General features: G+C 39.3%; 2 protein-coding genes and 1 long non-coding RNA gene across 4 annotated transcripts; 1 reads left to right on the top strand and 2 right to left on the bottom strand.

Moving 5' to 3' along the window:
* Window positions 1–9,280: 9,280 nt before the first annotated feature.
* Window positions 9,281–10,246, top strand: LOC110676506. The gene is made up of 2 exons (XR_002500459.1): window positions 9,281–9,864; window positions 10,070–10,246. It is a non-coding gene; the product is annotated as an uncharacterized LOC110676506 (long non-coding RNA).
* Window positions 10,247–10,383: 137 nt separating this feature from the next.
* On the bottom strand, window positions 10,384–71,573 carry LOC5571156 (ubiquitin-conjugating enzyme E2 R2). 2 transcript variants are annotated; one of them, XM_001653422.2, is made up of 6 exons: window positions 71,028–71,573; window positions 61,387–61,681; window positions 35,176–35,262; window positions 34,883–35,115; window positions 34,652–34,766; window positions 10,384–11,466 (listed from the first exon to the last, which is right to left on the bottom strand). In XM_001653422.2, exons 2-6 carry the CDS (start codon window positions 61,561–61,563, stop codon window positions 11,353–11,355), a joined length of 726 nt encoding a protein of 241 aa, XP_001653472.1. In that variant the 5' UTR covers window positions 61,564–61,681; window positions 71,028–71,573; the 3' UTR covers window positions 10,384–11,352. The 2 variants fall into 2 exon arrangements, with proteins under 2 accessions (XP_001653472.1, XP_021700287.1); XM_021844595.1 differs by lacking the exon at window positions 71,028–71,573 and adding an exon at window positions 61,760–61,854.
* Window positions 71,574–75,524: 3,951 nt separating this feature from the next.
* LOC110676505 lies at window positions 75,525–104,997 on the bottom strand. Its single transcript, XM_021844594.1, has 6 exons — window positions 102,449–104,997; window positions 102,230–102,382; window positions 102,064–102,164; window positions 85,354–85,451; window positions 84,430–85,293; window positions 75,525–83,007 (listed from the first exon to the last, which is right to left on the bottom strand). The coding sequence occupies exons 1-6, from the start codon at window positions 104,360–104,362 to the stop codon at window positions 75,719–75,721; spliced, it is 10,419 nt and encodes a 3,472-aa protein (XP_021700286.1). The 5' UTR covers window positions 104,363–104,997; the 3' UTR covers window positions 75,525–75,718.
* Window positions 104,998–107,170: the final 2,173 nt, after the last annotated feature.

Raw genomic sequence — 107,170 nt, 5'->3', positions numbered from 1 at the left:
AAAACGAAGCGTGGCATGCGAAAATTTATGACAGTGGCTTGCAACGGTGGCTGGACTGTTGGACCAGCTATAAGGACTTCATTGATCGACAAACCATTGATACCCCGGCTAGACCCATCGAATACTACTCGAGTCTTCGTGGTTGTACTCTCCGGGCGGCGAATTGCATAATGAGGGAGAAAAAACTGTGGGCCGGGTAACGCGCGCGGACTTACCTCCATGTTTTCTAGTTTCTGATATTCAAGCATTACTGTCGTGTATTCTTGACGAAGCTGACTATCTGTAGCCAATTTTTTCTCAAACGAAAGGAATCGACGAAGCGCTGGTGTGTAAGAATCTCCCATTAATGAAACTAACTCCTCTCGCAGTGGCAAACGAACGATATAACGTCCATTAGTATCTCTCGAGACGGTACGCTGAAAGTGGTCTTCAGCAAATTGCTCGTCTGCTGTGAGCGATTTCTTCTGGTCCATACTTTCAAGTTCCCAAAATCGTTCAAGTTGAGAATCGAGCGACTCATCAGTACACATATGACTGGACACAAAGGCATCAGATTTAACTTTATCTGTTATTTTCCCAGAAACAATAAACCCTAAAACGGTTTTTTGAAGGATGGGATAGTTCGCATTTAGTCTGATTTGCTGATTTTCTAGAAGAGAGCAGAAAAGCTCAGCACCGATTATAATGTCCACCCCTTGACTGACATTGAATTGCGGGTCGGCAAGAGGGAGATGGCTCAGTATCTGCCAACGTGTGACATCTATGTGACAACTGGGTAATGCGACCGTAAGCTTCGGCAATACGAGGCAATCGAGATTAGATTCGAAATTCCCGAAACGTGAGGCGATTAGTATGGTCACACCAAAGCGAACGTTAAACTTAGATTGTCCAATACCACTGACTGGGGAATTCAATTTTGCTCGTTTCAAGTTCAACCTTTGACATAGTGCCTCCGAAATAAAGCTTGGTTGGGAACCGCTGTCCAACAGGGCTCGGGCGAAGTGGAATTTGTTATCTGCATCTAGAACCTTTATAATGGCAGTAGACAGGAGTACCATGGAATGCGCTTGTTTAGGGATTAGTTCAGAGCTTTGAGCAGCATATGGAGGTGAGTTGAGATCGAACGTTTCTACCGACGACGGGGGAGGAATGCAACCGACCGAATATTGCAGCGCTTATATTAAATCCACATCCAGCGGCGGCGGTAACGCGCAGAAGATATGCGCGCAATTCAAACGCAACGTCAAAATTCAAGTAGGCTTGGATTTTTTCGTCCTTCAAGAACACAAATGTTTCAAATTTGCTAAACCGAACGGCGGACATTCCGAGTGTGCTTGGCTCAGTTCAGCAACAGAGCCTTGTACTAGATGCGAAAGACGGGTGGTATTCAGTGTTGGTGATGTCAAGTGCAGCATGGAATGATGCTTCCTTCCGCAAGTTTTGCAAGCGCCACTGGAACAGTCCTCTACCAGATGGGAGCCTTTCAAACAGTTTATGCAAAGGCCGAACTTCTTTACCACATCAAATCGCTCGATTGGGGTGAGAGATTGAAACCTTTCGCATTGGAACAGCAAGTGTGGTTGCTCACAACAAATGCACTTGGATGATGCCAAGGCGCTTACGTGGGTTGAAGACGTACGTCTCGGTTTGTTGTCCGTTTGGGACGCAAAGTGGGGTTGGGAGAGCATTAAGGTTTGGAGTATACGTGAACGCTTCCGGATAAATTCCAAAATCTGTTTGTAAGTAGGCTTGGCTTCATCTGCTGTCTGAGTTTCCCATTCACGTAGAGAGGCTTGATCCAAATAGCTACTAAGGCGCTCGACCAAAAACGAGTTCCAATGGTCTTCGACTCCTTTAAGCTTATCTAGAAGTTGGACATGTCGATCAAACTCGTCAGCCAAATCCAATAGGGCCGAAGATGATTCCCTTTTAAGAGGGGAAATCAAGAGCAATCCTTACATGTGACGTTTTATTAGCATGGACTTGTTTTCGAAGCGATCTTTCAACAGTTTCCATGCGACCAAATAATTGTTCGCAGTTATTTCGAGAGGTGCAATGATGCGAATGTACATCGGATTTTTTCTCGCTAGAGATCAGTATTTGATCTATATTTTCATAATCGGAAGGTTTTAAAATATTCTATCGGTGAAATTTTTTCCACACATTTTGTATGGGCGGAAATGCGTCAAAAGCTTAATTTTCATGGGATTTAGTATAAAAAATAGCTAAAAAATGGAAAAAATCAAAATTTCACCGATGGAATATTTTAAAACTTTCCGATTATGAAAATATAACTCAAATACTAAACTCTAGCGAGAAAAAATCCGATGTACATTCGATCTTTATAATCATCTGGTTCAGACATAGCGTGCGAGCTGCTTCGCCAGTAACGGAGGCACGCAAATAATAAAGCTTTTGCACGTGTGAAAGCTGATAATTTGAATGAATCAGAGACACAAATAGATCGCTAAAGGACTCCCATTCTTCAAACTGACCCGAAAATTCTTTTAACTTTATTTCCGGTAAACGTAAATTGGGAACCGTTTGAGCTAATGGTGTCGGCGAAAGTCTGTTAGACGAGGTAGACGGTACAGACGGAGCCGGAATTTTACTAGAAAGCGAAGCCTTTAGCGTAAAATAGAAAGTTTGGAAACTGCTACGTTCTTCCTTGAAGTTTTGCTCGGTAGGTTCCGTGTCTTCCAGCTCTTCAATTTGATCTTGAACCTCATTGAACTCACGCCATAGGTCGTCTAAATGTTGAATTCGAAAAGGAAGCTGATTTGCTTGAGCAATAACGTAGTCCTCATCGAATGTTCCAATGAGCTCAGCTGCATTTAATATAGGGTAAGTGTTCCCTTAGTTGTGGGTGTTCCTATAGTTGCGGTAGTGCCGTTTTCACTGATTTTATTACATTAGCCACAGAACCGACACTGCCAATCGACGTATTGGCTTGTTGATACACGGAATAATTGAAAAGAGCGTTCAAATTGCTTTAAAACTGATGAAATATCACTAAAATTGCTAAAACTTTTCTTACTTGTACCAATAGTTGCGGTAAAGTATTCCTATAGTGGAGGATCCCATAAGACAACAACGGATACCGCAACTATAGGAACACAAATTAAAAATATACCGCAACTAAAGGAACAGTTTACCAATAGTGGAGGTATTATTTTTCACTGACATGCCGTGGATTACTGCGATGAAATCATTTTTTTCATTAAGTAAATGGTCGTTACTTCCCGTTAAAACATTAACATGTACATTAATTGCGCTTCTTGAATTTAGGCGGGTAAATGAACTTCAATCGTGCTTAGTACCTCCACTATTGGTACATCTACCCTATTTGCTCGACGGCGGTTCAAACCCTTTAGTTTGGTTGCCATCACGCCTTTGTAGTTGGCCAGTAGGTATAATTGAAAATGTGTTACCTGGTAACAGCCTACTTGCCGTAATGATGACACAGATGAACAAGAAGAGCTGAGCGAAAGAAAGAATCGTTATCAGCTCGACGATGGTGACGACCAGCTTCGGTGAATGACGGGTAGCACCAACCAACTTTAGTTGTCACAGCGACGTTTAACTCGGCCGATAGCACCAACCACTTTTAAACTACGAACACTTTTCCGTTAATTTTTTTTCTCGGATCTTTACTTCACTAGAGCACAGTTCGTTTGAGTAGTTTAAGCTTCTATCTACAAAAAATGACGAGCAACCTGATTGCTTCCTCACAATGGTTCACAATAGACTTGGTCATAATGCGCAACGAACAATAGCTTAGCAACGCGGTTGCTATTGAAAAGCACGTTTCACACAAATCGAATGCAGTTAGTACCGTCATGGACGGCTCCATCGAAAGAAATATGATGCGCGCGTCGACACGGTTGATACACGCACCACCGATTTAGATCAAAGAACGAAAAGTCCCGGGTTTCGGCATCAAAAAATGTTCGGGACTATTTTGCCACTTGGCAAATCACTCCGATATTAGTTTCGCACTGTGTTGGGTTTCGGACGCGCAAAGAAAAACGTGCGATCGATTTGCTGGACAGAATATAACTAAACCTTTATTCCTTTCAATTGTGGTATTTCTATAGAATCGAATGATTGAGCGGGTTGTGATGGAGAGTGAGAGTAGAGATGGAGTACACAGTTTACTTCAAAATAAAAAACCAGAAAACTAAACACACTTTCATTTAAGTTAAGAGGATCCTCGTGAACACATATGTTTACAGGTTAAATTAAATGTTTTGTGGAGCTTATTCATCAACAACAAAATTATTTTAATGATTCCTTTCTTCTATCAATAACACTATTCGACAAAAAAAGTCGATCTGAATGCACAGAGACCGGACATCCCGGGCTTGAAAGTATAAAAATAAACAAAAAAAATGGCGTTTTCAGAATTTTTGTGTCTGCCCCAGGTCATTTTTAAAATATACTTGTACATTTTGCATTTTTTATTTAAAAATCTAATCTAATCAATAACCCGACACAGTATTTTATTTTCAGGACAGCAAAATTCATATGCCATATTATGTTTTTATCTTGAAATTCAATATAAAAATTGTATTAAGATTTGCATGGACTCCACCACCTCCTCCCAATTTTTAAACTATTGCAAATGATGGAATATTTGATATAAATGGTTGAAATAAGTGATTTTAGTGATTTTACCATCCACCAGCTATCTCTCCAGAAATATCGTGGTTTATGAACAACCCCTTTACTATACTATGGAACCGTCCATAAATTGGTGTTCATTTTAGGGGGGGGGGGTCTGCTCAAAGGTTACGGTTCATGTAAATAAAAATAAAAATTCGAAGAGTTGGCCACAAGGGGAAGGGGGATGAAAACTACCAACATACCAACCACGTGGTTTATGGAGGACTCTGCTGGTTATTTTGTTTCTTGTTTACAATATCTAATTTTAGATCAAAGGGCTCTCCATAAACCACGTGACTTTTTTTAAATTTGTATATGGACAAAAGGCCACGACGGGGGAGGGATCTTGATTTCCAAAAAAAGTCCATATGGTTTATGAATATTCCCTGACAGATCAACGGACTATGAACTAATTTTTAATTAATCCTATGCTTGTATGATAACTATACTATTCTTATGAATATCCTATCGATATGGTGCCCGTAAACTGTTTTGCTCTGGGTGTTGAACATTGAAGGATAAACAATGCTGAAATTGAAGCTATTGGAAATCGGTACATTTCACATTGATTAATTGTAAAACAAACAATACTTGTGCCTCCTGGCCAACGATTTACAGGTAAGATCAATTTATAAAAACAGGCTTCTGGCACCACAATACTACCCCATGGGAAAAAACGAGCCACTATCTTCGGTTCCCACTGGGAAGTGGTTCCTCAAGACAATTCAATGTTAGTAAACAAATAGTCGTTTCGGGAAAAACAATCCAGAATGGCGAAAAAAGATGTACGCTAATTTACGCAGACACACAGTTGCAAACGCTTGAAATTCAATACAGAGTCAGAATTAAGGCGAATGTGAAATCTTATACAGCGGATAAAATTACAATTCTATATTATGTATCTGATCGATTTAATCGCATGATGCATTTTTGTATGATCCATTACAATATTACCTTTGTAGTAAACCATTTGAGTTATTTTCATATGAATAACATGTTCAAATAAATAAAAATGCATCATGCGCCATTCATCAAAATTTAGAATGGTTGGCCCCTCGGTTTTTCGTCTCCTACAGTTTGACAGCAGCGATTGCGTCTTTAGACCTCGTCTTTCTGGTTTGACTATCATCAGCTTCGCCGTTTTGCTACACTCTTTCACACGAACCATCATCACTATCGCCCTTCTGCACTCAGTTTCAAATGCGCCTTGCTCCCACACTCAATCTCAAATGCGCCCGGGGAGAAGATGGGCGAAATTGACATCAGAGTTTGTATGGAAAGAGAAAAGGGATCATTCAAATATGACGTCCATCGCTTGGGGGAGGGGTGGGGGGGTCTACGAAAGTGTGACAGTACGTATATAAGGTATTGGAAAAAGCGTGACAGAGGGGGGAGGGGGGGGGTTGGGTTCTAGAAATCCCAAAAAACGATGGACGTCATATTAGACTCGTCCCAAATGAAATGCGCCTTTATATTTTTCTCATCTATTTCGTATAAAACGTTATTTATAAGAAACAGATGTGCATTAAATGATTGTAATTTATTAAATAAACTGTTAGGTGAATAAAACTCATTTTAGGCCGTTATTCTGGTACTATATTGAAGTATTTAATACTGAATAAAATCGTTTTTCTATGGTGAGCCTCGCAAATAGTTTGATGCTCACTACAAAACCATGGCTACTTAGCAGTGGGCTGATAAAAAACGAATGGTTTTTGTTGTTGTCAAACTTGCTTTTTTTCGAGTGGGTAGATAAAAATCATCTCTTCAAACATCACCGCACATTCGGCCGTGATATGTTTCTTCATTCAAGTGAAAGACAAAGTAACATTTGTGGTTTTCACCTGGGAGGGAGGCACCGATATGAAACAAAAATTTTCCGTACTGCAAGATAACTCCAGTTCATCAACGACAATCAAGGCAGGCTTAAGGAAAATCGCTAGTTTTCTTTTGTTGTGCAACTTCGATCTTCCTGGACAAACATGGAAAAAGGGCCATAGTTTTCTATGCATTTAATTTTACTTTTATTTGAAAAGGGTAAAAAGATGCGTGTTTCAATACTTCTATTCAAAAAAACAAAAGGAGCTATGGTGATATTGCTTTTGAACATGCCGGAATTGAATTTCAACCGATTGTTATCAACTTGGATGAAATGCAAAAATATGTTTTGATCAATTACGCGCTTTTTTCATGTTTGTCCACTCTTAAGATTCGGGCTCACAGTGACAGTTCGTGACAGCAGAAATCTCGGCTCACCTTGACGTACAGAAATTTTGTATCGGTTCCCAGGTTTTCACATGCCAAGACACAAGCAAATAAACTTCACTTCACTGTAATTGACAAGTACAAGCAGTACTTTAGAAGGGATCCACAAATCAAAGATTTGTCTAAAATTAATCATTGTGTTGCGATTCTACCCCATTACCCTGAATGCCAAGTTCTACAAGAAACTCAATGCATCCCGCAAAGGCTTTGTGCCGCGAGCCGAAATGTGCCGGGATAAGGATGGAGGTATCTTGACGGACGAACGTGAGGTGATCGAAAGGTGGAAGCAGCATTACGATGAACACCTAAACGGCGCAGAGGAGGAAGATCAGGACAGCAGGAGGAATGGTTTCATCAGTACGGCGGATGAGGGAGACGTGCCAACTCCCACAATAGGCGAAGTTAAGGATGCTATCAAACAGCTCAAGAACAACAAAGCAGCTGGAAAGGATGGTATTGGAGCGGAACTTATTAAAATGGGCCCGGACAGGTTAGCCACTTGTCTGCACCGATTGATAGCCAGGATCTGGGATACAGAACAGCTATCGGAGGAGTGGAAGAAGGGAATAATATACCCAATATACAAAAAGGGTGACAAGTTAGAATGTGAGAACTATCGAGCGATCACCATTCTTAACGCAGCCTAAAAAGTGCTTTCCCAGATCATCTTCCGCCGTTTTTCGCCACTGGCAAGCAGATTTGTGGAAAGTTATCAAGCCGGTTTTGTGGACGGGCGATCGACGACAGATCTTTATGTTGCGGCAGATCCTCCAAAAGTGTCGCGAATATCAAGTCCCTACGCACCACCTATTCATCGATTTCAATGCGGCCTATGATACCATCGACCGCGAAGAGCTATGGAAGATTATGGACGAGAATGGTTTTCCCGGGAAACTGACTAGACTGATCAAAGTTTGAAACACGCAAAGGACTTCGACAAGGCGATGGTCTTTCCTGTCTCCTGTTCAATATTGCGCTAGAAGGTGTTATGAAACGGGCGGGCTTCAACATGCGGGGCACAATCTTCACTAAATCCAGCCAGTTCATCTGCTTTGCTGACGACGTGGACATTGTCGGAAGAACGTTCCAGGTGGTTTCTGAACAGTATACCAGGCTGAAACGTGAAGCAGATCGGGTTGGATTGAAGGTAAATACGTCGAAGACGAAATATCTGCTGGCTGGAGGAACCGAGCGCGATAGAGCTCGCATTGGCAGACGCGTGATGATCGACGGGGATGAGTTCGAGGTGGTGGACGAATTTGTCTACCTCGGATCATTGATAACGTCGGATAACAACTGCAGCAGAGAAATTCGAAGACGTATCATTGCCGGAAGTTGTGCTTACTACGGACTTCACAAGACCTTGCGGTCTGGTAAACTTCACTTCCGTACTAAGTGTACCATGTACAAGACGCTAATAAGACCGGTAGTCCTCTACGGGCATGAGACGTGGACAATGCTCGAAGAGGACCTGCGAGCGCTAGGAGTTTTTGAACGACGTGTGCTTAGGACGATCTTCGGCGGAGTATGTGAGAACGGCGTATGGAGGAGAAGAATGAACCACGAGCTTGCGCAACTCTACGGTGAACCCAGTGTCACGAAAGTCGCCAAAGCTGGAAGGGTACGATGAGCGGGATACGTTGTGAGAATGTCGGACAACAATCCCGCAAAAATGGTGTTCACCTCAAATCCGGCCGGTACAAGACGAAGTGGAGCGCAACGAGCTACGTGTCGACATAGACTCTTGCACATAAACATTTAGAACCCTATGCCATTACTTTTACCTGATTTTTATCATTATAAAAAAATAACCTTTGAATGTTCGATGCTAAAAGTCTCGACTTAGCGTATGTCCACGTTGTCATTAGAGTACTGATAGTTGGGTGATTTTTAGAACTGAGGTTGCATGAATCGCATCACTTACCAAGGGTAATCCTCATCATGCAGCAATGATCCATCCCCACTAATAAAACTCCTTCCCATGACAACCATGAAGATGCAGATGTGATCTCGCTCTCTAGTAGCAATGGATGTTACACTAACATTCCTTCCCTTCCCCGATGACCGTAAGGACGTGACCGACGCCGTTATTGACTTTTTAATGTTTGGAGTTCTCGGAAGTGTACATTGAAGATAGAAAGCTACTCCCAAGCTACATATCTTTGTTCCTTGTTTAGATTATTCTGGCCAATCACGGAGTAGCAACTACGAATTGTACGGTCATCGATGCTTATGCTTATACGAAGTGTGACTAATTGTAGGCTGGATGAGGATCTGCATGCTATAACTATTTTCGACTTAAGTACTATATGCAAGGCCAATGGACAGTTCGGATATCTTAGAGTCAATTGATCAAAGCCGAGTATGTGTAAAAATAAAATAATTTCTTGTATTTCTGGTTATGTAAAATCAATAGATCTACCCTAACTGTTTACAAAAACAAAAATAAAAAGTAAAGAAAATTAAAGTACCGCTTGAACATTTTTTTTACTCCATTTAATGATGCTTTACGCGCGATGTATACTTTTAATACTACTCACTATGAGAAAGAAAGGTCGAGATAAATTGGGCTTTGCTTGTGTTTTGTTCTTTTCCTATGATTTTTGTTTTTTTTATTCAATATTTTAGCTTTTCAATGTGTTTGAATATTATACCACTATTTATATTGCTTCGAACATTCGCTGCATTTTACACATGAACGTGAAAACTACTTGTTTGATGCATTGACATGGAAGAAATGATGCATATAGAATGGCATGGAAATTTATTATACAAAACCTATACGTGTGTCGAATCGAGTATAATGAACTGAAGACGAACAGTCGTGATTCCTAGAGGATGATGATCGGTTTACTGCTGTCGAGGGAAATACTCATTTGGCACAGGTCGTTTGACATTACATTAGTTTTATTATCATATCACGTCTATTTTAAGGTGAAGATGAATTGAAGCCAAACCTCAAATTTTCAAGAGCACGGATCTGGAGAACCGAACATCCGTTTAAGTTGAAAACTTAATCGATTGGTCACGAGCTGGTGGTAACCATTCGATAAAGTTTTCAGCTCAAACGGGTGTTTGGTTCTCCAGATTCGTGCTCTTGAAAATTTGAAGTTTGGCTTCGATGCATCTTCACCTTAAGTTAATCAAATTGACTGACACGATATAATTTACTGTAGAAATCAAAAACTGCTTTTACGCGTGTAGTAGGATTTGATAAATATTAAGTAATGTGATAATGTTATGATGAAACAATCTTTGCGATTGTATAAACGGTCGACTCTTCACATCTCGATATCGAAGAGACCACCGAGCTAAAGAGAGATCGAGACAATGAAAATGTTTCTAATGAATACTATATTGAAAACCCCTTCACTATCATAAAAAATAATAAAGAGGCGAATGTCATTTCGTGTTCCTGTTTAGAATCACTAAAATATTTTTTAGTAATCTTTAGAGAGGGCATATTAATATCCGGAGAGAAAATCGGGAATGAAACCTACAACAACACATAAGTGGGGAACTTGCAATGGCCGAAAAGCCACTATTGTAAAGATATAATAATAATAATAATTACAAGAACACATCGAGTTTCCATATCTCCAGTAGATAATGGGGATATCGTGATACAAAGAGAGAAAATGTATGCAAAAACAAGGGATCGACGTACGGAGAGATATCGAGATGTAGAACATCAAGATGTGGAGAGTAGACTGTAGAATTATCCATTTCCACCAAGAAAGATATGATGTCAAACGACACAATGCCAAATGGTGTAAACTACCTTTTCATTTGTTGCTATTTATCTTTTCTAAGCTTTCATTGACGTTTTGTGGGTTCCCACCATACTAGTCACGGGTTTTCTACGATAATCTTATTCATTGCAAGCATTTTAGAAACTTAAAACCAATTTTCAAAGCATTTTATGTATCTGGGTTGGGTTCTAGTCCTTCATTTAATTTTCCTATCAATTTTAAATTTTGATTATATACAGAAAAAAAAATCATCTGTGCCGAACATGGAACGCAAAATATGGGTGTTGTTTATGGATGAAACATAACTTTAATTGGGCTTAAGTTAATGTTTTCGGGTCATAGATTGTTGTTTTAAAAGAAATATCTTTCTAAGTAGAGCTAAATGATTGAATTTTCTTCAAACCGTTTCTTCAGTCGACAACAATCGACGTTCACAAAAGTCAAAACAATATTTCAATAATAACTATAAACACAAAAAATTAAAAAAAAAATCAGATTTTCTCCTCTGATAAAATCGTCTAAGCGAATGATTTGCATCAATCTTAATTTTTTTCTTTTATTTTCAGTTTCGCTCCAGTTTGCCGTCTCGGGTCAATTTAAAATAATTACAAATATATATAGTAAATTAAACTGAACCAATGCGCTACAGGCTACGTGCTTAGTTAGTCTGTTATGACTCACCGTTACCGCTGTCATCACCGTCGGCGAAGGATTCGACCGAGCCTTGATCGTCGTCTTCGGTGTCTAAATCGTAGTCATCGTCATAGAAGTCAGTCATGTCGAGCTGCAACGAGAAATAAGAATAGAAGTAATGAATAATGATAGAATTGTTCAGATTTTATAGAGATCTTTTTTTTACTTATGATTCGATGACTGAAAATAACGATCGCTAAACGACAGATTTTGGTACCGTAAAACGGGGTAACTTTGATAATGCGGGTAACTTTGATAGTGCGAGACCCACAACATACTAAACGAAATAGCGATGTTTCTGTTAATCAGTTAAGCAAAACGAATGCAAAAGTATGCAAGAGTATTAGTATGACACTTCATGTCAAAGCTATTTTCGTTGGAACCAAGTGCATTTGAGGATTTATATGCAAATATTAAATATTTATAAGTTTTTCGCATTTTTGCAACGCTTACAAACAATCGGTTCTACGATCACTATTTGATGAAGTCATGAGTTCGTCACTTATCCTTGAAAGCCTTGTTGTAGTAGAACATGAATTCGGTCTCAAATCTCTTAGCGAAAACCATTTTTACAAACTGGGACCATTTTTGTAATCTATGTCAGAAATTTCCATATAGCGTTAAACGCCTAGAGGTATGCAACGCCGTACAAATGTTCCGTAATTGATTCAATTTTGTTCGATTGATACTCCATTATCAAAGTTACCCCAAAACAGAAAACCGACTTTTGACTACCTATATGAAAAGTAATATATCCATTCAAAATAAATCTTATGGCAATCTATCAAATATCTGTAGCAAGGAGGTCAGTACTTGTTTTAAAAGTATAAATTGTAATTCTTTGAAACAGAGTGCATAAATATTGAAGTTTTCTTCGAAAAAACTTTCAAAGTTACCCCGTTTTACGGTACCTGTTTTCTAACTCCCTTTTTTATGTCATATTAAATTATTTACTACAGTGCCTCATTTTTCATTACCAATAAATGACGTGCGTCTGCATGGAATTTCACGTTGCATTGAGATACCGTAAACTGGAGGGAAGTTGATCACTTTTGAGCGATTCTATGCTATAATTCCTAGTGGGATGTCATGTATTATCATCCAAATATTTTTAAAACCTGTACTGGTTGAATGTTTAACGAATTTACAAACGAAATCTTGATGAATTGTTATCGTAATAACAAAAACAATTTTTGTAGATCAAAAAGTGGTGTTTTTGATTCCGGGGTGAAGTTGATCAATTACTGCGATAAGTTTCCTGAAATAAAGAAGTATGCTATTCACTAAACTTGGGGTCTCTGAATCTGAATCAAGACTTAAAAATCTTACAACTTATTGATAAATCGGGTATTTTTTTAATTGAAAGTTGTGAATTACAGATTACACCACATTACACGCCTAAAGGTAGGCAATTTTCTTTGAAGTTAGCAACCCTCTTGAAAAAAGATCATTTTTTCTCTAAAATAAGAATTTGTATCCTCAATACAAATTCGAAACTGGGTACACAAAACATATCTGGAATGTATGAAACAGTTTATTAAAACTGTAGCTTTGTATAGCCGTGGAAAAAAGTCGATTGCTTAGAGAAGAACCCTTTAACAGTTCATGAAACATTTCCTAAAAAATCTGTTTTTCCATGAAATAATTACCTTGAATGCCAAACTGAATTTATGAAAATCAAGAGTAGCTATCAGGTAATGCCACAACTACCTTAATCATCGATAAACTCAAGCGAATTGGCTACCCGGATTGGCTCACGGAGTGGATTTTTTCGTACCTATCCGCTCGTACTGCGCAAGTAGTGGTCAACTCATCAAGGTCCCGTCAAATCAACGTAACGTCTGGAGTGCCCCAGGGTAGCGTATTGGGTCCACTGTTATTCAATATCTTTGTGAACGACTTGTGTTTGTGCCTTTCATCTTTCAAACTCTCGTTCGCCGATGATCTCAAATTCTACCGTATCATACGTTCATCACTTGACTGTTTTGCGCTGCAAGAGGACATCAACACTTTGCTGATCTGGTGCAGCGACAACAGTATGCGTGTCAATAATGATAAATGCAAAGTTATAACCTTCACTCGTTCCAACAACCCCGTTACCCACCAGTACCACATGGAATTTGCACATCTAGAACGTGTAGCTTCGATCTGCGACCTGGGAGTTACCATCGACGCTAAGTTACAATTTCATGAACACGTCGGAATCACGACTGCTAAAGCTTTTTCAGTCCTGGGACTAATCCGGCGCCACGCTTCAGAATTCACTGATATCTATGCTTTGAAAACACTCTACTGCAGTTTAGTGCGGAGCATTCTTGAATACGCGGCCCCTGTCTGGTCACCGTATTATGTTGCACCGATACTCTCCATTGAACGCGTTCAAAAGAAGTTTGTTCGTTTCGTACTTCGCTCCCTTCCTTGGAATGATCCGGACAATCTTCCTCCGTATCCGGATCGCTGCCAACTGATAAGTTTAGAACCGCTGACTGTCAGGCGTGTAAAAATGCAACGTCTATTTGTATTTGACATTCTTAACGGTGCTATAGACTGTCCTGCGCTTCTCGAGCAAATATCTCTGCAAATCCCTTCTCGACGACTGCGAAACACTCCCATGATTGCGATTCCTTACCATCGCACTAATTATGGTTTCAATAATCCGTTCGACTCTTGTCTTCGTTCCTTCAATGTTGTTTCCGATCAATTTGACTTCGATATGTGCAAAAATGTGTTCAAAACTCGAATAAGTAGAATTGTTTAGATGTTAAGTATGCGTAAATTAGTGCTAAGTGGTTCAGTCTGTACGATTTTAATTCGAAGACGGTGATTATAAATAAACTCAGAAATTGTGATAATTTAAATCGTGGCATAGCTCTTATAACAGTCTATACATGTGGGTACGGGAATGATCAACTTCTACCCGCTGATCAACTACACCCAGAATTACGGTACACGGATAATAAAAATAGGTCTTGAATCTACTTCGTTTTATAGAACCAAGGTTAACCGTCTGATCACGTGGACAAATGACCAGTAGAATATTCAACAAATTTATGCATGTTTTATATACGTACAGGAACTGAATACAGGTTGATTGAAAGGTGGAAGAAGCACTTCGATAGACGAAAAATTATGCAGACGACTGTAAAACCATATTAGCCCCGTTTTTGAGAAACATTCTACAACTCAAGAGCAATAAAGCAGTTGATCATTATGGTATCGGAGTTATTAGGGACAATAGAAATTCGCGATTTAGGAAAAGCCGTAAATTTCCACGAAATTCGTTAATTTTGGAGAATTTCTATGAATCGCAGTGAATGGATCGCAGTTTTGTGGTTATGAATATGGTTTGCTAATTTCGGAGTCGAAGTTCTACCAATATTTTTTTCATAGTTGGACTTGGACTTCCTTCTTGCTTAGTTTTTTAGTTTCAAATTTTGAATACTTAGCTACTCTCGTAATAAACATGTCATCACCATTTGTAAAACAAAAACTATAATTAAACCCTCTACCAGCAGCATCACTTTTTTACAACAACAAATCATCCACATCGTAATACCTTTTATTGTTTTTCAATATTTTTATACCATTTTTTCTTAAGTTCTCAAAAAAAAAAAAATAATTTTTTTTTCTTTATTATAGAGACTTTTAGTCCGAGCCTGGTTCGTTTCTGACAATAAAAAAAAGAAATTGTTTCTATTGGATCCGGAGATATCTTGAAATTCCTAGGAAGACCGACGCGTAGCTATAACCCGTAATATCTCAGGCAACAGTTTTTTTTTGAGTATGTACGTTGAAAGAGTCTGTTGTAAAAAAAATGAAGAATATAGGGCTGCTGTGCGAGTATGGGACCGCGACAAAACCGCGAATTTTTGATTTCATCGCTTTAGTCAACCGCGAAGTTTCAACAATTTTGCTGCGAATTTCCATTGTTCCTAGTAGTTATCATGCAGACATCGTTAACGGCCGATCGACAACGGACTAGATCTTTCCTGTACCGCAAATCCTTCAAAAATGTCATGAATACCGTAAGCTTGAGTTCTGTGAAATTTTCAGCTTTCTTAAAGGTGACCCAAAGACGACGCAGGTTTAAATAAAAATTACTATGGAGAAATTTTGAAATAATGTTCTAAACAGTAATACTGTAACGTAACTTAAACTTATCATCCCATAGTGAAAACTTATTCTTCAAACCATAGTAAAGTAATTTGCTGGAGAGAGCAATTCAATTCGACGAAAAGGAGAAGAAATATTCATGAGTTCGTTTGCTATTATTTAGCTTCATATGGGATTATAGCCCTGCAAACATCTACAAAAAGCCCATACAAAATTAGCTCAAAAGGGATTTGTTACTTCGGCAGCATGTTTCATTAGAGTTTGAAAATGAGTTTCCACTATGCGATGATAAGTTTGTACTTACATTACAGTATTAAGGTGAAGATGAATCGAAGCCCGGTTGGTAAATGGCTGGGCATGGCGTACCATTGGTACCTCGCGTACCTGAAGGAATAAAATAGACCCCTCTGTGCGGTCCTTAGCCTCTTGCCCAGCAACTCCTATCCCTACCTCCTCGCGGTACTGGCCGGGGTACGAGTAACCTTAGGGAAGATCGGGTAACCAACCCCCGGTGGGAACTTTGGTCGTATGCTGACAGGGAAGGGGGGGTTTGCTTTTGCTTTTGCTTCTGCAAACCTTGAGCGTCTGTACTCCATGTTAGGAGCGGCTCACAACAGCGTCTGTTCCCCATGTCAGGGGCGGCTGATCATCGTCCGAGTGCCAGAGAAGGACTCTAAACTAAACTGCGCACTATGGCCCTCCGAACATTTAGGGGGAATGGTCCTCCGGAAATCTAGGGGGTTGGTGTCAGGCCCTGCAAGCCAGCCGTAAAAACACATCAGCACAGGAACGTCAACGAGAGAATACGGACCGGAACAATCGGCAAAGACCACAGCGACGGAAATGGACTAGCGATTGGAAACTCGGTACGTGGAACTGCAAATCTCTCAACTTCATCGGAAGCACACGCATACTCTCCGATGTACTGAAGATCCGCGGTTTCGACATCGTAGCGCTGCAGGAGGTGTGCTGGACAGGTTCGATGGTGCGAACGTTTAGAGGTAATCATACCATCTACCAGAGCTGCGGCAACACACGTGAGCTGGGAACAGCTTTTATAGTGATGGGTGATATGCAAAGGCGTGTGATCGGGTGGTGGCCGATCAATGAAAGAATGTGCAAGTTGAGGCTCAAAGGCCGGTTCTTCAACTTCAGCATCATAAACGTGCATAGCCCTCACTCCGGAAGCACTGATGATGACAAGGACGCATTTTACGCGCAGCTCGAACGCGAGTACGATCGCTGCCCAAGCCACGACGTCAAGATCATCATAGGTGATTTGAACGCTCAGGTTGGCCAGGAGGAGGAGTTCAGACCGACGATTGGAAGGTTCAGCGCCCACCGGCTGACGAACGAGAACGGCCTACGACTGATAGATTTTGCCGCCTCCAAGAACATGGCCATTCGCAGCACCTACTTCCAGCACAGCCTCCCGTATCGATACACCTGGAGATCACCACTGCAGACGGAATCACAAATCGACCACGTTTTGATCGATGGACGGCACTTCTCCGATATTACCGACGTCAGAACCTATCGTGGCGCTAACATCGACTCTGATCACTATCTAGTGATGGTGAAACTGCGCCAAAAACTATCCGTCATCAACAATGTACGGTATCGACGCCCGCCTCGGTATAACCTAGCGCGACTGGCCCAACCGAACGTCGCTGCCGCATACGCGCAGCATCTCGAGGTAGCGTTGCCGGAAGAGGGCGAGCTTGACGAAGCCCCTCTTGAGGACTGCTGGAGCAACATAAAAGCAGCCATCAACAACGCAGCCGAGAGCATCGTCGGGTACGTGGAAAGGAGGACATGTAACGATTGGTTCGACGAAGAATGCAGGCAGGTTTTGGAGGAGAAGGATGCAGCGCGGGCTGCAATGCTGCAGCAAGGAACGCGACAAAACGTGGAGCGATATAAAAGAAAACGGAAGCAGCAAACCCGCCTATTCCGGGACAAAAAGCGCCGCCTGGAAGAAGCGGAATGTGAAGAAATGGAACAGCTGCATCGTTCACAAGAAACGCGAAAGTTCTACGAGAAGCTTAACGCATCCCGAAAAGGCTTCGTGCCGCGAGCCGAAATGTGTAGGGATAAGGACGGAAGCATCTTGACGGACGGACGTGAGGTGATTGAAAGGTGGAAGCAGCACTACGATGAACACCTGAATGGCACGGAGAACACAGGCGACGAGGGTCGCGACAGCGGAGGAAGTGACTACGTCAGCACGGCGGATGAAGGAAACCAACCTGCCCCCACATTGAGGGAAGTTAAGGATGCCATCAGCCAGCTCAAGAATAATAAGGCCGCTGGTAAAGATGGTATTGGAGCTGAACTCATCAAAATGGGCCCGGAGAGGTTGGCCGCCTGTCTGCACCGGCTGATTGTCAGAATCTGGGAAACCGAACAGCTGCCGGAGGAGTGGAAGCAAGGGGTCATATGCCCCATCTACAAGAAGGGCGACAAACTGGAATGTGAAAACTATCGTGCGATCACTATCCTGAATGCCGCCTACAAAGTGCTATCCCAGATTATCTTCCGTCGTCTATCACCAATAACAAATGAGTTTGTGGGAAGTTATCAAGCTGGTTTTATCAACGGCCGCTCGACAACGGACCAAATCTTCACTGTACGGCAAATCCTCCAGAAATGTCGTGAATACCAAGTCCCAACGCATCACCTGTTCATCGATTTCAAAGCGGCTTATGATAGCATCGACCGCGAAGAGCTATGGAAAATCATGGACGAGTACAGCTTTCCCGGGAAGCTCACAAGACTAATAAGAGCAACGATGGACGGTGTGCAGAATAGCGTGAAGATTTCGGGCGAACATTCCAGTTCGTTCGAATCCCGCCGGGGACTTCGACAGGGTGATGGACTTTCGTGCCTGCTGTTCAACATCGCGCTAGAAGGTGTCATGCGGAGAGCCGGGTTCAATAACCGAGGTACGATTTTCACAAGATCCAGCCAATTTGTTTGCTTCGCGGATGATATGGATATTGTCGGCAGAACATTTGGAACGGTGGCAGACCTCTACACCCGCCTGAAAAGTGAAGCAACAAAAATCGGCCTGGTGGTGAATGCGTCAAAAACAAAGTACATGCTGATAGGCGGAACCGAGCGCGACAGAGCCCGCCTGGGAAGCAGTGTTACGATAGACGGGGATACTTTTGAGGTGGTTGATGAGTTCGTCTACCTCGGATCCTTGTTAACGGCTGATAACAACGTTAGTCGTGAAATACGGAGACGCATCATCAGTGGAAGTCGCGCCTACTATGGGCTCCAGAAGAAGCTGCGGTCGAGAAAGATTCACCCCCGCACCAAATGTACCATGTACAAAACGCTTATAAGACCGGTGGTCCTCTATGGACATGAAGCATGGACCATGCTGGAAGAGGACCTGCAAGCACTTGGAGTGTTCGAACGAAGGGTGCTTAGGACGATCTTTGGCGGAGTGCAGGAGAACGGTGTGTGGCGGCGGAGAATGAACCACGAGCTCGCTAGTCTCTACGGCGAACCAAGTATCCAGAAGGTTGCGAAAGCCGGAAGGGTGCGCTGGGCAGGGCATGTTGCAAGACTACTGGACAACAATCCTGCAAAGATGGTGTTCGCGTCGAATCCGGTTGGCACAAGAAGGCGGGGAGCACAGCGAGCGAGGTGGCTTGATCAGGTGCAACAAGATCTGGAGAACGTGGGCCAAAATCGAAGTTGGAGAGACACAGCCTTGGACCGAGTAAATTGGCGTAACATCGTTAACGAGGTTTTATCAAATTAATTGATGTAACACCAACTAAATAAATAATAATGAATCGAAGCCAAACCTCATATTTTCAAGAGCACAAATCTGGAGAACCGAACAGTTTTCAGCTTAAATGGATGTTTGGTTCTTCAGATTTGTGCTCTTGAAAATATGAGGTTAGGCTACGATTCATCTTCACCTTAACGTTTTTGGAACTTTTTTTTTCAAAATTTCACCACAGTAATATCTATATAAACCTACGTTGTTTTTGGGTCACCCTTAAGGGCTCATTCATTTATTTCATAACGCTAAAATTGGCTATTTTGGACACCCACCCACCCCCTTGTAACGCTTTTTGTATGAATATTATTCAGTTTTTTGTATGGGCCGTAACATTGTTTGGACACCCACCCACCCCCTCCAGCGTTATGAAATTTGTGAATGGGCCCTAAATCATCACCGGAAGAGCTGAAAATTTAACAGAACACTATTTTTATGGTAAGGATGGTAAGGAAGATCTGGGAGCTAAGCTGGAAGCCGGGTGTAGCAGCCGAGAAAGGATTCTACAAAGATCCTGTCAATTTGTTTGCTTTGCGGATGATTCGCGAACATTGTCGGCCAAACAATCCAAAAAATCGGTAAGAACTATCTTTCAGCAAAGGAGAGATTCTCTTGGGTAATAGCATTTCTGGCAATTCTGGTTAAACATTTCAAAAGGGCACATCGACATTGGTAAACATTGGCTTTGCAAGACGATGTTGAGCCCAATTCAACTCAATCACGCTCACCAATACCACTATCAGGAAGAGCTAACACCAATCTTTCTGATAGTGGTGTTAGTTTGCGTGGGCGGGCTAAAAAGGGCTCAAGAGCAACGTTTCTAAAAAAAGGCTCAAGACCTCTTGGGCCCTTTTCAAATGTTTGTCCAGAATTTATGCAGTGCAGATCGAAAAAAATGAGCTTAATTATTGTGCTATGTCAAACGAACGCCTAACGTTGAAACGTACGAGTATTTACCGAAAGAGAACAGTACTCTTTTGTAAATGACTATTTGACATTTTTGTACTAAATCGAATGGAAGCCAATAGATCATTGAAGTTAACTCACTCACCGCATCAACTCAGTCCCTCTAAAGATTTCCACACACGAAAATGAACCATTTTAAGTTCATCATAACATTTTTCTCGGAAACGCATCGGATTGGAACCTAACTATGCAAATTTCTAATATTTAAAAAAAGACACTTCACACGTTAATGCTTCCAGTGGACTATTTGCTCGTTGAAGGAAGCACCACTCTAGACAACGGATTAGCAGGCAACGCCCAGTGGCACAGTTGGAAAACATTCCTCTCGAGATGTTTTTCGGTCTGAGGCGGAAATCGAACCCACACTCCTTAGCACGATGCGGCTAAATGCCTCGGTGACACTAACCGCAAGGCTACGAAGCCCACAAATATTTGGTAATCTTCTGGTATTTTTTTATATTCAAATGGGAAACGAAGTCGGGAAACTCTAAGCTCATTTTCTTAAGGTGAAGATGAATCGAAGCCAAATCTCAACATTTCAAGGGCACAAAGCTGGAGAACCAGATTACCGTCCGCGTTGAATATTTGATGAATTGGTCACAACCAGCTCGTGAACAAACGATCGAGTTCTCAGTTTGAACGACTGTCTGGTTCTTTAAATATGTGCTTTTGAAAATTTGAGGTTTGGTTTCGATTTATCTTCATCTTAATGCCTGCTGTTCACAGATGGGACAAACTTGCCGGCAACGCTTGCAAGGAGTTTGATAGAAATTTGAATTCGTATTCATGGATCAATCTGATATAATACAACGCTTTCATTTAGAATAAAAATTTATCGTAGCTACTTTAGATTCCAGATGCTACTTTGGACACTCACGTTTTGGATTTATTTGCAGCTATTGGTAAGCATACAATTCAAGAGAAGAGTAAACGCCTATCTCGATGCTTGGGAAATTTCCCTCCAGAAATGGTCAAGAAAAGCACTTTTCATAAAAATTGGTGATAGGGAAAGTGTATCAGTTATGGTCATAGTGATTCCCTATTTGGACATATGTGAAATTTTGATAACTTTCACATTTTAAATCTTTTTGAATGTTTTAGCATCAAGATATATCTTAAATCTAACTACTACAACACACAAAAGTTTTCAAAATTTGAAGATATTAAAGTAATCACGTATGGCGAAATAGGGAACCACTATGTCCATAATTGGTACACCTACCCTAGTTCTCAGCTTAAAATTATTGTTTTTTTTTTAATAATTGATCAAAGATCTTAATTTTACAACCTTTATTTGATTATAAAGTGATGGTTTGTATGTTTTACAACATAAATAATGAAAAAAGTATTCAAAATAGTGAATATACAAAAATCATGTATATTTCAATACGTATGAATAGCAATTTCACAACATAATCTCCGAAACATAGGTTTTTAGTCATATTTTACATGAATCTTCAGTACAAAACAATTGCATCCTTCAACTGCCACAAATAATCTACTTTTACGCCATCTCAAAACTACTGAGAAGAAAAAAGTTTCTTGCAAAAGCTAAATTGTACTTGTTTACGATCTTGCGAAACATGATGCTTATACTTTATAGAATCTATTCAATGAAAATTACTTTTCAGTTTGCAGTAATTAATGTAAACTTTTCTTATATCGCTCATAACTTGATAACTAATAACATTGTTGTATAAACTTAAACAATCAAGCATTCGTAACTGACAGTTCAATTTCAAGGTAGTATAGTTTAAGCTTCAAACTGCAAAATATATGAGCATTTTTTCGATCTTTAAAATTGTCTAAATTATGATTATCAAAGAAAAACGTTCATATAGAATCAGTTTAAAATTTCAAAAACCATTTAATTATCAATTTGTATAAGTTTCTGAAAGTGTCCAAAGTAGCCCCTTTTCGTTTTGAAGAGCACATTTTTTCACTATTAATGCATTTTTAAATTTCATAATGGATTTGCTTTATATTATGCACATTTGTTACGTACAACTTATATGTATGCAAAATATATCAAAATATATTCATAATTTGTTGAATTGCGTATCCTCAAAGTTTAAAGAATTTTAGAATAATGTCAAAAAAGCCCCGTTTGACGGTATCGAACTGTTTTTGCGAACGGACCAACCAATTATGTCGTGCACTAATGCTCGAAGAATACTTGCAAACATTTAGGATGTTTTGAGCGTCGTGTCCTTGGGATTATGTTTGACGATGTGCATAAGACCCCAGTAGCCGCATTGCACGAATTCCGGACAACAATCCTGCAGAATTAGCAAGGTCCAGAATTCAGGATCATAGCGAAGCAATAGCAACCCGTGGATGCGAATTGCAATGTTCCAATGCGGTCGATTGTGAAATTTATACATAAGAGCAATCATCTAGTAGAGAAGACCCGAAAACAAGTAAAACAGGAAGAAACCGCAACTTTGTTCCCAGGCTCGCAAAATATTTAGTAGACAACCTTCAAATGTATTACTAAAGCATAAGCAACTCATACTCAAAACGATGACAACCCATCAGTTAATAAGCAAACCGATTACCACCAGTGACACATGATGCGTGAAAATACAATTTGTACAACTTATTATTTCCCACTTTTTACGATCCTGCAGGAGGGCACACCGCAAGAATGGGATAACAAATCGGGATCCATCTAACTTCCTTTACTCGCCGTTGTGAGTTGTGTGCGAAAAGTGCCATTTTTCCCGCTTCAGTCCCGACACAATCGGCTTCAAAAAGGTTTTTGCGACTATAAGAAAATAAAAATGCTCCATGGAATATAAAAAAAAAATCTGCATGATAAATGAAGCTACTTACCGTTACAATTTGTAAAATGTTCCATAAATAAACGAAATTTCTCGATATATAATATCAGTGCACTATATGGTCCAGAAAGCAGTTTTACGCGGAAAGATGCATTTAATGCTTAAAAAAGTTGTTTGTATTAGTTAGGCCCTTTGTTTTGTTAAATGTTATTCAAAATTAGGGGTGGTCCATATTTTCATAGAAATGGTATGACTAACTTTCTTATTTGTATAAATTATAGTATACATGCCTCGTTAATGAAATTTCGAGTAACTTTGGCAAAACATTTTTTTATTGATGCATTAAGTAGGCTGCCACGATCGGCGACCGGCAATAGTGTTTCTATCCGCATGGTAAACATTTCTTGATGCCGACTGCAGTTCCCATGGAGTAATTTCTCACCGCGCAGAGCATGATGCAAGAGCAGTCACGGTAAACATTTTTCTTCGTTAACACGATTCCCTTCCCATCATTGACGATGGACGGGACGATCGCAGCCAAAGAAAGACCCTCGCGGCGTGTGCCATATGCCTCATTTATGGCGGTTGCATTATTTGTAACTTGTTTCCGACTCAATCTTTTTTTTTATTTCAAACGCAACGAATGGAGGCGGACTGATGAAAGGCAGAAACTTATGACGATTACTCACATGTGTAACATAAATGACATCAACATCAAAGAAGTCAAAATGCCTACAAGGTATCGGTTGTAGATGTTTGGTCACATCAATGAAAGCAACATAAAGGAGGAAAGTCAGGTTCGGTAGAATATAATTTTTATGACTTTTTTTAGGATAACATGTGTCCATCGGATTTATGCATCTTCCTAATCACAGAATTGGCCGGAAAATATTACTTTGATAGATCTGTTTCATTTAGATGTCGGGCAATGTAATAAATGTACATACCAGCTAACACATTAACGATTCTAACTCCATTACCACGAATGCCATTACCCCGAATTCCATAACCCGTAAGGTTGTTACCCCAAATCTATTCTAATTCTATCTAATTCAAATCTATCTATTACTCGCAATGTCATTATCCGGGCAAATGGGATTCTGGTAATGGTAAAATAAACTTTTATAACCGTCAAACAATTCAAATATTATACAAATTTCATGCAGTGTATGTACATTTGATGAAGTATGCATATTCTTAGAGATTAAGGGGCTGTCCGCTCCGTGTGTTCATTATGCCTTTAATCCCCTACATTCGGTGAAATAAAAATCGAGGTCATAGTACTCGAATTATTGGCATGCGGGGTAATGAATTTCGAGGTTATGTAGTATAATCTAGTTTTCATCCAGTGTAATAAAGCATTAATGGTTTAGACAACTTGTTTAAATCATTTTACTAAATCTACAGGCTGTTCCTAGAGAAATATGCGACACATCGCCTGAAGAAATACCTAAGATTTATCAGAAAAATGGGCCTCGTAAACTGTTTAGCTAGCTAGTGAACGAAGGGTCCACCAATTTGAGAAAAACCGATAGGACCACCCCCTCTAGTTTTAACATACACTACCAATCACTGACAATAAAATTGGAATTCTAACGATGTGTGCCGATGGCGGCCTGGTTTCAGCGAGAATTGCTTCGTGGGAAGTTAGTGGGAAAGGCAATACCATAGGATACGTTTGATAAACGTTCTGATCTGACTATCATCTAGAAAATGTTTGCGCATTAGCTGCAGATAGGAAGCAATACGATCTTTAAAGATCTCTTGCCTAGAAAAAAACAAGAAAGATTAAAGAATACACAAAGGGATCGCAAATAATATTATATAATATGTTTTAAATTTTGTGAATTCCTCAGGATATTACGATAAATATTAATGTTCGTATTACTGTAGGGGAAGTGGTGGTAAAATGAACACCCTTTCGAAATTGAATGCCCAACTAGCTTGATTTGGCTTTGCTACTTTTCTCCGAATGTCAGTTCCACCAATGTCATTTCCCCGAACGCCAGTTCCCGAATACCCCGTTTCCCCGAATGGTTTATTTCCCCAATGAATGCTTGGCAGTCATAATTGCCCATAACTTCAGGTTTGTGAATGAACCGGTCATCTGACATGATTGTTTATCGTTCATTATAGTTTGGTACCATGTCACTGAGGACTATTCTGATACATTTCTAAATTGTGATCACTTTTCGGGAAACGAATCATTCGGGGAAAAGGGTCCTTCGGGAAATTGGCGTTTGGGGGAAACGATATTCGGGAAAAAGTAGCACAATCTTTGATTTATATGCTTTTGAAATGGGGTGTCCGTAGTATGAATCAAAACGATACTCCAATTAATCAGATAATAATCAGATCAGATTCCTTCAGGAATTACTCTTAAGAAAATCTTTGAGAAATTCACCAAAGAAGTCTAACACAATTTTTTTCAGGGATGTCTTCAGGAAAATGTCCAGGAATTTTTTTAAAAACAGCTGTTGGTTATTTTGTTTAATCTGGTACTAATTTCAGAATGATGAATTAAAGTAACATCTGACTTAATAATGAGTTTTATAGTAACCTTTGATGAACTCGTAGAAGATTCCGTAGAAGAATTACTGGAATGTGTATACTTTACTATGAGCATGTGTTAAACCTTATATAAACTTATGCGTTGCGTAGTAACAGAGTATTTCGTAGATTGCATACTGAAAACTGTCATGTTATTTACTTTACCACTCTTATTCCAATTACTTGAGCTTGAGCCGCCCGTCGATGCTACTCCAGTATCGCCAGATCAGCTGCACTTACACAAGGAACCAACCGAATGACTGTTTGGAACTAACAGACACCCTCAGTAGACTGATGCAAATTTTGAAGTTTCTGCTCCCCTATGCTTAAACGATGTCAATTATGATAAAAATCATAATTTGAAGTGATTTGGAAGAAATTTCGTTGTGCACACGCCCATTTGAAGTTTATATGGAAATTACTATGGAAAAGGCAAACCTTTTGTGTTCAGTCCTGTAACTGCTCGTAATAATAATCTATGGAAAAGTGAACATACTCTTCCCATGGTGAATTCTTCCCAGCTACAACTTGGCCGAAGACCACATTTTGATTGGACGTGAGGATATTTTGTTATCATTGATAACAAAGTCTAAATCATGCTGAGATGATCATTCAATTACTTTCAGAGCAACACTGCTTTTTTGCTGTAGAACATAGTAGTCTGGATTACTCTGATTCATTCTACCCGCCAGGAGCACCACTGTTGCCTGCCGGGCAGTTGGTTAAGCATGGCAAACCCACTTTATGATTATGAATAGCAATTTATCCTGACGTCCAATCGAAATGTGGTCTTCAGCAAAGTTGTAGCTGAAAGGATTACACATGAGTAGAGTTTTGTTCACTTTTCCATATAATATTAATACGACGAGATAGAGGGCTGAACACACAAATGTTGGCGTTTTCCATAGTAATCTCCATATAAACTTCAACATGGCGTGTGCACAGTCAATTTTTCATCCGAATCACTTCAAACTTTGGGGAGGATGCTATTTACCATAATGAAAATCGTAGGGGAGCAACACATTTCAAAATTTGCATCACTCTAACCCTCAGTGTATAAGTGCTCGGTGATCTTCTATTTTTAGGCAACAATGGCGCCTGCCACGTCAGAATGCAGACCAATGTGGGGAAGGGGGAGGAAATGCTGCTGCACTTATACTGGTCCACTGTAGACCGTGGAGTCCGACTGCATCTACGCCAGTTCATGCGGAAGTGTATGGATTGGGGGAAAGGCATGGCAGAGAGAGGTTTGCTTTTGTGGTTAGCAGACTGCCTATGTATCAGGCGTAAGGGAAGGCATGCGCGTGGAAGAATGAAAGCGTTAGGGAAACGGTTTCCACGTCCGTATCTGATTCTTAGCGTTTACTATGAACGGATAGTTTGAGTGTGATAGATTGAGAATGGAAGATAGAAACAAGTGAGAGATATACAACTACAAAGTACGAAGAAAGGGACGGGCCTGGGATTTGAACCCATGACCTTCTGCTCATGAAGCAGAAGCGGTAGCTATTAGTCCACCAACCCCGTCCTTACCACTCTTACTCCAATCATAAGTGAAAAACTATTTTGGATGGAATAGTTGTTCAATCGGAAATCAAAGAATGGAAAGACATGAAAAATTTCGATTTCCGGGAAGGATAATGATGATACGACATCTACCTTAAAGAGAGGTCAGCGACTCACCGATGCCCGCAGGAGATGTCAAGGAGATGGTCTAGGATACACTCTAAGCGAGTGATACGACCGGATTCAAATTGTTGGGAAGTGACGTAAACTAAAAAAAATGTAAGGTGAAGATGCATCGAAGCCGAACCTCAAAATTTTCAATAGGCACACATCAACGAGAACTCGACACCGTTTGCTCTGAAAATTTTGATCGATTGGTCACCACTAGCGAGAGACCAGTGAGTTAGATTTTCAGCACAAACGGTTGTCTTGTTCTCTACGATTCGTGATCTTGAAAATTCGAAAGTCATCTTCACCAAATCAATCCATGCGGCGTGTATTCCAGGGATGGGCACATATGTTTCCCCCTTGTGTCCTAGCTAAACAGTCCCATTTGAATTTTCATCTCTTTTGAGTTGTCTTCATGAATCATGTTTTAATTATAGTGTACTCCATGGTATCATACTTAAAATTTTATCTTTGTATGGACAATACCTAAATCATGTGCGTCCATATTGAAGGTACCCGTATAACAGTCCCACTATTCGATCACGACGAAATTCAAGCAAACCTATTCCTGTTAAGATTTCTGCAACATCTTGCATCGTAATTTTCATCTTATAAGAAAAAGAAATACTACAAAAATTACAAGTGTTTTACACCAATCTCTATTCCATAACAAATGCTGTTTATTTCTTGACATAACTTGGTTTTATTCCAGAATGCTAGAACAGAAGCGACAAGTGATAGAAACATATCTTATTCTTATAGAGTCCAAACTGAATTAAAATAATCACTTCCTATATCTAGCTCAACGATCATAAACGAAGCGGTTTCCCACATTTAAAATGTATTCTTTTTCAACAAAAAAAAAGCACTTAAATGTCACTACATAGTGTTACAACTATAAACTGCTGTGATTTTTCATCAGAATCACCAACGATGAAAAACTATTCGGTGTGAAGTAGCATCAGCGGAATCCTGTGAAACCTTAAATGAACTTATGAAGAACAAACTTAAAATTTTTAGTTGGGAAAAATATATTGGAGAAATGAGATGTTGGAGAAATTCCTTGAGAAAGGAACTTCATGAGGAATCCCATGTCGAATTCATTGAGGAATTTCAGGAAAAGTACTAATCATATTTCCTTGAATAACTTCTGGAGTAGTTTTTGAAGCAATTCTTAGAAGTAAATTGAGGATAAATTCGTGAAGGAAACTATATAAAAATGTCAGAAGAAGCATAACTGTAGAATTTAACGTAGGAATTCTTGTAGATCTTCCAAACCTAAACGATTAAAAAAAAAAGTGGTATGATTCCCTTGCGGATTCTCTTGGAAAGAACTCTTGCAGGAGTCTATCAGAAGATTTCCTATAAGTACCAACTGAGAACATCAGCGAAAGAACTAAGTCAAAAATATATGAAGTATAACATTAGAAAGTCTTTTGAAAATCTTTCCTTGTTGAAATAACAGGAAGTAGAAGCGTTGAAGTCTCAAGGATTTCCTGGAACAATTTCTGAATATATTCCTTTTAGCATCCTTTGGAAGCCACCGAGGCTTGGTGGTGAAATCACCAGTAAAATTTTTGCATGAAGTCTTTTGAATTAGTTTTTGAAAGCATTTCAAATCTCTGTAGAATTGCTTAGAATAATTTAGAAAGTTTTTCCCTTAGGAATCTGAGAAAAAAATCATGACCTGAAAAACATGTAAAGCAGTAGTACAATAGTATCTGAAGGTTTCTCTGGACTTAATAAAAATAACAGCAGGGTTAATTGCAAGCCGAAAAAGATACCGAGACCATTTTGGTTGAAATAAAGACTTTAGAGACCTTTCGTTAAAAATGAAGACTTTTTAAACTTGCATTGAACAAGAGACCAAGTCTCCAAAGCCCTACTATAGAAGCATTGTGCGATTGCTGTTTTCCTAAAAAATGTTTAGTCAGAGTAAACTAAGTCACTGAACGACGTCTATCGATTCACATGGACAGACCTGTTTAAAGCGTTTTGCAAATGTTTTTACAAGGCTGCGAACATCTCATGTCCGTGTGACTATTGTCGGCAGACTCATTCTCTTCGACAGCTTTCCCATAAGAACTGCAGACTAATCTCTTTGGTAGCTCCAAATCAGTCGCATTTTGAAGTGTGTTCATTTGAATTGATGACATCTCTGGTGAAATTGTTTGTTCAGTCACGGAAATCTCATCAGCTGGAAGCTGATAGAATCATCTGAATGTTTTCATTGGTGTGTTTTGATAGGAAAAAACTTTGTACAGTAAGGACCCTATTTTGTCAGCCCCTCGATGAATTTTAGGCTGACAAAATGGAGAACCTGACAAAACCGGGTCATTTTATTTTGTTCCTGTTTTTCAAATTTTGACGTGTTTCATGGTTACATGGTCTATTAAGAGGGCGATGGACATGGGCATAGCCAGTTTTTTTTATCAGGGGCTCCCCCTCCCTTATATTGGTAATATCGATTTTTAACACTTAATAAAAGGCATTGCCATTACCCCCTCTGGCTACGCTCATACGTGTATGACATCAAACATCATCATCAATTTTAATGTAAACGTGATAAAACATGACGATAACAATTTTTTGACAAATTTAAAATAGGCTGACAAAATCGGGTCAGTACTGTATTTGGCGTTTGAAATTCGGTTGCCGATAATAGCCTAATTATGACGAAGCAGTAAATTATCCTGGTTGTTTGAATTGAAACTACTAACATGTAATTGACAATTTTGCCATGCATAGGTTGTTCCTACAAGTTGCTTTCCTAATTGTTGACATTATCACTGAAAACATCTTCACCGATGATTTTCCATCCTTTTGAACACAGGTTTTTCCTTTGAAGTGCACTGTTAACCCTTTCTTTCCCACAGCTTTGTTCGAAAATTTAAATGTCAAAATGGCCTCTCTATAAAAAATGCTTGAACAAAAGTTGTTACAAATAAGCTAAATTGTTCAAAATCACTATATTTTTTTATTGTTTTTCAATAGTTTATTATTTTATTATTTCGATGTTTGGTGAGACCTTTGGAGAGAACGCAAAATTTAGTAATAATTGTAATTATTGAGCTAATCGTATCAATTCGGTTTGGATAACGTTCGTCGAAAATCGGTGCTACCATGGGAAAGAGAGGTTTAAGATGAAATATCCCAGAAAAGTGCGCGATATAGTGTTCAACATGCTTGCATGCTCCATAGAAAATCTTTGTTTCTTTTATATTGCAAGATACAATACTTTTCTAAACAAAAAATAACTTTTGAAATACAGGTCGGACTCGATTATCTAAGGGGACTCGATTATCCGGAATTTTAGCCTCGATTATCCGGAATTTGTTTTTTGATGTTCTTGTATTTCAATTTTTATGCATAAATCTGAGATAATTTGGCATTGCAATATACAATATGAATGGTTTTGCAGTTTTGAACGTATTTAAGAAAAATGGGGTTTGAAAAAGTGTTTTTTGTGTATGCTGATCAAAAAAAATATTTTTTTCTTGTATTATAGACCCCTACTGTTCCTAGAAATAATTTCTGGCTATGCCACCGCATCATATAAATAAAACAACGAAAAAAGATAATATATAAGTTATTTTATCGAAGATTTCATTTTATCTAAGTGATTCGATTATCCGGAGTGAAAAAAAAATCGATACTCCGGATAATCGAGTCCGACCTGTATTATGAACTTTGTTAATAAGTATTCTTTAACACAAAAAAAAAGAATATAGTAAGCTAAGCAAATAAATCACCATGCAAGCTGGTAAACTTTCATGGAAGTTGACAGAAATTGTAGCTAGCCAATAAAATTAGGCTTGTTATGATATTTAGTAAACGGCGATGGAATCAAGAAACCTTAATTGAGTAGTCAAAGGAGCTAAAGCTTGATTGGTCGCCCGTGATTGCTACTCCAGTATCGCCAGATCAGCTGCACTTACACAAGGAATCAAACGGATGAATGCTTGGGATTAACAGACACCCTCAGTGTATAAGTGCTGTTGATCATCTAATTTTAGGCAACAATTGCGCTTGTCATGAATGCTGACCAATGAGGAGAAGGGGGAGGAATTTATGTTGCATTTAAAACTAGCCCCCGTAGACCCCTGCATGTACACCAGTCCATGCGGGAGGGTATGGGTAAGGTAATTTTTATGCCGTGAGTCTTGCTTTTTGGTTAGCAGTCTGCCTACATATCAGAAGTTAGGAAAGGCGAGCTGTAATGATGGAAGCATGGAAGCGTAGGGGAACGGTTTCTTGTCCGTCTCTGGTTCTAGCGATTGCTATGAACAAACAGATCAAGTGTGATAGATTAAGGTGAAGTAGGCCGTCATTGAAATGTGTACGCGTCTTTTTATGATTGTTGCTAATTCATCTCACGATTTTGAATCAAAGAAAATCAGTTGCTTTTGCACTGACACAGCTGAAAAAGTATTAGCAAACTTTATGCATGTTAGCGCATACAGTAATAGATTTTCAAGTAAATATAAACTTTCAAGACTGAATTTTATCACTTTGAAATTGCTAGCTTAAAAGTCATCAGGCTGCCAAAACGAATGACGGGCTACTTAGCCTTAAGAGTGTAAGATAGCAGCAAGTGAAAGATAATACAATTAGAAAGTACGAGGAAAGTGACGATCCTGGGATTGAACCCATGACCTTCTGCTTATGAAGCAGAAGCGATAGCCATTAGACCACTGTTTTCAAAACTTTTTGACTTTCGCCCCTTGAGGCCAACATATTTTTGAAATCGCCCCCCTGATATGGTTTTGAAATTTTTTATTGTGGTTTCAACCGTGTTTTCTGTTGAATTTTAGTGAACTCTCCATATCTCGATATAAAAGGAGTTAGGGAGATATCGACTTCCAGGACATACATTCAGAGTAACTGCAAACCAAGAGACCATCGAGTTAAGCCATGGGAGAACCAACTATTACTATGGCTCATCAACTCGATATCGAACATAACGAATATCGAGGTAATATAATTTTTGGACGACTTCACAATGTTCAAACCTTTGAAAAAAATTGGGAAAATCCTGAAAGTTGTTTGTATCTTTCTCACTCCAACGTAATTTGAAATGGTTTTTATTCAAAAAATCCAGATTGCTTTTTTATTTTTTCAAACCTCTTTTAGTACATGATTTTACGTCTTTGGTAATTGATGGCTTTAATGTTGGCCCTTAATTTTCGATGGCCAAATTTTCAGAAATTAGTTCATAAAATAGTGTGTACTATAAGTAATGATTAAAATGATCGTAACAAAATATCAAAACAATGTTGTATTGGAAAACTTTGCCTTCGTGGACCCGTATATCAAGTATCGTAAAAATAAGGCTGTCCAAATCCTAAGTTCTTCTATAAGTAGATCCATCAAACTATCGTCTTTTGACATTTTCGAAACCAAATTCTAAAAAGTTTCTAATTGAATCACTATCAAAACAAATTCCTTAGGTTATCTGTGACTAGGCCAAATGGCCTAGACGGTAAATCTTAATACGTTTTTCTTTTGAGAACATTAAAGGTGGTTGGGCCTATGCATAATTCCAAAGGTGAACAACAAAAACCGAATTTTCATCAAAACATATTTAGTTTTTGTCAATGTTTGTCGAAGTTTTGTTTATCGTGATTATAAAATGAGCATGAAAAGAAGTACATACAAATATTTATAGGGAAAAAGTAAATGGGTATCAACTAATCTTTACATTATTAGAGTATAATCCTCTCTCAGTTTCTCACACTTTTCGGCCCTCCTTCTAGTTTTTTTCGCCCCCCAAATTCCATTTTACAAATTTTCGCCCCCTTGGACCTGAAAATCGCCTCAAGGGGGGCGAATTTGCCCACTTTATGAATCACTGCATTAAACCATCACCCCATTATTCCTGGAATGTCTTCTTTTTCTTTCCATTGAGTCACCACTGGGACAAAGCCTACTTTTCAGCGCAGTGTTCAATGAGCACTTCCAGGGGTTTTAACTAAGAGCTCTCATTACAAAGTTGCAATTTTTGGCACATGCCAAAGAGTGTCAAGGGAATTCAGGTCTATCCTGGACTGTCCGGGAATCGAGCGCATAGGTTTAATTCCTGGAATATATTCTAGTCGAATTGGGGCAATGGTGCACAAATGTTCCTAAAATAAATTATGAAGTTAAAGCATGTATTTCATTTTTTCAGTCATTTGCAGATGTATTTTTGAGGAACTCTTCAGCAATTATTGGTGGTGTAATTTTTGAAAACATTTTTGAGGGATTCATAGATGAAGCAATCCTCGATAAAATCCTTTGTTAACTTTTAAAATTTCCAAACTTTTATTTTTGATCTAAATATATAATCTTATCTTTTTATTTATTTAATTGCAAATTTATGAATTTCGGTTTTTGAATTTTCTAATATTTATTTTTGAACAATCCTGCAGTTTTTTAAGGTCTTTTCTATTTTGATAATGATTAAAAAATTTGGATTTCTTTCATTTTTTTCCTGAAGCCTATTCTATTTTTCCGTGTTGCTGACGGAAAAACTATTTTATAGTAATATGAATAATATCATCATGCTCTTCTTCTATGATAGATTAGATGTGGAAAAAAATAAATAAAAAAAGGTTTTCCAATTACACGTTAAATGAGACTCAAACATTTTTCAAAAAAATAAGAACGTTTCAAATGTACTTTTACTTTTCTAATATTCATGTTAAGGTCCTACCTTTAAGCTAATTTGATTTCAAAGCTATGAAAAATACAAAAAAAAATCCCAAAGGGTATTCCGTCTAAAGGCGGAATTCACAAGTAACCACTGGGCTTGTAGGGCTATTTTACGGCAAATATAGGGCATGTCAGCTATATTACATTACATATATTGGCACGCATGGCGATTTAAAGTGCTTGTTGGTTACTTGGGTTGGGTTAAATCATTGAGGTTTTTCATTGAAAGTTTGAAGTCACTTGAAAGAACTGAAACATAAGAGAATTTCCCAGGATAATTACTAAAATCGTTGCAGTCGCTCCAAATAGTTGTGATGTCTTCTGTGGGATCATTTCTTGGATAATCAAAAATAATTGCGCAGGAGGAGACATCAACACGATTTGATTTAATTGTTGCAATCCACTAGTATTTAAGGTAGGTTTTCAAGATCGTCGTCGCGATAAATTGTCGCGCAATGCATAAAAAAAATATTTAAAATGTTTCGGGATTTTCAAAAGCAGTTTTTTCGTTCAAAATCAATAAAATTTACAGGAAAATGTGTTCACTGTATTCTATTCTAAAACAGAACCACAATGAACACATTTTCATCGAATAGTTTTTACTTTTGAAAGTTTTCGATGATGACGATGATTACGATGATGGAGCGTTGAACGTTAAAAGTCGCAATCAATTTAAAACATATATAGGTTGAACTTACCTGAGGTTCTTGACTACTAGGTTTCGTTTTGGATTTGATGCAATATTCTTCTAGGGTGGTAGGTACGATGATACCTTCTTTTTCTGCCTCAGCTTTAGCGGCTTGTGCTTGTTTCCTAAAAATGCAAAACTCTCGTTTACATTCGATGGTAACATTACAATACAAGTGGTGACTAACTATCGCCTTTCTTTTAAATGAGAAATTGATTTGAATGGCATTTTAGTAACCTACCTAATGATGTTGGGGTACTCATTGTCTTTACCCTGCGAATCCCGCCATCTCCGGTACATGACCGAGGCGTCTACGTTCGCTGGAGAGAAGGTGTTTGGCTCGTTGAGCAGTGAGATCACGGATAGCAGGATGGTTCTAACGTTCTGTGTAGGATTCCACCTTTCGCACGGCAGTTCGCCACTTTGCGGATCGTCAACCGGTGGATGCAGAATCGAGATGCAGAGGTCGCCATTCTAAAGGACAAGACGGGTGAGTTTTATGTTCCAATTATTTGTGGAATCAGTTAGAGTTACCTCATACACATTTGGATGCCAAACTTTTGTCAAGAAACGTATTGATGGAGGAGAATACGGATAATCAGGAGGAAATTTCATATGAGCCTGAAAATAAAGAAAATAGTGAAGGCTACTATAAATCGACATGTTATTCAGATAGTACCAATGATATGTAGAAAGTAACAACAGTTCTCTATAAAAATAAGTCATACAAACTGCACAAGCGTTTCAGAGTTCATTTTTTCTTCCTTAAATTTACTCTAGAGCTTCTTGCAACTTGCAACCTGGAATTGATCTCGAAATTTGTCAAGGAATACTACTGAGAACTTTTCCAAGAAGTACTTCAGATATTACTCCAGGAGTTTCAGTAATTTATCAGAAAGTAACAGAACTCTACTGTTAGATCATTGATGGACGCAGAAATCATCCAATGTTTTTTTGAAAGTTTGCTGTAGGCTGAGATTCTCTAAGAAATTCCTTCAGATATTTCCAAGCATTCATTTTTGATTACTCAAAAAACTGTTCCAGGATTCTACCAGCAATGTTCACTTAATAGTTTTCAAGCATTATACTAGGATTTCAAGGAATTGTTTAGCTAAAAACTTAGGACTTCCGCTATAAGCTAATGTACTTTAAGCAATGTTCGGGGTGGCCACCGAATTTCGATTTTGAAATTCCCGCTTTTTTCCCGGTTTTCCCGGTATGTTTTACTTAGGGGTCTATTTTATAAGTCGAGTCGATCAAAATGACTCGACTGGGGACACTGTCGACCGAAAAATTCGCTCGACTCAGCTCTGTCACTCGTGTTTCTCGACAATTGTCACTCTATGTGACTGGATTACTATGGAATCGACGGGTGACATCTGAAATATACATGTTTGCTTTGATCGACAATGAATACAGACGAGTCACATGAATCTGCTCGATTTACAAAATAGGCCCCTTAATTTTCCCGGTTTTAAATTCATTCTTTCCAACGACTTTAATAGACTCTTTCTATATCGTTTCTATGAAAAGTACTGAAATATTTTTTAAAAAACGATTCAAAAAAATTTACTTATTTTTTTTTAGTAATTTGATTGTTTATCAATAGTTTCACTATTGGAACAATAAGTTAACTATTAGATTGTTCTAATCAATATAGAATCTTTCCTGAAAACTATGACATGGTATAGTATTCATCTGAATCGATTTGTCTCGTGTTCGTCGAAAATCAATGAAGCCATGGAGCTATATATCATGGGAAAGAGATGGTTAATTGTGCTAATAAAACAGATCCTACTCTTGACACGCCAGGAGTTTAATTTGAATGCTATTTGACCCACATTTACCAACAGCCCTTTAAGCCAAATTAAAAATTTTCAACTTCAAGTTTGAGGATCTAGAGAACCTGACAACCGTTCGCGTTGAATATTTGATGGATTGGTTGCATTCTGGTGATGATAAAACGATCAAAATTTCAGCTCAGAGCTCTGTTCAGAACCAAATAGACTCGTGCTCTTGAAACTTCATGGTTTGGCTTTGGTATATAATCACCTTAAGCGCATCTTAATGCTGAATTTCAGATAATATGGCCGACAAAAGCCCCAGGTGTCTAAGTAAACCATCAAGATGCCAAATAGTTCTTTAACGTAATGTAAATTATTTCAATTCCTAAACCTTTGAATTTTCTTCTCTAAAGCAAATAAGTTCAAGGTATGGATGAAACAAATCCGCACATGTAGAAGCACTTACATAGGGTTCACTCACAATTTTAATAACACCGAAAATCATCATTTTTGACACCCATCCACCCTCTCGTAATGCTTTTTGTATGGATATTCTACACATTTTATATGCGCTGTAACAGCTTGATCGATATTAAAATCCTAAATGCGCCCATATTCAAAACTTTTGTCGACTAGATAACAAGTGACATATTAAAAACTTTTATAAATAAATGCTTGTTTTCAAGATTAGTTGTGGTATCCAACAATTACAGAAGGGTGCAATAAGCAATTAATCTTTGATTCAAAACGTCAAGTAAAAAAACAGAGAAAAGTTCAAAAAATATTAGCACTGACAGTGCGAGAACAAAAATTCAAAAACATATTTTGAAACGTTGCTTAGAAAAGAGTAAAGCAGTTTTAAGAAATATGATGTAGCATAGTAGAAATTAAATAATTAATGTTTGAAATTATTTCGAAATAGCGGATGCCATGAGAATGTCATTAAACATAACTACTTTCTATAATTTATTTTGGAGGTAATTTTGTAGACTACAGCTTGAAGATGTTCGTTCAAAACGATTTTCCCGGTGATCTTCTAAAATTCCCGGTTTTTCCCGTCTTTTTCCCGGTGGATTCAAATTCCCGTCTTTTTCCCGCTTTTCCCGTTTTTCCCGGTACGGTGGCCACCCTGAATGTTTAACATTGAAACTACAGATATCACCGTAACACTTAGGGGTCGTACACAAATTATGTCACGCTCGGGAGGGGGGGGGGGGTGTTCTCAGTCATAGCGTGACTAGCCTTACACAATTTTTAGAGGACTCATACAAGAAGCGTGACAAGGGGGGAGGGGAGGGGGTCGACAAAGTCGAAACTTAGCGTGACATAATTTGTGTACCATTCCTTACTAATCAACGCGCAATCTATAAACTTCATTCAATGAACAACAATGAATATAATGACAAAAAATGTTTATTTATTCCATTCGATGGTTTTAGACAGTTTCATTCATTGAATTCATTTATTCATTATTCATGAATTGAAAAATATGTCGAAGAATAATTATTTTATCAACAATGATTTATAGAAAGAAACTCCCATTTAATAATCTGTTTTTATAACTGATTAAGCTAAGTAGTAGGCTCAGTTCCAGTAGAGATGTAACGCAAGGAAAAAGAAGAATAAGAAGAAAAATATGCGTAGCTAGTATTAGTGCAAGCCTCGAAATTCAATATGTTGATTGCTAACAAGGTCGAAAACTCATTCTACTACTTAAAATCAAGATGGCGTCAAAATCCAAGATGGCCGCCAGATTTCTTCACTCAATATAACATTCCTATGCTTCACTAAACTCGAACGATAGAAAACTTGTTTCTTTGTTTATAGAAAAAATGATGGTTGCATTGATTGTACTCGTTATATACGTCAAAATCGTAGAACATGATTTAGAAAATCGTTCATCTCATAGAGCTTATCTTACTCAGTTTTTTCTCAGATTTATAATAGTGATCTCACAAGGGAAGGCCACGATGGTGTTACACGGGATTTTCAACCGGACTATTTTTGTTAGATTCTACATGTCAAAATATGAAAAACCCCAAAGCCTTTCGGGTGATGGACCAGTGGTGTAGCCAGGAGGGGCTCTAAAAGGGGCAATTTTGTAAGTATATTATATTATTAAGCTAATTGGAAATATGACTAAAATATTTTTTAGTAATTATTGTGATGGTAGAGAACAGAATTGACATTGATGTATGTTTAAAATGTATTTTTTCCATGTCATAGGCACAATCGGGATGGGTTTCTTGTTGGTATACTATTTCAATAAAACCAAATTTGTTTTGGTGTCCATATTCCATGGTAGTTACGCCAATTGCAAAAAAAAAAATACATTACAAACATACATTAACGTCAATTATGTTCATTACTATCGTAATAAATACAGAGAAAAATCTTTTTGACAAATTTTCAATTGACTCAATAATATTATATTCGTACGAAATCGATAATTTCTGAGCCCCTCCTGGCTACACCACTGGTCCATCACCCGAAAGGCTTTGGGGTTTGTCATATTTCGACATGTAGAATCTAACAAAAATAGTCCGGTTGAAATCCCCGTGTAACACCATCGTGACCTTCTATTGTCAGAATTTAAAACCAGTGGTACGCTAATGGTGAAAAAACGTGAAGAAATGCCTAAGATTTAACAAAAAATGGGTTTACCACTGTTCGGCTAGCTGGCTTACGAAGGGTTCACCAATTTAAGAAAACCGGAAGGACCACCCTTTAGTTAGTATAGCGATCAGTAACATAAATAGGAATTCTAACGATGGGTGCCGGGTTGATCTAAAGTGGGAAAGGGCCTTCATAATGTCTCATTTAAGCCTCTCTTTCCCATGGTAAGCGGGGTAAGATGAGCAGCCTTTCCCTTCTGACGTTTTAAGCAAAGTTTATCAATAAATCCTTTGGGAGTCTAATGAATAACAATAAATTCATAGGACCAAAAATTTTAACGAAAACATCAACATTGCTACGTAAATATTGTCAAATGTATCTTCTTCTTCTTCTTCTAGGCATTAACTGAGAGCTTTCTTTGCCTAAGTTACCATTTTCGCATTCGTATATCGTGTGTCAGGTACGATTATACTATATGCCCAAAGGTCAAAGGTATATTTTAGTCAAAAAATAACCTTTTTCGAATAATATTTAGACATTTAAAAGTGATATTTTTGTTGTGTGGATCAATTTTTTCTTACTTCTTTTGCCGTGTAGCTAGAGACAATCTAAAGCAAAACTATTATCAAGTTTGAAAATATCAATAATTTTTCATCCGTGTGGCAAGATGAGCAACATCGTCAAAATGAAGGAAAAGTGTAAAATTATAAAACCACATTTAGTTGTCAGCTTAGCATACGCACAAAACTATTACTTCGAAAGTAGTGAGACAAAAAAAAAATGATTGTTTTTTAAGTAAAATTCCAGAAATTTATGTGGTCATTTTTTTTTAAATGAAAGCTTTAAAATTAGCTGAAGATAAATACATAAGTTCAAGATAATATCTTCGGACATTACAAACATTGAAAAATAATGTCAAATATAAGCACGATTTACTAATTTTACCAGAATAAAAATGTTTAGCTAGCTAACTAAATCTTATTGGTACGATTAGTTCGATAATTATTGGAATAAATTGATACCCTCATTTGTCTCACTGAACATCGAAATGAGTAGACCTAATGATCGAACTGAGACACAATCAACTTGCAATTGATATTCAATAAAAAAATTTGAAGTAGATTTTGAATGATTTATTCAATTTGCAATAACTTTTTTAAAAGCACTAATGTTTAAACGCCATTTTGAACTGCTCTTGAAAAAAGCTATGAGATAGAAATTGTTAAACATGTTATTTAACTTCTAAATCTAAAGGGTTTTGACCTTCTAGCTATGAAAAATTGTATACCCAGAGAGATAAACTTCAACTGTAGTTTATCTACTTTAGAACATTAATCGGCTCATCACGTGACTCCGCTAAGATGGTTCACACTCTAAACAATCGAAGAACAAGGGCAAGAAAAAAGTAACATTTAAAGCATGAAGAATTAAATGCCAGTTACGAATCGAAGTGATGTACAACTATCAACTTATAAAGCGACATCAATAAGTAGCAACTTGAGTCAACATGGAACACGACTACGGAGCACGCAACAGAAAGTAGCGATTTACAACGAGGGACAAGGTGAGAGGAAGCACGAATGGCTGCAGCAAGCAACATCGGCAAGGTTATCTGTCACATAGAATTCGCTTCCAAAAGCTGACTGGGGGGCAAACTCACGCCTAAACGAGATAGAGAGAGATACTACTAATAGACAAACGAACCGATATATACAGAAGCAGCACAAGTCCGAATGAACCCAGCCAAGTGTGAATGAAAGCCAGATCGGATATAGCTAGCTAGCTACTATTGCAAGTCAGAGAGCCTATACCTATAACTCGTTCAATTGCCAATGTGTATTACCAAACGGTAGTCAGGAATTGATGGCTATTGGCTAGAAGCACTACTCAATTATACATATCGGAAGTTGAAACACAGCAAAGTGTAATAATGCAATATCTATTCTTCTGGGATTATTTTTAGGACTCATTCGTAATTCGTGACGCGAATCAGTGGTTTGTTGCTCTCTGAGATGCGTCGCCCGCCAAGCAAACGTCAATAGACTTCTCTGCGAGATCTCGTGTAACACGCTGTTATGCGGAAGTTACCGTTCAAGGATTGAATTGAACGAAGCAACAATTCCCATTTCGTATGAATCAGAATCGGATCTGATTGTGAGCAGTTGAGATACTCTAATAGATTTATCAACTGAACTGCTTCTGCAAACTGCGTTTGTTCAGTAGGGTGCGGATTATTTTCTATAACCACAAATTCTTGGGCTCTTCTGAATTCAAATCACAAATAAAAAGAAACCTCATGATTAGAGACAAAAAAGGTTTAGAGATGGCGCGAGTGACTTAGATAAGGTACCCCGGGCAAATGGGACCTAAAAACGATAGTTCAAACAAATTGATTTCTTAATGTCAATATTTTGCAAATCTAACAACACGGTCGCATTTTGGCAACATATTTGCTGGTGTGTGCATGGATTTGATCGAATAATTTCTAAGTTGTAAAAACCATTTTTGTAAGGAGAAAGTTGTAAAATGACCTATTAGACGCAGTTCCCTCGCTAAACAGGGCAAGTGGGACCCATCCAGTTTCATATGTCAATCCACGTCAGTAAGTCAACCATTGCAATAATAGGATAGATGAATCATAGATTTTTATTTTGATTACATATTTGATGTCCATAAGGGAGCAACCATAAAATACGTAATGCTTTAGGAAGAAAACTTACATTTAAAAGTATGTCACATCGAACTTAATATTAACTGAAAATTCCTCACTAAAGACGTAAAGAGGAATAACACATGTTCAAAATATATCATTTATAAGTCATCAATTAATAAGCAGCACGTAAACTTTCAATAATTGTCGGAATTGTAAATGTGTTTCGTCATTACTGTTACGCATGTATAACTCGGTAATTAAAACAGTGTCAGGCCAACTCAAGCCGCAGGATATCTCCGGCAATCCCAGGGTCGGCTAGCTACTTTCCTAAGAAATTCCTCCAAGAATTGTGTTTTGGATATCTCAAGAATATAACCTGGATTTTTCCAAGGATAATCATAGAAATTTCATAAGGAAATTTTCCAAAGATTCTTTTAGATTTTTATAAGGAAGACCAGGATTCCATCCAGTGATTCTTTCATCGATTTCCTTAGTATATCCTCCAAGATTTACGTTTAGAAGATCTTCAAAAAAAAATGTTGTAAGATCTTCTAAAGTAACAACTGTAGAATTCGAAAAAACTGTTGAACAATTAGTGTAAAAATATCTGGAGGAACTGCTAATATAGTCTTTGTATAAAAACCGGGATAATCCCTGAGACAATTACTGGAGGTAGTATAGTTTGAGTGATTAGGAAATCCTCTAAGCATCCTTTGAAAAAATTCTGGAAGAATTGGTAGAAGAATTTCTAAAGAGATTTGAGGGCTGTTTGGGCACGTCAGGAGTTAATCATCAATATTAACCTCCTTTTCCCGAGCAGCCTAGATAGCCGCGTAGTGTCGGTAGCGGTTGTTTCAATTGGCTAAGAATTAACACTACGGACTGCCTGTTCCGGTGGTAAAAGTCCACCTCACAGGTGACCCCTAATTCATGCGGCTTTAAGCTTACCGTGCCTAAGAATGAATGGTTAGGGGGGTCTAAATAAAACCTAACCGCAAACGGAGCCTGTGGAGTACCAGGGCGCCCTCTACAGTATTATGCCCTTCCTGTGCTACCCGGAGCAATGGTGCAGGTGACCTTGAATTTCTCTGAGATAATCGGCTGCCCTTCTTCAGTCTCAACCCTGAGGCTCAATAAGGGTGGGATTATTAATACGTTGAAATTTAGTTTAAATTTTTACCTTTATGGTTTCGCATTATGCGTTTTACACAGTGTATTCTGTGCTTTTCGCCTTTGGCGACTTTTTAGAGATACCGATCTGGTTTTTTCGCTGCTGGTCTTTTTCGTGCTGAGATTGTGAAAAGCTTAATCCTGCCTAGTTTGGGTAGTGGCTACGGTTAGGATAGCTTAGTTAGACCAATCTTCAGCATATAATATCAGCAACGATCAATCTTTGCAGACTCATGCAAATGGTACAGTTCAAGTGGCGCTAGTCCAAAAAACTTACTTTTGTGAACTTTTATCTAGGTAACCTTGTGGACCCAGTTTTTGTTACTTTCAGAAACATGAAATGGCAAACTCGCGTTCCATGCCTCGTGCATGCGTGCTCGTTAATAAAGCAATCGTTGCTACACTCATTTCTGAGTCAACTACCAGAGATGTAAGTGCTGTCACAATTGTTATTTCTGTTGGTGACCTCAATAAGAAATACGTCTTTCGTTTTGTGGTGTATTTACCACATGATGAACCATCCCCTATGGATGATTTCAAACGAGTTGTCGTCCACTGTCTATAAAAAGGCCTTCTGCTGATTGTGGGCAGTGATGCTGATACTCATCACATGATCTGGAGCAGCTCAGATGTCAATTTGAGAAGCTCCAGTCTGATGGAATACTTAAGTAGTTCAAATCTTGGATTACTTATTATAGGAAATCGCCCCACCTTCATGGCACCTGCTAGAGAAGAAGTGTTAGACATAATGCTCTGCTCGAACAGAATCAGTCACGAGTTGACGAATTGGCATGTATCAGATTTTGAATCATTATCTGATCATCGCTACATCTCTATATGAACATATGAATGTAAATTCGCAGACTTTGCATTTGTTATATTCCACAAACTGGGAATTGGTTATGATCAAATTCCATGGATTCTCTGCGTCCATTGGAAATCCTAAAAATTTGGATGTTTCCACTTCCGGTGAATTGGGACACAATTGTCCTTGCTTCGAGTGATCTCACAATAGCTTGTCACTTTGCTTATAACAAATGTTCCTCACAACTCCCTTCGCGGGACGAGTGGACGATTCCAATTACTTGGTAAACACTTATTAAGTGAAACTGATTTCAGAAACCTGAATCTTCATGACATTCTATTATTTTTAACCAGCTGTGGTAATGAGCTATAGGCTCAATTTACGCTCATGCGTTTTGCAATGCCCTTTTTAGGGCACTGTGGAACCCATTGTGGTATGGAGCTACATGCTCTCATTTCGCTTATGCGATCTTCCCTCTTCAAGGGACCCCACTCCTATTTCCTCCCATCTTTCCCTTCCCTTTCCTCTCCCATCGGGTAGATGATTAAATAGGCTCAAATATGGCGATGGCACAAATATCCCAAATGGCGGGGAACGTGCCTCTGGAGCCGGCCTTCTGATACCTGATACCCGTACCTCGGAACAAATTACTAGAAGATTTCTTAAAGTCTTGAGACATGTGATATGAAATTAAAGTTACGTTAAAGACTATGATTTTTTCCCTGGAGCCTGTAGGATTTTGCATCAGGATACTAGAGACCGACACATGTTCAGGATTCACCTTAGTAAGTGCTGCGACTCTTGCAACCTCAATTAAAATACATAAAATTTCTACTTTTAATGTAAACCACAAGTACAGTCGAAGCTCGTTATAACGACAACTTTAATTGCGTCAAAAGCTCTCTATAACGACATTTTTTGGGCTCTTGAAGTATAATTCAGTGTTATAATCATTCTCTATAACGACTTTTCTCCATTACGACGGTCCCTTGCGATCGATGTCATTATAAAAAGCTTCGACTGTATGTTGACACCTCTGGTGTCAAACCTTTCAAAGATTTTTACACATACAAAAACAAGCAAAGGAAGTATGAATGTTTTATTTATTATGGGCATCATGAATTAATATTAATGCCGACACATGTAGCGACGAACCATTTAAAGAGTTTCTGATAAATAGAATGATTAAAAATATGTATTCATCAAATAATTAATAAATAATTTGAAAACAAACAATATAAAAATGTCACAATTTTAATACAAAAAAACATGTAACGAATTCACCAATTAATGGGCTGAAACTGGATAATGTGAACCTTGTCGTAAGTTGATATTTTCGTGCAAAATAATCGGCCAACGCGTAAACCGAACCAAAATGCCACTTCCCACATAACACTGGGGCAGATCGCTGTTTTCGACGGCCAAAACCTCTAGTACTCTGGATATGCATCCTAGAGGTTTGGTGTCTTTGACAAAGTATTTTGGAATAATTTGTACTACATTTTGACTCATTCATATTTGATCTAGATAGGTGAAAACTGATCTAGATCAGTTTTATCTTTTGATAGGAGCGTCCTAGCAAAACACTTTCTTTTTCAAAGTAGTTCATTGGAGCATTTTTGACATTTCTTCCGAAGACACTTACCCGGGTAGAGGAGAATTGCAAATGAATAGCAAAATTTACCATTAAAATAGAAGGTATGAATAGCAAAATTTGTTCTTTGTTTGCTTGAAATAAGAGATAAAATAACAAAAATAATAACTAAATTTGTATGGTATAAAAACTAAATAATATCACATTTTGCCATTGTAATAACAAAATAATAGCAAAAATATAGGCAACCTTAAATAACAAAATATGTTATTATTAAGATATTGATAACAAAATAATACTAAATAAGCTATTCACGAGTAGAGCAAAATAATGGTAATTTCACTTTTTTGACTATAATATCTAAATTTAGCATAATCGAAAAATAAACTTTTTGCTTTGCTGCAAAAAACTTGTTTTTTAAATCTTCAATGAATACCATACGAATAGTAAAATGAGCTATTATGGCAAAATTTGGTATTAATTTGTTCTCATGAGTTTTTAAAACAACCTCTATCACTGACGTGGGTGGCGCTGTATAACACTTTAGACGGATTCCATGTCAAATCGGTCAGTCACAGAACTCGACCATCTTCGATTAAATTTGGATTAAATTTTGCACATGTTTTTGGTATGGAAGAATAAGTGTTTTCCATAGAAAAATTGATCATTTAGACTCAAATGTAACTTTTGAAAATGGCCTTTAATTTTTTGCATTGAACTTATTTGAAAAATTCTAACCCCGAAACTGTTGATTTTAGAGAAAAATGTTCTATGAAGAAGTTTTAGTGAACAGTTTGGACTATAAGAAAAAAATATACATTGAAAAAATATTTTATTTATTTTCATGAAAAATAAAAAAAACTTAAATTTTCAATTACACAAAAACCCCATTTTTAATATTTTTTAAATTTTCACCAGAGAATCTTGAGAGTAAAAAGAGGTTTGGGACAAAGTTTCATGGTGGTGTAACTAATGGGGCAGCCCCCTATCCGGCATCAATGAGACCCCCTTCTACACTGCCTCAGGGTCGGCATATGCGATTGATAAACCGCGACCAAGAAAACACTTGAATACTATTGAGCGTCACTTAAACCCACTTTATTAGTTTTTCTTGCACACAGGTACCTTTATTCCTCCCACTTCCTTACAGCCTATCTCCTACCTTCCACTTCCTCTTCTTCTCTTCTTCTGGTGGCGGGGTCCCTTCTTCGTTCCGCTACCACACCTTGCTTCGTCGCCGCCGGTTCGCTTCTCTCCTCGGTTTGACTGCGACCGCGACTCCTCTCCGTGTTTCCTTCCTACAGTTTTCCCCTTCCTAGACCTTGGCTTGCCGATGCTGCGTCGCTGCTGGCAAAATGGCGTCTCCAGACGCGGCCTCAAGCACAAGGCACGCGTTTGCAGTCTCGAGGGTAATGAAGAGTACTGCAGCGTATTTCAAAGCGGTAGGACCACTCAAGATCTTCGGGTCTACTACGCGCACTCCAAGGCCCACGCTCTACCTCAAGACAACGGCCTAGGTCACTCCAAGGTCACCGAAGGTAACACTAACGGTAAAACTAAGGGTAAAACCAAGGGTCCTGCGGGTATTTGGAGGACAAATGGGGGGGGGGGGGTGTTTTAATTATGGGGACGAATGGGGGCTCTTGTCGAGGGTCTGTTACCTGGATGCTTCCAATAATTCACACTATCCACTATCTTCTACTCTTTTCACAACTCTTTCTACTCTTTACAAATTTTCTGAACTTCCGACAGACGTCTATCTTGCTTAATATTTGGCTCGATAATGATCCAGAGCAATGGTGGATATCCTTTTCAGAGCCCTCGACCTAGAGTTTCCCGCAGTTTCCTAAATTCGCCCCATCATGGCTCCTTCTACACCACCCCCAATGGCCGCCCATTCTGCTCGTCCAGCGATGCCTGGTGGTGAGTAGCGGAACTTGTTTCGATGTGGCTGCATGCTGTCCAGTGGGCGATGGGTGGTGATGCTCACGAATACTCAAACACCTTCTTGGTTTTTTCGTACAAACTATTACACGGAACACACTACATCGCGAAAATCTCAAAAATCTCGGACAGACAGACACACCACTGGTTACACTCTCCCCCCGCTCGGGTTAAAAAAATCAGAGAAGCTGATTTTTTTTTATTTTAATACACTCCAACAACAACTTTGTGACGCGTACCTCTGAACCAGAATTTTCACCAACACAACTAAACTTACTAACACACTCTTTTTTTAACACAAACCGAATCATAAACATCTCAAACTCCTTCAAAAATAACGAATCACGATTGCAAGCTATGGAAAAAGTAGCCTTTTAAAAACAGTAATAATATTGTTCGGGGTCATAAGGTGTCATCGTTGTTTATTTCAACTCCACGCTATTTCAAAGTCTTTGCTTTCTACTGACCATCAACATCTTACGATTCCGGTCTCCAGCGAACATATTAAACTATTTTGAACTTTTACCAACATTGAAGCAAAACTAAATAAAATATATACAAGTCGAACTACATTGAACAAATTAAAAAAATATCATACTCTATTCTAAAACATGCAAATTTCAATTAACATGCAACAATTTAAAAAAACACAAAGAATATTACTAGTAAAAGAATTCCGGAATGAACAATATTTACAAAATGTACAAAGTTACTCATGAGTACGGTGAAAATATCATTTTCTCCCTTTTCAAATATTCTGCTTTGTCGGAGTTAACCCATATCGATATTAATCAACTGTGGTTGTTTTTGATAACGTTATCGGCTTATCAGTGTGTACGTGCGGTATACTGTGAACAACCAAACTGTCAAATGCCTATTATATCGTGACTATGGTGAAACGTGGCAGGCTTGTGGTCGGTGAAGTTTTTCCTAAAATCTAGGATAAAGTGTGCGCTTTGGAAGAAAAATCTCAATTTTGTGACATTGTGTCTATTTATTGGGCCCAGTGATCATTTGATTGGTATTTCTTCCATAAGATCCCCTTTATTCAATAAATTTAGGTGAAAATTCATCGTATGATAGTTGCATGTTTCCACACAAAAGGGTAAGTATAGTGTTACAGTGCTATTGCTTGTTGATGTGATACTTTGAAGATTATTGATAATGGATGATTAAAAAAAGTGCTGAAATTAATGTGTTTTGTGATTGAAGATCATATTTTGTTGGCCATTCACAATTGATTTGCACGCTCACACACTCAAATTATGCACCGCGTCTATCAACTGATTGTAATGCAGTCTTAGAAACTTGTTAACAAGATTGTATTCAAGTCAGATGATTGCAGTGGTGCATAATTGAGCTGATTCAAAATTTTCAAAATTGGAATTCGCAAACTAATTTTCAAATTAAAAAAAGTAATAGAAATTACATACACATTAAAAAAAAATCGATAATTTTTTGGTTGAATGCATTCATGTTGAGTGTATCTGACACGCTTTGATTTCGCTACTGATTCCATCCTCGATTCAGAATTACGCAGTGTGATTCAGAAAATCCATCCTAATGAACCATTAACGGATTGGATATCTTCTTCAGCACTGACCTTCTATCACTCAAGAATCAGAGCCACATCTAATTAGTACCATGGATTTTTAGTTGTTTTTCTAGGCCTTCAGGTCCGCTGCCGAGAACACTCCCAGCGACCGACCATTCAGGTCCGAGACCTCGTAGGAACTGCTTCCTTTCTTTGCGACGATGACACAAGGAATATACTGTGGACCCAACTTGGCGTTGAAATCCTTCCCTGCGACTGATTGGGTGAAGCTACGTTTGAATACCCGTTGTCCGACAGTAAACGTGGGTGAGTACCGTTTGTGACGTAGATCATATTGCCGTTTTGTATTATTATACGCTTTTTTTAGGTTTTGCCTCACCAACTCCATGTTTTTCCTGCTGATGATCTGCATTCTCTCTGCTCGTTCTGCTTCAGAGAGCTCGCTCTCCTCCTCTAAACGATGGTGTGATCCTCGAGTTACCATCTCACTCCCAAAGATCACTCGGTGAGGGGTCAGTTTTGTTGATCCGTGAACAGTGTTGTTTAACACGAACTCAATTTCTGAGATTTTAGTGTCCCATAGCCTTTGATCGTTACGGACGTACGTGCGAATCATCGAGTTGATAGTTCTATTCAACCGTTCCGCTGGATTGGCCTGACTTCGATGTCGCGCATTTGCCCAGTGTTGAATGTCGTATTTCTTCAACAACTCCTGGAACTCCTTGGACATGAAAGTCGTGGCGTTGTCCGTAATGACGTACTGAGGGACTGACAGTCGACGAAACCACCGTTCCTCCAGAATAGTGCAAAGATTACCAGATGCAATTTTCTTCACCGGAGCAAGCAGGCAGTACTTAGAAAAGATATCTAAGACAACTAACAAGTGGGCATTGCCCTGCTTGCTTCGGGGCAGAGATTGTATGTAATCCATGCACACGATCTGGAAGGGACGAGTTGCAATTCGTTGATTTCCCATTTTTGGAGCGGTTGAGGCTGTGGAATGTTTGCTTATTTTGCAGTTTTCACATTTGGCTATGTATTTCTTCACATCAGCGCTCATTCTTGGCCAGTAAAACCTTCGTTTAACTTTTTCGATGCACTTCTCAAATCCAATGTGCATCATTCCGTCATGTTCTTCCCGAATGATCCTGGAGCGTTCGGATTCAGGAACACACTCCTTCCATTCGAACCTATAATCCAGCAAATCGGACTGAGAGGCAACGAACTTGAAGAGTTTCCCATCCTGGATTCGGAAATCAATATATTTCTCGGGATCCTCATTGACTGCATCGAATAGATCTCGATACCATCTGTCGGACTCCTCCACATCCAACGCTTCTACGGATCGAGACAGAGCGTCAGGGACAATGTTCTCTTTCCCTTTTCGGTGTCTGATGTCCATGTCATAGTGTTGGAGGGTGATACTCCAACGACTCAACCGTGACGACGATCTCCATTTGGCACGCATTATGAAGGAAAGAGCCGAAGAATCAGTCACAAGCGTGAAATGAGTGCCTTCTATGTAGCAGTCTTGGGAACTGTGACCACAATTCACCACAGTTCATCGATTCTGCCATTCCACCAAAACACAAAGCAGCAGCAGCATCAATACCATCAGGCGTTGCGCTGCCAACGGTTCACACACTGCTTGACTGTTTTTGTCTCTCCACTATGACCATTTTCGGGCAGCCATTCCAAGCTGAATGATTGAAAAAAGTGTTAAATCATTCAATCGCTAATATTTTGCTTGTGTTTTCAACTAATTGAAATCTATTATCTCTAACAGAAAGACCACAATCATTCCGTTACGATACATATAAACAAGTTCAATTTCATACTGCCTTTATCGAGCAAAAATGCAAAACCCCGAAAACCGCAAAAATCGTGTCACCACTGTGCTCGAGTCATTTCGCATTCGGGGTTGAAAACGTTAGGAAGAAGAAGATTACATTTTTGAAGAGCCGTGACATTTTTTTGTTTTGAACCGTCATGGTTTGCTTTGGATTTTGATGGTCGTGTAGAAAGATGTAAATGTAGAGGCGGTAAATGTTTGCTCCAGTACTTTTCTCATCCCTGCTATGTAGCATTTAAACTTCTCAATGCAGCGAAGGGCAGCTAAGCCCTCCTTCTCCGCTGCATGATAGTTGAGCTCAGCACCTTTCAACTTCTCAGAGTGATATGCAATAACTCTCTCGACCCCGTTCTGCACCTGGGTGAGTACACCAGCCAGAGCATTATCACTCGCGTCGGTTTGCACAGAAAACGGTAAGCTGAAATCGGGATTAGCCATCACCGGGGCTACGATGAGCCTCTCCTTGATGGCTCTAAATGCATTTTCTGCTGCCTCGTTCCACCGCACTCTTTTTGGTTTGTTTTTCAACAAATCCGTTAGAGGTGCGGTGAGTTCGCTGAAATTATTGATGAACCGTCGGTAGTAGTTTACCATACCGAGGAATCTTCTCAGTGACCTCACGGATTTTGGCGCCTCAAATCCCAGGATCGCTTGGACTCGATCTGGGTTAGGGCGCAATCCTTGTTCAGAAAGGATATATCCGAGGTAGGGTAGTTCATGGCAGCAAAATTTTGATTTTTCTAAATTTATATATAAATTAGCCTTTTTCAACCGTCTAGCTAAATCCCTCAACTTCCGTATGTGCTCTTCGAACGTGTGACTCGCTACCACTATATCGTCAAGGTAGACGAAAATAGCTGGTTCGAGTTCACCGTGACCCAAAACTCTGTCCATCAGCTTACTCAATGTCGCTGGACTATTCACCAGCCCAAAAGGTAGCCGAGTGAACTGAAAAAGTCCCTTTCCTGGCACCGAAAAAGCTGTGAACCTCTTCGACTGACGGTTCAAGGGCACTTGCAAAAAGGCTTGTGACAGATCGATCGTGGTCAAATATTTAAATGGACCTAATTGGCTCAAGATCCTATTTTGATGGGGGAGAGGATACGCGTCTCTCTTTGTGCGCTCATTGAGCTTTCTGGCGTCGAGACAAAGTCGAACCTCTTCAGTGTCTCGTTTCTTTACGGGAACCACTGGTAAAGCCCAATCCGATTCGGATGGTTCTACGACTCCGTCCCTAATCATCGCATCAAGCGCTCGGTGAATCTTCTTTTGAATTTCAGGACTCCAAGGGTACGGATTCTTACGAACCGGATCCGCGTTTTGGAATTCGTCCTTCAATTCTATTTTGTGCTCAATGAGACTGGTTTTTCCAAGTTGTCCTGGAGCAGCTACTAAGAACAATCTTTTCACATCCTCCAGCTGTTGTTTTTGATTTTCATCCAGCTCATTAACACTATCTACTGTTTCTGTTTCAGGCCTCATCGATCAAATCAACGGACTGAGAAAATGTTGGACGGATCCCAAAAGCTTGCCAAAAGTCGTATCCCAAAATACAACGACGATTCAAATTCGGAGCAACCATAACCGGTATGATTTTGGTCTCTCCGTTGAATGTAATGGGAATATCGGTTGTACCTAACACATCTAACCTTTCGCCTCCGGCTGTTTTCAGACTCAACGTGGTGGGTCTCAATTTCAAATTTAACGCACTCATCAGCTGTTTACTCCCTGTCCCTAACACAGTTCTAGCTGCACCACTATCTAACAACCCTAAGAGAGAAATGCCTAACAATTCTACTCTCACAAACGGTCTGGGATCATCGCTGAGAGTGACCAACATAGTGGCTACTTCTACATCGTCATTGGGTTCTCCACTCACTCGCGAATAGCCAAGTTGCTCGAGTGTCTCTGCAACTGCTGGCTCTGTGTGAGGTCTTGTGGAGTTGTGAGAAAGACTGCCTTGCCTCTCTAGACAGTCTTTTGGCCGTTTTTTGATTCGCAATACGGACAGTCCTTCGTATGGTAACCAGGGAACCCACAACGCTCACAGAAATATTTTCCGTTCCTGATTACACTCATGGAAATTATGCCCTCCTTCATGACAGTTATAGCAAACGTTTTTCTTTAATGGAATGTATGCTTTCACTATCCTTTCAAGAGCATTCGTTCCACTAGTGCTAGGAACTGAGTTTCTGTGAGGTGAATTGTTCGGCCTAGGTTTCTGAAAGTTTTTGTCGAAGTTTTGCTTTTGCTCCATTGATTTCTGCTGTTTCCATTCACGTTTCTGTGGCTGCTGATAATTTGATCTGAAAGATTGATACGCGTTCGGAGTACCTTTTTGTAGGCCTCCTTTCTGATATCTGTCGCGATTCTCCCTGTACGACGACTGCTGACTAACCTCATCTATCTCTATTGTATCTTTCCGTGTAAACCTACCCTCTCTTCTCTGGTACATGTGCCAATTAATAGAGTCAAAACGTTTCCCAAAATCCCTCATTTTAGGAATCGAGTCAATGTTTGCCGCCAGCATTGCTATGCGACAGTCTTCCCGGGTGTTACGAAAGAGGACATCAAATTTCCGTTTTTCATCCCACGGGGTTGACATGCTACGGAAAATCCGGACCATGTCCAAGTAAAAGTCCTGGAACTTCTCCCTGGCACCTTGCTTACGGTTTCCAGCTTGTCGTTCGTAGACATAGTCGATGTCGACAGGTAAAAACTCTCTCTTCAACTCTCTAATCAATTCTCTCCACGATCCTATCTCACAACAGACTTCCATATACCAAGATCTCGCCTTCTGTGTGAACAGATGGTGAGCACCCTGTAACAACTCATCTTCCGAAAAACCTTCAGACCTAGCGTTAAATTCCACCTCCTTTAGAAACTCATTCAACTTTCGTCCATTGTCCATTCCATCGTATCGTACTGCCCATTTATGAATCGGAAACCTGCTCTCTGATCTGATTTTTCCTATCACATTCTGACTCTTTTCGTCCACCTTACGCCCTAGTCTCTTCAAATCTTCTGACATTCCCGGTGTTTCTAGCGAATCATTCCTTTCCTTCAACCAATCTAGGAAATCTACTGGTTTTCCTTGAACCTGACCCGATTCCCTACCTTCATTTGCATGCTCCTCAATTCTAGTGCTGTTGGTGGTCTTAGCGTGTGATTCAACTGGTTGGCTAATGGCTTGGTTAGCTTCCAGCACAGTGATACGCTGCAGAAGCACTCCTACAACCGCTGTCAGTTTTGCAACCTCAGCTGCCAGTCTATCACTGTCGCTCTCTACGGTAACTCTATTGCCACCCACGGCACCCTCTTCGTATTCCTCTCTATTCTTCTCATTCGAATCGGTCCGATTCTCCTCCGCAGATCCCTTTTCGTTTTCATTTCCATTCTGCTCCTGAACAGCATTGTCGTTTTCCACTTCATTTCGCATTCGGTGCAAGCTTTCATTCATGATTGCTATCTCAGCCTCTCTCACTTCAGGGAGGTGGGAGGTAGCTGAGAAATACACATCTAAAAGCTTGACACATTCTCCAGCTATTACCGCTAGACTTTTCAACTCCTCTTCCTCTTTTGCGTAGGCTCTCAGCCGTTGCATTCGAAATAAAATGTGAATCAGTCTAGTTTTATTCGACTGTTCTGGTGCTCTTTTCGAACCTCGTTTCATCAAATGGTTTTTGATACCATTCAATTTATCGTCGCATACTTCTAGCTCTTCTACTACTGATTCGCTGACAAATGGAAATACCGTGTCTAATTTATCTTTCTCTTCTTTCAGCAAACATCTCAGGGTTCTCTCAGACGCGCTACGTAAAGCATCCATCGGCGCACCGCGGATCTTCAATTCATGCTCCAGCTCATCAATCGTTAGATGACTGGGATTCATCGCATGGTACTTCGCCAACAACAAGGACATTTCCATCGTTGTCGCTGACATTCAACCCGAAAAAATTGAAAAATAAAATTTAAAAAGAACCTAGTTATGTTGTTCCAGAGGAACCTCCTCAGAAACCAATTTGAAAATCTTAATTTGTAAACACTTTCGTTGCTTGAAAGCTGAAAATTGTAATTAAAAAAAACCTAAAATTTGTTCACGCTCCCTAACGAAGCAAATCAATTTGAAAAATCCTAGTTTTAGTCCGTTTACGGTTAATAAACGTTTCGTGATTACTGTTTTACTGTTCAGTCTGAAAATCACACTACACTGAGCCTTTCCGGAATTCACCGCGAAAATTCTCCAACTTAACAACTCGTATTCTTTTAGTTAGTTTTACTCAACTGTTGGCGGCTAATCAGACCGTTCACATACATTCAAGACCCTTCTTAATGAAATAAGCTATATTGAAGTTCAATCACCAGTTGGTTACCTGTTTTGTGTGCTTTTGGTAAAGATTGGTCAATGAAGTCTGGGTGTTTTCCCAGAGACTTCTGCAGACACGCAATTGGCATTCAAGTGTACCCGGACACTGAGAATCTGCGCAAAAATTTCAGTTGGTCGCCAAGTGTAACTAATGGGGCAGCCCCCTATCCGGCATCAATGAGACCCCCTTCTACACTGCCTCAGGGTCGGCATATGCGATTGATAAACCGCGACCAAGAAAACACTTGAATACTATTGAGCGTCACTTAAACCCACTTTATTAGTTTTTCTTGCACACAGGTACCTTTATTCCTCCCACTTCCTTACAGCCTATCTCCTACCTTCCACTTCCTCTTCTTCTCTTCTTCTGGTGGCGGGGCCCCTTCTTCGTTCCGCTACCACACCTTGCTTCGTCGCCGCCGGTTCGCTTCTCTCCTCGGTTTGACTGCGACCGCGACTCCTCTCCGTGTTTCCTTCCTACAGTTTTCCCCTTCCTAGACCTTGGCTTGCCGATGCTGCGTCGCTGCTGGCAAAATGGCGTCTCCAGACGCGGCCTCAAGCACAAGGCACGCGTTTGCAGTCTCGAGGGTAATGAAGAGTACTGCAGCGTATTTCAAGGCGGTAGGACCACTCAAGATCTTCGGGTCTACTACGCGCACTCCAAGGCCCACGCTCTACCTCAAGACAACGGCCTAGGTCACTCCAAGGTCACCGAAGGTAACACTAACGGTAAAACTAAGGGTAAAACCAAGGGTCCTGCGGGTATTTGGAGGACAAATGGGGGGGGGGTGTTTTAATTATGGGGACGAATGGGGGCTCTTGTCGAGGGTCTGTTACCTGGATGCTTCCAATAATTCACACTATCCACTATCTTCTACTCTTTTCACAACTCTTTCTACTCTTTACAAATTTTCTGAACTTCCGACAGACGTCTATCTTGCTTAATATTTGGCTCGATAATGATCCAGAGCAATGGTGGATATCCTTTTCAGAGCCCTCGACCTAGAGTTTCCCGCAGTTTCCTAAATTCGCCCCATCATGGCTCCTTCTACACCACCCCCAATGGCCGCCCATTCTGCTCGTCCAGCGATGCCTGGTGGTGAGTAGCGGAACTTGTTTCGATGTAACTGCATGCTGTCCAGTGGGCGATGGGTGATGCTCACGAATACTCAAACACCTTCTTGGTTTTTTCGTACAAACTATTACACGGAACACACTACATCGCGAAAATCTCAAAAATCTCGGACAGACAGACACACCACTGGTTACAGTGGAGAAATTTTTAATAAAACAGTTTTTCTTAGAACAACTTTCGGTCGATTTTCAAAATTTTGATTTTTTTTTTGTCAAAATAAATACGTTTTGATGATACAGTAAGCATTTTGAAATGATTATAAGCCATAATGATTATATGAATAATTTCTCTAGAAGTAGCCATTTTCGAATTATATCGAGTTTAATGCAAAAAATATTGTTTAAATATTAAAATAGGCCTTATACGATTTTTTGTTCTTAGCTATGCGGCTATTGGTACATGACCCCTATGGGATTTTTGTGTAATTTGAAATGCAAATTTCTTTTTTGAATTTTTTATGAAAATAAATAAAATATTTTTTCAGTGTATATTTTTTCTTATAGTCCAAACGGTTCACTACAACTTCTTCATAGATCATTTTTCTCTAAAATCAACAGTTTCGAAGTTAGAATTTTTCAAATAAGTTGCATGCAAAAATTCATAGGCCATTTTCAAAAGTTACCCTTGAGTCAGAATGATCAATTTTTCTACGGAAAACACTTATTCTACCATACCAAAAACATGTGCAAAATTTAATCCAAATCGAAGACTATCGAGCACGATTTTTATTTTTTTCGACTCATTCTGGATGAAATTCGTCTTTAGTAAAAACAGTCAAATCTTCGATTTTAACTATTTTTTGGTATACGAAAATGGATAAAAATGTTTTGTCATCAAGTTTCTAAAGCTTAACAATAAAAAAGTAATTTAACAACATTCACTAGCAAAATTTTCGGATTTAATGATACTTTTAGTGAAACAGTCAAAATTTGGGTTTAATAACCGGATAACCTGGATAACTCATGAACCGGCAAATGACGGCAGCTAATTATTTGCCCACGATTAGTCAAGAACATAAGTTTCATTGTCGTGAAGAAAACAAAGTGGGGCTTTTTTGTTAGAATAGTTTTGTGATCGAAAAAAACAAAAACAGTTACATAAGTATGTGATATAAAATGGGGTAAGTGTGATTTAATCTGCTTTCAGATCTAGAGAATAATCAAATTTAGAAAAAAAAAACTATATTAGCTTCTGAAAATTTGGACGTATTTCATGTATTTGCATCGTATAATAGACTTTTATTAAACACGATACTATCACTCTATTAAAAATTCGATGGATAGATAGATGTAGATGCACATTAGAGTGATGCAAATTTTGAAATTTTAGCTCCCCTATGCTTAAACGATTTTAATTATAGTAAATACCATCCTCCTAAAGTTTGAAGTGATTCGGAAGAAATTTGAATGTGCACACGCCATTTGAAGTTTATATGGAGATTACTATGGAAAACGCCAATCTTTTGTGTTCAGCCCTCTATCTCTTCGTCATAATATTTTATGGAAAAGTGAACACACTCATCTCATGTGAAAACTTCCCAGCTACAACTTTGCCGAAGACCACTTTTTGATTGGACGTCAGAATAAATTGTTATTCATCATCATAAAGTTGATTTGCATGTAGCGTGCTTCACCAACTGTTCGGCAGGCAACAGTGGTGCTCCTGGCGGGAAGAATAGATCAAAGTAATCCAGGCTACTATGTTCTACAGCAAAAAAGCAGTGTTGCTCTGTAATTGAATGATCATCTCAGCATGATTTAGACTTTGTTATCAATAATAACAAATTATCCTTACGTCCCATCAAAATGTGGTCTTCAGCAAAGTTGTAGCTGGGAAGTTTTCACATGAGATAAGTGTGTTCACTTTTCCATAAAATATTATGACGAAGAGATAGAGGGCTGAACACAAAAGATTGGCGTTTTCCATAGTAATCTCCATATAAACTTCAAATGGCGTGTGCACAGTCAAATTTCTTCCGAATCACTTCAAATTTTGGGAGGATCATTTTCATCATAATTGACACCGTTTAAGCATAGGGGAGCAAAAACTTCAAAATTTGCATCAGTCTAATGCACATATGAGACAAATTCATGAAAAGCTTATCAAATACAAGCATTTTTTGAACACACATTTTCATCAAAAAAAATTTTTCAAGCCGCCACAACAAAAAAGCCCCACGTGGCCCCACTATTCTTTCTTAGAGACAATGAAACTTATGTTCTTGACTAGTTGTAAACCAAAAATTATCTGCCGCTTCATGAGTTATCCTAGATTTTGTATTTTTAGACTGTTTTTACTAAAAAAAATATAATAAAATATGAAAATTTTACTAGTAAATGATGTAAATTAATTTGTTTTAGTTAAGTTAGGGACAAAATATTTTTTAACAATTTTCATTTAACAATGGTCAAAATCGATTTTTTGACTGTTTTTACTAAATTATCATATATCGCCATCCACGTCAGTGACAGAGTGTAAATGTCTTCGAAGGAAATGACAAAAATGTCTCAATGAACTACTATGCAGAAGAAAGTTGTTTGCTAGGACGCTTCTATCAAAAGCAGTGAATCAAATTGTCATCAAAACAGACGAAAAACAGACAACAAAGCAAGCTCGCTCACAACCGTTTATCCCAAGTGTTGCGGATAAGGATACAATCAAAAGCAAAATTGTCATGACAATTACAGAGCGCAACATTGTTGCAGGCTTTTCAACTCGTGATTAATCAGTTATTTTAAACACAAAACCAAATTTGTTTTATGGTTGCTGTTCGATAATTTGTCAATGTTTACCAACATGGAGAAAGTTCTCGAAAATTGCAATGTGAAGCCCAGAAAATCGCTGCGCACGTGGTGATCGATCATTGTCATATTCTGTTCAAGTGATGATAAACTGATGTTGTAGAACGAAATTGTTGCAACAAGAATAGGAGATGACAATGTCTTTGTTGCTGCGTGTTGGGTGACAATTGATTCACTGATCAAAAGATAAAACTGATCTAGATCAGTTTTTACTAATCTAGATCAAATCTGATTGAGTCAAAATGTAGTACAAATTATTCCAAAATATTTTATCGAAGACACCAAGCCTCTAGGATGCATATCCAGAGTACTATAGGTTTTGGTCGTTGAAAACAGTGATCTGCCCAGTGTGCCACATACTAGGATAAACAACAAACGTTTTCACCGGAGTAGCCAAAACTCACTGCAAAAAGGTTCTCTTCGTTCATCTCTTCATTTTGTCACTGATTTTTCTATGTAAATTTCTGCTAAATCGCTAGCCAAAACTTTTTCACTTCAGTTTTTTTATTAGCGAAAAAATGTGACGCTTAGCAAAAACACAACCGCAAAACTGTTAAGTAAAGTTGAACATACAGCAACTTTAAAATTGAAACATGAATAGGATAAGTATGATTTGAATTAAGGTACCAATAAAAAGGGAGTAATCAACTGCATTTTGTTGTCAACGAATAAGCTCCAAAAACATTGCATTTACCTGTAAACATACAAAATCTACAGAGAGAATAAAGAAGTAGTTTTGAGTACCTCGTACCTTTTAATTCCGCCCTAATTGCTTATCCTTGGCAGATACGCGTATTTCGACTGCCACTTGCAGCCTTCTTCAGTGTCAGTTACTCGTATCCACTGCCAGTGCATCCACCAGGACAGAATTAAATGGTACAGGGTACTCAAAACTACTCTTTTTGTTCTTTATTGAGATTCTGCTCAGAGTTTATTAAATTAAAAGATAAAATCTACAAAGATATATAAAATATATAAAAAACATTGGTTACATTAATTTATACATTTGAGTATTTTTTCCAGAGATGCCTCCAGGGATTTCTTCAGTATGCTCGTTCAGGGTTTCTCTATGATTTCAATAAGGAATTTCTCAAGTTTAATCGTGCCAGTTCATGTTGTGCGAGTGCGAAAAGTTGTTCGTATCGAGGATGGATTTTTATGGCTGAAAAAGTGAAAAGTATTGTATTCAAAATAAACTACTATTTAAAACCTCAGTCAGCGGAGCAGATTTTCCATAGACGCTGATGAATCTAGACACAAGACTAGTTATTTATAATATCTGCTACGTTTGCTGACATGAAATTTCACTCGAAATGCCGTTTTTGCTTCGGTGTGATGTAAACGCAATATTTTTTTGCTGAGATGGTCATGTGAAAGTTTGAACGGATTGCGCAAGATTGATATAAACACTGAGTGGAATAAGAAAAAACTCAGCAATCGCAGAAAAAGAAGACCGTCTCCGCGAGTCTCGTCTCAGGGTATTACATCTGCCGAATCTATTTTTCATCAGTCGAAAAAGTCGCGGAACCGAGGTAAACGTGACAGAAAATTCAAAATGCAGACGCCCGCGCGCACGGCTTGCTGCGATCACCCTTCTCAAAATTTCTCCATAGTAATTTCCATATACATTGTCTTTGATCCACCTTTAAATCACCACCTAGAAAGCTGAAAATTTCACAGGACACTGTTTTTTATGGTAAGGATAACATATGGGAGATTGGATTATTAAACATTTTTGAAATTTGAATCGCCCTACTGTATACGTTATGTTCGCACTGTTTCAAAACAATAATTATTCAATTGTTTTCAAAACTATGTAAACAGATTTAGGATTGGTTGAGTGTTCATGAAGCTTTGGTCGAACAAGGTTCATTTTTTTAGTAAAATGAGTAAAACTTTTTTAACTAATACTGATTAAAGTTTTAGACAAAACTGATGTTCTACTAACTTGTCATAAATTAAATTTTGATGAGAATGGATCATTAAAATAACCAAAACGGCCGCTATGGGAAGCATAGATAGCGTCACCGTAGCCTTGTGTGTTTGACAGAACAGCAATGCTGTCACAATGTTAAATCCCATATACAGTGGCGCCTTTGTTTTGATGCGGTGAGCACTGACAAAAGCTATCTTCAATGATCCATTATACCAACTTTCGGAAGAAGCTCAGCAAGACCAAGCAGAGTCGTGGGTTCGAATACCGCCGGTTGAGGATCTTTTCGTAAAAGGAAATTTACTCGACTTCCCAGGGCATAGAGTATAATCGTAACCGCCGTACGATATACGAATGCAAAAATGGTCAGTTGACATAGAAAACTCTCAGTGAACAACTGTGGAAGTGCTTACAAGAACAGTAAGCTGAGAAGCAGACTCTGTCCCACTTGGGACGTAATGCCAGAAATAAGATGAAGAACTTTTGAAAAACAAGCCGCACTCTAATTGTTCAGGTTAAAAAAATCTGTAACATTACCTTAAAATAACCGCCCTGGTATAGCGTATCTGGCGGTCCAAAAATTGCGACCTCCCACTCGAAGAGATTGTCTTCATTCAGCAGTTTGACTCGAAAACCTTCCACCGGTTCCTCCTGGAGGCTTTTGTACTCCAGTGACAGAGCGCGAACTGCGGAACTGGAAGGCTGCGAAGACATATTTGCTTTATCTGGTCCTCCTCCTCCTCCTCCTCCTCCTAGTTCTGATGTCTTCACTCAGTCACGATATCGTCACCGAGCTGAGCTAAAACAGCACCGACAATTCAGTGAACAGTATCTGTAAAATAAAAAAAAAGAAAGGAAATGCACATCGTCAGTCAGAAGGGACAAAAGAATTTTTCATGCCGATATTTACTAGCTAGATAGAATGCGTACGATTTTGGCCCGTTTTCCACCGATTCAAAACAAAGAGAGAAAATCCTTGCCTTAAATACTCGTGCTCTACATTGCGAATTGGAAAAACAACCAACGAAGAATGTCAGCGCGAGACATTGAATCGCGAGGCGATTTCAGCTCGAGACGCGAATGTCTAACGGTACATAGCAAGAACGATTTCGTGAGAATAATTTTCCATATTCGCTGACGGTTCTCTCTACGCAATATACCAAGAAGATTGGAAAAAAAATCATTACCGGTATCAATGGTTATAATTGGACTATGAATAAAACGCAATGTTTGGTCAACAACGCCTTTAGTTTATTCGATTTGCCAAATTGAAGTTTTTTATTTTATTAAAAAGTCATATACATAATCAAGATAACGCAAAAAAATGCTCCCTTGTGCCATAGTTCCCGCCGTGTTCCAGTAGTGGATCAACTGATGGAAGCATTTTCTTAAATAGATGTATAAAAATGAAGATATGTCAGAGAGACGATCTTTATGAATTATTCGAAAAATTTCAGTTGGGGACCGTGCATGTATGATGTAGCATTTTTTGGACAATTTTTGACACCCACCTACCCCATCGTAGCCTATTTTCTCAAAACCAAATACATGATTCGTTACAAAATCTTAGACTCTCCCCTCCCCCTAAAATGCTACGTCATTCATTGACGATCCCTTGCTGCTTGGAGGGAAAAATGTTAACCCCATGTAGAAATAAACGGTTTTGTTTGAAACGGATCATTTCAATTTGCATTTTACATGTCCATCCAAACTCCAAAAATAAAAAAACATATTAAAAACCGCTAAAGTTGAATTTATTGTAAACTGTGTAGATCCCAAAACTTTTCCACAACTTTAAGTTTATGAGAATTTAAGATTAAATCTATAAATATTATAAGCGTATAGATGAAGTTCCGTGAAATGTAATATTGACAGAATACTTTCTATTTAGCTTTTTAAGATTATACTTGAACGCTTCTTCCTAAAAAGTTCTCGCTATATCAAGATAACGGAAAATGTTACGTGACATTAATTAATATTTTAAATTAAAAATAATGATAGAAGATCAAATATGATTGAAATACAGCCTAAAACCAATGTATCATAAACGCGTCCTTCGAACGCCGACTAAAAGAGAACAAATGGTGGCAATAAGCCCCAGTGACATTGAAATTTTCTATCAATAAGTTTAATAGGCCAGGGGAAGTGGTTCACCTAGAGTGAATTTCTGTCAGAGAAAAAGTAGATTTTGTATGAGATTTAACAGAAAAATGAATGACAAGTTCGTCCACTTCTCCTGGCCTATGGGATTCGTTTGGCCGATGGACATTTAGCGTAAAGACGATAGGCTTGATAGGCTGTTTTTCTAAGTTATGCTGTTACAATAGTTATTAGCACCATGCTTCATATATTTTAATCAAAACTACTTGGACACATCCATGGTTCACTTGGCGTTGGAGATTATAGGCGGTCGAATTGTCATAAACTGTGCAATAAAAAAATATTACCGCGAATATTCTCGCCAAATCTAAACTCAGTGGCTTTCAAAAAGCTGTCGAAGTGAATCCAAAGCGCCAAGAAGAATACCCGCCACCCCACATTTCTTTGAAGAAAGCATGCATGATTCATAACCGATTCAACGAAAACGATAAATTCTCTAAAGTCATTCTCTAAAAGCTTCGATACTGTGGTGAATCAAAATCCGGACGTTATCGATATCCGGACACTCTGATTATATTACATAATTAAATTTACAATTAAGTGATTATATGTTAGGTTTAAATTCTCTCCTTTTATTATTGACAATGCTGGTGATTTTAATTCATTGTTAACCCCTCTACCAGCAGCTTCATTTTTTACCACTAAAAAAATATTCATATCACGATAATTTTTATGTTTCTCAATATGTTTGCACCATTTTTTCACAAGACTTTAAAAAACTCTTCTAGTTGAAGAATCCGTGTCTATATTAATCATTGGTAATCTAGTTTTGAAGATATTCCGATGTTTCTTGGGGGACCAACATTCTCCATATAAAATGTCTTTGGCGGCCATTTTGTGTTTGGTCAATGTATCAAAAAAATAAAATGTGCATTAAACAATGCCAGGTAATAAGGAGCTACTCTAAAAAAAGCATTCAAATCGGTTCAGTATTCTTGGAGAAGTCACAAAATTACGTTATGAGATTTTTTAGGATTTTGAAGATTTTTATTTGTCCAGTGTGGTACCAGAAACATAAATGCTCATTACTCAAAGACGACTGCACCAAATTGCTTCATTATTCCACAACATACTTGCATTAATGTATCATTCCGAAAAGTGAATATCCGAATACGATAAAAAACTCTGTAGCCTAAGATATTTACGTGGGTTATGGTTAAGCGTCGGTCCCCCAAGGAATTTTGGAATATCTTCGGATGCGGATGACCAATGATCAGTAGCGATACATATTCTAAAACTTGAAGAGTTTTTTGAGGGCATCTTAAAAAATAGTGCGAAAATATCGAGAAACAAAAAATTTATCGCGATTTGAATATTTTTTAGCGGTAAAAAATAAAGCTGCCGGTAGAGGGGTTAATTTAGTAACCATTGTCAAATAATTGTAAAAAATAAAAACAAATAATTTGTTCATGGTGGACGTCATTTTGTAGCGGTCAAACCCCAACTCAAGTTTAACGATCGATTGACACGCGAACAATGTTTGGTTGCATGAAAAGTTTGTGAACTATGTTTATATTGGAAATGTCAACCATAAGTGTTACTAGATATATTTTGAAAGATTTGTGACTCCACTGTACTTAAATATGTTGGAAATATGTTTTTATAGGTGTGTAAAAGAACTGTCCGGGATTACGAGCCAATGTTTCAAGATCCGGACATCTTCTAAAAGACCCAAATCTGACTAGTGTAAGGAATGAAAAATAACTATGAAATGTGTAGTGAGATATCAGCATTAACGATAATATTAGATAAATTGATTATATCTTCCTTAATAACAGTACGAGCCGCATCGACTGCAATTCAAGCCACATGAACTTAAGCTCAGGTATTCGAACCACTAATATCACAAAAATGCATCTTTTTTCTATATGCAGCAAACGTGGACATCAAGTTTATTAAAGATTGATGTTTTGTTTTGTATTGGTATGATTTGCACGAAAATTAAACGAAAATCAAAAACTTAAAAACAGTTGTCCGGATATCGATTCAAAAGTGTCTGGATTTAAAGACAACACTAGCATCAGGGGTCCGGATTTGAGGACAAAACATGCTTCATTGTTTGAATGATTTTCAAGTAAAAATGCTGTTTTTTGCCAAAGAGTTCATTATTCTCGCTAAGCTCTGGATTAAAACAATGTTCAAAACACTGTGACATTAAAAGTTTTCTAGAACAACACATTATATTTTGAACATTTGTGTCGACTTAAGCGTCCGGGTATTGATGCAACACGGTAGAGGTTCTCTCAAAATTTATTCATAGGAACAATTTATTGATAAAATATATTCCTAAATAGATGCTTAAGTACCATGATGGTTTGATAGACAAAACGAATTTCAAAGACAAAGAGAACAATTAGGATGCATATTTTAAAACGTAATGACGACAATAGAAGATAAACATCTAAGGTATTAAAATTCTTATAAAATTAGAATGAACGAGATATTCAAAAAGAATACTAAACATTTCAACCTAGTTCTATAACAATTAATTTACACCATACTAATAATAACTTAGTTACTATTGCACTGTGTTTTATTTTCTCGATTTCATACGCTTTTTGAATAGCGCCCAAACCGTTGATTTTAGCGATATAGTTTGTTCGGAGAAGTTTCTTGGTATATTAAAGCGCAACTTTTGACGAAAAAAATTTTTTGATCAATCCACCTAGCAGTGAGACAGAAAAACTATTTTTTTAAAACATTTAGATAGACATATGGTGTCTTCGGCAAAGTTGTAGAATTGGCAATTTGAAACAACTTTGTTGAAGACACGATTTTTCTATCTCTTATACTTTTTGAGATATATGCCGTTGTATGTGAATGGCCCCTTAAAATCATATTTTTTATCATAACTTTTTTCCAAGATTTTTAACATTTTTTGTGTTTTCTACAAAGTTGTTTGTCATAGAAAAACCCGTGTTTTTGCTGAACATATCATCACTCTATTTTTTAAAGTAACAAAGTTATTAATGAATTAATCTTTTTTCAAGGGGTAGTTTAGGCCTTTATAACTGGCTTCGGCGCAAAATGGCGCAGACAACTCTTACAAATCATTAAAGTACCATATCTCCCCTTTCGGCATTTGATACAAACTTTTGTCTATAAGCGTCTATGCATGTGTTTTTACTATCAAACAAGTAACCTTATTAAAACGAATTCCACTGATAATTATTTTACTTTAAGAGATAGAGAGGTGCGATGTTCAGCAAAAACACGCGTTTTAATATGTTGAACAACTTTGTAGAAGACATGAAAAATGTTAAAAATCTTGTAAAACAGTTACGATTTTTTAACATAAAGTACACAAATTTGTATGAAAAAACTCGTGTAAAATAATTTTCGTTCATAACTTTTAACCTAAATTTTCAACATTTTTCATGTCTTCTACAAAGTTGTTAAACATCTTAAAACACGCATTTTTTCTGAACATCGCACCTCCCTATCTCTTAAAAAAAGAATTATCAGTCGAATTCGTTTTAATAAGGCTTACTTGTTTGATAATAAAAACCCATGCAAAGACGCTTATAGACAAAATTTTTTATCAAAATCAAAACCATATATGTAAGTTAATTGAGAGATAGAAAAATCGTGTCTACGACAAAGTTTTTTCAAATTGCCAATTCTACAACTTTGCCGAAGACACCATATGTCTATCTAAATGTTTTGAAAAAAATAGTTTTTCTGTCTCACTGCTAGGTGGATTGATCAAAAAATTTTTTTCGTCAAAAGTTGCGCTTTAATATATCAAGAAACTTCTCCGAACAAACTATATCGCTAAAATCAAAGTTTTGGGCGCTATTCAAAAAGCGTATGAAATCGAGAAAATAAAACACAGTGCAGCCCAGTTAAGTTGTAATAAAAGCTGGAAACATGACAAATAGAATAAATATTGTTGTTAAGGGGACACGGGAGACCGTGTTATTTTCGCTATCTTTCGTCTCACTCTAACAATAATCATCAAAACTTTGTGGAAGCAAATCTCGAGTTTTAGTGAACCAATGAAGCTGAAAATTTATCGGGTAGTGCATTACATATATAGAGACATAGTGATACATTTTTGCATCGATATATGGAGTGGTTCTTGGGATTTGCTTTTTGAAATGGATAGGATGAATATGATGACGTCCCGTGCGGCCTTAAAACTAACGTGTGATTTTTCGAGCTTGAAATACTATCAACAAAGCAATACAGTGGGATTCCGTTTTTGGCTTGCTCCATTTTTGACAACAAATTGGATCCGTTTTTGGCAACATTTTTTATTGCCATTGAAATTTGTAATATTTTGTAAATATCATCGTATCTTTTGTTTTAGTCTTTCGAAAAGCAAGTCAGCTTCAAGCTTACCGCATTTCATAGCTGAATTGTTGACGATATTCTCTTAAATCGCACCAATCGCTGGGAGTACCACGGTGCTGTTATTTAATTCTTAATGGTCGTGGGCTCAGAACGTTTTATGAAGTCATTAATCTCTATGAGTTGATACTCTTAGATACAACTAGAGTTCCAACATCTTTTCTCAAGTATTCACGCTGTATGACAGGCCTGCCCAACCTTTTTGAATCGCGGGCCAAATCTCAGATACAATATTGTGTGGCGGACCGAAAATTTTTTAGTTAAGAAATTTCAAATTTGTTGGTGCAATCAATTATAAACATTTGATTTGAAGAAAATCATGTTATTCACGTTGGACATTGATATGTGCGTCTCTAAACGACATCTTTTGAGCAGCGATTTTTTTTGTAAACTAAAGTGATACAAATTTCTTTAGAAGACACTGAAAAAATGAATTTTTCTCTGACAAATTTGCAGAAAATTTTATAAGAATTGCGTTCAGGATTTCGTCAAAACTCTACCAAGTGTTCTTTTAAAATTTTGCTTTGAAACCTGTGAGTATCTTGCCCAAGATTTTTTAAAAGTTATTTTAAAAATTCTGTCTCATCATTTTCATAACATTCATCCTGCCAGGGTTTTCTTAGAATTTAAATCTCGATTCTGTAAAAAATTGCCCTTAGGATTCCGTCTGAATTCCACCAAGACTCATTTTAAAATCCTATTCTAAGAATTTTACAAAAGTGTGTCCTGCTCAAAGTTTTATGAGTAATTCTTTGAAGGATGTGTGAGAACCTTAAACAAGATATTGTCCTTGATTCGGTGATGACTAGGATTCTATGGAATACTACTACGGATCATTAGGTAAGAATCATTTTTTTCCTTAAAATCCTTGTTAGATTTATGAGTAATATTGTACAAGAAAATAATTTGTCTGTCATAATTTGTTAGTCAACAATAGGCGAGGTTTTTAGCCGTCCAAAATTAGATGAATTATCCTAGTAAAGAAAGCTTTTGGAGAGATTTATTATATTTAATCCTTATAAAAATAGGCTATATACATTTTTTTTAAATTAACGTCTGAATTTGTTGAAAAAAAAAATCAAGCAAATATAGGAGGATCTAAAAATACTGTTAAGAATCTTTAAATTTAAAAGTCAATAAATTGAAAAACCCTAAATTGTAATACTAAGCATTGGAATACTCAAACATCAAGATGCTAGAGCAGCAGAAGGGCCAAATATGAGAAGGGTCTTCAAGCTCTTCGCGGGCCGCATAAAAAGACGTCGCGGGCCGGATGCGGCCGTACGTTGGGCAGGCCTGTTGTATGACCAGCACACTTCAGTATGCCGGTAGATGATACAGGTAATAAAAATCATTTTTCTTCATATTTGGAACAGCTCGTTTCAACAAAGCACAAGAATTGACAGAAAAGCAGCAAACCAAGCCAAAAATCGCGATATTCGCAAAATTCCTAGCAAGCTCTTGGATAGCTGTCAATTCATATCTGACTCATTAGCAAGGTCCTGAGGATTCCAAGCGAAGTACTTCAGAGTTCTAGCGGGTTCCTGTGGACTCTTAACGGACACCTGAAGATTCTTATCGGCTCTCGGGGATCCTGTGAAATCTGTTGAAATCATATGATTGATTTATAACGTACAAGCTCAACTTCTAAACACAATTAAATATCATTTTAAACTGAAGTGATGAGGAACTTTTTTTTTGTATGGTGTTCAGTTGGAACTGCTTGACAGCTTAACTTGTCAAGGCTGAACCCTCGGTCTGGCTTTTGCCAAGTTTCCCCTCTACCAGGACCAATACTCAGACGGACTAGGCTATGGTGCCCACATGAACACTGTTTTTTATTCGTATTGTGACGTGGTAGTTTCTGAAAAGTACCCATATAAATTTGTCGTTTAAGTGCTATTTTGATTACTCCTGTCTTTTACGTAAGATTAGAGTCTTAAATGTCAATTGTCGTTAAGTCTTAACAAAATTAGGCTGTTTAGTAGCAGTTCTAGTTAATTTCGTTTTTTTTTTGTTGTTAAAAGTATTTATTGGTCATTCATTACGTTCATATATCCTTAAATAAAAAGATCACTTTCCTTGTCTGTTCAACAATTTCTCGAAACTAGCATGTGTTCCCTAATGATCGATCTCAGCGTCTTACTTTCCATGGTCATTTTTATAGGGAACAAGATTCACTTTTCGGTGGCAAATGCAATGCTTCACAACGCCTACTTTCTACTTGTAAATTTTGCGAAATGAAGCTGGAATTAGATTATTTATACCATTGTTCTTATTATGGCAATGTCAAAACCATATGAAAATAAGATCTCGGGGTAATTAGTAAAATCAAACAAACCGTTTGTAGAAACGAACTTAAAACTTAGTTTGAAACAACAATTATTCACATTACAAACAAATTAGTTTCAAACAAAACAATGAGTTTGGGACAAAAAATTTTAGATTAAAAATAACAAAATTGTCAGTTTGAAATTCAACAAACATTTTGGTTGTTTCAAACTAGGATGTTTTTTCTCCGTGTAGGTTAACGATGGTTCTCGATTACTTTTTCAAATCGACGGTTTTGAGAAAATTAATTAAGAAGAGTCACAACCTGTCTTCTAAGTCTTTTTTACAGTTAAATCTCTCTTACTCGATATTCCGTTTCTCGATATCGAGTTAGAGAACCATAGTGAAAGTTGGTTTTCATGGCTAACTCGATGGTCCCTTGGATCGCAGTTGCACTGGTTTTGTCTTCTGTAACTCAATACCTCCCTAACTCGATGGTCCCTTCAATTTCGAGTTAGGAAGAGTTGACTGTAAAATGAATCCCCTTTTTGGACATTTTTTCACCGTGTACATCGCTTAAATTTTACATGCCATCAGCTCGCGTTAAAGTACTAGGCAGTTCCTATTGACTGTTTAACGATAAACTTGCGACGATCGACGCACCACCATATTTCATGTAACGGAGGTTATTAGAACTAACTTGGAGGTGATGTTTTGGAGGTTATTTGGCAATTTGGAGGTTAAAATTACCTCCAAACACTAGCGATTTTGCGGTGGGATGTTGACGTTTGATCACGAATTCTTTCCTACAAAAATTGTATGACAAAATAATAAGCCGTTTCATTCAGTTACTTACAACGTTTTTGTACCAGTGTATCTCTCCATACAACGGAGCGGTGGAAGTAGCGGTTAGGTTGCGGAAGTTGAAAATCTTACTTACGCCGTTTTGTAAATTCTAAAATTAAACGTTCTAAAAATGATAAATCGAGTCGTTCTAAAGCGGAACGTGTAGAATTTCGTCTGCGAAACACGTAAGATTGATAAATGAAGTTTGTGCACTATTCTGACTTGAGTCTGCTTGAAAAAGTTTTTGAGAATTTTATAATTGTATACCTACGAGCTTGATATGAAAACAGTGCTCTGTACAAATATGAAATTAAGTCACTGTAAAATCAGACAGTTCAAACTTCGAATAATTTGAATGTGACGATTTATGATGTCCTTCTATGCTTTTCAAGGCAAAAACTGAAAGTATTTAATGATAATTATATTGAACATTTCAGTAGGTAGATATTTTCATGATCATTGCATTTATCAAATAAACTTTCCATTTTAATGATTTTAATCCCCAATCGGAGCACCGCAGCGAATAAAAACAATGGCGGACATCTTACCTGCTGCTGCTTTTGCTGCCTTAAACTGCACTGTTGTAATTAGTGCGATTTTCAGTGGAAAACTCTTCCTTTCACTGACCTCCAAAGTACAATTCGACACTTCCAATTCCCAATTTGACCTTTTCCGAGTAAAATTTACAAACTTCTGCTGGCCACTGCCTCAAAATCCATCCGTTGGCGACCGAGAAAAAAGAACTTGGCACAACTACTCTTCCGGAGCACTACCTTCCCAACTTCCACTTCCACTCCCGATGACTAAAATCGAACGAAATTGCACTTGCACTTCCCCCAATTTGATGAATCACCCGAAAACTTTTTCACAACGAATTTCCGAACGTCTGCGACGATGAATTTTCCGAGAAAAATAGGCGAACGACGAAAGAATAATCTTTTTTTCTACCCCCGAGTTGGATCCGCGAATGGCTGCGCTGCTGCTTTTTGATGGCCTGCTGGGACGACGACTGACTGACTGACTGCTGCGACTCGAAAACTTTATTTTGACAACAAAGAGATCTTTTTCCTCCTTCTCGAAAACGCACACTGACAGCTAGCTCTGCGGGATGACAGCAATCCATCAAGACGAGTGAAAAGGTGAACGAAAACAAACCGTTTCAAACGGTTTCAACACGGTAAACGTGAAATAGGGAAATTTGAGGTTTTTATTCGAGAAAGTGCAATCACCGGCCGAGGTGCGGCGCTGTGCAATGAGCAATCAGATTGAAATGGAATCACCACGCTGATTGACTGTTTAACGATAAACTTACGACGATCGACGCGCCACCATATTTCATATAACGGAGGTTATTAGAACTAACTTGGAGGTGATGATTTGGAGGTTATATGGCAATTTGGAGGTTAAAATCACCTCCAAACACTAGCGATTTTGCGGTGGGATGTTGATATTTGATGACGAATAAACATTGTCATGTTTCATAATCAAAAGAAAAATGGAAGCAAATTCCGCATTTCGAGATTTTTTTTTTGCCGTGCGTAATTTACTTAGGTTGATAAGCAACAAACCAACGAGCGAGTCAAGTTTGTTGTTGCTGGATTTGACATTTTGTTGTGTCTACAAACATTCAATGCAGGGATGTTATAAATTTTGGAAAAATCTCCACTTTCTATACCCATAGGGTTGAAACAACTGTGCCGCACGACGAAATTCACCTCAAATTCCCAAATTTTCAAAAAATTGTAAGAAAATCAGGAGTGCATATAAAAAATATCTGAAAGCGTCCATAATCATTAAAAATAATCGCCTTTCGAAGAAAAATATTAAAATTGGGGGTAAGGTCTGACGGAAATGGTCTATTCCTCATCTTACCAACGGCCAACTGTTTGCTGCCGCGCGGGAGATCATTGACATTCACATCATTGACGCACAGCCGAAGGTCAACACGTCGGCAACTCACAGAATGTCGCACTCATTCTGTGAGTTGCCGACGTGTTGGCCTTCGGCAGAATTTTCACTCAGTCGACTAGTCAGCCAGTTCTGCATTGCCACATTGGTCCCAAAGTCATATCTAGGAAGACAAAAATGATTGCGCCTAAACCGTCAATTTTAGATACATGGTGTCTTCGGCAAAGTTTCTCCATATTTTTAGGACATTTTTTTCAGTGATGTAAAATTAGGGTGGCCCACATGGTTTACGAGATCAGCACATAAACTTTTTTGCTGACGCATTTAGGACTACACAATGTTCTACAATGTTTTAGAACAACCAATTTGGAGCAACTTTGCCGAAGAACTCAAATTTCTATCTCTTACGGTTCGCGAGTTATGATTTTTTTTAACAAAAATGTTAGGGTGGTACTGAAAAACCAGTTTTTTCTTGATAACTTTTTATGCGATAATTTCTCGCAAAAACGTTGTTCCGAGCACTTTTAGAACTTTTAATTGCGCAACTTTTTGCCCAAGAAACTACTGTTCTATCTCTTAAGGTTACAGCACAGACAAACAGACGTCACACTCTCATCATTGTCCATCGACCACCTTTTAAACTGTCGATTCAAAAATATGGTAGGTGGCCAATCCACCACCCGCAGCGCTGCCATCGTTTTTGTTTGTGTTTGACGTTTACACACTACCGCCATCTGTTGGCCTGTCGGCCAAACACACCGATTTTAGCATTGGGCGTACATGTCCTCGTGACTATAATTTTGATCGAAATTTGTTCTAAGTGTTACGTCTGTTTGTCTGTGGTTACAGAGTTATCAGAAATTATCTTAGAAAAAATGGTTGTTTTCAAATGCCGATATCTCCGAAAGGTGCAAACGGATTTTCAATCTTTTGTCGCCATCAGAAAGCATTGGTTGCTTCATTCTGTGTAGTTTTAATACATGCGCTGCGTGGAGCTGGCTTAGCGTGGAGTGTTTGCTTGACTGTACGAGAAGAAGCATTCTTGCAATGAGTCACAAGAATGAACAGCGCGTGGATAAATGAATCCTACGCCACGCGGGAAAGGCTTCGCGAACCACTTATCGGTGTGTTCATTTTGCTTCTTCGGCGTTGCATCCGTTCGCTTTTTGCGATGCTCTTCGTGACGCAAAAATGTAAAATGAATTTTGGCGAATGTTGGATCGCGAAGTTGCGTCGATCATTGTTCACGAAGAAGATCCATCGCAACACTGCTTTTCGATTTGATTCGATCTCAAATAAAAAGACAAGGATACTTCAACGCCAACAACGCATTCCAACAGATGACCGGATGGGACAACCCGATTACTACTCCTGGATTGACGCGTATCTTCAGGATTTTCGTCTTCACTAAACTCTTGATCCATTTCCTGTGCCCCGGATAGCATTGATTAACACCATAAAATAACCACAAAAATGGTAATCAAGATATTTTAAATGAATCTCCAGTAAAATCTTTTATCGACGAATTTCCTTATTTTCTAGAAATCTCATTACTGACAACATTTTCGAAGCCAACTATAACTCTCCCAATCGTCAGTTTGCCGATCCACACCGGGATTATCAATAGTATTTTTTTCTCATACGACTTTTGTCGCTTCCGTGCGGGTTTTGACGAGGGCAAAGCCTAAATTTGTTTCCTCCAGCACTAGCGCCACACAGATGGTGGTGGGCTTCAAAAACTAGCGCTTTCTTCAGGGAGTTGGAAGTGAGAGATGTCATATTTGTCTGGTTGCACTCCAATGGACCAGTGCACGAGTTCACTAATTTGACGTTTGAGCGGTGCCATACTCACTCTTTGCCATAGTACATAACATAAATAACACGGCACCGCTCAAACGTCAAATAATGAACTCGTGCATTGGTCCATAACTGACAACAGCTCTGATCGTTCTATGACAGATTGTTTTTGTTCACTTTTGAAATAATCGAAATTTATTTGAATTGCACGGTGACGTCATCATAAAATCGCTCTCTTTCCCTCCTTCGGGAAATCTGAAAACAATGGTGCCAGTACCTGTCGCAACTACAACTCTACAACTATTGACTGTTTAACGAGAAACTTGCGACGATCGACGCGCTACCATAATTCATATAACGGAGGGTATTAGAACTAACTTGGAGGTGATGATTTCGCAATTTGGAGGTTAATATCACCTCCAAACACTAGCGATTTTGCGGGGGATGTTGACGTTTGATCACGTATGCTGATGTTGGCGATCAAAAGAGTGGTTGAGCTGAAGCTAGTGCTGAAGCCCTTTGTGGCAGATTAATAGCCGTTTCTATCAGTTTTCGAGACCTTGTCACCTCCCCGAATGAGACGGAGACAAAGATGGTAGAAAGGAGAAGCAGGGACATTGGTTCCTAAACTCATGAACCAATCAATCTTACTACCGGGTTCGAATACAGCACTCAGGCAAATGGACTATCAATAAACATAGGAACCCCTTATGAAAATTCGCCACTAGGAATCGGGTTGAAATTCATAAATTTGCCTTATGAAACCGAAATTTGAAAACAAAAATAGTTGTCGCGGCAACCTGGAATCGAACCAAGGACCTTCCGATCGATAGGCTCGTGCGTACACCCCGCTCCTATCGACGCCTTGGTGTGGAGTGATGCTAAAACGATACATAAAACGTTCGTATTGCGATAATCGTTCCATCTTTCATAAGGCAAAATGTATGAATTTCGATAGTCCAGTTCGCTGCGTGAGGGAAACTCGTCAAAATCATGGCAAAACCAAGGCATAAATTTAACATAGTAAAATAGGAATGGTTTTATTATTTACGGTTAGGGTGTGTACTTAAACCTAGGTGAAGTGAGCGTCAGTGTTCGGTGTATCCCTCGGAGACCGCAGAACCAGGAGCTTGTCCGGACAAACCGTATTGCCGGTAGGACAGCAACCACTCCGCGACAAAGCCCACTACATAATGTAAGTCGTCCCATGACATTTAGTACTGCGAGAGAATCGTGAACATCAGATGGTGATTGTGGAAGCCAAGAATGGAGTAAGACAGAATCGCGTGAAACAGATAAAGGAGACTGTCGTGAATTCTCATACATCAAAACACATACAACTTGTATAATTTGTTTATTGCATTTCAAGCAAAGCCATATAATAGATATGAATAATATTAGTGTAACGAATAAAAAAAATATAGCAATGAAGCTTTTTTTCATCAAATTTATTCACTTTTTGCGTAAAGTAGGCATCAACAAGCTGCTATTACTGCGATAGCTATTTTTTTTTCGATAAGGACAGTCATTGCGATCATCTTCTATCATGCATGTAGTAGGTGTGCTGCTTGGTTACTTTCGAAATCTTAAGGTTATCGTTGATGGCATGGGCAGGGCAGCGTCCATCATTCTGTTGCACGTACTGCATTTTGTATGAGCTTGTGCCGTGGAATTTGTTGTCATCGCCAAACGAAATGCTGGACGCGTTGGATTTTGTTGAACTTTTTGTCGTATTCAGTGCAGCATGGTAGTCACGCAGCACTTTGGTTTGTTGCGTACTGCTGGAATGTTGACCGATGGAGCTACTGCTCGTCGTTACATTGGTCGATGTGTTCAGTGTAGGCGGCGGACAGGGCTGCAGCTTGGTGCGAGATGTGATCGTTCCCGATTCCAATGTTTTCAAATAATTCTGCATTCGAGAGTCGGCAGATTCCTTCTCCCGACGATGAAGAGAGCTGTAACTGGTTCGATTCGTTGTAGAATACATTGCACTGTCGTTTAGATTGGAAATACTCTTTCGCTGGATTGATCCGGAAACACTCATGCTACTCGCATTGGCTGGCTGTACATTGGACTGCTGTTGTCGACATAGAATAGAATTGCCAGCATTTTCGGATGAGAATGTACTCTTCCGGTTAAAATGTTTGTCAGATCCAGTACTGGAGTCTTGAGATATGACCTGTGAGGATGATTTCGACTCTGTTCGTTTCGACTCGCTGCTTTCTGTTTTTGACGATTTCATCATCGAAGATGTCGATTCAGAATGTGTTATGATGTTAGAAGACTTGCTGTGAGCGCCATTGACAGTTGAAACCATGTTGGAGCCCTTTCCTTCGTTGGGTGATACATGTACTAGTTTCCCGCCAATTATCTTTGACGTCGTTGATTGCTTACCAGTACTAGACGTTTCTTCTCCAAGGATGATACTAGAGCTACCACGTTGTTGATTTCGACCAGATTTCTGAACATTATCAACTTTAGTGTCAGAAGAATCTTTGACATGTACCAACTTTCCTCCCACTAGCTTCGTGCTTTGACTACTACTGGAATGCTGACTAATGTTACTACTAGAGGAAGTTTTCGCAACGGAATGTTCCTGTTTGGAAACTGTGCTGCGTACTTGTTTGTCTGATTGGACGTCATGCGCATCAGACACCCTTTCTGTTACTGTTCTGGTAACCCACTTGCCACCAACCAACTTCTTTACCTGCACTTGAGTAGTACCGCTATCAACGGTTTTACCACCTTTGTCAACACCATTCAAACCGTGAACTATGTTATTCGTTGAACGTCCTTTACCTGTAACTGTTTTCGCGGATTCATGGCCATGTAACGCAGCTTGCCCATCGAATCCAGATGATCGTTTCTCATTGAACGATTTATCGACTTTTACCACTCCGTCCTCGACGACCTTCTCGAGCCCTGAATGCTGAGTGACTGCCTTGTCCGTGACCACTTGTCCATCGATAACCACACGCTGACTCGCGGAAGAGACACTTGAACCCGAGTGGCGTTCTTGTGATGTTACATGCGGTCCATGACTCATCGGTATTCCTTGGAGATCAACTGATGAATGGACAACATGTTGGCTTGCAGAGGACGTTGTTTGACCGGATGTTCTCGACGTCTTACTAGATGTATGGTGTTGAACGTCGGATTCCGCCATACCAGCTCTCAGGGAGGGATGCCCCTGCGGTTCATGTGGACTATGCGCGTCTTGAATCCATCCACCCGACGAATGAATAACTTGCTGATTTGTAGAGGACGTTGAATGAGCCGATGATTTGGATGTTTTACTCGTAGTAATGTGTTGTGAAGACATACGTTTTTGTTGGATATCGGAACCTTGCATTACCGTTCTCATAGATTGCGAAGTAGCATTTGGCTCAAGAGGTCTTTGCCCATGAGGACCATCAATCATTCCATCTGTGGATTGAATGATGTGCTGGCCTGAGGTAGACGATCTGGAAGTTTTGCTAGTTACATGATGTGTTGTGTCCGTTCCCTGGATTATGTTTTTCATTGATTGAGTACGTGCTGAAGTAACTTCTGTAGTCGAAGAGGCTTGTGACACACCGCTATGGATGCGTTCTTGAATGTTTCTAGATGTTGATTGCTCGTCAACATTTTGAATTGTTCTCGAATCAATGACGTTCTGTGCTACAGATTTCCGGTTCACATCATGTTGATGAATTTGTGACGTCGATGATGTGATTTGATTTTGATGTCGTTCAGATGCTTGAGACCGGCTGGTGTTGTCTTCCGATTCCAATGTGGTTATTTTCTTTCCTGATGCTTTTGGTTTATCACCTTTGAGGATCGTTGTCACCGTTTGAGTCGTTACCATTACAGCTCCGTCCAAAATACCGTTTTCGTGCACTTCCTTAATTTCAGCTTCCTTACGTTGTTTTTGTTCCTTGTATTGTTTCAACGAGTGGAATTCACCTTCGATATGAAGATTATCATGAGGCTTAACTTGTTTAGGTCGCTCGACTGGTTGAAAACCAGGTTTTTCAACAGGCCTTTCGAACTCCCCTTCTGGTCTGAGGTTATCTCCGTGCCGAATGGGTTTTTGTCTTTCACCAGGCTGATATTTTGGTTTTTCCGGTACTTGGAATGAACCTTCCGGTTTCAGATTATCCTCAGGACGAACCTGTTTAGGACGTTCAGCAGGTTTAAATTGTGTCTTCTCTGGACGTTCAAAGTCCCCTTCAGGGCGTAGGTTGTCTCCGTGTCGAATGGGTTTCTGTCTTTCACCAGGTAGGTATTTTGGCTTTTCTGGAGTTTCGAACGTTCCTTCTGGCCTCAGATTGTCCTCAGGGCGTACTTGTTTCGGGCGATCAGCAGGTCTAAACGGAGACTTCTCAGGACGCTCAAAATCTCCTTCAGGGCGAAGGTTATCCCCGTGACGAATAGGTTTTTGTCTTTCACCTGGTTGATACTTTGGTTTCTCAGGTGATTCAAATGAACCTTCTGGTCTCAAATTGTCTTCTGGGCGGACCTGTTTTGGACGTTCAGCAGGCCTGAAGGGTGATTTTTCAGGACGTTCAAAGTCTCCTTCTGACTTGAGATTGTCACCATGACGAATAGGTTTCGGTCTCTCACCCGGCTGATACTTGGGTTTTTCGGGTGATTCGAATGCTCCTTCTGGTCTCAGGTTGTCCTCTGGGCGAACCTGTTTCGGACGTTCAGCAGGACGGAATGGAGCCTTCTCGGGACGTTCAAAGTCTCCTTCTGGGCGGAGATTATCATCATGACGAATAGGCTTCTGTCTCTCACCAGGCTGATATTTGGGTTTCTCGGGCGACTCAAATATTCCTTCTGGTCTCAGGTTGTCCTCTGGGCGAACCTGTTTCGGACGCTCAGCAGGTCGGAATGGAGCCTTTTCTGGACGTTCAAAATCTCCTTCTGGTCTGAGGTTATCGCCATGACGGATGGGTTTCTGTCTTTCACCAGGTAGATATTGCGGTTTCTCGGGTGAGTCAAATGTCCCTTCAGGTTTCAGATTATCTAGTGGTCGAACCTGTTTTGGGCGCTCAGCAGGCCGGAATGGAGCCTTTTCAGGACGCTCAAAATCTCCTTCAGGACGAAGATTATCATCATGACGAATCGGTTTCTGCCTTTCACCAGGTTGATATCTTGGCTTTTCTGGCGATTCAAACGATCCCTCAGGTTTGAGATTATCTTTGGGAATCACCTGCTTTGGTCGTTCTGCTGGCCGGAATTCAATCTTTTCAGGTGTGGTGAAGTCCCCTTCTGGTCTGAGATTATCATCAGGTTTGATTGGTTTTGGTCGTTCACCAGCAATGTACACAGTTTTTTCTGTACGTTCAAACGTTCCTTCCAAATGTAAGTTGTCCTCGTGGCGAACAATTTGTGACCGTTCGACCTTACCAATAGCCACTGGCTGTGGGCGTTCGAATTCACCTTCAGGACGTAAATTATCTTGAGGCCGTACTTGTTTCGGCCTTTCAGCTGGTTTAAAATCGGGTTTCTCAGGACGCTCAAATGCTCCTTCAGGTTTCAAATTGTCTTCAGGACGAACTTGCTTCGGCCTCTCCGCAGGTCGGTATTGTGTTTTCTCGGGTGTGGTGAAATCACCTTCCGGTCTAAGGTTATCATCATGTTTTATCGGCTTAGGCCTCTCACCTGCTACGTAAACATGCTTTTCTGTTCGCTCGAAAGTGCCTTCCATATGCAAATTGTCCTCATGTCTCACGATTTGCGCACGATCTACTTTTCCAATTGCCGTTGGTTGCTTAGGACGTTCAAAGTCTCCTTCAGGATAGAGATTATCTTGAGGTCTAATCTGTTTTGGTCGCTCAGCTGGTTTGTATTGAGGTTTTTCTGGAGTGACAAACTCACCTTCTGGCCTAAGATTATCATCATGTTTTATCGGCTTAGGACGTTCTCCGGCAATGTAGACAGTCTTCTCAGTTCTCTCAAACACTCCTTCCAAATGCAAATTATCCTCATGTCTTACAATTTGAGATCTGTCAACTTTTCCGACGACAATGGGCTGTGGACGTTCAAATTCACCTTCCGGCCGCAAATTATCTTGTGGTCGAACTTGTTTTGGTCTCTCCGCTGGGCGGTACTGGGGCTTCTCTGGTGACTCAAATGCTCCTTCTGGTCTCAGATTATCCTCTGGACGAACCTGTTTGGGACGTTCAGCAGGTCGGAATGGAGCCTTTTCAGGTCGTTCAAAGTCTCCTTCTGGACGTAGGTTGTCATCATGACGGATGGGTTTCTGTCTCTCACCAGGCTGATATTTGGGTTTCTCCGGCGATTCAAAGGCTCCTTCTGGTCTCAAGTTGTCGTCTGGACGAACCTGTTTTGGACGCTCTGCAGGTCGGAATGGAGCCTTCTCTGGACGCTCAAAATCACCTTCAGGACGTAGGTTATCATCATGACGGATGGGTTTCTGTCTCTCACCAGGCTGATATTTGGGTTTCTCCGGTGATTCAAAGGCTCCTTCTGGTCTCAGGTTGTCCTCTGGACGAACCTGTTTCGGACGTTCAGCAGGACGGAATGGAGCCTTCTCAGGACGCTCAAAATCACCCTCAGGGCGCAGGTTATCGTCATGACGAATTGGCTTTTGTCTTTCTCCTGGCTGATATTTTGGTTTCTCGGGAGATTCAAATGCTCCTTCTGGTCTTAGATTGTCCTCTGGACGAACCTGTTTTGGACGCTCTGCAGGTCGGAATGGAGCCTTCTCTGGACGCTCAAAATCACCTTCAGGACGTAGGTTATCATCATGACGGATGGGTTTCTGTCTCTCACCAGGCTGATATTTGGGTTTCTCCGGTGATTCAAAGGCTCCTTCTGGTCTCAGGTTGTCCTCTGGACGAACCTGTTTCGGACGTTCAGCAGGACGGAATGGAGCCTTCTCAGGACGCTCAAAATCACCCTCAGGGCGCAGGTTATCGTCATGACGAATTGGCTTTTGTCTTTCTCCTGGCTGATATTTTGGTTTCTCGGGAGATTCAAATGCTCCTTCTGGTCTTAGATTGTCTTCTGGACGAACCTGTTTTGGGCGCTCAGCAGGTCGGAATGGAGCCTTCTCTGGACGCTCAAAATCACCTTCAGGACGTAGGTTATCATCATGACGGATGGGTTTCTGTCTCTCACCAGGCTGATATTTGGGTTTCTCCGGTGATTCAAAGGCCCCTTCTGGTCTCAGATTGTCCTCCGGGCGAACCTGTTTCGGACGTTCAGCAGGCCGCAATGGAGCCTTCTCAGGTCGTTCAAAGTCTCCTTCTGGACGAAGGTTATCGTCATGGCGGATGGGTTTCTGTCTCTCGCCTGGCTGATATTTTGGTTTCTCGGGAGATTCAAATGCTCCTTCTGGTCTTAGATTATCCTCTGGACGAACCTGTTTTGGGCGCTCAGCAGGTCGGAATGGAGCCTTCTCTGGACGCTCAAAATCACCTTCAGGACGTAGGTTATCATCATGACGGATGGGTTTCTGTCTCTCACCAGGCTGATATTTGGGTTTCTCCGGTGATTCAAAGGCCCCTTCTGGTCTCAGATTGTCCTCCGGACGAACCTGTTTCGGACGTTCAGCAGGCCGGAATGGAGCCTTCTCAGGTCGTTCAAAGTCTCCTTCTGGACGAAGGTTATCGTCATGGCGGATGGGTTTCTGTCTCTCGCCTGGCTGATATTTTGGTTTCTCGGGAGATTCAAATGCTCCTTCTGGTCTTAGATTGTCCTCTGGACGAACCTGTTTTGGACGCTCAGCAGGTCGGAATGGAGCCTTCTCTGGACGCTCAAAATCACCTTCAGGACGTAGGTTATCATCATGACGGATGGGTTTCTGTCTCTCACCAGGCTGATATTTGGGTTTCTCCGGTGATTCAAAGGCCCCTTCTGGTCTCAGATTGTCCTCCGGACGAACCTGTTTCGGACGTTCAGCAGGCCGGAATGGAGCCTTCTCAGGTCGTTCAAAGTCTCCTTCTGGACGAAGGTTATCGTCATGGCGGATGGGTTTCTGTCTCTCGCCAGGCTGATATTTGGGTTTCTCGGGAGATTCAAATGCTCCTTCTGGTCTTAGATTGTCCTCTGGACGAACCTGTTTTGGACGCTCAGCAGGTCGGAATGGAGCCTTCTCTGGACGCTCAAAATCACCTTCAGGACGTAGGTTATCATCATGACGGATAGGCTTCTGTCTCTCACCAGGCTGATATTTAGGTTTCTCCGGTGATTCAAAGGCCCCTTCTGGTCTGAGGTTGTCCTCTGGACGTATTTGTTTAGGACGCTCTGCAGGTCGGAACGAAGCTTTTTCGGGACGTTCAAAGTCTCCTTCTGGACGAAGGTTATCGTCATGGCGGATGGGTTTCTGTCTCTCGCCAGGCTGATATTTGGGTTTCTCGGGAGATTCAAATGCTCCTTCTGGTCTTAGATTGTCCTCTGGACGAACCTGTTTTGGACGCTCAGCAGGTCGGAATGGAGCCTTCTCTGGACGCTCAAAATCACCTTCAGGACGTAGGTTATCATCATGACGGATAGGCTTCTGTCTCTCACCAGGCTGATATTTAGGTTTCTCCGGTGATTCAAAGGCCCCTTCTGGTCTGAGGTTGTCCTCTGGACGTATTTGTTTAGGACGCTCTGCAGGTCGGAACGAAGCTTTTTCGGGACGTTCAAAGTCTCCTTCTGGACGAAGGTTATCGTCATGGCGGATGGGTTTCTGTCTCTCGCCTGGCTGATATTTTGGTTTCTCGGGAGATTCAAATGCTCCCTCTGGTCTCAGGTTGTCTTCTGGACGAACCTGTTTTGGACGTTCCGCGGGCCGGAATGGTGCTTTTTCTGGACGTTCAAAGCCGCCTTCTGGGCGTAGGTTATCGTCATGACGAATTGGTTTTGGTCTTTCACCAGCAACATAAACTGTTTTTTCGGTTCTCTCAAATGTTCCTTCAAGAAACAGATTGTCTTCTCGCTTGATAACTGGGGTTTCGCTCTAGCCTGATGAAAAACAGATGGTTGAGGACGTTCAAAATCACCTTCTGGTCTTTGTTGCTTTTTCTGGGCGAACTTGTTCGGACGAGCTCTCAGCTGGTCGGAAATGGAAGCCTTCTCAGGTCGTTTCAATTAGTCTCCTTCTGGACGAACGCGAGGTTATTCGTCATGACGAAATCGGCTTCTGTCTTTCACCAGGCTGATATTTGGTTTCTCGGTGATCATCCTTGGTCTAGATTTCTCTGGCGAACTGTTTCGGACGTTCAAGCGTGGAATGGGCTCCGCAATCTCCTTCTGGCGCAGGTTATCAGCGATGCTTCTGTCTGGACGATTCAACATGTCCTCTGGTCTGGTTGTCTTGGACGAACTTGTTCGACGTTAGCGGTCGGAATGGAGCCTTCTCAGGTCGTTCAAAATCTCCTTCAGGGCGCAAGTTATCATCATGACGAATCGGCTTCTGTCTTTCCCCAGGCTGATATTTTGGTTTCTCCGGTAGATTCAGCTCCTTCTGGTCGTAGATTGTCTCGTGGACGAACCTGTTTCGGCGTTCAGGGCCGGTCGTGAATGGAGCCTTCTCAGGTCGTTCAAAGTCTCCTTCTGGCCGCAGGTTATCGTCATGACGAATCGGCTTCTGTCTTTCACCAGGCTGATATTTGGGTTTTTCTGGTGATTCAAATGCTCCTTCTGGTCTCAGGTTATCCTCAGGGCGAATTTGTTTCGGGCGCTCAGCAGGTCTGAAATGACTTTTTTCAGGACGTTCGAATTCTCCTTCTGGTCTGAGATTATCATCATGACGGATGGGCTTCGGACGCTCTCCAGCCACATAAATAGTTTTATCGGTTCTCTCGAATGTTCCTTCAAGATACAAATTGTCTTCATGTCTAATAACTTTAGAACGTTCTGCGTGTTGAAAAACTTTAGGCTGCGGACGTTCAAATTCTCCTTCAGGTCGAAGATTATCACTTGGTCGAACCTGTTTCGGACGTTCGGCTGGTCTGAATGGAGACTTGTCTGGACGTTCAAATTCTCCTTCTGGGCGAAGGTTATCATCATGACGGATAGGCTTCTGTCTCTCTCCTGGTTGATATTTGGGTTTTTCTGGAGATTCAAATGTTCCTTCTGGTCTGAGGTTGTCCTCTGGACGAACCTGTTTCGGACGCTCTGCAGGCCTGAACGGAGCCTTCTCGGGACGTTCAAAATCTCCTTCTGGACGTAGGTTGTCATCATGACGAATTGGCTTTTGTCTCTCACCAGGCTGATATTTTTGTTTCTCAGGAGATTCAAATGCACCTTCTGGTCTCAGATTGTCTTCTGGGCGAACCTGTTTCGGACGTTCAGCTGGACGGAAAGGTGCTTTCTCTGGACGCTCAAAGTCTCCTTCTGGACGAAGGTTATCATCATGCCGAATAGGCTTTTGTCTCTCACCTGGTTGATATTTAGGTTTCTCAGGTGATTCGAATGCGCCTTCTGGTCTAAGATTATCCTCCGGACGAACCTGTTTCGGTCGCTCAGCTGGTCGAAATGGAGATTTTTCCGGCCGCTCAAAGTCGCCTTCTGGTCTCAAATTGTCATCATAACGAATCGGTTTCTGCCTCTCACCTGGTTGGTATTTAGGTTTCTCGGGTGACTCGAATGTTCCTTCAGGTCTCAAATTGTCTTCAGGACGAATTTGCTTGGGGCGCTCAGCAGGTCGGAATGGTGTCTTTTCCGGTCGCTCGAAGTCTCCTTCAGGGCGTAAATTATCACCATGACGGATTGGTTTCTGCCTTTCACCTGGTTGATATCTAGGCTTTTCCGGAGACTCAAATGGTCCTTCTGGGCGCAGATTATCTTCCGGGCGAATCTGTTTTGGTCTCTCCGCAGGCTGAAACGATGGTTTTTCCGGCCGTATAAAATCACCCTCAGGTCTTAGATTATCTTCGTGCCGAATGGGTTTCTGCCTTTCAGTCACAATCGTTGATTCTTTCAGTCTTGAAATGTCCACGTTTTCGAAGTCCTCCTTAGTCCATGTTAGCCTACGGTTGGACACGTTCTGTTCAGTACTGCTTCGTTCGATGGTTGAAGCTTCCTTGCGACTCAAATATTCATCGGCGTCTTCCTTCGTCCAAGTTCGGCGCCGAACAAAGGTGCTTTCTTCATTAAGTTGAGAAGATTCTAAAAAATCAAAAGTGAATCAGTTGTCGTTGATATAATGAAGATTATAGCGATTCGTACCTTGCTGATAGAAGTTTTCTGTCGTACTGACTGTGGCAAACTTCGACGAGGACGTCTTCTGTGTTGTACTACTGCCGCAGTTGAAGCAATTGTGACGACTAGAAATAAAAAAAAAACAAAGTTATGCATAAGATTCAAGATTTGGATTCATTGCGAAGTCGATGTGAAGAAGTCTAGGTTTGTAAGTAATTAAAAAATAACGAATTTCAACAAATCCAGGCAACATGTTTGATTCGTGGAGCTCTTAGAACTTAATGAGCAGGGGATCATTTTTGATAATGGGCATGAGAAGATGCCAGTGAACCATGACGGAAAGGTGAGCCATCTGTCTGCATAACCGGGGCTAACAGTCTAAATCTAAGAAACGGAATAGCTTCTGTAGGAGTAATCGCATAGTATTACAGTCAACTTTCGATAACTCGATGTTTAGACTCTTTTTTTAGACGTCCTCACTGGAGTAAAGCCTATATCTCAGGTTAGTGTTCAATCCGCAGTTATTAACTGAGAGCTTAAGACGAGGGGCCTTCCTTAGCCGAGTGGTTAGAGTCCGCGGCTACAAAGCAAAGCCATGCTGATGGTGTCTGGGTTCGAATCCCGGTCGGTCCAGGATCTTGTCGTAAAGGAAATTTCCTTGACTTCCCAGGGCATAGAGAATCATCGTACCTGCCACACGATATACAAATGCAAAAATGGCAACTTTGGCAAAGAAAGCTCTCAGTTAATAACTGTGAAAGTGCTCGTAAGAATACTACGCTGAGAAGCAGGCTCTATCCCAATGAGGACGTAATGCCAAGAAGAAGAAGAAGTTAAGACGAGTACCGTAAATTCGGGTGAAATTGATCACTGTGTCATACGATTTTATTTCCCTCTAATAGAGCACATAAATCAATACAACCAATGTAAATGAACGTTGTTTGTCTTAACTATTGTCGAATTGCATGTTGTGAAGCTTTTTGTGTTAAAGATGTCATGTCTACCTATCTCAAGTGATATTAATTATTCTGCCTTTTGGCTTGGTACCTTTTATCTGTTCGTACCTACGGTATTTCTGAGCTATAAGTACTGGCTGCAGTTGGCGCAGGAGGGAGACTTCCCGGACTGTGGATTGATTAACATATTATTTTATTCTTTATTTACAGGTTATAAAAGTGGCGACGAGGATCATGGAAACGTGTGTTGGCGATTATCGTTTTTCAAAGAAGTGGCGAGTTTGCCAATTTTATTTTTTTGAGTATGGTGAAATTGCCATTTTTATTTATTTGAGTTTGGTGAAATTGCCGTTTTTATTAATTTGAGTATGGTGAATTTGCCAATTTGAGTAGAATTAAATTGTTCTTTAGAGCTGACGAAATTGTCGTACATTGTGAACATAGTTGTTCTGTTGTGAAGCGAGATATTATATTGAGGTGAACGAAATTGTTCTTTAGTGTTGACGAAGTTGTCATATGTAATGTTGAGCAACATGAATCCAATGATTTGAATGTTTTGTTGTAGTATTAGTACAATTGTGGATTTTTTTAGGTATATTTTCGATTGTTCGTTGTATCAGTTGTTATAACGTGAAAATGGCCTTTCTAAAGGGGAAAGGACTGTCATGTCTACCTATCTCAAGTGATATTAATTATTCTGCCTTTTGGCTTGGTACCTTTTATCTGTTCGTACCTACGGTATTTCTGAGCTATAAGTACTGGCTGCAGTTGGCGCAGGAGGGAGACTTCCCGGACTGTGGATTGATTAACATATTATTTTATTCTTTATTTACAGGTTATAAAAAAAGAATGTTTATTTCTATGAAAATAATAGAAAATTCCATAATCGTGCTCTGTATGGTATTGGCAGACATCAATAAACTTATAGTTTTAAACAAGGATTTGGAGATGGTGTCAACCTGAAAATATGTAAGGATGCTTGAAATATATTCCCAAAACGGTTTTTTTTTCATCAAAATTCGTACCAGTTTGTTCATTTTGTTGTAATAATTGATTTTTTTATAGATTATCAGAAGATTCCTTCGGAAATTGCCTACATTTAGGCGTTTTCTGAGGTATTGTTGAAAATTAATAGTTTATTATTTCCATAAATTTTGCATTGTTAAGAATTTGGCAAGCATATTTGGATTAAGGAGGCCCAAATTAAATAAGTAAAGTTGTTTTCAAAACTAACAATAATTGTTTTGACAGGTGATCAATTTCACCCCGAAATGGAATTCCTTGATTTTTTATTTTAGAGACGATTTTCAGCACTAAAATCAGAACTGTACGAAAATTTGAGTATATAAACCAATGAGGCTCACCGTCGTACTTGTTTTCCTGCATTAAGTTGTTTGGAATTGGCAACATCATAGAAAACAGACAAGAAAAACAGTGAAAACTGATCAACTTCACCCGAAATTACGGTATCCTAGTTATGGATCAAATTGAATATGAATCCGAACACTATAATAGCAATTTAGTTGCGAGGTAACGAATGCTTGGTGCCTTCCTTAGCCAAATGGTTAGAGTCCGTGGCTATAAAGCAAAGTCATGCTGAAAGTGTCCGGGTTCAATTCCCAGTTGGTCCAGGCATTGCTGTGTAAGTGAGAGCATACGATTTAGAGTTTCTTTAGGAATCGTCTCATCATTGATTCATAACTGTATGGTGGTATAGTTTTCAATGCCGTTTTAAATTGCATACATTTGGGAGTTTATCGAGACGTTCTTTGAATATAATTATTTCCCAAGAACCCCAAAACTAGTTTAACCCAATTCACCGAGTTGATCAGCGGGATAACATTGATCGGAATGAATTCAAATCAACATTTATCAATGGAATATTTCCAATGCGTGAATGGTGCTTCTCATCCTTCAATGCATAAGCTAATAAAAAATAAGATTTTTGCGAAAATTGACTGTTTGTCATGCGTAAAATTTTAAATTTTTAGAAACAATGTTTTTCATGAATATGGATGACACTATCAAAGATTTATGTCTTATATGAGTTTTACAAACGATCTTCTTCTTCTTTTTGGCATTACGTCCTCACTGGGACAGAGCCTGCTTCTCAGCTTAGTGTTCTTATGAGCACTTCCACAGTTATTAACTGAGAGCTTTCTTTGCCACAGTTGCCATTTTTGCATTCGTATATCGTGTGGCAGGAAATTTCCATTACGAAAAGATCCTGGACCGACAGGAATTCGAACCCAGACAACTTTAGCATGGCTTTTCTTTGTAGCCGCGAACTCTAACCACTAACATGCAGGTGGAGAACATTATTGGTTCGACGAGGAGTGCAGAATAATTCTGGAGGAGAAGAACGCAGTGCGGGCAGTAATGCTGCAGCAAGGTATTCGACAGAACGTGGAACGTTATAGACAGAAGCGGATGAATCAGACCCGTCTGTTCCAGGAAAAAAGCGCCGCCTGGAGGAGACGGAATGCGAAGAAATGGAGCTGTTGCACCACATCCAAGAAACGCGAAAGTTCTATCAAAAACTCAACGCATCTCGCCGAGGCTTCGTGCCGCGAGCCGAAATGTGCAGGGATAAAGATGGGAACATTTTGACGGACGGACGCGAGGTGATCGAAAGGTGGAAACAGCACTACGACGAACACTTGAATGGCACTGAGAGCACAGGCACGGAGGCTCAAGGCAGCGGAAGAAATGACTACGTTGGAATGTTGGACAATAGCAACCCATCAGCTCCCACTTTGATGGAAGTTAAGGATGCCGTTCACCAGCTCAAGAATAACAAGGCAGCTGGGAAGGATGGTATCGGAGCGGAACTCATTAAGATGGGCCCGGAGAAGTTGGTCGCTTGTCTGCATCGGCTGATAGTCAAAATCTGGGAGACAGAACAGCTACCGGAGGAATGGAAACAAGGAGTTATTTGCTCTATCTACAAAAAGGGCAACAAGCTAGAATGTAAGAACTATTGAGCAATCACTATTCTAAATGCCGCCTACAAAGTATTATTCCAGATCATTTTCCGTCGTCTATCACCAATAGCAAATGAGTTCGTGGGAAGGTATCAAGCAGGTTTCGTGAAATCGAACGGCAAATCCTTTAAAAATGCCGGGAATATCAGGTCCCTACGCATCACCTGTTCATTGATTTTGAAGCGACATACGACAGTATTGACCGCATTGAACTATGGAGAATCATGGACGAGAACAGCTTTCCCGGGAAGCTCACAAGATTGGTTAGAGCGACGATGGACGGTGTGCAGAACTGTGTAAAGTTTTCGGGCGAACACTCCAGTTCGTTCGAGTCTTGCCAGGAGCTAAGATAAGGTGATGGACTTTCGTGTCGGTTGTTCAACATTGCGCTAGAGGGTCATGCGGAGAGCCGGGTTTAACAGCCTAGGCACGATTTAACCAACGTCCAGTCCAGTTTGCTTTGCTGATGACATGGATATAATCGGAAGAATATTTGAAACGGTGGCAGAAATGTACACCCGCGAAGCAACAAGAGTTGGACTAGTGGTAAATGCGTCGAAAACAAAGTACATGCTGATGGGCGGAACGCGACAGGACTCGCCTAGGAACCAGTGTTACAATTGACGGGTATACCTTCGAGGTGGTAGATGAATTCATTTACCTAGGATCCTTGCTGACGGCGGACAATAATGTTTGCCGTGAAATACGGCGACGCATCATCTGTGGAAGTCGTACCCACTATGGGCTCCAGAAGAACCTGCGGTCAAAGTGATTCGTCCTCGCACCAAATGTGGGTTCATTCAAATATTACGTAACGCAAAATTTGTCAATTTTAGACCCCCTCCCTCCCCCACGTAACAGCTTTTGTATGTAAAATTTAAAATTTTTGTATGGGGCGTAACACTATGTAAGACCCCCTCCCTCCCCCTGTTGCGTTACGTAATATTTGAACGATCCCTGTACCATGTACAAAACGCTGATTAGACCGGTGGTCCTTTACGGGCATGAAACGTGGACGATACTCGAGGAGAACCTGAAAGCACTCGCAGTCTTCGAACGTCGGGCGCTTAGGACGATATTTGGCGGTGTGCAGAAGAACGGTGTGTGACGGCGAAGGATAAACCACGAGTTCGCTGCATTCTTCGGCGAACCTAGCATCCTGAAGGTAGCAAAAACTGGAAGAATGCGTTGGGCGGGGCATGTTGTAAGAATGCCGGACAAAACCCGTTTGCAGGGGTGTTCGCTTCCGATCCGGCAGGTACGAGAAGGCGAGGAGCACAGCGGGCGCGGTGGGCTGACCAGGTGCTGCAAGATCTGGCGAGTGTGGGCCGCAGCCGAGGATGGAGGGAGACAGCTGCGAACCGAGTTGTATGGCGTGGAATTGTTGACGCGGTTTTATTGTTATAACAATGTAATACCAATAACTGCATGAATGAATTGTACGCCGAACAAGTGTTCATCACTCTTCAAGAGCAAGCGACGCGATCAATAGATCAAACACTAACAACGATCCGCGGCGCTTTTTCTTTGCTCTACGCGAACGACTCGCGACAAGTTTGATCCTGCCCTCATCGCCGTCCCCGCTGGAGCAAGCATCAAGGGCGAAGGATCAAACACTGTCATATGTACAGTCACCCCACAGTTATGGATCAACTAAGGGTAATTTTTCAGAACAAAATATGATTAAAAACATGGTGACGCTGTACAAATTAAGGTTATTTTCCTGACACTGCATACCGTAAAGTGCCGTAATTCAGCGCAGTTAAGGAATAAAACGATTCAAATTATTGATTAAAAATTAGTATTGCATCAACAAAAAAGCTTTATGGGTGGATCGCTAGCAAATCTATTCAAGATTATGGGAAAAATATAAACTAGACTGTATTCATAATTTACAATTGTGATTTTTTTGAAATAGTTCACTTGTTGAAATTGCCTAATTCCGCGCATTTTTTAAACGCTTTTTCATATTCCGCGCAGAAGAATGCCTAATTCCGCGCACTCATGAAACAATCCAATTAACATTAATTTTGATAAGAGGCTGCATCCATTAGTTACGTAACACTTAAAATTGAAATTTTTCAACCCCATCCCCTTCCGTAACACTTTTTGTATGAGAAAACGTAGAGTTTTGTATGAACCGTAACTTTTTAGTCTACGTTCAGTTTTTTTTTTATTAACTTTTTGTCTATCACATGAAATAAAGATAACCGAAACCGTGGCATTGGTACGTGTGAATTTCGTCTAAGGGAAAGTGGGGCAATTTGGCCATCTTAAGAAAAGTCTAATAATTGAAATTTTTAGACCAATACACTAGATACGCACGATTTCCGTCGTCTTAAAAAAAAACACGAATGAATTTTTCGTCGATTCTTCTGTCGATCGGGTGATATGAGCACCCTATTTTATGTTGTGAAATTATCCCATAGAATCTAACAATTTAATTATTTTATTCACTAAACTGGAAAGTTTAGAAATGAAATACTCTTTCGAAATCAACTGAGCTCATTTGGTTTAAATATGCTTCTTATTGCATAGTTTTAGACAATTCGGTCGAGAAAAAACCCCCATCTTCTTCTTCTTTGCATTAACGTCCTCACTGGGACAGAACCTGCTTCTCATCTTAGTGTTCTTATGAGCACTTCCACAGTTATTAACTGAAGCTTTCTTTGTCAAAGTTGCCATTTTTGCATTCGTATATCGTGTGGCAGGCACGATGATACCTCATGCCCAGGGAAGTCAAGGAAATTTCCACTACGAAAAGATCCTGGACGGACCGGGAATCGAATCCAGAAACCTTCAGCATGGCTTTGCTTTGTAGCAAACTGCACTGTTCATACAATACAAGGACCAGTTCGCATTATTGCTTGGAATCAAAGGGTTTTAAGCAAATCAATTAATGGTATCCACTAATGCCACGGGTAACTGAAACTTATTTTTTTAAGCAAAAAGAAACCTCAGAAGAACCTAAGGGTCATCCATAAATTACGTCACACAAAATATGGCCATTTTCAATCCCTCTCCACCGTATTATCATACTTTTTGTATGGAGGCTTCGTAAATTATGTAGAGATCGTAAAGTTTTCGTGAATCATTTCCCGAGAGTATGTCGTAATTTGTGGGGTCTTCTACAAATTACGACCTGTTGAACATGTGAACGATATGTTGTTTTTACAATAATTCTATATGGATTGTATAATATAAATAAGAATCATAAACAAGTAAATTTTGTGCGCACAGATGTACACACTTAATTCAGAATGCCGAATCTCGGCTAATTTCAAACGAGATCCGCACAGCCGAGCTCGTGAAAAAAATCTAAGTGTGTATAGACTATTTTGTTGGGGCTGTGCATAAACCACGTGGTATTTTTCCCTGTAAGGGACCGTCCATAAATGACGTAGCATTTTAGGGGGGAGTCTACGAATTTGCTACGAACCATGTATCAAGTATGGGAAAAAATAAGCTACGAAGGGGGAAGGGGTGTTAAAAATTGGTCAAAAGATGCTACGTCATTTATGGACGCTGCCTAAGTTGGCTTTCCCGATATTCCGCTTGTACATGAAACGTATGTATGCATAAAGTTACTTTTCAGAGAAATAGACAGATGTGAAGACGGATATAGCATGTTTTACTTGTCTGTTGTTATGCGAAGAATAGTGCGCGGAATTAGGGCATTATGAAAAAAGACGTGGCCTAATTCCGCGCAATACTTTTTTGAATAAAACTCAATAATTATGCTAATATTTGATAAGATTTCATAGAAGCACCATGAAACATATCTGTAGCAAGTAGTTCCATGGAATATTGCATAAAAAATAAAACATTTTAAATAAAGAAATCGCGTTTGTTGTTGTCCTACAGTATTAGAGCGGACGCTAAGAAAATTAGAAAAATAACGCCTACTCCGACGGGCCTTCAATAATTTTTTTTTATGCCGCGAAAAAATGCCTTATTTGCTTTCATTTGTGATTCAAACTTATTCTTAATCAAAGTAGCCTCGAATTGCATTAAAAGTTGCTGAAATATTAATGTGTATTTCCATATATAAATAATTTTGTATGAAATGCGCGGAATTAGGCACTGCGCAGAATTAGGGCACTTTTCGGTATTATAGTTGGTTTTGAGAATACAGCTCAAAATTTGCGGTTAATAAAAAAATGCCGATTTCAAGAGAAATTCCAAACGATGTCCACACCACAGATGTGGATCAGAGAGAGAGGAGGATCCTTATTATGGATCAAATCGACTCATATTATGGATCAAAACACCATAACAGCAATTTATCTGCGAGGAAAACGAAATGGTGTGTTGTGAAAGTATACGTTTTGGCGTTTCTTTCGGAATCATCTTATCATTGATTCATAACTGTGGTATGAGTTTCAATGCCCCACAGTTATGAATCAACGCTTATGGGAATACGGTTGACATTTTATTTCCTACGGACGGAAAAAATATACTTAAGCATATTATGATCGATTGCAAAGCTGTACAGATTTGTTGTTCACGTAGGTAAAATGTGTTCTGCGAAATTACACCTGTATTTGATGAGATTTTATTGTTTTAATCCAATTCTGATCTATATCTGTGTGCTATCCATAGCTGTGGGGTGACTGTATACTCAGTTGAGCAAAATCAACAAACAAACAAATAGCCTACCGTCAAACGGGGCTTCTTTTGACATTATTTCCACATTCTTTAACTTTGAAGATGTGTAACTCTTAGAATTATGGATAGATGTTGATAATTTTTGCCTATATTTAAGTTGTATATGTACGTAACAAATGTACAAAATATGAAGCAAATCCATCAAGAAATAACAAAAATGCTTGAATAGCGAAAAAAGTGTGTCCTTCAAGACAAAAAAGGGGCTACTTTGGACATTTTCACAATTTGCTAATGAAATGATTTTTCCTTATAACTTTCAAACTGATTCAATAGATTGTCGTCCACTGTGATGTTATGGAACGTTTTTCATTGAAAAACTTAATGTAGAAAATTTCAAAGCTAGAATCAATTACACATATATAACAAATTTCAACGAAATATGCCATTCATTATTCTCAGTTTGCAGTAAGAAACTTAAATTTTCAACTTCCTCTTAAATGGAACTATCAGTTACGAATGCTCGATTTTCAAGTTGACATAAACGAACGACGTAACTACTAGGTACTGCGATGATAAATGAGTTATGATGATGATGATGATTATTATTTAGCCACCATCAGCGCAAGGATTACCTATGGCTGCAGAATCATACCGGGATGGTATGATCTACCTGATGGTTTGTTGTAGCAGAGCTAGTTAATATCTTTGAAGACCTTTGGAAGACAACACTAAGGCTGTTTTCTCATGACAAAAGGCTGGCGACCCCACGCACTTTCATCCAGTCAACAGTTCAATTAACTGCGATGATAAATGAGTTATGTACAAAAACTCTTTTTTCTATTCTTACTGTTATATGAACGATATGTTGAAGGATCACATTAATACCGGTAACTAATTTAATACCAGTACGTAATTTTCATTAAAAACGCATTCTATGAAGTAAAGTTTAGCAAGATCGTGAAGAATTAAGTTTGATTTTGTAATATGCTTTCAGCTTCTTAGCAGTTTAGAGCTGGCTTAAGAGTAGTTTAATTTAAGCATTTGAAGGATGCAACTGTTCTGTACTACAAATTCATGTAAAATATGGCGGAAAATATTTTTTTAGAGATTATGTTGTGAATTTGACATTGGTACGTATTGAAATATGTGTGTTTGATGTCTATTCACTTTTACAAACATTTATTTTATTTTATGTTGTAAGATACACAAACCAAAATATTATAATAAATATAATAAAAGTCGCAAAAACTTGACCTTTGATCAATTATTTTAATAAAACAACAATTTTAGGCAAAACAAATCACAAGATTTTCATGAAACATGACGATTCGATAGTTTTGTGATGCTCCCAATAAGTTTCCACGACATGGGTAAAATTCAAACAATGTTTGTATAGCCAATGTTTTATACCTTGTGAATATTTATTCGGGCTTTTTTGAAATGTTTTCTTGTTTATCCTGTTATTGTTGATGTTGTTCCAAGAAAAATCATGCCTAGTGGTAGAGCATACATTGGTTAATAAAAGTGCTGAAGACACAAAATTGCTCAGATTAATATTTACGCTGCTAATAAATACAAAAGGTGAGTGTCCAAAGTAGCCCCTGGAATCAAAAGTAGCCCCGTCCGACGGTACCTTTAGGTGTATTCCACGGTTCATGGTGTTTTTCATTTTAATATAACTTAAATGACTTAAGGTGAAACAGCTTGATATCAAATTTCAATAATGTACCAAAACTTTGAGAGCACAAATCTCGCGAAAGAAGCATCAAACTACAGTGCAATTACTATTTTAGTTTTGTGCACTAGCAGAAAGCTTAAAATAAGAAGATTGATTCTGTACGTTCATTATTTCAGCAGATTAGTGCCTTTGAAATCGTGAGTAGGGGCAGAAGCCGGCCATTGTGCCTGCCATGTTTGGATTCCGAGATGTGTCACCTTAAGAGTTTGGCCTTCATATTCGGCATCATGAGCCATAATTATAGTATGTAATGGCATTAGCAATATTACCGAATTTAATCCAATTGCAAAGTATATGTAATGTTTAGCTTTTCGGTAGTTGTTAAACTTCCACTCGGCTGGTTAGCCATAAACCACGATTCATAATTAAAAACAAGTATTTATCGAGCAACGGACTCATGTTCCGTAACCGGTTGTTTGAGAACGTCGCTACCCATTGGAAGCCCACACAATAGAAACCTCAGCCAGCACAGTTGCTGGCTAGTGTTGTGTGCTATTTCATTACCTAAAAAATAATGCGCTCTCGGGCTAGGCATTGAATATATATAGAAAGCGTTGTGTTTGGATGGGCATCTAATTCTTCCGAAAGAGGTGCACTTTGCGAAAAAGGACCACGTGATTATTGAGCTGAAATCGAATTCAGGTTAACTTCTGCGTTCATGAGTCCTCTCATGACTAGAGATCAGGGAGTCGTGAGTTCGATTCTCACTGAGAAGACGTGTAACTTTTTTGTAAAACTTCACATCAATTTGTCCATTTAATCCAATTGCAAAGTATATGTAACGTTTAGCTTTTCGGTAGTTGTTAAAATTGAAACGCTTGAAGCGTTTTTCCAAATATGGCCAATTGATAGTAATTTAGAAATGATCAATAGGAAAAATATTTTCCAATGATTTTTCAACGGGGATGGGAGATATTCACATAATTCAATTGTCAAAGTCACGTGATGTAAAGTACATTTAACAACACTGTCACTGATGGCAAAAATCGTTTCGAATTTGATATCAATTAGATATAAATATTAGAAATATTTCTTGGGATCATTTTTTGTTCTCAGTTTTGATATTTCATTATCGGGTGATTAATGAACGACGAAAATGTAGCTGAATTATCAAGATCTGCGACATCACAGCATCAACATTAGTTTCCAATATAAGCTCGGGTATCATTTTACGCAATTAATATGTTGTTTCAATTATTTCGAAACTATACGATAAATAGTGCTGTACTTCATCAAACATTAATCCATAGCGGCGGGACGATTGTAGTTAGGCGATTGAAATTGTTGTCCTTTCATAATAACGGAAGATAGCTATCCGTGGAAAATCCTTTTGAGAATGTTCAGGGTTTCTAATGAAAATATCAGAAGCAAACTCTGAAAAAATACATTTCTGAAGGAATTTTCATGAATATTGATGTCATGCCATACCAAACCTTTTTAAAGAGAGGCTATCATCTTTTGGGAACATTTTTGTGATAATTAAAGGCACTGAGGACCCTGGTGAAATATATGCACAATTTATCTGAAGAATTCTTGCATGGATCCTTGGTAAAATTTCTTTAAATTTTTGTTTGGATAGGTTCAAGAACAACTTCCCAGAAATATACTTTAAAAGTCACGGAAGAACCTGGAGAAATCTTTAAAGAATTATATGGAAAAATCTTCTCAGGCATTTGTTGAAAATTAAGTAAAAAAAAGAATCTTTGAGGAAATGCTAAGAGATTTTTTGGGAAAAAAAACTGTATGAATCTCAGTACGAATTGTTGTATGAATATTAAAAAACAACCCTGATTGAATCACTGAAGTAATTCACGGAAAACTAAGAGGTTGTTTCCGAGATACGACCGCCAAGTTGACGTTGGATAACGTTAGCTTCTTTTATTTCCTGGTTTGAGACCGTCACGAACTTATGAAAGATTTGTGCTGTTAATCAATTTTCACACTATTAGTTGTATGTTAATTATGACTTATTATTTATGGACATTTTGTGTTATTTTTTGCTTGGTTCAGTTAACACTTCAACACCGATAGAATTGGTCGATGGAAGAAGAAGCATGAGCGGAAACTCTTGCTCTCCAAACAAATATTCCAGTTGAACGTTAGGTCCACAAATGATTCACTAAGATTGATTGCTTTAGTGGGTTCCAGTTTTAGGTTGAGGTACTTCTCCATGAAGTCCGCGAACTCCATGTTATTTTGTTTGCTCATATCGATGTTGAAGTTGCCTGTCACGATGATTGGCATGGTCTCCTTTTGATACTCGAAGCTCCACGCCATAAAGAACTTCTTCTGCTTCGTCGTGGTATCCGGGAAAATGTGCCTCTACATCTACCAGTAGTGCCCGACAATTCATTATAGTGATCTCGGCAGCGATTATGGTGATCTATATCACCATAATCATCTGACAAGCCCAGCTATACATCATAACAGGTGCAAATATTGATGCAACCTGCAGGGAATCAACGGTGTTTGTGGTAACTATTCTTGAATTGTGTTAAAGAATGTTTCTTTCTATGATAATAATGTAAAATTTAAAAATCATGTACGGTGTAGTATTGACAAACATCCATAAACTTCTAGTTCTAAACAAGGATTTGATAATGGTATCAAACCTGAAAGTTTGTAAGGATGCTTAAAATATATCCCCGAGCCCGATTTCATCTTCTAAACTCGTACCAATTAGCGCATACGGTTGAAATAATTTAATTTCAGGGATTTTCTTAGGAAATTGCCTGAAATTAAATTATCAGGGATAGATATCAGGGATTTTCTTAGGAAATTGCCTACATTTAGGCGTTTTCATTGCAATTCTTGAAATTAACTAGGGTGCCGGTACCAATGGTTGTAATGTACCAGTAGATTGGACTATGGAATAAAACGTACATTTTACGATAAAAACGACATGTGCTATTTTTGGTGGTTAGATCGCCTCTAGTTTAGTCGATTTGCCAATTGTCAGCTTTTTATTTTATCAAAAAGTCACATAAATAATTAAGTTTGTTCAAAGAATTTGCTCCCTTGCACCAGTAGTTGCCGTCGTGTTCCAATAGTGGATCAACGGATGGAAGCAGTTTTTAAAATAGATGTATAAAAATGTAGAAAAGTTCCAGAGATGATCTTTATGCTTCATTCAAAAGATATTAGTTGCTGTTCTGAGGGAAAAATGTTAAACCTATGTAAAAATTTACCATCTTGTTTAAAATGCCTTGCATCATTCCCGAACGTCTACTACTGGAGCACTAGCGCAACTATTGGAATACGCGTACCAATAGTGGCTCAAGCGATTTTATGTTAAAAAAATAGTTTTATCACTCTTTTTATATTTTTCCCATATACAGTGGCCCAATTTCATATTCGTACAGGATACTGTTTCCACATCAAGTTAGTAAAAAACTAATAAATGAAGTATTGAGCTACAAATACTTTATCCACATTGAAGGTAACAGGTGTCATCTATTGTTTGCCAATCACAAAATGTTTCCATTTACATTCATCTTTGGATTAATAGAAAAGTATTAAATTGATGTCTAAAATTCATCCAATTCCATATTCGTACACCTACCAAAATTCATACGTACAACGTTCAAAACTAAATTTAGAAGCTCTATTTGAATACTGAAATGCTTTATTATGATGTTCAGATGTAGTGAAATACATATGGACAATTTATTAGTGGGTATATATGAAATTTAGGTAAAGTTATGAGAAATGCCAGTTTTCCAATGATTTTTGCTATTAAATCCTATAATTCGAACAATAACGTTTATTTTTGTCATTGGACCCAATCTATAGATTATACTCGTAAGCTCTGATAGAAATTTAGTTGAAATATATACAGTTTACAGAAATCATTAACAGTTTTTATCCCTTTTGAGTTCAGAAAATTGTTGTGCCATAAGTTCAAAACTCTTCTAAAATGATATTTTTAATCAATGTAAACCAAATTTTCATTATAAACAACAGGTAAATGTTAGTTTTGAATTTGTCTGTAAAAATAATTTGAACTACGAACTTCGTTTTACAATAAAGTACCCTAAACTACGCTGTACATACCCCACATAATTGATGTCATCGTAATATGCAATTATCTTTGAAACAATATTCAAATTATATTCAAAATAGCATCCTATTTTGCAATTTATTGATTTTATAAGAAAAAAAATTGCCTACAGAGAGCCCCATTTGAAATAACATTTCTTCTCAACTGCGTACTGCGATCAGAAAAAAGCGATTTTCTGGACCATTTCTGGGAAGGAATTTTCCACGCATCGAGATAGGTGATTCCTTTTCTTGTCAGTAGCAAACCAGCCTTAAGCGAAGTATGCACTTCAACAGAAAAGTAATCGCCTATCTCGATGGGTGGGAAATTTCTTACAAGAAATGCTCAAGAAAAGCATCTTTCTTTCATCGCAGTACGCAGTTGAAAAGAAATGTCTGTACGAAATTTCTTGACCATTTCTTGGGCAGAATTTTTTACTTTTCTTGAGCGGAACAGCATACTTAGCTTTAAGGGTAAATCCAGGATAATAATCGAGGAGAAGTCCTAGGTTGAATTTCTAAGCAAATCCTCGGATGTATACCTGAACAATTTCTTGAAAGCATTCTTAGGAATTCTCGGACATCCTGAATATAACAGAAATTTGAATATAGTGAAAACGAAGGAAATTTTGGTAGAATCACCAGAATAATTTAAATAAATATGAAATACAAGGACAGAACCAATGCAAAGACGCTTATAAACAAAAGTTTTTATCAACTGCCGAAAGGGGAGATGTGGTACTTTCATGATTTGTAAGAGTTGTCTGCGCCATTTTGCGTCGAAGCCAGTCATAGAGGCCTAAACTACCCCTTGAAAAAAGAGTAATTCATGAATAACTTTGTTATTTCAATAGATAGGGTGATGATTTGTTGAGCAAAAACACGGGGTTTTTCATGACAAACAACTTTGTAGAAAACATAAAAAATGTTAAAAAATGGAAAAAAGTTATGATAAAAAATATGATTTTTAGGGGCCATTCACATACAACGGCATATACGTCAAAAAGTATAAGAGATAGAAAAATCGTGTCTTCAACAAAGTTGTTTCAAATTGCCAATTCTACAACTTTGCCGAAGACACCATATGTCTATCTAAATGTTTTGAAAAAATAGTTTTTCTATCTCACTGCTAGGTGGATTGATCACAAAACTTTTTTCGTCAAAAGTTGCGCTTTAATATAACAAAAAAAATTTCCGAACAATGAAATAGAGAAAATAAAACACAGTGCGATGTAACAATCGGCGTCAGCGTGACGTGAAATGGATCGACGGTGGCGGCGTGGCGCGGCGGTGCACAGGACTATTTCTACATTCTTCATAATAATTCGTCAATTTTACTAAACACACTTATAGACATTTTTACATTGAAATCGTTTTCGGCGTTCCCTTTTTTAGTGATAATCATCATTTGCAGAACTCATGTGAAACATGGATCTTTGTTATCCGTAATCACAGACATCATTGTTTCAAATATTTGAACAAATGAACGAAAATTTGAACGCATGAACGAAGCTTAATTTTCACAAAAACCTTAATTTTTATTAGCTCAAGTATATGAGAAGGAAAAGTACCATTCAGTATTCCATCGATAAATGTTGATTAAAACTTCTTACTAGGAAGCACATTGCGATCAATACTACAACATTTTACGGTACCATCAAATAAATGTTGCCCTTCAGTTCAATGGCAGTCAAATATTTAACCCTATAGTATACAACTATATAAATATAAAAAAGTGTACTCAGGATTCATCTTCAGTCGAGTGAAACATCAAAACATGCAATAACTGAGTATTAGGCAAAACACTCAATGTTACATGAACTTATATCATATATACATATAGTCAGCACTCCATAACCCGATATTTCTCATTTCGATATTGAGTTATAGAACTATAGAAAAAGCAGCGTTTCATAGCTATCTTGATAGTCCCTTGAACATCTCAAATATCGATTTATGGAGAGTTGACCGTACTTAAGAAAAAATATGGCCCTCATCATTCGGCTATGTATGAATTATGCTACAAAAGCTGAGCCTATGCCGCACGGTACAGTTGCAGCCGGCGCATAAATACCCCCAAACTGAGCGCCCAAAGCTGCAGAATGGGTAAACAAAACAGAAAACCTGAATGATGACGACATGCCTGCCGACGACCTGCGATGACGATGATGTCATGCACTCTGTGCCCGATCGTACTGAAATGTAAATTAACAACACGCGACGTATATGAAGGCGATCTCAATTGACCATCTATGGGAGTGTTATACTCTCTGTATGCACGAGAAACAGGTTTTGCTGAGGTGCCCGAGCTTCGCCATCAGCCGACACTTGAGTCAGAGCGTGAAAGGGTATTCATTGATGTACGCTTCTCGGAGAATTCATTTACGTGGTCGTTGTCGTCGGTAATACTCACCCACAGGTACAGATCTCACAGATGCATTGCTCCTTGACGACTTTCTCGGTTTGCCGATTCAATTTGCTAAGATCACTTCTGTCTTTGATGATGGTTTTGTCCTGGATCGTAAAGATAAGAAAGATCAGTCAACACCTTCACGGCACAGTCTTGATTCAATACTTACAACTGTATCAATAGACTGCAGGTTCTTAACCCGCTCAGACTCGTTCAACTCGGTGCGTCCGCTGCTTTCCTCAAGGTAACTGATCTTTTCCAGCACATCTGTGTGTTTTTTCTGATCTACTGTCGTCCATTGCTTAGTTTTCGCATCGTAGACCTGGACATTAGAATGTACTCATTAGAAACCTCAACTAGAACTAAAAACCGAACTTCTAGGACATACCTTGGTCAGCTGAATCGTCGTTGTAATATTCGCCAACTCGGGACGTTCCACCTCGAGTTCGTGGACGATTTCCTCCGGAATGGCCACGGTGATGTCCTTCTCGAGGATGGTCTTCTGATCGACCAGCTCCCAACGCTTCGTTTTCGGATTAAACAGTTTCGCTTCGAAAGATGTTTTCGTGACATTCGTTACGTCATCCTCAATGTCCTGGATAATCACGTCCTTGGGAACGATCTTTTGGTCGATTAGATTCAGTCGCCTTACTTTTTCGTCATAGGTCTTGCGCTTTAAAATGGCAGCGTTGGATTCGCGCTGCTCGTAATAATCGGTGACCTTCTTGCGAGAACTACTTTTCTCGTCCATTTTCTCGAAATGGGAAGAGCTTTCGTACGTTTTGGTCGTTTCCGCATGTTGCTTCTGGTGTGAGGAAGTGTCTTGGATTGATTCGGTTGCAAGCTGTGAACTCTGAATCGTATTTCCCAAGGAATCATGTGCAGATGACAGACTGGTGATGGTGTGCGCCGAGACGTCTTTAGTCAGCATATTGCCACCAACATTCTGACTAGAATCTTGGATTTTATAGTTCTCGAGGGAGGTGGAATCAATAACAGAACTCTTTAGTTTGGTGTTTTGATTAATGTTGGATGATTTGGTGGAACTCGATGAGAACCTCTGATCGGCTGCCGATGTAGACATATGCGTCGAGGACGTGATATGGTCTGAATCGTGACCTGTAGATGTTGTATGAATAACATTTCCACCAGAAGGTACTGCATACGATCCACCACTAGACTGGAATGTTGAGGTCGTGAACCCTTGGGCAGACTTTGACGATGATTTTGTACTTGTGATTTTATTGCCGGCTGAATCATACGTAATCTCTGTTGTAGGAGCATTTTTCTCCGCCATAGAATAACTTTGACTGTCGGCGTAGTGTTTTCCTCCTGAACCATCTACGTGGAAAGTGCTAGACTGTTGCAAAATGGAATGATCACCCCCAAAGCTCCTCGACTGACCTCCGACAGTCAGTTTTGTGTCTTTTGAAATGGAATCTGCCTTTAACATGTTTGCGTCGGAATTATCCGACAGGAATGTTGAAGAATCCAGGATTGATTTAGAAGTGGACGATGATTGCGTCTTCGATGAGCTTACGTTACTTGACTTCATCATGGAACTGCTTGAATGTTGTGCACTAGAAGAACTTTGATCACTTATTATTTTTTCACTACTGTTCATCGAAGACTGCTTTATGGCACTGCTGCTAACTGTGGAACTGGCACTGCTACTTTGCACCATTTTGCTACTGGACATGCTTTTTTGTACATTCGATACACTCACGTTTTCACTGGTATGGCTTTTTGTGGATCCTTGAATGTCTGATATTGTGGCTTTTGCTACCTCATCGAAATTGGTCAAGGCTTCGCGTAATTCCTTGTCACTTTTGGAACTGTCACTGATTTTTTGAACGGTCGATATACGCTTTGTTGAATCAACCGTGTCACTGGCAATATACTTGATTTCTTGAATTATATTATCAATTTGCTTCGAACCGATTTGGGCAGCCTGACTTGTCGAGTCACCAAACTTATGACCCTGTTGCGATTCTTTAACACTTGTGCTAGACTTTGATTCACTCATTTTTCGCGACATGTCGTGTGCGCCACTACCTGCCACATGTTCAATCACACTTTTACTGGTTGAGCTGGATGAGGCTGTTTGCATTTTACTGCTACTGCTCGTAGTGCTGCTGCTGCTATACATCGTGGAAGAACCTTGCTGCTGCACATTTGCTGTATTAGCCGCCCCAGTTACACTTTGATCCGTGCTACCAGTTACAAAATGAACCGATTTTTCCGAGTCAATCAGACTCTGACTCTTCAACTTATCCCGTTCATCACGCTTCTTAATCCCCATCTTGAGTACACTTTCACACTAATGAGAACAATCAATTGGCAGTCACTTGTGCTCTTTTATACAATTATTCGATTCACTTAATCACTTGATGGCTGAGCACTTTGCATGCATTCGCATCTAGTAGGCACCACTTAATCAATTCAGAATATTCTCCGCCTCCTCGGTTAATTGCCTTTTTTCACCCACAACTTTTCTCAGATTGCTATGATGAGGTAATCCGTTTCAGTCACACCACAAAAAACGCCATAAAAGTATGTATCACTTTTTCCTCAATCTTCTTAGTAGGAGGAATTCTATAGGTACACTGTACTAGCTGCGCGAGCCGCCACGGCAAGTCCGAAGAGAGATCACTTGTTCACTGTTCCACGAGTCCGACGTAACTAAGCGGAGTTTTCAAAATTCATTCAATTAAATATCAACGCGCGAACTCGACGACTGTCGCGCGAAGGTCTTTTCAATCTACGTACGGTCCCAACTCGAGAGCAGATTCGCGCGAGAGACTGCTGATCAAATGAGTGGGAACATTCAACACCTACGTACCTTGCGTGAGGCGACAGTGACACAGAACCGATTAAACTCACTCGCTTAAAACATGGAATGACTATCACAAGCTCAGTGCCAGCGCACTAGAACCGATCTGCTACTACCGGTGACACAAAACGAACTAAAAAATGTCCACTTAGGCTCAACCAACCGACACCGGCTCCACGCTAAACGATGCGAAAATGAACCTACTTTATTCTCCCAACCGTGCGCATGAATCTCAAACTCACCTGGTTCATCGACGAATCTCGCGAAATTCTCAACCTCGCGCTCGCGTTTCATCTCACTGCAAAGCTGATAGCAAACCTACACCCACAGACTCCGCGACTCCCGAACGTAATCTGTCCCGGTCGCAATCGAGAAAAAATAAAACAACTTTTTCACCCCCAAAAGGAAAAAATGCTCTCTCTCTGGCTGAAAGTCGGTTGCGCTGAAGGTAATTTATTGTCCATTACTCAGCGCCACCATCGCCAACACATAGTAGGCATGTAGGAACGAAGCCATCATACATGTAGGCAGTATTAGTAGGCTATGCATTCGCGGTTCTATAAATAGAGACTTGCGTAAACGAACCATTCAACCTGCAGCATCCGATTGATAGATTGAATGCGAGAAGAAATGACTTTCTTCAGCATGATCCGAACGTATCGACGGAATTTTACCAATCGATCCGATAAAAAGCACACTTTTTAGTAGTTTTGGTTCATAGTCGCTGAGTTAAACCTTAAAAAAATAAATACATCACATAGCTTAATAATTTTAGTCTTTAAGAATTTAAGAATTATTGTGTACACCAAAACCTCAATTTACGTAAATTATGTTTACGTAATATTACGTAAATTGACTCAAACAAATATATTCTATCAAGTTTGGAGTCCAACGGTTTCTTAGGATTATGAGCCTTCAGATCAGCAAACGTAACCAGTAATCTCTTGAAGATAGATCAACAAGGTTTACACTTATGCGAGCTCCTATAATTATGGCGAACCAAGTTTCATATTTTCCGGCAACTCCTTTGATTAAAGTCCTTTAGATCTACAAGGGTAACTTGTAACATTTCTGACGTTATTGAATAAGGTTTACAGTGAAACTAGCTCTATAAAATATGTTCCATCAAATTTTTAATATCAACGATTGTTTACAGTTATTCAAAACTTCTGTGAGTGAAGGCCTCCGTATCTTCAGACGTAAACAGAGATCTTTCGATGGTTTATGAATAAGGTTCATACCCAAGTAGACTCGAACAAACGTGTTAGATTTAGTCCGACTTTATAGGGGTATTCAATAACCTCGATGCGCCTAGGTCTTCAGATCTACTAACGTACCTACAGTCGCCTCTCCACATCTCGATATATCTCCCTATGCCGATGATTGCTTCGGTCCCTTCATTCTGCAAACGATTTCCCTCTCCATATCTCGATATCCTACTTATCTCGATATCTCCATATCTCGATGTGTTTCGGTAGGCGTATTTGTATATTTGTATATTATCCATCTGACTTTTGTGTACATGAACTAAAACTAAATGCTATATTAAGTCCGAGTTCCTTAAACGCGAAACGAATTGGTTGGACGGACCATCGAAGTCATATAGAGATCTTCAAACATTGAAAATAAACGGATCATCGATGTAAAAGGCTCGTTACTTCCAGAAGCAGTACAATGAAATCTTTGCTGCAGAAGGGAGCCGCCACGTAGAACCCTTGGAACGACACGGAAATTTAGCATCGAGAGCAATCGGGAGCAGTCAACTTCGCCGTTCATGAGTTTGGCTACAAAAGCAACTTGTTGGGTTCTGCGTCGGCGATCTAGCATATCGAAATCAAGCAGCCTACAGCGATCCGAATATGGCGGCAGATTCAGCAGATCACGCCAAAGAAGATTCCGCAGTGCTAGTCGGAAAAACTTCCGTTGCACACTTTCTAATCTCAATCTCCACGATACAGTGGGGATTCGCTCGTTGGGGGTCTGCTACATGGAATGTCCGGCCTGTCCAAATATCGAGGAGACACCGGAGCACGTTATATTCGACTGCCCTCGATTCACGGATATACGAAGCGAGATGATGCCAGAAACCGCAAACGTCCTAAATCCGGACAACATCGTGCAGAACATGTGCCAGCATGAAAGCACCTGGAATGCGGTGAACAGGGGAATAACGGCGATTATGTCGTTGCTGCAAAGGAGATGGCGTGAAGACCAGAGAGCTCCGGGTCGCGATCGGAGTAGGCTAGATCCTCCGTCGGGGACTAGACCGAGTAGAGC

This window comes from Aedes aegypti, chromosome 2, assembly GCF_002204515.2.
Source record: "Aedes aegypti strain LVP_AGWG chromosome 2, AaegL5.0 Primary Assembly, whole genome shotgun sequence".
Taxonomy (NCBI): domain Eukaryota; kingdom Metazoa; phylum Arthropoda; class Insecta; order Diptera; family Culicidae; genus Aedes; species Aedes aegypti.
This window is presented reverse-complemented; position numbering and strand designations above follow the sequence as displayed.

What these genes read in the sequence shown, in the direction of transcription:
- LOC110676505 (XM_021844594.1), bottom strand. Translation starts at nt 104,362, where the DNA reads ATGGGGATTAAGAAGCGTGATGAACGGGATAAGTTGAAGAGTCAGAGT. An exon ending in TGCAGTCTATTGATACAGTT is followed by an intron (nt 102,165 to 102,229) that starts GTAAGTATTGAA and finishes TTTACGATCCAG; the next exon opens with GACAAAACCATCATCAAAGA. An exon ending in TGTGAGATCTGTACCTGTGG is followed by an intron (nt 85,452 to 102,063) that starts GTGAGTATTACC and finishes TTTTATTTCTAG; the next exon opens with TCGTCACAATTGCTTCAACT.
- LOC5571156 (XM_001653422.2), bottom strand. Translation starts at nt 61,563, where the DNA reads ATGTCTTCGCAGCCTTCCAGTTCCGCAGTTCGCGCTCTGTCACTGGAG. An exon ending in GAGTACCCCAACATCATTAG is followed by an intron (nt 34,767 to 34,882) that starts GTAGGTTACTAA and finishes TTGCATTTTTAG; the next exon opens with GAAACAAGCACAAGCCGCTA. An exon ending in CTAGTAGTCAAGAACCTCAG is followed by an intron (nt 11,467 to 34,651) that starts GTAAGTTCAACC and finishes TTCTCGTTGCAG; the next exon opens with CTCGACATGACTGACTTCTA.